The 144,179-nt window shown below is 35.3% G+C and overlaps 3 protein-coding genes and 2 non-coding genes across 11 annotated transcripts in view; all 5 read left to right on the forward strand.

Annotated features, from left to right (window-relative positions):
- The first annotated feature begins 7,280 nt into the window (after nucleotides 1–7,280).
- Nucleotides 7,281–97,836, forward strand: LOC138702832 (lipopolysaccharide-induced tumor necrosis factor-alpha factor homolog). 5 transcript variants are annotated; one of them, XM_069830149.1, is made up of 4 exons: nucleotides 7,281–7,424; nucleotides 84,510–84,580; nucleotides 89,637–89,772; nucleotides 93,518–97,836. In XM_069830149.1, exons 1-4 carry the CDS (start codon nucleotides 7,399–7,401, stop codon nucleotides 93,618–93,620), a joined length of 336 nt encoding a protein of 111 aa, XP_069686250.1. In that variant the 5' UTR covers nucleotides 7,281–7,398; the 3' UTR covers nucleotides 93,621–97,836. The 5 variants fall into 5 exon arrangements, with proteins under 5 accessions (XP_069686250.1, XP_069686248.1, XP_069686252.1 ...); XM_069830147.1 differs by lacking the exon at nucleotides 7,281–7,424 and adding an exon at nucleotides 16,640–16,695; XM_069830151.1 differs by lacking the exon at nucleotides 7,281–7,424 and adding an exon at nucleotides 47,684–47,840.
- An 8,134-nt stretch (nucleotides 97,837–105,970) lies between these two features.
- Nucleotides 105,971–106,044, forward strand: TRNAT-AGU (transfer RNA threonine (anticodon AGU)). Its single transcript has one exon. It is a non-coding gene; the product is annotated as a tRNA-Thr (tRNA).
- Nucleotides 106,045–106,220: 176 nt separating this feature from the next.
- TRNAA-UGC (transfer RNA alanine (anticodon UGC)) lies at nucleotides 106,221–106,292 on the forward strand. The gene has a single exon. It is a non-coding gene; the product is annotated as a tRNA-Ala (tRNA).
- A 484-nt stretch (nucleotides 106,293–106,776) lies between these two features.
- Nucleotides 106,777–115,427, forward strand: LOC138702838 (COMM domain-containing protein 9-like). Of its 3 annotated transcripts, XR_011332903.1 has the most exons (5): nucleotides 106,777–106,791; nucleotides 106,951–107,228; nucleotides 107,706–107,777; nucleotides 112,207–112,327; nucleotides 115,113–115,427. XR_011332903.1 is itself a non-coding variant. In XM_069830164.1 (4 exons), the coding sequence occupies exons 3-4, from the start codon at nucleotides 112,208–112,210 to the stop codon at nucleotides 115,254–115,256; spliced, it is 264 nt and encodes an 87-aa protein (XP_069686265.1). In that variant the 5' UTR covers nucleotides 107,075–107,228; nucleotides 107,706–107,777; nucleotide 112,207; the 3' UTR covers nucleotides 115,257–115,427. The 3 variants fall into 3 exon arrangements, 2 of the variants coding, with proteins under 2 accessions (XP_069686265.1, XP_069686266.1); XM_069830164.1 differs by lacking the exon at nucleotides 106,777–106,791 and having other exon boundaries at nucleotides 107,075–107,228; XM_069830165.1 differs by lacking the exons at nucleotides 106,777–106,791; nucleotides 107,706–107,777 and having other exon boundaries at nucleotides 107,123–107,228.
- Nucleotides 115,428–123,570: 8,143 nt separating this feature from the next.
- Nucleotides 123,571–144,179, forward strand: part of LOC138702835 (vesicular glutamate transporter 1-like) — a 22,150-nt gene continuing 1,541 nt past the window's right edge. Inside the window, exons 1-8 of the mRNA XM_069830158.1 lie at nucleotides 123,571–123,752; nucleotides 128,357–128,590; nucleotides 132,922–133,096; nucleotides 134,949–135,076; nucleotides 136,742–136,865; nucleotides 138,138–138,271; nucleotides 140,239–140,381; nucleotides 142,403–142,523. Coding sequence (XP_069686259.1) covers nucleotides 123,705–123,752; nucleotides 128,357–128,590; nucleotides 132,922–133,096; nucleotides 134,949–135,076; nucleotides 136,742–136,865; nucleotides 138,138–138,271; nucleotides 140,239–140,381; nucleotides 142,403–142,523 — 1,107 coding nt within the window. The 5' untranslated portion in view covers nucleotides 123,571–123,704. The remainder of the gene's footprint in view (nucleotides 123,753–128,356; nucleotides 128,591–132,921; nucleotides 133,097–134,948; nucleotides 135,077–136,741; nucleotides 136,866–138,137; nucleotides 138,272–140,238; nucleotides 140,382–142,402; nucleotides 142,524–144,179) is intronic.

Below are 144,179 nucleotides of genomic sequence, written 5' to 3' on the forward strand. Positions count from 1 at the left end.
ATCTGGGGCTAAGAGGGATGAAGTTACAGGAGAATGGAGAAAGTTACACAACGCAGAACTGCATGCATTGTATTCTTCACCTGACGTAATTAGGAACATTAAATCCAGACGTTTGAGATGGGCAGGGCATGTAGCACGTATGGGCGAATCCAGAAATGCATATAGAGTGTTAGTTGGGAGGCCGGAGGGAAAAACACCTTTAGGGAGGCCGAGACGTAGATGGGAGGATAATATTAAAATGGATTTGAGGGAGGTGGGGTATGATGATAGAGACTGGATTGATCTTGCACAGGATAGGGACCAATGGCGGGCTTATGTGAGGGGGTTAATGAACCTCCGGGTTCCTTAACAGCCAGTAGGTAAGTAAGTAAGTAAGTACTGTGCTTTTGCAGTAGCGTGAGCGGATTTTTTTGGGAAACTACTTGAGTTGTGAGATCTATAGCTTTGAATTTGTCAGTTAATACACCATACGATTTCCTTTGTTAAATGAAGAGATTTTTTCTGCGTTTTGTGGTCAAGATGTTTTCAATAGTAAGTACTGATATTGTATACTTCTTGGTGTAAATATATGCCTATCAATGCACTGATTATGTAGCACAGCCTTATCTTGGGAGATTATATATTCTTATCGTTTTTCTCATTCCACGAGGCGATTTTTTTCTATGCTATAACAACACTATCTAGTGTAAGAACTATCAAATACATGAGACGTAAAATATTTGTGGATGTATTCATAGCATCTCTGATAAATTGTGCATATCGAGAATGTTGCAGATGGCAGATAATCAAATGTGGAAAGAAAGACAATATAAATGATATGTAAGAGACAATTGATTGTGTCTTAAACAAATGAAAACTGCGCAGAGAAAGTTCGTTCTTTTTCTTGGCAAGTTCGACGAGAACCAGAAGGGACCAAAGCAATAGTCAAGGAGAATGACATTTCTGGCCTCTCAAGTGAGTTAGAAGAGGTAGACAACGAAACAGCGACATCTTCAGGAGCCAGACAAAGAAGATCTGTGCTTAAGGAAAAGCCTATTTATGACAAGCGTAATGATTTGTGTTAATCTTGATCAGGAAATTTCTAGGACTCGAAGAATGGTGAAAGATACATCAGTTGCGATCGTGGTTTCATGAAATATGTCGATGCGTTTGAAAATACCGAAAGAACTTTTATTTTGAATGTAAGGACTATCATGAAAATACCCTTGTAATATCACGAAATTAGACCAACCATTCTTAATTTAATTTAATTTATTTATTTAATACTTTACACTTGAGCTACATTAGGCATTGCAGCCCGAAAGAGCAGAAGCTCGTGCTCGGGCGCAGTTCAGATCAGTTATACAAAATATATCACAAAATTAAAAGAGTTCATTGAGCACAATAACATTAATAAATGGTAAAATAATACAGTATGTAATAATAGGGTCTATATACAAATAGAAAATACAAAAGTACATGAAGTTTTTTTTTTATTGGGTTATTTTACGACGCTGTATCAACATCTAGGTTATTTAGCGTCTGAATGATATGAAGGTGATAATGCAGGTGAAATGAGTCCGGGGTCCAGCACCTAAAGTTACCCAGCATTTGCTCGTATTGGGTTGAGGAAAAACCCCGGAAAAAACCTCAACCAGATAACTTTCCCCAACCGGGAATCGAACCCGGGCCACCTGGTTTCGCAGCCAGACGGGCTGACCGTTACTCCACAGGTGTGGACAAGTACATGAATATTAGAGTATCAATTTTTAACTCAATTAGCTTAAACAATTAAATAATTAATCTGATTTGTTTCTTAAATCTTTGTGTGTTAAGTGTACTTAGCTCAGGGTAAGCTCTAATTAATTCATTATATATTTTGGGTCCAAAACTTCTGCTGTGTTTTAACCCAGCAGTTGTGTGGCATTTGGGAGTATTTAGAAAGAAACTGTAGTTTTGTCTCGTATGGTATTCATGAGGATCAAATTTAAATTTATTCAGATTTTTATGAAAGTAAATCAGCAATGTTTGTTTATAAATTTGTTCTAGATTTGATACACCAAATTCCTGAAAAATTAATTTTGTTGGGTAATCAAAAGGTTTATATAGACAAATTTTGATAATTCTTTTTTGGAGTAAATTTCAAGGATGGAGAGTCGATTTTGCCATTCCTCCCCAACCTAAAATACCATACTGAATTATTTATTGAAACAGAGCTAAGTAATAATAATAATAATAATAATAATAATAATAATAATAATAATAATAATAATAATAATAATAATGCGTGTTATTATTCGGTTGAGAAGCTCTTATCATCCAGTCTGCTGTCCAAAAATCTGAAAGTTAGAATTTATAAAACAGATATATTACCGGTTGTTCTGTATGGTAGTGAAACTTGGACTCTCACTCTGAGAGAGGAACATAGGTTAAGGGTGTTCGAGAATAAGGTGCTTAGGAAAATATTTGGGGCTAAGCGGGATGAAGTTACATGAGAATGGAGAAAGTTACACAACACAGAACTGCACGCATTGTATTCTTCACCTGACATAATTAGGAACATTAAATCCAGACGTTTGAGATGGGCAGGGCATGTAGCACGTATGAGCGAATCCAGAAATGCATATAGAGTGTTAGTTGGGAGACCGGAGGGAAAAAGACCTTTAGGGAGGCCGAGACGTAGATGGGAGGATAATATTAAAATGGATTTGAGGGAGGTGGGGTATGATGATAGAGACTGGATTAATCTTGCACAGGATAGGGACCAATGGCGGGCTAATGTGAGGGCGGCAATGAACCTTCGGGTTCCTTAAAAGCCATTTGTAAGTAAGTAAGTAAGTAATAATAATAATAATAATAATAATGATTTATTTTAGCTGGCAGAGTTAAGGCCGTAAGGCCTTCTCTTCCACTCAACCAGCAAAAAGTGTATATACATATGTATGAACTTACAAAGAATTCAACAATTTGATTTAGGTGAGAGTTACATGTATACAAGAGTTATTTACGAATTAAACAACAAAATACTATGAACTATTAATTAAACACTGAAATAAACTGTGTAGCAGAATTAAGTTAAAATACATAGAATGTTAATATATTTCAAATATTAGATAATAGAAAGAGATTATTATGAGACAATTTTGAAAATACAGCACTATCAGGATGATATCTAAAGGAAGAAGTAACAATGTAGTCAGCGATAGTTTAAATCAGTATGATTGGAGTGAAATGCTAATAAGGTTATCTTTTAAGCTGTTCTTAAAGGTGTTTGTTGTCTTGCAGCCCCTAATACTTTGTGACAAGGAATTTCATTGACGCGAGGTGGATACTGTAAAAGATGATGAATAACAAGATGTTCTATGTATACAGTACGCAGAACATAAACGGGTAAATAAGAGCGGAGAATGGAAAATTTGTAGATTGTTTTACGCAATCTGTTACACAGGAAGGAGATACGCTTGTCCCATTTTAAATGTTGGTCTAGAGTGCTTTTTTTTTTTTTTTTTTTTTTTTTTGTAAATATTGCATCAATTTACCTGAGGTAAAAATGCTGAAATGTAACTTTCCGAAATCTAAAAATATACGTACATGAAAAACACTATTTTTTTTTTAATTTGAACCTTATTTTTGCACCAAAACCTTAGTATCACGAAATTAGCCAAGTCTGCCCTATAGGTAGATTTTTTATTTATTTTATTGGGTTATTTTACGACGCTGTATCAACATCTAGGTTATTTAGCGTCTGAATGATATGACGGTGATAATGCCGGTGAAATGAGTACGGGGGTCCAGCACCGAAAGTTACCCAGCATTTGCTCGTATTGGGATGAGGGAAAACCCCGGAAAAAACCTCAATCAGGTAACTTGCCCCGACCGGGATTCGAACCCGGGCCACCTGGTTTCGCAGCCAGACGCGCTGACCGTTACTCCACAGGTGTGGGCCCCTATAGGTAGAAGTTTTGTGATCAGTTGTGATTTAGATCGATTTGCTTAATGTTTGAAAAAAAGGACACACAATGACCTTCGCCTTCCTAATAAGAAGAATAACAAGTATTTCCTTTTTTATGTAAATGGAAAATGTGGCACTCAAGTAGCTGGTATAATCTTATTCTTAGAGGGAAAAGTTCAAGTGCAGGTACACGCTAACTACACACCTATGGACTCTGATAATGTTGATAACTGCGTAGAGCAAGCCTGCACAGCTCGAGAGCGGGATGCAGATAATTGGCTGCGCTCTGTAACAGGGTGGACTGGAAGAAGGGGTGATCTCGTACAAAATAAACACAAAAGGAAATACTATGACGAGTGCTTATGAAATGAATTCCCGTTCAGTGTTTACAAAACTATCTTTGAATATTATTAATTAATAAAGAAATATTTATTTTACAGAAATAATAGAAACTCTATAGCTACTTAAATGTGCAATATCATTTTGTTATATTTTTATTTATCAGTACATCAAAACGGGGTTTTATGCTGTTGGCAGCTGAAAGGAACAGTAGCCTACTGATCGTAATGAAACATCCGTTACAGATGTTCGATGTCTGCTTTTATTGAAATTGATAATAGAAAACAGTTGCTCACAAATATAAATGTTGAGCCAAACATAGCAATCATTTTCACAGCCAGCTTGTGTAGTCGTGGATATTATTGCTGAGGTTTAGTCTTGTAAAACTCAACCAGGCTAGTAGTATTATTCAAACGTCACATTGAAGATGAATAAGTTCAAGCTGTAAATCGTATGATACTGTTTCAACTGTTGAAGGAATTTATTATGATGACTTTAAACTTCTTTCCAATTAAGACAAGATCTTGGAACCTAGAATTAAATTCATTTTGAATTTCAATTAATATTTGCACATAACATGGCTTCATCACGAGCAGTTTCTGTCGTTGGAAAGTGAGCCGTATTACCTTCCCGAAACAGACTTACGAAAAGTGAAAGTTTACGACTGAAATCCCGTAATTTATTCAACATATCAATAATGAGCTGGCCTTTTCCCTAAAGAGAGATATTGAAATTGTTGAAGATTAATAAATTCTAACGTACCCTACCTCATGTAATAATGCAACTTTCAACTCCTGAACCTTTTTACTGCGATCTTCACCAACAAAACCATCGTATGTCTATGTGTGGACTAGTAATGATACATTATATTATGTTTTCCTCTTTCTTTCAAACTTTTGTGGCAGATAAGTGTTGAGTCCATCTGCTGTGAAAAAATAAGCATTTTCCCATGCAATATTGAAAGAATTTCCCTGATGATCACTTTTCCGTCTTTTAGATTCCACCATTATGTAGCCGTAGACAGGCAAATTCAAATAGCTACTGATAATACATACTACACCAGATCAGTGTTGCCAACTCGATTCTTAAAAATCCGCTGTGAAGCCGTGCAGAAACCGCTAAATTGCTATATTGTCAATGTAAAATTATATTATTTTGCCGCTGTGAGTGCTAAAAATACCCGCTAAATCCCTATATCAGCAATACAAACTTCATAAATTTTACTAAAACCGAAAAACGCTAGAGCTAGCGGGAAAACCGCTTAATTGGCAACACTGCACCAGATAGCTGCGTGGACTATCCTCTACCTATAGCAGGCCTACATCATACGCTGTTTGTGCAGGCCTGATCTAGACACACGATCACAACACTCCTCAATATTATCCATTCCCTCGCACCGAACATCCTCATATTCATCTTCTTTCACTGTGGCTGTTCCTCGACTTTGGAATTCCCTACCGAGTAATGTCAGGGACTGTCAGACATCAAACCAATTTAAGAATAGGCTAACGAAATATTTTTCTAATAATTATTGTCAACAATAATAGCTGTTTCAGGTTTCTCAATGTATAATGGTTATTATATGTATATATATATATATATATATATATATATATATAATCACAGAATAAATATTTAAATTATCTCATTATTATTATTATTATTATTATTATTATTATTATTGAAAAGGTTGTTTCCGCGGTGGAAAAGTTTGCAAACATTGCAGACCTATTAAATGATTTCATTTATTTATTTTGAACAATAGTTCAACAAAATAAACCATGAACAAAAATATCATCTATACTAATAATAAATCTGTAACCGAAATTTTTCTGGTAATTTTCGATTTTCCAAAAATAATTGGTCCTAACATATATAATTAACGGCCCTGAAACCGAAAATCGCTTTTTTGAAATTTTTGTTTGTATGTCTGTCTGTCGGGATGTTTGTTACCTTTTCACGCGATAATGGCTGAACCAATTTATATGAAAATTGGAATATAAATTAAGTTCGTTGTAACTTAGAATTTAGGCTATATGGCATTCAAAATATTTTATTTAAAAGAGGGGTTATAAGGGGGCCTGAATTAAATAAATCGAAATATCTCACTTATTATTAATTTTCATGAAAAATATTACATAACAAAAGTTTCTTTAAAAATAATTTCCGATAAGTTTTATTCCACGCAATATTTTGATAGGACTGATATTTAATGAGATAAATGAGTTTCAAAATTACAATAACAATGCCATCTAAGGCGGTGCAATGAAATAAAAAACAAATGACTTCGCCTATAAGGGGCCTTGGACAACAACAATCGAAAGCTATGAAACATAGCCTACAGAGAATGTTTCTGTGTTTGTATGAAGTAATATCGGAAGCTAAATTAACCGATTTGTATAATTAATTATTATTTCACCATTGGAAAGTGTAGTTTCTCTAGACGGACATAATGCTATAATGTTATTACAGTAACTTCGGAGTGAATCGAGGACAGGTAAGATTCAAATAGCTTCTTATGCACAAAAAACTTGATAGGCTATTCTGTACATTCGTTTCCTGTATTTCCTAAAATAATTTTTATGACCAAATGAGTGCCTCTGGATCAAAATGGCCGCATTTTAATTATTTAAATACAATTTAAATTAAGTAACATATTAAACGATTTATCCTTCTATCAAACACGAATGTTCCCTGGATCAAACGTCCTATTTTAATTATGTAATTACTTTATATTTATTTCTAACGGGTGCAGCGGAGCGCACGGGTACGGCTAGTTGGCAATATAAAAAGAAACTGAATTCTTGTCGAACGCGTATAACCTATACTGAGAAAGTATATCACCTTTGGACGTCATTTTTAGTGAATCTTCAGTGTAACAAGTGAAGGGAACATCCTGCCCTTTTCAGCGATTAGAGTCCAGTCAAGAATATTTTCAGGTTCTTTAACGGGAAATAAAATTCGCACTATCGCTCTAACTGCCACGTCAGAGCGCGAGCTAGTTACACTGATAACAAGGCCTTATATAACGAGTCAACTTATAAGAGTTGGTTTAGCAATCCAGTGCGGTTAATCAGTGAGAATTCCCGTGTGTGTCAGTTATCTGTGTTCTCAGAAACATCTCTACCATGTATGAAAACAAGAACGACTATCCGTAAGTAAATAAGATTGCCTGCATTCATCTGATAGTGTTTATCTTTGAGTGCAAAGTGTGCAAAAAAAATTGACTATTCTATACGGAAAATTTTGTGAAACAACCACTTGAAGAGGTCTTCAATATGAGGTGGAAAATGAGAACATTATTCTTCTCAAACAGGTTACCATAATCGCTGCGAATGATGTTTCTAACCACAGATTAGCACTATCGAATGCATATCGATAGCTCAAATTTATTATCGAATTAATTCATTAGGTTTTTGGTGACTTGATGACGTAAATAATGAACATATTGCATTATTACAGCATGCATTTGTCTTTTATTTTATCACTACTAAAATTAAAGAATTTCACTAATGTTAATACGATAACTAAATTGTGATTAATTTACAGGAATATGTATTGTATTGTATTGTATTGTATAGTATTTATTAACATTCCATGGTATTCATACACTGTTATACAGCTAGAATATGGAACAAGTCAAAAACACTTAATCTATACTAATAATCGATCTGTAGCCAAAATTTTTCTGGTAATTTTCGATTTTCCAAAAATAATTGGTGTTAACATGTATAATTAACCATCCTGAAACCAAAAATCGTTTTTCTGAAATTTTTGTTTGTATATCTGTCTGTCTGTCTGTCTGGATGTTTGTTACCTTTTCACGCGATAATGGCTGAACGGATTTCGATAAAAATTGGAATATAAATTAAGTTCGTTGTAACTTAGATTTTAGGCTATATGTCATTCAAAATACTTGATTTAAAAGGGGGGGTTATAACGGGGCCTGAATTAAATAAATCGAAATATCTCGCTTATTATTGATTTTCATGAAAAATGTTACATAACAAACGTTTCTTTAAAAATAATTTCCGATAAGTGTTATTCTATACAAAATTTTGATAGGACTGATATTTAATGAGATAAATGAGTTTTAAAATTACAATAACAACGCCATCTAAGGCGCTGTACTGAAATAAAAACAAATGACTTCGTCTATAAGGGGCCTTGGACAACAACAATCGAAAGCTATTAAACATAGCCTAAGAGAATGTTTCTGTGTTTGTATGAAGTAATATCGGAAGCTAATTAATTGTTTAATTATTATTTTACCATTGGAAAGTGTAGTCTCTCTTCATGGACATAATGCTACAATGTTATTACAGTAACTTCTGAAACATATAGCAAGTAATATAAAGTATACACATTAAAACTAAATGATATGTCAATCTTCATTAAACTATGGTTGCATGTAATAACAATTAAGAAACATGTTAAAGGAATTGTCATTGCACCAAATGAATGCTCTCTGGACCAAAATGACCGCATTTTAATTATTTAAATACAATTATTTAAATTAAGTAACATATTAAATGATTTATCCTTCTATCAAACACGAATGTTCCCTGGATCAAACGTCATATTTTAATGATGTAATTACATTATATTTATTTCTAACAGGTGCAGCGGAGCGCACGGGTACGGCTAGTGATAAATATAAAATCTTAATTTATAGTCACAATCTAGATGAAATATATACAGAAGAGATTTACAATATAGTCTACTAGTACAACCGTGGACAGCCGATAAGGGGTGGTCCTCCAGCTTGGGGGTTGGGCGAAGGGCTAACAACCCATCACCGTAAAAAAACAGCTTGTTACGTATCCCTATAATAAGCCTCGGAATAGGACTGATTCTCTGGCACGACCACAGCAAAGGAATAAGGATTTGAGATTTGGCACTTGGAACGTAACTAGTCTTTATAGAACAGGAGGGGTAACATTAGTAGCAAAAGAACTAGCTAGATATAGAATAGACTTCGTAGGAGTACAAGAGGTTAGGTTAGATGGGAATGGCATATCACAAATAGGAGATTACTTGTTGTATTATGGGGAAGGAAACAATAATCACCAATTAGGAACAGGATTCTTTGTTCATAAAAGAATAAAATCAGCAGTAAAAAAGGTCGAATTTATCAGTGACAGGTTATCATATTTAGTACTTAAGGGTAGATGGTGCGACATCATAGTTATAAATGCTCACGCCCCTACAGAAGAGAAAGACGACCATATAAAGAATACCTTCTATGAGGAATTGGAACATACTTTTGATCAGTTCCCTAGATATCACATGAAAATTTTATTGGGGGATTTCAATGCTAAAGTAGGACGGGAGGATATTTTTAGACCAACTATTGGAAAAGAGAGCCTACACGCAATTAGTAGTGACAATGGAGTTAGATTAGTCAACTTTGCCACATCGAAAAACTTAATTGTCAAAAGTACAACATTCCCCCATAAGGATATACATAAATATACTTGGACTTCTCCAGATGGATTGACACACAACCAAATAGATCACATCTTGATAGATAAACGGAGACATTCTAGTATAGTAGATATTCGAACTTTCAGGGGTGCAGACTGTAATTCTGACCATTATTTGGTGATTGGAGAATTAAGAGAAAGATTATCAGTAGCCAAGCGAGTAGAGCAACAAGTTAATATTACTAAATTCAATATTTTGAAATTAAAGGACGAGGAAGCTAAGCAAAATTATCAGGTCGAAATTTCGAATAGGTTTGCCACTTTAGAAAGTTCCGACGAAGTTGAGAAAGAATTAGATGTTAATAGCGTGTGGGAAAATATCAGAGATAGTATCAAAATTGCAGCTGAGCAGAGCATAGGTTATTATGAAACTAAGAAAAAGAAACCGTGGTTTGATGAAGATTGTTGCATCGTAGTAGAAAGAAGGAAACAGGCAAAATTGAAATTCTTACAGGATCCAGTTGAGGAGAATAGAGATAATTATTTCAATGAAAGACGGGAAGCAAGTCGTACACTTAGGAATAAAAAGAGAGGTTACTTGAAGGAAAAACTGAATGAGGTAGAAACAAATAGTAAGAATAAAAACATTCGAGATTTATATAAGGGTATAAAGGAATTTAAGAACGGATATCAGCCAAGGGTAAACGTGATCAAGGATGAGAATGGTGACTTGCTTGCAGACTCTCCATCAATCCTAAACAGATGGAAAAACTATTTTGCGCAACTACTAAATGTACATAGGCCAAATAGAAATGATCGGGACGAAATTGAAATACAAACTGCTGAGCCATTTATACCCGAACCCACGCTTTCAGAAGTCGAAATTGCGATAGAAAATCTGAAAAAGTACAAGTCTCCAGGTATCGATCAAATTCCAGCAGAATTAATACAAGAGGGTGGGAGTGCATTATATAGCGAAATTTATAAACTTGTACTTGCTATTTGGGAAAAGGAAATTGTACCAGAACAATGGAAGGAGTCCATAATTGTACCTATTTTTAAAAAGGGGGACAAAACCAACTGTGGTAACTTTCGAGGAATATCACTTTTGTTGACGTCGTACAAAATTTTGTCCAATATTCTTTTGAGAAGATTAACTCCGTACGTAGATGAAATTATTGGGGATCATCAGTGCGGTTTTCGGCGTAATAGATCGACTATTGATCAGATTTTTTGTATTCGACAGATAATGGAGAAAAAATGGGAGTATAAGGGTACAGTACATCAGTTATTCATAGATTTCAAAAAGGCTTATGACTCGGTTAAAAGGGAAGTATTATATGATATTCTTATTGAATTTGGTATTCCCAAGAAACTAGTTCGATTAATTAAAATGTGTCTCAGTGAAACATATAGCAGAGTCCGTATAGGTCAGTTTCTATCTGATGCTTTTCCAATTCACTGCGGGCTAAAGCAGGGAGATGCACTATCACCTTTACTTTTTAACTTCGCGCTAGAATATGCCATTAGGAAAGTTCAGGATAACAGGCAGGGTTTGGAATTGAACGGGTTACATCAGCTTCTTGTCTATGCGGATGACGTGAATATGTTAGGAGAAAATACACAAACGATTAGGGAAAACACGGAAATTTTACTTGAAGCAAGTAGAGCGATCGGTTTGGAAGTAAATCCCGAAAAGACAAAGTATATGATTATGTCTCGTGACCAGAATATTGTACGAAATGGAAATATAAAAATTGGAGATTTATCCTTCGAAGAGGTGGAAAAATTCAAATATCTTGGAGCAACAGTAACAAATATAAATGACACTCGGGAGGAAATTAAACGCAGAATAAATATGGGAAATGCGTGTTATTATTCGGTTGAGAAGCTCTTATCATCCAGTCTGCTGTCGAAAAATCTGAAAGTTAGAATTTATAAAACAGTTATATTACCGGTTCTTCTGTATGGTTGTGAAACTTGGACTCTCACTCTGAGAGAGGAACATAGGTTCAGGGTGTTTGAGAATAAGGTGCTAAGGAAAATATTTGGGGCTAAGCGGGATGAAGTTACAGGAGAATGGAGAAAGTTACACAACACAGAACTGCACGCATTGTATTCTTCACCTGACATAATTAGGAACATTAAATCCAGACGTTTGAGATGGGCAGGGCATGTAGCACGTATGGGCGAATCCAGAAATGCATATAGAGTGTTAGTTGGGAGACCGGAGGGAAAAAGACCTTTAGGGAGGCCGAGACGTAGATGGGAGGATAATATTAAAATGGATTTGAGGGAGGTGGGATATGATGATAGAGACTGGATTAATCTTGCACAGGATAGGGACCGCTGGCGGGCTTATGTGAGGGCGGCAATGAACCTTCGGGTTCCTTAAAAGCCATTTGTAAGTAAGTAAGTAAGTCTACTAGTACAACACAAAGTTTTAGTATCAATTTCATGAAGCGTTATTGAATGTCATGAATTCACCTACAGAATAGAAGGCGTGTATTTATGCTATGAACTGTTGAATTAGTTAACAAAGTTTTCACGATTACATACGAGGAAGATTATTAATGAAAATATATACTGACAAGCCATGGGCATTATTTGTAGTTTTTTAAAAATAGTCCTACACGATACCCTACTATTATTCTAATTACTCTTTTTTGTAATAAGAATATACTGTTACTATCTGTGGAATTTCCCCAGAATATTATTCCAAAACTCATTACCGAGTGGAAGTATGCAAAGTATATTGTTTTTAAGGTATTGATATTTACTATCTTTTGCATAGATCTAATAGCAAAACAAGCTGAATTTAGTTTGGGGGTAATTTCTTTAATATGATTTTTCCAATTTAACACATTATCGGTTTTTAAGCCAAGAAATTTGGTTGTTGTTGTTTCTCACAGGGATCTATTGTTAATTATTGCGCTAGAAATTTGCGAGGTTGAATTTGCATAGGATTTAAATTGAATTATGTTAGTTTTGTTACAATTTAATACTAATTTATTGACTGAGAACCAGTCACATATTTTATACATATACATATATGTAGGTTACAGGTTGTAATGAATTCATAATTGCATCGGTTGTTTCAGTGGAAGTAAATCCTGAAAAGACAAAGTATGCTGTGTTTTCATTCTTGATGGTACACGTTTTTAACACTTGGTTATTCAATTAATGATAATTGCAATCTATGCAAGCTAAGTACTTAGGAATTGTTACTAGCCAGCATTTAAGGTGGGATAAACATGTTTCTTCTTTGTATAACGGACATCGTTATTTCACAACACACTACTCAATTTCAGAACACACACTCTTTGACTCTACATTACACCACACGAACACACCCTCACAGGAAACAAAACAAGAGGCGCCAAGACCAACAACGACCAGTTCTGAGGATGACCCATAAAAGGTCGAAACCAGGTACGATAGTATTTAACACAAGAAAGTCGTATAATACATATTCCGAAACATTGTTCTACCTCTGACACATATCGTCAAGTGAGCTGTACAGCCTGATAACAGATGTACTTATCAGCCAGAACCTCTATCAGAGGTAAAAACCGTAAGTAATATCATTAATTTCAGGGGGGTTATTCTTTGAGATATTTCAAACCAAAAAGTTTTATGCAATTTTGCTCGTTTTTTCTTTCTTCCTTTTCGAGATAAGATTTGTTTTATATGAAAAATTTCATAGCGTGTTTGGGAAAGCCATTGATTTAATTCCCAATATGCTCAGTCAATTTAAGAGAGCACTGTATTATGATAATATATTACTGAAATAATTTTAGTTTTATTCTTTAAATATGCAGAAATTTGATCCGAACAAATGTAACATTTTACAATGCGTTTTCACAACAATATGTTACATTTGTTGGGTTCAAATTTCTGCATATTTAAAGGACAAAACTAAAATTGAATTTTTCCACCTTTACAAAGAATACATTTTCAGTTTTTGTACTTTCGTTTCGTACTATGTTCTCGTCACCAGACACAATTATGTAGGCTACTTTGTTTCTTGGGGTTTATTCAAACCTATCTCCTTACTTGCTTCAAGTAAAATTCCCGTGTTTTTCCTTAGTAATTTGTGAATTTTCTCCTAACATATTCACGTCATCCGCATAGACAAGCAGCTGATGTAACCCGTTCAATTCCAAACCCTCTATGTTATCCTGGACTTTCCTAATGGCATACTCTAGAGCAAAGTTAAAAAGTAAAGGTGATAGTGCATCTCCTTGCTTTAGCCCACAGTGAATTGGAAACGCAACTGACAGAAACTGACCTATACGAACTCTGCTGTACGTCTCACACATTATTAGTGACAATTAAAGTTATATTTAATTTGTTTTGTATCATTGCCTCTTTTTTATTACTTTCATTTGAATATTGATTATTCAATTCTCTGTCTTCGTTTTGATTAGATTTTCGTACATCGCTATTTTTGTTGAAGGGACAGCATTTTTTAATCGCCCGAGACGGCAAAATTGTTAACACAACCCTGCCAATTATTGGTGACTATTGCATTTATATGACGTCATTCCATTTTCGGCCAATGAAATGTAACGAAATTTTTAATTCCAACCAATCGCAGTCATACTTCGCGATAATTTCTGCAGCTCGATTTATCACCATCAATTTATCGCATGGTCGTTCTTTTGTTTAGTCAGTGTCGCCAACTGTTTCCACGTACATCGATGAGCATGAATTCATTGTACTAAATAAGGTGAGAAATCCTACTTCCACATCTACATCTTCACCTTCTAATTTCATGTCCATTGCATCTAAAGAAAATGACACTCATTCATAACAATTGTTCATTTAATTAATGTAGTATTAATCAGGTTATTTGTAATTATACCACAGTCTAGTATATACAGTCACGAAGCTTGAGTTGTGACGGTGCTAGGAACAATAGACTGTGCCGGTATTATTTCGCATTGTCTGTAATGAGGCGATATTAGCGATCCTAGTGGTTAGCAACTAACTATGAATGCATGTTTACTACGTATTTAGCTTCAAAATGTTTAAATTGAATTATTTCAGTAGATAATGAAAATGTATTTGTTATTATAACAAGAGAAAAGCGCAGTATATATGTAATTAACATTTTTAAACCTGTATTTCGCTTTTATCAATTGGAATTACTGAATAACATTCAATTTATTTATTGCAGTAATCGTTATTCATCTATTTCAACTTCACAACGTCTAAATAGGTTAAGTATTCATAAATATACAGGGACATCATTTTATTTTTACTTCAATTTTTATTGTACCTGAGCTTTTGAATGTACTTCACTCTCACCCCCCACTAGTAAACTTTCAATCGTCCTCCACACAGAACCAAGGCCGCGTATGCAAAGTCATAGTAAACAGTACTCAGTGAGTATAGTACGTTCCAGAAATATGTTCGCGTTTTCTAGTGACGAAAGAGCTTTCAATATTGAAATATATTTTCGCATAGGTACTTTCGTCCGTTTGCCTACGTCGCATCCCTGTCTCCCCCACCCGTTTCTGCTCACTCCTCTGTAAAGGCTAGTGGCTGGGCTGTCTTAGCTCTTTTCTGAAAACATTGATTTCTGTTAGAAATTGGACGTCTACGTAATATTATACAACTGTTTAAAATAACTTAAATAAAAGGGCCCCGTTAAGTAATTAACTGTCACGTGATTTCCCTCCTTTCTACGACCCTGCGACAAAACCACTTGAACGGACAGTAGATAGCATGTCTGAGTAATTTTATATTTTCGGATCGGGCAGAAGTGAAGATTGAATTTACAGTACGTAAGGTAGGCCTACTCTTTTTTGTAGAGTAGGTACAGAATTATTTCAACATGAGTTACTAGTATGAAGGACGAAACTGGTAATTGGAATTAGGTACAATTGTCTATAGTGCGATAATATGCACAAAAGAACTGAAGCCTGTATCGAAATGAACGGGCAACATTTTAAAAAATGTGTTTAAATATCCATTTTATAATTATTTTTCAATTTAACTTAATTCTCTACATTGTACGCTAATGTGCTGTAGACAGTATAATATACACTACATAATGAATACGTCCGAACTGCTAAGATTTTTAAAATCATCCGTCCTCAAGTGAGGTTGACCACTGGGATCCGGAATTAACAAACATAAAAGATGAAGGGAAATGAAACGAGCAAAATAATGATTCGATTTGTACATAAAAACAAAAATTTACGTGTTAACATACAGATGATAATTTAGAATTTGAAGAGAGGCCTTCAGAATTTCCATTACAATCTTCTGAACCTCAGTTCGTGAGTAAAAACACTCATTGTTAATACTGTACTGTATTTTGATTGAACAAAAACCTAATGAAAATTATCAAACTCAAAATCGTAATATTTTCTAGTTTACGTAAATGGATGAACTACTTTTCTTCTCCCCTGTACCTAGTAAAGTGATTTGTTTGTATTTTACGCCAGTATCATCGAACTCCAGTCGTGGAAGGGGCTAGCAAATAGTGTTTTCGGTTCTCAACCGTTAATCGAAAGGTATAGCCAGGTTAATATTAGAAATATTAGTAAAAATAAAATGATGTCCGTGTACAATTATTAACATTTTGTGAGCGAATTTTAGGGATATATTATTTACATTTTTACTTTATTCACGAAATAGTCAAAATAAATGTCACTCGAGGTCTGAGATTTTCCAAATAAATGGCAAATCTCAGACCTCTTGTGACATTATTATAGACAGTTACTATTAAGCAGAATACATCAAGTGAACGGTGGTTGTGGTGGTGAGTTACTTCCTGCCCGTCGTAGGAAAATCGAATTGTCATCCCCAAGTTGCGATCGACCGTGTAACATACGACTGTCCTTGATGTAAAGTAATTCATACCCACTTGAAAGCTGTTGGACAACACTTCGCAGCCTGAAAAAAAGAAACAGGAAGGGAAACGCTCGATTGTATAGTACCTCATATGGCAGGAACCGAGGTGGAAGTACACGAGTTACAATCCAGGTAAGAGCAAACACATTTCAGTCCTACTTGTCTTACATCATTCGCTGTGGGGTCCACTGACCCTAGAAAATCTGAACAGCAACTGTTACCTAGAAGAATATACCGCCGGAAGGTAAATCGATAGTTTATCTCCTCCTACTGGATGATTCAGTCACTACAAGAAAACGAGGGACTAGCGATTGAATTTTCGACATACAATGTGATAGGCGCTATTTGTAACAATTATTAGTAATATTTCTTTATTATAGACATTTATGATTTCTTCATTTTCTAGCACCATCACACCATTAATAATAATAATAATAATAATAGTAATAATAATAATAATAAAATAAAATAAAATAATAATAATGATAATAATAAAATAAAATAATAATAATAATAATAATGATAATAAAATAAAATAATAATAATAAAATAAAATAAAATAATAAAATAATAATAATAAAATAAAATAATAATAATAAAATAAAGTAATAATAATAAAATACAATAATAATAATAAATAATAATAATAAATAAAATAATAATAATAATAATGCTGTCTTTAAATTGAAGGTACCCAATAGGACATAGCATACTGCAATTAATAAACATAAATTCAAAGAAATATTTATTTATTTATTTTATTATTTATTTATTTTATGTTTATGTATTTATTTTTTTAATTTAAATATAAAGAATACAGAATATAATTACAAACAAGAGAAATATAAATAAAGTAGTAGATCGAAATGATAGCCGTCCAAATCTTGGATTTAAAATATCGGCATCCTAATCAATTCAAATGAACAAAAAGAAAATGTAAATTAATGTTAAAAAATACATAATGCAATTTAAAAAAATTATATTCTGCGACAATCAGCATAAAAAAAGGAGATACAGTAATATTGTATAGACAATTTTATTTAAAAGTAATTTTCTTTTACGTTTATTAAAATATTAACATTTAATTTAAGAATTACCATTTTACCATTATTTATCCTTCGAAGGAGTGGAAAATTTCAAATATCTTGGAGCAACAGTAACAAATATAAATTATACTCGAGAGAAAATTAAACGCAGAATAAATATGGGAAATGCCTGTTATTATTCGGTTGAGAAGCTTTCATCATCCAGTCTGATGTCAAAAAATTTGAAAGTTAAAATTTATAAAACAGTTATATTACCGGTTGTACTTTATGGTTGTGAAACTTGGACTCTCACTTTGAGAGAGGAATAGAGGTTAAGGGTGTTTGAGAATAAGATGCTTAGGAAAATATTTGGGGCTAAGAGGGATAAAGTTACAGGAGAATGGAGAAAGTTACACAACACAGAACTGCACGCATTGTATTCTTCACCTGACATAATTAGGAACATTAAATCCAGACGTTTGAAATGGGCAGGACATGTAGCACGTATGGGTGAAATGCATATAGAGTGTTAGTTGGGAGGAAGGAGAGAAAAAGACCGTTGGGGAGGCCGAGACGTAGATGGAAGGATAATATTAAAATGGATTTGAGGGACGTCGGATATGATGGTAGAAACTGGATTGATCTTGCTCAGGATAGGGACCGCTGGCGGGCTTATGTGAGGGCGGCAATGAACCTCCGGGTTCCTTAAAAGCCAGTAAGTAAGTATTACTATTTTACAGCATACATATGCGAGCATTATCCATTGAATCTGTATTGGTCATTAGCCTTTCTCGTCACAATTTAGATTCCATACAAGGAAGTGGTGACAACCACTTCCTTCAGGATGTGGCTGTGTTCCCTTGCCTTTGGTTTGTGGAGACACAGGTTACAAAGTGAATATGTATTTTTTATTGCTTTATTTTTATTAATTCAAAGTGAAAACTAGACATCACAATACGCAACACCTGAAATTGTTACTTTATTATTATTACTAGCCGTATCCGTGCACTCCGCTGTACCCGTTAGAAATAAATATAAAGTAATTACATAATTAAAATAGGACGTTTGATTCAGGGAACATTCGTGTTTGATAGAAGGATAAATCGTTTAATATGTTACTTAATTTAAATTGCATCCAAATAATTAAAATGCGATCATTTTGGTCCAGAGACACTCATTTGGTGCAATGACAATTTCTTTAACATGTTTCTTAATTTTTATTACATGCAACCATAATTTAATGAACATTGACATCATTTAGATTTAATGTGTACCGTATATTTTATTTCACTTGTTATAGGTTTCCATTGAATTATGGTAATAACACAGTCTACAAAGTACAGTCGCGAAGCTCAATATGTAGTAAAAATGCAAACATGGGTAGTTGACCACCACTAGGATCGCTACTATCGCCTCATCATCGCAGATCTCTCTCCTAGCTGCCGACAAAATATGTTACACTTTCGTTGTCGTGTTCTTTTGGAAAAATTAATACCTTCCTTCCATTATTGAAATATTAAATGCATAATGTTAATTTATTATTTTAATGAAGTATATTAAATTTCACCATAAACTCGAAGATACCTGCAAGAAATAAGTTAATATAATTTTTGTTTGTGCAAAACGAACTGAAATTTACTATAATGGCTTCACTCATTCAAGATTATAGCGATAATTAACTATGAAAGCAATAAATATTAATTTGCATTTCTCTTTACGACAATAATAATGGAAATATGAATTAATGGAGTAACTTACGTGTACCGGTACTTGTAGTGTAGGCTTACGTAGTTAACAAAGTGGGATGAGGTTAAGCAATAATAATCACACCAGAATTGGAAATAAAACGTGATCAATAAATTTTATTGTAACAGACTTTTTCTACGTCTCTAGTAAAGCAACAAATAAAAATAACAACAAAATTAACAGCTATAATTAAAAACATATCCTTTGAAGAAAAAAGTAGGCCTAAGCAATGATAATCCCACCAGAATTGAAAATAAAACGTGATCAATAAATTTCATTAAAACAAACTTAATTTTTCTACGTATTGAATAACATAACAAATAATAACAAAATTAATAGCTACAATTAAAAATATATCCTCTGCAAAAAAAGTACACCTAACCTTTATTTCCCTGGAAATTTAGCAGCCTAAGTTACAGAACTTTAACAGGTATCTAATGTCCTTTCGGTTAGACTGAAACATTTCATTGTGAAATTTAAGGATATAATGTATTCTAACAGTCACAAAGAAATTCAAAATTAAGAGTCACTACAAACGTCTCCTCCTTGTCCCATATTATTATTCCAATTATTATATTTTATCCATTAACATTTTCATTACAACCAATAACGAACATTTCACAAGCATCAATGTGAAATACGCAACGAGCTAGCACTCGATAGAAATTCGACACAGTCCAAAGTCGACCATGGACAGTCTATTGTTTCTAGTTGCTAACCGCTTGGAGCGCTTTATCACGAGATTTGCAAAGAAACACCTCAAGCTTCGCGACTGTATATAGTCGACTGTGGTAATAACTTAATTTTAACCCTTGTTTTCTACGTATTCAGTAAATGGCGCTTGGCCCACTATGGTTCTGAGCCCTTCAAATAACTTAAATGATATTATACAATATTACATATTATATTATATTATATTATATTATATTATATTATATTATATTATATTATATTATATTATATTATATTATATCAGAAGTTACTGTAATAACATTATAGCATTATGTCCATCTAGAGAAACCACACTTTCCAATGGTGAAATAATAATTAATTATACAAATCGGTTAATTTAGCTTGCGATATTGCTTCATACAAACACAGAAACATTCTCTGTAGGCTATCTTTCATAGCTTTCGATTGTTGCTGTCCAAGGCCCCTTATAGACGAAGTCATTTGTTTTTTAATTCATTACACGGCCTTAGATGGCAGTTAAGTTATTTTAAATTTAAAACTCATTTATCTCATTAAATATCAGTCCTATAAAAATTTTGCAAGGAATAAAACTTATCGCAAATTATTTTTAAAGAAACGTTTGTTATGTAATATTTTTCACAAAAATCAATAATAAGCGAGATATTTCGATTTATTTAATTCAGGCCACCTTATAACCCCCCTTTTAAATAATGTATTTTGAATGCCATATAGCCTAAATTCTAAGTTACAACGAACTTAATTTATATTCCAATTTTCATCGAAATCCGTTCAGCCATTATCGCGTGAAAAGGTAACAAACATACAGACAGACAGACAGACAGACAGACATACAAACAAAAATTTCAAAAAAGCGATTTTCGGTTTCAGGGTGGTTAATTATATATTTTAGGACCAATTATTTTTGGAAAATCGAAAATTACCAGAAAAATTTCGGCTACAGATTTATTATTAGTATAGATAAGAATTACCTTGTACAGGATGATTCTTTAGTGGGGCTAGCATAACAATTTCTTTAAAGGCAACTAGATGACAAGCATAACTGTAATCGACTACAGTTTAACTGAAATCCTAGGGACATAAGTACATCCATTCTAGGGTAATTATTTTTTTTCCTACAGAAATATAATTTTTCAATAATTTTTCATAAAAGAAAAATGTTGTATGATCCAAGTGTTGTCGGAAAAATTCACCATTAAAATGGGACACACTCACGGACAGGAGAACGCGAATTCGATTATGCGCAATGTTGAAAACATACAGAGGTGAGCCTGCCTGGAGAGAAATAAAAAATAGGTTGCAGCCGCCAAATTACTCTTCAAGGAACGACCACTCATATAAATTGAGGGAAAGAAGACAGAGGACGGACACTGAAAAGTTTTCTTTTCTCAATCGTACTATCAGGGACTGGAATGCTTTACCTGCAGACTTACTAAAGGCTTTACCAATAACCAAAAATGCATATAAAAATAGGCTTAAGGACTTTACTAATAGACGATAGTATATTATACACACTATTTAAAGGGTATAATTGATATCTTGTTATTTGAAGTGTTCTATCAGTGAGGAAGTGTGTTGTGTCAGTGAAGTGTGTAGTGTCAGTGAAGTGTGTAGTGTCAGTGAAGTGTGTAGTGTCAGTGAAGTGTGTAGTGTCAGTTAAGTCTATTGTGTAAGTGAAGTGTGTTGGTGTCAGTGAAGTGGCTGTGCAAAGTATTTGAACAGTGAAATGCTTTAGAAGTGTTAGTGAAATCAGATAGAATCAGTGCAGTGAGTGAGTTGACAGCGAAATAAGTGTAGTGCCGAAAGGTACTTGTGCAGGTATGAACCTGTAAGACTCGTGGGTCTTAGTTCGAACTTAGGGTTAAGATACAAATTAGATTTACTTTAAATGTTATTTTAAGTGACCATGCTTCATTTAATTTAGGATGCTCAGTGTTGTTATTATTACTTACTTACTTACTTACTTACTGGCTTTTAAGGAACCCGGAGGTTCATTGCTGCCCTCACATAAGCCGGTCATTGGTCCCTACCCTGAGCAAAATTAATCCATTCTCTATCATCATATCCCACCTCCCTCAAATCCATTTTAATATTATCTTCCCATCTACGTCTCGACCTCCCTAAAGTGTTTTTTCCCTCCGGTCTCCCAACTAACACTCTATATGCATTTCTGGATTCGCCCATACGTGCTACATGCCCTGCCCATCTCAAACGTCTGGATTTAATGTTCCTAATTATGTCACGTGAAGAATACAATGCGTGCAGTTCTGTGTTGTGTAACTTTCTCCATTCTCCTGTAACTTCATCCCGCTTAGCCCCAGATATTTTCCTAAGCACCTTATTCTCAAACACCCTTAATCTCTGTTCCTCTCTCACAGTGAGAGTCCAAGTTTCACAACCATACAGAACAACCGGTAATATAACTGTTTTATAAATTCTAACTTTCAGATTTTTTGACAGCAGACTGGATGATAAAAGTTTCTCAACCGAATAATAACAGGCATTTCCCATATTTATTCTGTGTTTAATTTCCTTCCGAGTATCATTTATATTTGTTACTGTTGCTCCCAGATATTTGAACTTCTCCACCTCTTCAAAAGATAAATTTCCAATTTTTATATTTCCATTTCGTACAATATTCTGGTCACGAGACATAATCATATACTTTGTCTTTTCGGGATTTACTTCCAAACCTATCTCTTTACTTGCTTCCAGTAAAATTCCCGTGCTTTCCCTAATCGTTTGTGGATTTTCTCCTAACATATTCACGTCATCCGCATAGACAAGCAGCTGGTGTAACCCGTCGTGCCAGAGAATCAGTCCTATTCCGAGGCTTATTTGAAGGATTCGTAACAAGCTGTTTTTTTACGGTGAAGGGTTGTTAGCCCTTCGCCCAACCCCCAAGCTGGAGGACCACCCCTCATCGGCTGTCCGCGACTGCTTATTCAATATATTCATAGCTACCCTCCATATCTGGAGGCCGTCTCCTCGATCCGCAACCTGAGGACGCGCCATGCCGTGGTGATAGGGACCCACAATACATGGCTTATTATTATTATTATTATTATTATTATTATTATTATTATTATATTATTATTAATTATTGTTTTTTTATTAGTTGTGTTTATTATTAATTGTCATTATTGAGTGTAATTAGTTACCACTGCCACCGGGTATATACCCATTTGCAGTGTGAATAAATACATACACATACAGTTTGAAATATATAGAGATTGGATTTAAGGTAAAAACTAATTTTTTCACAGACATAAGTATAAAGTCAGGAGTGAAACATCACTTTCTAAGGGGTGTCCTTAAACTTTTGACAGAAGCTGTAGACGAGTTTACTGTGAGGGCCGAATTACTACTACGCAGCTATTCCGATGCATGTCACTTCATCACTAAAGTCTACAATTACTGTAATTCAGTTCCTCCTGCCGTCTTCAACTTACGCAAGCTGACCTTAACAATTCTTTCTACATTCTTGTACGTGTCATCTATTAGATCGCCTCATTAAAAAATTATAGTTTATTTAACGACGCTCTTAACTACCGAGGTTATATCAGCGTCGCCGGTTGTGCCGGAATTTTGTCCCGCAGGAGTTCTTTTACATGCCACTAAATCTAGAGACATGAGCCTGTCGCATTTAAGCACATTTAAATGCCATCGACCTGGGCCGGGATCGAACCCGCAACCTCGAGCATAGAAAGCAAGCGCTGTACCAACTACGCTACCGAGGTAAAAAAGAAGTAAAAATTTGTACTGGCCTACAGCAGCCGTGGCGAGAACGTGACTCGCGAGACATTGTGGCTCGCAGTGATAGCTGTGCATTTCGCTTGCTTCTAACCTTCGCCAATCCCCACCCTCTCACTCACTGGAGTCAAACTCCGTTCCATTTGTATTTGTCTCTGACCTGCGAGTGGCATATGTCTCTCTCGAAACCGTGTACGAAAGTTCCAAGTAGGATGGGAGGACGCATTTTTTTGCTGTCAATATGATGAGAATATTAAATGTATGATATGTTCACAAGTATTACGAGGAAAACGGTTGTATAACATAAAACGGCATTGCACTACATGTTACTGATGAAACATTGAAAGGTTAAGTGTTGTTGTTATCATCATCATCATCTCTGTACGTCGATCCTTTTTCAGCAGATGTACGAATAATGCGGTTAGTTCTTCAATTTGAACTCACAGATTTACTATGTGATGTTAAATGAAAGCTAGATGTAAGGACTTGACAAATGTTGAACTTTCAAATCTTTGCCAAAAAATAAATATCCGAAGCTTCGTTCTTTCGCTTGCTCTGTTGAAGCCATGTTCGCTACAACTTACGTTTGTGAAAAATTATTTTCAAAAATTAAAATAGTAAAAACCAAATTTAGATCACGACTGACAGACAAATACCTTCGTGATCAACTACGACTGGCAGTAAGTGACATAATTCCTGATTTTGAAACTTTGTCGCAGAGACATTCTGAAGACGGTTAATTTTAGGTTGTGATAATGTGTCCTATGTTTTCTTATTCATTTCTTTCTTCGTTACACGTACTAAACATTAGTTTGTAGCCTTGTACTGTATATTTTGTATTTAAGTGCTTGACGTAAGGAAAATGAAAATCCATTAATAGGTCAGACAGTTGCTTCACTTCCCCTTCGGATGTCCGCCTCCCTCCATAGGTGCTATGCACGTTGCAGGTTACACAGTGGCTCGGCACACGATTACATTTTCGCCACCGCTGGTCTACAGGGATCGTGTTATCCACACGCACATAAAATGTAGTATAACCTTTCAGTATTATGTGCGGATTTGTAAACGGGTGGATGGATTTCATCAAAAATATGCGAAATGCTGAATAAATGTGTTAATGAGCACACTAAGACTAATATAGCATTGCAGATTAAGTTCTGTATGCAAAACGGTTTAGCAAAACTTGATTCACACATAGTGATGAACAAAACAAACATTTTCTTCCAGGAAATGGGCAAGCTCCTTAACCTAGCAATTGCAAGATCAAATAATTCCTTGAATGTCACTCCTTCCTTACTTACGGCTTTTAAGAAACCCGCAGGTTCATTGCCGCCCTCACATAAGCCCGCCATCGGTCCCTATCCTGAGCAAGATTAATCCAGTCTCTATCATCATATCCCACCTCCCTCAAATCCATTTTAATATTATCCTCCCATCTACGTCTCGACCTCTCCAAAGGTCTTTTTCCCTCCGTCCTCCCAACTAACACTCTATATCCATTTCACCCATACGTGCTACATGCCCTGCCCATCTCAAATGTCTGGATTTAATGTTCCTAATTATGTCAGGTGAAGAATACAATGCGTGCAGTTCTGTGTTGTGTAACTTTCTCCATTCTCCTGTAACTTCATCCCTCTTAGCCCCAAATATTTTCCTAACCATCTTATTCTCGAACACACTTAACCTCTGTTCCTCTCTCAAAGTGAGAGTCCAAGTTTCACAACCATACAGAACAACCGGTAATATAACTGTTTTATAAATTTTAACCTTCAGTTTTTTTGAGAGCAGATTGCATGACAAAAGATTCTCAACCGAATAATAACAGACATTTCCCATATTCATCCTGCGTTTAATTTCCTCCCGAGTATCATTTACATTTGTTACTGTTGCTCCAAGATATTTCCACCTCTTTAAAGGATAAATAAGCAATTTTTATATTTCCATTTCGTACAATATTCTGTTTACGAGACATAATCATATACTTCATCTTTTCGGGATTTACTTCCAAACCTATCGCTTTACTTGCTTCAAGTAAAATTCCCGTGTTTTCCGTAACACGAGTAGTTTGTGGATTTTCTCCTAACATATTCACATCATCCGCATAGACAAGCAGCTGATGTAACCCTTTCAATTCCAAACCCTCTCTGTTATCCTGGACTTTCCTAATGGCATATTCTAGAGCAAAGTTACAAAGTAAAGGTGATAGTGCATCTGTTTGCTTTAGCCCACAGTGAATTGGAAAAATATCAGAAACTGACCTATACGGACTCTGCTGTAAGTTTCACTGAGACACATTTTAATTAATCGAACTAGTTTCTTGGGAATAACAAATTCAATAAAAATATCATAAAACTTCTCTCTTAACCGAGTCATATGCCTTTTTGAAATCTATGAATAACTTATGTACTGTACCCTTATACTCCCATTTTTTCTCCAATATCTGTCGAATATAAAAAATCTGATCAACAGTCGATCTATTACGCCTAAAATCACACTGATGATCCCCAATGATTTCATCTACATATGGAGTTAATCTTCTCAAAAGAATATTGGAGAAAATTTTGTACGACGTCAACAAAAGTGATATTCCTCGAAAGTTACTACAGTAAAAGCCCATTCACAATGAAAATTAAACATAACCGTAACATAAACACAGAAGTTTGCGCCCAGGCTACCAAATGGGATCATTCACAATGATTCACATAAGCATTGACATAAACATTACCGTAAGACGTTAACATGAAGTTTGCAAACTCCAAACTTTCATGTTTATGCTTACGTGATTTGCAAACAGAACACAATCGTGGAGCGCTGAAGTATACGACAGAATATGAGGAAATGGCGTCGTTATTATGTTTCCATGGTTACCAAGTATGTTTGCTGTTATGTTTATGTTCCCATCGTGAATGATGGTATGACTTCTTGATTTTACCGTAACGTTTACATTCTTAAGTTAACGCTTACGTTATGTTTAATTTTCATTGTGAATGAGCCTTCAGTCTTGTCCCCCTTCTTAAAGATAGGTGCAATTATGGACTCCTTCCATTGTTCTGGTACAATTTCCTTTTCCCAAATAGCAAGTACAACTACCACACGTTATATGGCCACGAAACATCTATTTTTAAATGATCTGACTTGTTCCAATAATGTTTTTCTTGGATCTTTTCCCTGAAAGATTATGATCTTAGATTTATCAGTTGATAACTGCATAATAAAGTCTGTTGCTATGTGATGATGGTGGTGTACGGAATACTGAGGGTCTTCTTCATTATTGCCAGATGTACTTGATCATGTGCATGCAAAAGTGTTTCAAGAAGGGTATTATCATATAATTTAGCATTATATTACCTATACTGTTCATCTCCAGTGTCTTATTACGGTTATTAAATAAGTATACATACTAGGTTCAAAAAGTTCCCGGAATTTGCTAGCATCATAGAAACAACGTACCTTAAACACTATTCTACAGCATACCCTTCAAAATAGTTGCCTTCCGCAACAACACACTTTTGCCAACGCGTGTAGAGTTCCTGGAAGCCATTTTGTGAAACCCGTCTTAGTGCTCTCGTCGCGTTTGCGATAACCTCTTCAGCATTGAATCTCCGTCCTTTCAGATGACTTTTCAGACGGGGAAACAGAAAGTAATCAGGTGGTGAGAGATCAGGAGAGTATGGTGGGTGATCCAAAGCAGTTATGTTGTGCCTGGCAAGAAAATTCTTTACAATAATTGCGCGATGAGCAGGTGCATTGTCATGCATAAGGAACCAGTTTTTTCTACCCACTTTTCTGGACGTTTCCTTCTCACTGCGTCCCAGAGGCGACGGAGGGTTTCTACGTACAATTCTTTCGTTACAGTACGACCTTCTGGAATGAACTCATGGTGCATGAGACCCTGAGAGTCGAAGAAAACTTCCAAAATAACTTTGCTTTAAGTGTGCTTAAATGCGACAGGCTCATGTCAGTAGATTTACTGGCATGAAAAAGAACTCCTGCGGGACAAAATTCCGGCACATCCGGCGATGCTGATATAACCTCTGCAGTTGCGAGCGTCGTTAAATAAAACATAACATTTAAAATAACTTTGCCTTTGGAAGTGTCCCTAGGAAATTTTTGCTTCCGAGGAGATGTTTTCGATTTCCACTCAGATGACTGTCGTTTAGGGACTGGGTCGTACAAGTAGCACCAGTTTCATTTTGTTTAAGAAATCACCATCTTCATCAGCCATACTGATCATGTCCCCAGCAAAACACAGAACTTGATGTTTGTACTTCGCTCTGTGGACATAATTACAAAATGCGACGAACAAACAAAACACTATGATAAACAAATGCCTACAACTCAAAACCAATAGTTGCCATTATCAACAAACTTTAAGGAAATGACATCATGAATGTTACCAACAAAACAAATGTATAATATCCCTTGTTATATATTAATACGAAAAATGGTAGTAAAATTCCGGGAGCTTTTTGAACCTAGTAGTATAATAAATTTTCAATCTTAAGACATATCAACTTGCAAATGTTTATTTGCTATTTAATAAGATATATGAACGTTTTCGCCGTTTGGGGCATCATCAGATATAACGAAAACATATAATCTGAATCTATAATAATAAATTATGCAAATGACAAGAATAAAGAACAATGTATGTATGCAATGCATGAGATTCATGAGCTTTATGTAAAATGTGACATAATATAGGATAATTGTTGATATAATCTTTAGATTTGAAATTGAATTGGACGGATATTTTATACATATAGCTCATGTTACATATAAAATATACAATTATGATTAAATTTGTCAATAATGTTAAAATTTATGATGATGATTGATAAAATAGACATTTTAAAAATAGTCATTAGTTGAGGGTTGTCGTAGGGTATACGATAATTTGCGTAGCTGATGTTCGTGTGTTATGTATGTATTTCATCTGAAAATTGAGATGGAGAAATAATAATAAGTGCAAAAATATATGCAAGTTATTATATAGAGACACAGATAATTAATATAAGACTACTTAATGAACTAATGATATTTTATGTCGGAGATTAATGTTCCAATTTATTATCTGACTTGATGACATCTTATTGATTATAAATGACTGTTACGTGTAATCAGATTTGTTGAGATATTATTTGAAATGAATGCTCGTTGGTTGTGGATGTCGTAGAGTATACGATGATTTTCGTAGTAGATAAATCGTAAGTTAAGTATGAATTTCAATCATGAATTGTAAATTTCTTATTACAGTGTTCATGTGTACAAAGTGGCCCAGAAAGTTTTACAAGTTGGTATCTCTTAAATGGATCAATAAAACTAAGTGATCATTTTTCCAAATCTCATTAGAGGAGAGAGCCTTTCAGGTTTCGTCATGGATAACATTAGGTCCCATTATGGACACGTGAGGCAGCTGAATGATGGAATATTCTTGCATATTCTGGTTCTACTCAACAAGTCGGGCAACTTTTGTTTGAAACATTTTTCGATAATAATGATGATGTTAAAACAAAAGTTCAAGATTAGTATTACCCTAAATCAGAATAAAAATTTCTTCTCTGCAGGAATTAGAAAACTTGTAGAGCAGTGGGACAAATGTAAGCTATATTTGTACAGAGATTAAACGACCAATGCGGGGCATATCTATAAAGTCACCGCTTCAGCCATATCAGATGTATAAAACAATATCAGGCAATGGAATCCATCAGCTCCATAGCAACCAACCAATTAATTTCTGTCGGTATTTCTAAACCCATATTTACAAATGCATTAGACCTACGTGTAATATTTTTCTTCGTCGACACTTTTATTGACAACAACCGTCGCTTAGCGACAGTTTGTTTGATGCCGTAGACCAGTAGGATTGTAACACAATCCAGGCCACATAGTGGTCATTACGTTCCTTACAAATCGGCGCAATTTTACTCCTTGAAAAAACACAATGAAATTGTAAGAAAACATACATAAAATAAACAGCTTTCTAGTCAGAGCTGTCTCTTCTTTTGATATGTTATTTGTTATTTCTAGTTAAACGACGTAAATCCATTCCTAGTATACGCTTATCGGAGTTTTATTTCAAAAAATTCCCAGTCAAATTTTATTTGAAGAAAGAACACGTCAATTTAGATATTGAGGGGAAAGTTTAAAACCAGTGTTAGTTGCATTTTAACTTTCATCCAATCATCTCTTACTCCCTTTGAAATTTCAAATGGCACACCTATGTTATGACACTTAAATCTCAAAGAGTATTCAATTGTTTACACATCCCATTCATTTGTTTCATGTCATTTGTCGCCTGGCAACCTGGATTGTTATTCCCAGTTGGTTACAGGATGAAAGAACAGTTTATTTTGGGTAATTCCCTCAATTTAATTAATTGAATTTACTCAAATTTTCAAAATGTGCTCCACTGTTGGCTATACGGTAATGCAGCCTATTTCGGAAATCCTTTTGTCATAGTATGAAAACCATACATAAATAACGTAAATCCAAACCATAATATTCCTTAATATTAGTTTACTAGCCTTACCCGTGCGCTCCGCTGCACCCGTTAGAAATAAATATAAAGTAATTACATAATTAAAATAGGACGTTTGATCCAGGGAACATTCGTGTTTGATAGAAGGATAAATAGTTTATTATGTTACTTAATTTAAATTGTATTTGCATAATTAAAATGCGATCATTTTGATCCAGAGACCACTCATTTGGTCATAAAAATTATTTTAGGAAATACAGGAAACGAATGTACAGAATAGCCTATCAAGATTTCTGTGCATGAGAAGCTATTTTAATCTTACCTGTCCTCGATTCACTCAGAAGTTACTGTAATAACGTTATAGCATTATGTCCATATAGAGAAACTACACTTTCCAATGGTGAAATAATAATTAATTATACAAATCGGTTAATTTCGCTTCTGATATTACTTCATACAAACACAGAAACATTATCTGTAGGCTATCTTTCATAGCTTTCGATTGTTGTTGTCCAAGCCCCTTATAGACGAAGTCATTTGTTTTTTAATTCATTACACGGCCTTAGATGGCAGTTATTTTAATTTTTAAAACTCATTTATCTCATTAAATATCAGTCCTATCAAAATTTTTCAAGGAATAAAACTTATCGCAAATTATTTTTAAAGAACCTTTTGTTATGTAACATTTTTCACAAAAATCAATAATAAGCGAGATATTTCGATTTATTTAATTCGGGCCCCCTTATAACCCCCCTTTTAAATAATGTATTTTGAATGCCATATAGCCTAAAATCTAAGTTACAACGAACTTAATTTATAGTCCAATTTTCATCGAAATCCGTTCAGCCATTATCGCGTGAAAAGGTAACAAACATACAGACAGACAGACAGACATACAGTAATCCTTATTTTTATTGCACGCAGAGAGACAGATAATCTGATTTTACTTACTTTTAGGTTTTTTTGCTAATCTGTAAAAATGTAAAAAAGTATTGAGAAAAAACCTTGCATTATTAAGAGGGATTCGGCATTGTTTGGTTAGTGGTACGGCAATAAGTTTCGAGGGTATTAAATAGATTATTTTCACACGCCTAGACTTGAACGGCGCAGTACCGCACGCACTGGCCGAGAGTTGAAGATAAGCGAGCTATAATAGATAAATAATGAAATAAAGGCAAAAAAGTATTTATTTCATAAATTAGGCATTTATATTAAAAAAGGCACAAAAGGGCAACATAAAACAGTGGCGTTTCAATCACAAAGGTATAATTCGGACAGATTCACTTTCAGAAATGAAGATAGATTTAACACATTTAAAAAGACATTCTGCCAAAGTTCCGGTCTCTGGCAATAAGTTTACAATTTTATTTTGTTTTTTTTTCTTTAAGCAATTGACATGTAATAGAAATGCATAGAAATTTGTGGCACATCTGATCAAGAAATAAAAAATTCTGTAATATCCAAAACTTTTTTTGACCAGTGTATAATGTAATTTTACGAAGAAAAATAACTTTTTTAAGCAATGAACATTTATTTAGTGCATTTATTGCTTTAGGTTCAAAGTTGGTAGCATTGAAGTGCCAGCCATCTTTGATTCTTAGTAACTCTCCATACATTGTTTTGAGTAGGCCTATACGCGAACAATTATCGGAGTTTATAATCTAAACTAATAATAAATCTGTAGCCGAAATTTTTCTGGTAATTTTCGATTTTCCAAAAATAATTGGTGTTAACATGTATAATTAACCATCCTGAAACTGAAAATAGTTTTTTTTTTAATTTTTGTTTGTATGTCTGTCTGTCTGTCTGTCTGTATGTTTGTTACCTTTTCACGCGATAACGGCTGAACGGATTTCGATGAAAATTGGAATATAAATTAAGTTCGTTGTAACTTAGATTTTAGGCTATATGGCATTCAAAATACATTATTTAAAAGGGGGGTTATAAGGGGGCATGAATTAAATAAATCGAAATATCTCGCTTATTATTGATTTTTGTGAAAAATGGTACATAACGAAAGTTTCTTTAAAAATGATTTCTGATAAGTTTTATTCTTTGAAAAATTTTGATAGGATTGATATTTAACAAATGACTTCGTCTATAAGGGGCCTTGGACACAACAATCGAAAGCTATTAAACATAGCCTACAGACAATGTTTCTGTGTTTGTATAGGAAGCTAAATTAACCGATTTGTATAATTAATTATTATTTCATCATTGGAAAGTGTAGTTTCTCTAGATGGACATAATGCTATAATGTTATTACAGTAACGTCTGAGTGAATTGAGGACAGGTAAGATTAAAATAGCTTCTTATGCACAGAAAACTTGATAGGTTATTCTGTATATTCATTTCCTATATTTCTTAAAATAATGTTTATGAACATATTCATTTTTATCTCGGAGAATTAACAAACAACGAGAGTGTATTGATTTAGTATGCAGTAACAGTATGTTAGCTTAGCAATCCAATATTTTATAATTCAAATTTTAACTATGCACAATTGAATCGTGTTAAAATACATAAAATTTATATACAATAAATGCAATGCAAAAAAAACTGGGTAATGAGCCAAGCAGATTATGTTGCGCTGTTGTAAAAGTTGTTCCTCCAGAGATTCAAGAGCTCCCACAACAAATTAAAAACTTTCTAATTCGAGTACATCCGTTATCAACACATTTTTTACATAATATAATATAATATAATATAATATAATATAATATAATATAATATAATATAAACATAATAATAAATCTGTAGCCAAAATTTTTCTGTTAATTTTCGCTTTTCCAAAAATAATTGGTAATAACAATTAAGAAACATGTTAAAGGAATTGTCATTGCACCAAATGAGTGGTCTTTGCATCAAAATGATCGCATTTTAATTATTTAAATACAATTTAAATTAAGTAACATATTAAACGACTTATCCTTCTATCAAACACGAATGTTCCCTGGATCAAACGTCCTATTTTAATTATGTAATTACTTTATATTTATTTCTAACGGGTGCAGCGGAGCGCACGGGTACGGCTAGTTAATCAAATATTCTGATTTGAAGACAATGATAACATCTGACATTATGATGTCGGTAATCAGCAGAATGAAGTTTATTTTAAAAACCTTCAGACAGGAAACACTCTTATTGGCGTCAAATTCTGTGAAAGAAGAGGACTTTGAAAACAGTATAATATCCAGAAACAAGAATGCACAGGAAGCTGGTTTTGCGTTATCTGCCAGACAGATAAATACACAATGTTTCTTCAGTAAGGATTAGGTTGCTAGGCAACAGATTAGATTACAGGAATTCAAGGCGAAAAACAGTTGAAACTCCACCTTATGACGGTAGCAGAATGGGGAGCCTTCTGTTGGCAATCGATTCCTGTTACAATATGGCGAATTTGCGAAATTATGACGCAATAACATATAATATGTTACATATGTGCACATTTAAGGAATATTTTTAAATTGATTATTTTACGACGCTTTATCAATTACTATGGTTATCTAGATTTCAGAGTGAGTTGAAGATGATAATCCCAGGAAAATGAGTCCAGGGTCTACCGCCAAAAGTTATTCAGCATTTACTCTTAATGGGTTGAGGGAAAACCTCGCAAAAACCTCAACCAGGTAACTGTGTATGTCTACTTACTTTGTTTCCTACGTACGTACGAGCTATTCCATCTCAAATCGACCGAAATATAGAGAAAATTGACCTTGAAATTTTTAAATACAATGAAACTTTTTCTGTCCGTTGACAACTGTGATACAATGCTTTGTGCAAAGTTTGAGGCATCAGAACTTCATAGTGTTTAAATTAAAAATATTTAAATTTATCGTATTTTCATAAAATTAGCAAATTTAAACTGTTGTGGCTCCGAAACCCTTTCACCCAATGATCAAAATCATGGTTTATTTTGATGCCGAGAAATTAAAGTTTAGATTGACATATAAACAGATTTTCTTACTTTTTATGGAAATGGAGAAATTTAGATTTTTCCTGTTAAGAAGTCTTTGCCAAGAAAAAACTTTTTTTTTTAATATATCGTTAGATTCCGCATTGAAAGTACAAATAAGCTTAAACACATATTTTTACTGATAGTATGTTGATAAGAAAGTATTGAAAATATCAAATAAAGAAAATAAATAGTACGCGCGTGAACTAACCAGCTGACTGTAGGTAGTCGAGGCAAGCAAGGCCAGGAGACAAACACGTGATGTGTCGTCTAGCAGTCATGGCTGGGCTAGCTTTATCACAAGTTTTCATAAACACAGGAGTAAAATGACGCCCAACGCTTGCTTATCTTCATCTCTCGGCCAGTGCGTGCGGTACTGCTCCGTTAAAGTCCAGGCGTGTGAAAATAATCTATTTAATACCCTCGAAACTTATTGCCATACCTCTAAGCAAACAATGCCGAATCCCTCTTAATAATGTAAGGTTTTTTCTCAATATTTTTTTACATTTTTACAAATTGGCAAAAAGCCTAAAAGTAAGTAAAATCAGATTATCTGTCTCTCTGTGTAAAATAAAAATAAGGCTTATTTCTTAACATAACCTACCAAATGTCAGCTTCAAAATAAGCTCTCGTTCAATGTTCTGCAGTAAACGGTTCCAGAGTTCTGAGCGCTGAAAGAGGCTTGTTTTTATAAAATACGCTAAATTTGTCGCTCAACAATATGAAAACCGTTTGACTTTCGATAGAATATTTTTTTAAAATGCACTGTCCTCAGCACCTTGTATAAATAGGGAAAAAATTAGAGTATAAAAAATGCGAGGTTTTTTACTGATCGATTTCATATAGAATAGCCCGTACGTATCTTTCTTAATTGTTGTTTAACCTGAACTAAATTAAAACACAAGCGAAATTTTCTATTTAGTTTTATTTTTAGAGATAATTTTAAATAAACATACATATAATTATGCCTAATAAATCAATAAAATAGGGCAAAAACAAAATTTTCATCTATTTTATATATAGGTAATTTAACAAAGATGTATTGAAATATACGGATTTGATGGCTGATGAGAAATGCGTATGTGGCTGATGGTGAAGCCTGCTTAGTCGGGAAGCACAATTGGCACGCAACTCATTCCATCACGGGTACACAAAAAGTCTACTTGCGCTGAAATATTTACGAATGCCTGATGTACCGCCCGATAAACACACACACACACACACACACAGATATATATATATATATATATATATATATATATATATATATATATATGCATTATACATTAGTTGTACACAAACCATTTTAGACAAGGTTACGGAAAATAACAATTTTACTAATTCTTGCACAAAAAATTATTTGCCATTTACATGACACCGTTTATTTTAAGTGGCCATACTTTAACAAAAGCTACTTAATATCATGATACCAGGAAATTATCATACTTCATTTGAAATGTTCCCATCTGATAGAGAATTCCACACAATATAGCACAATTTATTATCTTAAATTAAGATAACTTATTTTTCTTACGCAAACAACTTCACAATGTTAGTATCAATAATTTCTATCTAACTTCAACAGAAGTTTTTTTTTTTTTTTTTTTTTCAAAAAGAACTTTTTGAAGTACAAAGACATCTTAAGTGTTGGAGTTATCTATAAGCAGCTGTCACATTTAGAAATAATCTCCAGGAATCTGATTAAATTTATTACTTACAAAGAATTCCTGTTATATTAAAAATACTGTAATTGAATTTTAAATTATAACAGATATAAATCACTCTAATATGCGATCTCTAAATAACTGGTCAGAAAGAACTATACTTACGTTGCCATGGCAGTTGGTCTTCATTTGTTTTGTGAAGACAATACAAGCAACATAGGTTACTGTATCTCTATTTATAAACACTTTCAGAAAATATAGTCTGCATCAACTGAATATTCACTTCATGCATTGCGTGCTACACCCATGAATGAAAACATTGACCTATACATTATTTACTGCGTAAGTTATACCTGCATGAAATAGATTAATCCCCAGTACAATATAACCATTCTTGAAGAAATATACCCATTATGAAGACATCGACCCCTAATATTTAATATAATATATATGCACAAAATAGTTTAGCCCTCTATGTATGGCAGCCGTTCTTTAAAAAATTAGAAATAAGTTATGCATATTATGAAAACGTTGACCCATACATGTTTAATATACGCTTCCAAAAAATAAATTAACCCCTAGTACAATACAGACATTCCTTAAAACTCAGAAATATATGCTTTCGAGACTTTGGTTCATATAATTAAGTTAAATATGTGTCTCCACAAAAGAGATTAGTCCTAAATAAAATATAGCCGTTCTTTTAGGAAATCAGAAACATACTCATTATGAAAACATTAGCCCATATATTCTATTAAATCTACAGGGTGATTCAGACCACCCGTAACAGTAATTTATTTCGGAAACTAGTGCATGAAAATTTTCGAGACAAAAATATTTATTACTAAACCACATGTGAACTTTCACTTGAGCTGGATTTCATCAATCAGCTCTAACAGGAAGTAGGGTCAGTGGCGTATCACTTTAAAATTTCAAATGCGAGTCGGGGTCAAATAAGGTACCATTTGATAGAGCTCTTCAAAACAAACAACTTTCATAGGAAACCTTTTTATTAATTCCCACTCTTTCAATGAGAAAACGTACGAAAAGGCAATGGGTGATTCGGGTCACCGTAAGTCATTTATTTGGGAAACTAGTGCATTAAAATTTTCAAGACAAAAATATTTATAACTAAATCACATGGGAACTTTCACTAGAACTTGATTTCATCAATCAGCTCTAACAGGAAGTAGGTCAGTGGCGTATCAGTTTAAAATTTCAAATGAGAGTCGGGGTCAAATAAGGTACCATTTGATAGAGCTCGCCCTGTATAGTGCATATATTTTATTTTTCCACGCTCGGGGACGGAGAGCGGAAGCGGTGAGGCAAGGAATAATATATATCTGAGTGGACTATGGTTATCACCACTCTAATACTGCAGAACTCGCGATTACAAATCAAACGAGAGGTCGTACAGATCTGTAGCTGCTCTCGATGCCGAGATATCACTGAGAGAGTAATTTTATATGCAATTTCGACGTCTTACTCTCTTCTTAGGTAACAGAAACTTGGAAGACCAACACGAAGTCTAACAGACGCACTACCCCTACTAAACCCTAAAAAAATATTAATAGGCTTTTTATCGCAATCGACGATGGCCATCTTGCGTTTATCATGGAGGTCATGGCGTGTTTATTTTCCATTTCTGAAATTGATTAATGATCCACAAGCCAAGCCCTGTAACTCCTGACGTTATCGAATCCATCACGAACAGAGCGTCTCATAATTAGGAAAATTTAATTAGGTATGGATTAAATTACTGGAGAGGCGATGATAACGCAGCAGTGTACGCAGCATTTAAGGAATAATTCTGAAGCTGTCTAATGGCTTCGAATCCAGCGTAATGTATTAGTTCGTCTTGTAAGTAGGGTCCGTACTTTTTGGTGAAATAAAATTATTGTGCAAATCAAGATTTCAGGTATAACTCCCTGTAAAGTTGATTTGAATAATTTCGAGGGAAAAATTGTTCCGGAGCCGGGTATCGAACCCGGGACCTTTGGTTTAACGTACCAACGCTCTACCACTGAGCTACTCGGGAACTCTAACCGACACCGATCCAATTTTTCCCTCTATATCCACAGACCTCAAAGTGGGCTGACAACCGTCAAGCAACCAACTTCGAGTGCACACTAACTCCATGTGACTTAAATTGTGGTTTTCTGTTAACGAACAGTGACGTGTATTATGCAAATCAAGATTTCAGGTATAACTCCCTGTAAAGTTGATTTGAATAATTTCGAGGGAAAAATTGTTCCGGAGCCGGGTATCGAACCCGGGACCTTTGGTTTAACGTACCAACACTCGGTGTCGGTTAGAGTTCCCGAGTAGCTCAGTGGTAGAGCGTTGGTACGTTAAACCAAAGGTCCCGGGTTCGATACCCGGCTCCGGAACAATTTTTCCCTCGAAATTATTCAAAATTATTGTGATTTCGGTGTTAAACTATTTCGGTGGGTATTTCGTGAAATAAGTTTTGAGTGAGTGAGTGAGTGAGTGAGTGAGTGAGTGAGTGAGTGAGTGAGTGAGTGAGTGAGTGAGTGAGTGAGTGAGTGAGTGAATACAAAATATACATTGAGAAAATCTAGAAATATTGGTGTTAATAATCGATTGACAAATTTTACTGAAAAAAGGCAGAAGCACGTTTTTTAATAATATTGAATAAAATGTTGTGCATATTCCATAGTTTTAGCGATAGATGGGATATATTTTGTGGTTACTGACATACTTCGCATAATAATTCAAATTTCGCGAGTTTATTTTGCTTAAATATGGTACTTTACGGGTACTATTCATAGAAATTTCGCAGCACGCGCTACGAGCGTACTAAGCTAGCCCCGGCTATCGACTGGTTACTTGTACAGAATTCAATTCATATCCTATCGCTAACACTGGTTTATGAATACGAAAAACGCTGATCATCCACCGGAAACCCGCGCTAAAAGTCTATGAATACGGCCCTTAATGTGTAGAATAGTAAGTGTAACAACGAAAGTAATTGTGGAGTCAGACCCCATACAGCCCCAACCTGTCACCCTGTAATTTCATCTTTGACTCTTATGAAGAAACGTTTGAAGTGATGTCTGTACAACTCACATAAGAAGTATGCAATGTAATGGAACAATGTTTTGCACTATAGACTTTGTTCTATTCGCTTATCGTTTTTTGTAATTGTGATAATATTTTCCAAAGTAAGTCAATGTTTTAACAAATTTCGTTCAGATACTTCAAAGCATACAAGAATCGTGGGCAGTTTATCTGTTATTGTAACACAATTTTGCAGGATGTATGGAAGTGAGACCACATATTAGGAATATTTTGTACAGCCCACTTTTTGCAATTGAGACAAGGATATCAAAAACCACTAACTCCAGCAGTGTATATTTCAAATTGTAGCGTAAGATAATACAAAAATTTAGGTTTTGAAGTATTTAATTGATATAGAATGTAATTTTACACAATATTAATAGATACATGAATAATATTTAAAGTTAGTAGAGAGATGATAAGTATTTTCCGTCTCCTGTAAAATTTGGTTTATTGGAGTTATGGAGTTTTTGATTTCCCTGCCTCAATTGCTCATCAATGCAATTTTTGGTCCCATTTTCCTCACTTTACCTTACTTCGATCAATACGCTGTTGCTAGCGTGAGTCAAGTTCTACAAGTATCGAAATAAACTGTCATTTGTTTAGTAGTTTTCTTTTGTTTCTGTATATCGCTGTAATCAATGCGATTAAACATAGTGTCAGTCGGTATTATTACCATAGTTACAAATGAGGCTTGTAAAGAAATAAATTTCTTCTGTTCAAAAATCGATTAGGTAAGAAAATACACCGCTGTATTATCAGTCGTGCTTTTTTTTTATAATTTCTAGAAATCGTGTATTCATATTTAAAAAAATAATAATTTTCGACTCATAAATCTATACTAATAATAAATCTGTAGCCAAAATTTTTCTGGTAATTTTCGATTTTCCAAAAATAATTGGTGTTAACATGTATAATTAACCATCCTGAAACCGGAAATCGCTTTTTTTTTATTTTTGTTTGTATGTCTATCTATCTGTCTGTCTGTCTGTCTGTCTTTCTGTCTGGATGTTTGTTAACTTTTCACGCGATAATGGCTGAACCGATTATATTAAAATTGGAATATAAATTAAGTTCGTTGTAACTTAGATTTTAGGCTATACGGCATTCAAAATACTTTATTTAAAAGGGGGTTATAAGGGGGCCTGAATTAAATAAATCGAAATATCTCCCTTATTATTAATTTTCATGAAAAATGTTACATAACAAAAGTTTCTTTAAAAATCATTTCCGATAAGTTTTATTCTCTGAACAATTTTGATAGGACTGATATTTAATGAGATAAATGAGTTTTAAAATTACAATAACAACGCCATCTAAGGCACTGTATTGAAATAAAAACAAATGACTTCGTCTATAAGGGCCTTGGACAACAACAATCGAAAGCTATGAAACATAGCCTACAGAGAATGTTTTTGTGTTTGTTTGAAGTAATATCGAAAGCTAATTAATTTTTTAATTATTATTTCACCTTTGGAAAGTGTAGTTTCTCTAGATGGACATAATGCTATAATGTTATTACAGTAACTTCTGAGTGAAATTTGAGGATATACAAGACTTTTAAAATAACAATACAATACATTTTCACCGCCGCCTCAGATTGTAGCGTTGTTGTTCCTGCAGTAACTCCTATGTGCAAAATATAAAATTTTTGAGTAGGAAGAAAAAACACATTTATTCATTCCATGCTAATGGTACATAGGAGATTGTGAATTCTTACATTTTCGAAAGAAAGAAATATAATTACATATCACTGTTTATGCTGTATCACTATTTAAGTTATCTGAAGGGTTCAGAACCATAGTGGGTCAAGCGCCGTTTACTAAAGACGTAGAAAACAAGGGTGAAAATTAAGTTATTACCATAATTCAATGGAAACATATAGCAAGTAATATAAAGTATACACATTAAAACTAAATGATATGTCAATCTTCATTAAACTATGGTTGCATGTAATAACAATTAAGAAACATGTTAAAGGAATTGTCATTGCAAAAAATGATTGCTCTCTGGACCAAAATGATCGCATTTTAATTATTTAAATACAATTTAAATTAAGTGACATATTAAACGATTTATCCTTCTATCAAACACGGGTACGGCCAGTAATTCATTAAAATTTTCATGGATACTTAGACTTTAAAAACAAAACATAGCATTTAATACTAATATTTTTATGTCCATAATTTGAAAACCTCAAAACCGAGAAAGTGTACAGAAATTACGGCAAGAAAGCAAAGATTTTGTGTAGAATAATTTTAAAAGCGGACGACAACGACATTGTGGAGAGGGAACCACGAAAGAGAAAACTATGTTTTAAATAGTATTAGACAAAGATGTAACTATATAGAAAAACAACACATGTTTAGTTACACGTATAAGAAAAAATCACTACAAAATTATAGTAAAGTTAAAACTGTACGGAATCAACAACCATATATAATGATATACGATATAAATACTAGAATTGGTTTTGCATGGATTATGTTAGGATTGTGGAAGCTGATATGTTTTAGAGGTAATATAGAAAATGACAGATTTATATTATGTGGCGAAATAGAAGGTATAAAACATATAATGTTAACATGTGTTAAGACAAGAGTGAACGCAGTTGTATGAAAAAGAAATGGTTACATTTTAGTAATGAAACTGTATTAGCCAAAATATCAAGAATTACAAATGAACAGGTTATAAAATCCTTCATTCATTTAGTGTTCTGCCCAAGGACAGGTCTTTCACTGCAAACCCAGCTTTCTCCAATCTTTCCTATTTTCTGCCTTCCTCTTTGTTTCCTCATATGATCCATATATCTTAATATCGTCTATCATCTGATATCTTCTTCTGCCCCAAACTCTTCCCGTTCACCATTCCTTCCAGTGCATCCTTCAGTAGACAATTTCCTCTCAGTCAGTGACCCAACCAATTCTTTTTCCTCTTCCTGATCAGTTTCAGCATCATTCTTTCTTCACCCGCTCTTTCCAACACAGCTTCGTTTCTTATTCTATCTGTCCATTTCACACGTTCTATTCTTCTCCACATCCACATTTCAAATGTTTCTATTCGTTTCTCTTCACTTAGTTGTAATGTCCACGTTTCTGCCCCAAACAATGCCACACTCCATACAAAGCACTTCACTACTCTCTTCCTTAATTTTTTTTTTTTTCCAGAAGTCCGTAGAAGATGCTCCTTTTTCTATTAAAAGCTTCCTTTGCCATTGTTATCTTCCTTTTGACTTCCTGGCAGCAGCTCATGTTACTGCTTATAGTACACCCCAAGTATTTGAAGCTGTCCACTTGCTCTACTGCCTCATTTAGAATTCTTTATTTTTCTTCCTATGACCATGGTCTTCGTCTTGTTTGCATTTATCTTCATCCCATACTGCTCACAGCTGTCATTTAGCTCCAGTAGCATATCCCTTAGTATCATCTCCTCGTCTGCTAACGACGCCATATCATCAGCAAATCTTATGCACTTTATTCTTCTTCCTCCTACTATCACTCCTCCCATGTTCTGAAAACAGTTCTTCACTAAATCCTCCAAGTAGATGTTGAACAGGGTAGGTGATGAAGGACATCCTTGAAGTACTCCTCTCCCAATTTCACTTCCTTCTGACATTTTTTCTCCTATCATGACTTTAATATAATAAAAATCATTTTAGTTATATTCACTGAATAGTTATTTGCCATAGTTCTAAAACAAGGAAATTCCTTTTCAAGATCTGTAAATTTACAATGCCTCTTTGGCATTGTTATAAGGAGTAAAACACAGTTCTAATGTTCACCATAAGCACGCATGAAATTGATTAAAACCCTAGGGCAATGGCGAGCATTCCTGCGCCATTGCCGCAGTGACGTCAGACCTCAGCGAAGCATCGAACTTACCCCCTACCTTCCCCTTCCCCCGCTCCATGAAAATACTACGCGTGTACGTGGCGGATTATACTGGACTACTGTACTTCGGAGCTTCATTAGTGACGCAATGTCTTTCGCAGAATCGTATGAATCGAGAGGATATCACACTTACAAGAAAGGCGGTTCTTTCATTTCTCATGTTTAGGATCAGTTACAAATATTCAGGACGCGAACTTAAATATGTACATTCTTAAAATAGATCACTTGTTATACGAGTTCAAAGAACACAGATTCAGTGATTTCCAAATGATGGAGAAAGGTTTCAATATTTCTGCCACTCCTTTTCATGTTTAAATTGAAAATGTTATCCCAGAATTGCAGTTAGAGGTACTGGATTTGCAGAATGATGGCTTCTTGAAAGCAGAATGTGAAGGTCTGCTGGGGGCTAAAATTTTTTAAAAGATGTCCAGTACTACATATCCACTGCTTAGACAGTTTGCTTCAAAAATAATGAGTACCGTCATTTCCCGTAACTATGGTCCTGGAACATAACTATTGTCCACGATACAACTATTCAAATTTTGTACTCCATAACGTAGTACCTCGTTTATCTATATTCTTGCTGTACTGTAGTTTGAAGTCAAGTCACTGCAGCTATCTACAAACGGTCTATGTTACTTCTACAATGAGCTGTTGTATCGTGGACCATAGCTATGGGAAAGGACGGTATGTATTCATCAACCTACCAGTGCGAACAGCTGTTTTATAAAATGAAATTTATAAAGTCCAGCCATAGATCCCGCTTAAGCGATGCTCATCTCCTTGCGCAACTGAAAATAGCATACACAGATAAATCCCAATTTCGAAGAAATTGCTTTGAAAAATGATTAATTAAATATCACGTGAATGGACTATTCTAATTACATGTGGTAAGTAGGGGTATAGTAGCGCAACTGTCTGTAAATCCGTCACTGCACTGTAGAGTGCAACCCCTCCCACAGTATGTAGTTGCCATTTAAATCCTGTCTTGCGGGTTGCATTCATTTTACCCACCACTGCCTTAGGGCCTAGCTGAACTTGGCAACTGAACAAAAAAACTGTAAAAGAAATCTCGAATGTTATCGTTCTATCGATAAACAAAACAGGTAGTACAAATCTCAAAATTCCTATCATTAATAGATACAATCTATAGCATAGAGTCCACATCTGTGTAGTAACGGTTAGCACGTCTAGCCGCGAAACCAGGTGGCCCGGGTTCGATTCCCGGTCGGGGCAAGTTATCTGGTTGAGGTTTTTTCCGGGGTTTTCCCTCAACCCAATATGAGCAAATGCTGGGTAACTTTCGGTGTTGGATCCCGGAATCATTTCATCGGCATTATCACCTTCATCTCATTCAGACGCTAAATAACCTAAGCTGTTGATAAAGCGTCGTAAAATAACCTACTAAAATAAAATATAGCATAGAGAAATATCTTCGATGTCGACGGTATGCAAGTAGGCCTATTATAGATAAAATTTATCGGCACACTTATAAAAAGTTTATAATTTGCAAATTTACGCCAAAAATCGGAAGGAAAGCCTATTTATCGAAGAAGAAAAAAGTCGGGGCAGGTTTTTTTTCAAGGTTAAAAACCGGGACAATCTCGATTAATCGGGTGTCAATAAAATATCTCATTTCTAGTTAAATTCCCTTTTTCCTTGAGAGCTTTATTAATACTTAACTTTTCCTTCAACTGTTTAGTATAAACGTACAATCAGTTTTACTAATTAATCAGTGACAAGGATCGTTCAAACTGAGGTTATCTACTTAAAAATTTAACGTGGCAGATATTCAGAGATCTGTTATCACAATTCATCACAGATCGGATGAGGAACAAAGGTACGACTTCTTGCTAACAGCAGAATGACATCATCCGTGACGTCACTTCGCAATTATTCCGCAATTACTTCCGGTGCGAATACCGAGTTCTTCTTCCTTCTCCATTCCTCGTCTCTTTTACATTTTGTGCCTTCTTTCTTTTCCGCTCTTTCGTTCATTTCTTGTATCTTTCTTTCTCTCACACTCCCATTTTTTTTATTCTTCTCGACTCTTTTCTAATTCTCTTTCCCTCAATTATTATCTTATTTTATTCACTTCGTCTTATTTTCTTTTCTTTAACTTATTTTGCTTTCTATATTTCTCATGCGCTTTCCAATCTTTTATTACCCTCAGTTCTTTTTTTTTTTTCTATTTGTAGTAAATCCCGAAAATACAAAGTATAAGATTATGTCACGTGGCGAGAATATTGTACGAAATGGAAATATAAAAATTGGAAATTTATATTTTGAAGAGGTGGAGAAGTTCAAATATCTTGGAGCAACAGTAACAAATATAAATGACACTCGGGAGGAAATTAAACGCAGAATAAATATGGGAAATGCCTGTTATTATTCGGTTGAGAAGCTTTTGTCATCCAGTCTGCTGTCAAAAAATTTGAAAGTTAGAATTTATAAAACAGTTATATTACCGGTTGTTCTTTATGGTTGTGAAACTTGGACTCTCACTTTGAGAGAGGAACATAGGTTAAGGGTGTTTGAGAATAAGGTTCTCAGGAAAATATTTGGGGCTAAAAGGGATGAAGTTACAGGAGAATGGAGAAAGTTACACAACACAGAACTGCACGCATTGTATTCTTCACCTGACATAATTAGGAAGATTAAATCCAGACGTTTGAGATGGACAGGGCATGTAGCACGTATGGGAGAATTCAGAAATTCATATAGAGTGTTAGTTTGGAATCCGGAGGGAAAAAGACCTTTAGGGAGGCCGAGACGTAGATGGGAAGATAATATTAAAATGGATTTGAGGGAGGTGGGATATGATGATAGAGACTGGATTAATCTTGCTCAGGATAGGGACCGATGGCGGGCTTATGTGAGGGCGGCAATGAACCTCCGGGTTCCTTAAAAGCCAGCAAGTACTCATTCATTTTCCCCCTCTCTCTTTTTATTACTTTCCATTTATCGAACCATCTATTTACCTACGTACTCACTCGTTCATCCATTCATCTGTCTATCTGCCCGTCCATCTACATACCTATCTGTCCCGTTTCTGTCCGTCACTCTACCCACTCCACCTTTTCCCTTCGTTGTATCTTTTTTTATTTCTCTTCCCTTCTTTCTATCTCACTTCATTCTTTATCTTTATCCCTCGTTTTTTAATTACGCCGTTTTTCTACCTATTCCTCATTTTTCTATTTCCTTGATCTCCTTTTTTCCAAGCTGTCTTAATTACTATCACTCTCTTTCTTCTTCGTTGTGTCATTTTCTATTTCTTGTTTTTTTTTCACTTCTTCTCATTCACTCAAATCTTCTTTTTTCTCACTCTATCTCGTGTTTTTATGTCTTTTTTCTCGTTCTCTTTTTCCTTCATTCTATTTTTCTGTATTTTGTTGTCTTTCTTCTCTTTCTTATCTCTTAAGATTCGTTTGTGTATCTTTCTCCTTTCTTTATTCCTTCTATCTTGCCCTTATTTCATTCTTTTGTATCTTTCTTACGTCATTAATTCTCTCGTCTCTGCTGTTTCTTTATTATTTGTTAAGTTACTTCTCTTTCTTCAGCATTTCACCTTGTTATAGTTGTCTTCCTCAACCTCATACATACTCGCACAAATAAATATAAATAAATAAATAAATAAATAAATAAATAAATAAATAAAAGGGTAAACATATCCTCTTCAGAGTCCTTGAAGGTAGGCTACATGAGGGGCATAGAAGTAGAAATCATGGCCTCGGAACTGGAATGAGGTGGTGTGGCCATTGTCACGCTTCGACATCTTTTTACGAGGTTTCACAAACCATAATGTTAGGTTAAATAAGTTAAATAAAAATAAATCCGAAGCGCAACAGCCCATGAAGGGCCCTGGCAGTCTAGCCGGCTGCTTGTCTCAGGTCCACATACCTCAGCAGATGTGAACGATCATCCAACGGGTAGGTTAGTAGGTTATTTTACGACGCTTTATCAACATCTTAGGTTATTTAGCGTCTGAATGAGATGAAAGTGATAATGCCGGTGAAATGAGTCCGGGGTCCAGCACCGGAAGTTACCCAGCATTTGCTTATATTGAGTTGAGGGAAAACCCCAGAAAAAACCTCAACCAGGTAACTTTCCCCAACCGGGAATCGAACCCGGGCCACCTGGTTTCGCGGCCAGACGCGCTGACCGTTACTCCACAGGTGTGGACGCGATCATCCAACTATAACGAGGATATCGTGTGGTTAGCATGATGGTCCTCTCAGCCGTTATACCTCGTTTTCATAACAGGTTTTCGCTATCTATCGTAGCTCCCCAAGTGCATCATGATGCTGGGTGGGCACCGATCCCATACACTAGACGAAATTTCATAAATGTTATGTTTTCCCTCATGTAGATTCGAACCAGCGCGCATCGCGAGCCCTAGGCAGATGCATTAGATCACGGCGCGGCGCGGGACAAATAAGTTAAATAAGGGATTAAAATACAGGGTGTCTATGACACGGGGCACAAGCTTTTTCCCTCCCGGAAGAAGCATGCTAAGAATTTTACTGTATTGTCTTATAAACCTTTTCGCTCTTGGAAGCTCTGATACCTCGAACCCGGGATCCAACGGCCTACATCTTAACCGCGAGGCCACCAGTGTCTTCATTTAACGTCCTGTCACCACGACACGACGCCAGGCCTCCAGCTAAGACAAATAGACGACGAATAAATATTCATGCCCTAGGCGGGATTCGAATCAAAGACAGTAGCAATCTTTACGTCACAGAAGGTAATGTTGCACCAGAGTAGGGCATAGGAGCATCCGTAGTGGGTCAGCGAAAGCTTATGACGTCAAGGAGTGACGTCACACACACGTGGCGTTGAGCAGCTCTCGACTAGAGTCCAGAAGCTCTTATAGGCGCGCACGCGATCCGAGGTCTGACAGTAGCGTTCTGAACCTGGCGATAGTTGTCAATAGTAGTGGTGCTCCTCCTCCATCATGTCGAAACCAAAGTAAGTATCAGACAGCATCTGCAGTCGTTTGTTCGGCACGCACGTCTAGTTGCTATAGTTACTCTGGAGGATATACATTATGATGTTTGGTTTTTGTTTTCTGTTATGGATATGAAGCATGCGATATTCCAAGTGAAAGAACGCTGAAGTTCGTTAATGTTAAAAGTATATTTTTATTTTTTATTTTATTTATATTAACAGCGCCCTGCATTGTATTCACAACATCTCTGTTAACGATTGTGACTCCAGGATTATGTGACAATAAGGAAAATGTATACAGTGTGTTTTAAAACTTATATTACAGACTATTAGAAGACCACGAAACAGTGTCCATTAAATAATATGTTTTTCGCGCAACAGTGTCAAAACTGAGTTGACAACCAGTGTTCGAATTCGAAGGAAAGAAGCCGAGGAATTTCCCCCCCTTCTGGACTTTTTCTGCATTTCTTTGTTCATTCCCAACAAAGAAAAGAAAATTTCTCTCCCTAAATATGTGTTTTTATATTATTAGTACCACACCTTCCTGAATAGCGACATTTTTCGTGAAATTGCATTTCCGAAAAACTTACTTTTACATTCTGTGCGGCGGTCAAAATATTTTTTTTCTGTAGAGTCAATTTACTACAGTGAGTTTATTCTGAATATAGTTTCTAAATATCATCTGAATTTCAATAGTTAAAAAGAAGGTTATCCTTTAATTTAAAAGTCATAATTAAAACATGTTTTTCCTTCTTTTTTTTTTTTTTTTTTTTTTTTTTAGAACTATGCCCAAGATACTACACGTTTGTTATTTTCGTAAATGTTTGTTGCTTTGTTGTTTTCATAATACGATTTTGTAATAATTTGTTTGTGAAGTATCTACTAAATAGGTAGGGGAGAGCGTTGTCATGGTTTCATTTTCTTTTAGAGAGTGGTTGGATCTAATCATAGGTGGGGGGGAGTGAAATGGCACAACAAAACACATTCTATAATATATCATAACCTAAAACAGACATAAAAGTGTATAATTGGGTAAATACCATTATCACTTCGTCCGTTCATATCACAAACTTCAACAGCTGCAGTTCTAATCTTTCTCGCCTTCAAGAGGAACAATCCAGTCTTTTTTCCCATTCTCTATTCCCCATGAGGTCAAGACATGCAAACGAACTCCTATTCTGACTTAGCATCGAGGGTGGTAGATATTTTCTCAGTACATGTCCCAATTCGACACACTGCAATAAAATATGTCTATAGGAGTCCTTTTCTCTGCACAGTGGACAAAGGCGCTCTCCTTTTTCGTTGACAATTGTATTACCCTTCGGTGCCCCCAATCTTAGCCACGCTAAACCTGCTCTGCTGTTTTTGTTACAAGAATTTATGTAGTCACACCTCCCCCAGTTAAGCATGAGATCTGATTGTATTGTATTTATTAACATTCCATGGTATTCATACATTGCTTACAGCTAGAATATGGAACAAGTCAAAAAACTTAATACTATTATAAAGTCTTAATTTATAGTCACAGTCTAGATGAAATATATACAGACGACATTTACAATATAGTCTACTAGTACAACACAAAGTTTTAGTATCAATTTCATGAAGCGTTATTGAATGTCATGAATTCACCTACAGAATAGAAGGCGTGAGAAATTAGGTACTTCTTTAATTTGGCCCTAAATAATTTTATGTTTTGAGTTTCATTTTTTATATCGATAGGGAGGCTATTAAAGATTTTTACTGCCATATAACGCACTCCTTTTTGATAGCACGATAGACTTACCGTTGGAGTATGAAAGTCATTTTTTGACGTGTATTTGTGCTATGAACTGTTGAATTAGTTACAAAGTTTTCACGATTACATACGAGGAATATTATTAATGAAAAGATATACTGACAAGCCATGGGCATTATTTGTAGTTTTTTTAAATAGTCCTACACGATTCCCTAGATTTGGCACATACTATTATTCTAATTACTCTTTTTTTTTTGTAATAGAAATATATTGTTACTATCTGTGGAATTTCCCCAGAATATTATTCAAAAACTCATTACTAGACTTCGTAGATTTGCCACTAGAATCGTAAGGTTTGCTAAGCACGCGGTATAGCCTGTATGAGAAGGGGACGTGCAACGGATGGAGTATGCATCTGATGTAAACACTGAGCAGTACACTGCGGTTACAATAAAACCTGTATCCTGCATTCAATAAATGTAATGAATGATCATTGAAGTAGGACATGTCTAAACATGTAAATACACAATTATTTTGTAGTGAGATATATTAACTCTTAAAATTTAATGTAATATACTCGCATCATCCTTGAATATGTGCAGTGAAGAGTTGCGTACATTTTGAGCGACTGCAAAGTGAACCTCCTCCGATGGTCACTCAAACAGTTTTTATATTGGGAAAATGTACGTTCAACATCACACGATGTAATAGGTGCATATTTGAAGAACGGAAAGTCACTACTTTTTAGTACACCAACTTCAGACGTCTTGTCGTGACCTGATAGTACATCATTTATAATACGAAGTTGTGAATAGGCAGAATTTTTAGCAATAATGTTTCTAAACTTAAATTTCACTTTTTCTGAAATTAGTGAATTGTTATTTTGGATAACGGTTTGTGATACTTTTATACACTATATTAAGTGGTTCTGAGAGTTGTAGTTTAGACGATTCTAACAGGGTGATGCTTTTGGACACGATTTTAAAACTAGAATCACTGAACAGAATATCTTCCAATAGCTGTTCAGAAGGTAATGATTTCACAGCTACAACAGCGGAACTGTCTGTGCTATCCAATGCATCAGTTACCTCCATTATTTTGCCGTAATATTCTGCATAATAATTATCAGCATCCAACCACGTTTTCCAACGGGTCAAGACTGGCTGCGGGGGTAACGGTATTCCAGGGGCAATTCTTTGGGACAGCAACACTCTCATTGTAGTATATTTGATTAAATTCTTGTCTGCACTGAACAAATGTTAAGCTTTGACTATTCCAACCACAGTACTGCAAAAATAAGTGCTTACATAGGTATACATTAGCTGTAGCTGCTCTATCTATTTGGACCGGTCACAACTCTTTAACATGAACTGCTTATACTACGAGAACGGGCGGTCGCTCACCTCCTCTATACTACCGCACATCGGCAACCTGATTGCATGCTGCGTGTGGCAATTCAACGAAGTCTACTCATTACCGAGTGGAAGTATGCAAAGTATGTTGTTTTTAAGGTTGTAAATGTAGTGAGGACTTTTCCGAACATTGGAGTTCAATCTCTTGCTTCTCGATATCAATTAATCGCATCTTCACATCACGCCATACATTTCTTCTATTATTATCCCACACCCATCCCATTCCTATATGATGCAGCCCTCCAATCAAAGTTCACCTTCGTAAGAGGTTGCCAATCGACTTAAGTGTGTCGGGCACTTTAATCCTTTTTAACACTAAACGCTCTGTGTAGATGGCACAGTTACATACATAGATCAATAAACGCACGTCACACGTATTTACAACACCTGTTGCGTGAGTCATAGTATCAGACCGAGTGTGGTAATACACTCAAGTAAAGAGATTTGTTTGTTAAATGTGGATTTTTCTTATCAAAGGCAACTATGCCGTAAGGCCAGTTGGGTGGTTATGGACAAGTAAGCCTATTCACCCTCAAATTCAAATTATACTCTACGCGTTTCAAAACAATTCAGTTACTTTCGAATGATATTAATCTTTATAATTTATAACAACCATATACCCTCATTTAAAATATACTCGGGAGGAAATTAAACACAGAAAAAATATGGGAAATGCCTGTTATTATTCGGTTGAGAAGCTTTTATCATCCAGTCTGCTGTCAAAAAATCTGAAAGTTAGAATTTATAAAACAGTTATATTACCGGTTTTTCTTTATGGTTGTGAAACGTGGACCCCATTGTATTCTTCACCTGACATAATTAGGAACATTAAATCCAGACGTTTGAGATGGGCAGGGCATGTAGCACGTATGGGCGAATCCAGAAACGCATATAGAGTGTTAGTTGGGAGGCCGGAGGGAAAAAAACCTTTAGGGAGGCCGAGACGTAGATGGGAAGATAATATTAAAATGGATTTGAGGGACGTGGGATATGATTATAGAGACTGGATTAATCTTGCTCAGGATAGGGACCGATGGCGGGCTTATGTGAGGGCGGCAATGAACCTCCGGGTTTCTTAAAAGCCAGTGAGTAAGTAAGTACATTTTCGCCCTTTACTTTTTATTTATTTCACTCTTTTTCTTGTGCTTCACATCTCTTGTTATTTCATGTATTTATATTTTCATTTACTGCCAGATAATAGTGATTGTGAGGACAGAATGGATAGAGCTTTTGAGAGGTTATTAAATGGCGAAATGGAGGACGGAATAGTGAGGAGGATGGAATTAGCGAGAAAGAAGATTGCTAAAAAAGTGAGTGCAAGAAAGTCAGGGGTAGCAAAAGTAAACAATAGGAATAGAGAAGAAAGTGTTAAGTGTAAGACGATAGTGTAAGAGTGTAGTATGATAGACATACAAACAATGAATAAAAGAAAATTAAAATGAAAGAACATCTGAAGAAATGGGAAGTGAAAGAGAGAGAAATTGGAAGTGTAATGAAGTGAATTAGATATTTCATGCGATTGTTGTGGGTTGGGAGTATCATCATGGGTACTATAACTGTAGGAGTATTAAAAAATAAATCCGTGGCGCTACAGCCCATGAAGGGCCCAGACCGACCAGCCGGCTGCTGGCCTCACGGCCACATATCGAAGCAGAGGTGGACGATCATCCAACCAGCATGAGGTATCGTGTGGTTAGCACGATGATCCCCCTAGCCGTTATAGCTGTCATTCGAAACCGGATTTCGCTACCTATCGTAGCTCCCCACGTGCATCACGATGCTAGGTGGGCACCGATCCCATACACTGGCCGAAATTTCATGAGAAAATGTCTTCCCCCATGAGGTCTCGAACCAGCGCGCATTAAGTAACGCGAGTCCTAGGCAGGATGCCTTAGACCACGACGCCACGGCGTGGGACGTAGGAATATTATAGATATAAATTTATGGAAAGAGGCAATAAAAGAGGGAATTTAGGAGTGACGTGAAGAGAGAAAGTTAAATACGTTAATAAATAAAAAACAGAATAGTAGGGAAATAGTAAGTGATGTTGTAAAATAGAGAAAAAGGGAAATGTAAACAAATAATTTCGGACAAAATAGCTCGAAAATATTAAGAGGAGGTAGTTTTGAGAATAGAGAATAAAATAAATAATAATAATCCTTGGCGCTACAGCCCACGAAGGGCCAAGACCGACCATCCGGCCTCACGGCCACATACCGAAGCAGAGGTGGACGATCATCCAACCAGAATGTAAGTATAGTGTGGTTAGCACGATGAGCCCCCAAGCCATTACAGCTGGTTCGCTACTTATCGTAGATCACGATACTGGGTGGGCACCGGTCCCATACGCTGGCCGAAATTTCATGAGAAAATGTCTTCCCCCATGAGGACTCGAACCAGCGCGCATTCCGTAACGCGAGTCCTAGGCAGGATGCTTTAGACCACGACGCCACTGTGCGGGATGAATAAAATAAATAAATAAATAAATAAATAATGTAAATTATTAAGGAAATAAATATGCAATATTTAATAGGAAAGCGAGAAATGGAAGGGAGACAGTCTAGGTATGAGAGAGAAGAAAAGAGGATAGATAGCAAATCAGTTAAAACAGAAGAATATGAAGTAATCAGGAAATACTTGAAGAATGAATATATTAACATAAAAGAGTGGTATGTAATAAAGGAATTGTGAATCGAAAAGCAGAAATGTAAAGGCTGACAAGTATCAAATATTTTCATTTTTCTTACCCAGGTATCGAACCTTGGTATCTTAGTAAGGTTACCCAAATTAAGTTCCAAGCTGTAAGAATTTTGGTTAATAGCTATACCATTCCTCGTGCCAATAAAACTTCGTCACAGAGACACAATGCAAACATGTTACTTTCAACAAACAACTTTAGTGTGCAATAAATTTTCTCGGAGGGAGTTGTAAAAGCGGGGCAGATTGATACGGTTTTAGAAATAGGGGAAGACAAGGTACTGTGGGCGTATCAGATCCAATAGCATTCAGCACCCACTTGAAGTAACAGCTTCACATGTTACGTCACTTCATTATCTGTCAGTTCACAGGTCAGACCCACGCGTCCGGCGAATTAAGACCCAGACAAGCGTCACCCAGTTTTGAGAATCCAGACGAAAACAAGTCATTTAAGTGTCTGCTTAGCACAGATTTCTTTGTTATCAGCTTACTTTAATCGTTTAAATAACGATATACTTCCGTGGGGAAAAATAGTTTGTTCTTCTGGATGCAAGTGATAACATATCGATTCGATTTTATATAAAAGGCAGGAAAATGTTTATCCATCCCTACAGACGCTGATGGCATGGAATGATTAAAAGTCGTTTAAAACAATGGGTCAACAAACTAAACTTAAATTCTTTAAAGTTATGACACTTCCTGTGTTACTTTATGGATCAGGAAATTTGACCCTTTCTGACCCTGACAAAGAGCCTACTGAAGAAAAAAGAAACAGTTTAAATGAGATTTCTGCCCAATGTGGCAGGATGTTCCTACCTATAAATAAGAAGAAATCAGACATATCAGAATAACTGCAAATATTTAGTAATGTTAAAAAGATAGAAGAATACAGGAACAATTTCCTGGCACATATTTTATCAAATAAAGGATAATCCTGTAATCCAAAAAACGTAGAGATGTTGAAAGACCGAGAAAACGTTGGAGGAACTCATTTTAACCTACATTTGAATCGGGATGGTGGTGGTGGTGGTGGTGGTGGTGGTGGTGGTGGTGATGATGATGATGATGATGATGATGTTGATGATGATGATGACGATGATATTTTATTGTTGATCTCCATAATATTAAAAAGTGTACTATTATGTTTATTCTTCATATCTATATATATAATTTGAACTGGTAATGGAAATTACGGGAAAACGGCTGAACGGATTTCAATAAATGACTCCTCATTTTGAATCTTGGAACTCAAAGTTTTTGCAGAAAAATAGTAGTTTTCAGTGAAATGTCAATTTTTCAACATAATTTTCCTATTTTCCAAAATCCATCTGTCGTCAGTTTTGAGAACTAGCTAATTCCATTTCAGAATAAAACAAAACACAGACTACAGTAAACAATATTACACGAAGGCCATGATCTGCAAGAATGATGACATATTTAGAGCTCAGATTAAATTGGTTATTAAAAACTTAACTTACTAAAAATAATTTACAGGTTCGATTCTGTGGTGTGTAATTTCCTGGGTACAGCTGTGTATTGGATATTAAAATCTACAAAACTTGAGATGGTTTGATGACATTATTACCATTATAAATGAAATATTATTGTAGTTAATACCATGATGTGACTATTTTTCATTAATTATACATATAATGCTATATTGATGATATGAAAGTGAAACGTTTTGGGGTTATATAAGTAGATGTAGAGAATAACTTAAATTAGATTTTTATTTCTATATTTTACTTAGTGACGGCTATATAGTATATATATATATATATATATATATATATATATATATATGTTACTGAAAACTATAAAACTTATGTAAGATATTATTAAAAATAAAATATTTTATAGTTATTAATGAAGTGGGGTTGGGTCTTTTTCATATATTTAATGGCGGTGTGGTGTAGATATTTATATGCGTGGTTCTCTTCAGTATTGGCTCGAGAGAGAGTATCTTTCATTATTATGGAAGCAAATAACTTTCAGAATGTCTGGTATTCTTCATTGAAAACGAATCTGAAAAATGTTTATTTGAAAGTTTAATGAACTTAGTTTGCAGCATTTGCTGCACTAGTCCTTTTTCTTCTTTTTTTGTATCTAATATTTCTTCATATTCTTGATCTTTTATTCTTCTACCATCTCTCGATATCCTTCATAATTATTTTCTTTTATTCTTGACTTATCCTTCTCCTTCATTTGATATTTCTCCAATTCTATCTTTTCTTCTCCATTATCCGAAATAGCTGTAATATTTACATCTTTCATTCACTTTCGTTTGTTTTATACTACAGATCTTAAAGTGAGCCCAGTGGCCATAGCAACAACATGTTCGCATTTCTTGCTAATACAAGGACTTATAAAAACCCCGTCTCTCGAATGAATTACAAGATCTTCGCATGTTTTTATCCCTGCTTAATACAGTAGAACACATTTATAACTCTGTGTGTTGAGATACCGACTAAGTTATACCGAAACCAAACGTCAGTTTTGCAGCGTCTAGTGGAAATTACACAAGATCCTATCAGGCCTCCTGACGTGAAAGACATTAGTGGCAGGCTATGTCCTAGGATTTCCTGGAGCCTGTTTTTTAACAACTAGTTATACTAGTGATAAACTTATAAGTAAAACAAGGACAAATAATATGGAAGATTTTTCTTTCATAACAATTTTTGACAAGCTTGTCTAGTGACAGTCTGTTGACAAATGTAACGAGTAAAGCGGAAGGCAATATGACAACGTGTCTAAAGAACAGCTAAAAAGAAGGCTAATATTTTATTTTCTGCATTTTTGCCTAACGATAAGATTATTACAAACTATGAGAAATGGAACCAACTGTATAGCGGCTGAATTTAACTTATCATAAGTTCTGTTTCCATGTCAGAAAGTCCCTAAAGTTAATCTTGACCAGGATTGGTGCAGCGTCTCATGGTCCAAGAATGGCATATAATTTCGGGTGTTATGTTACTTCATACACATTATATCATAAATCTCACTCATTATGATAAAGAAAATATTATTTAATTTGTTTTAGTGACAATATATGGAAATAATTAGAATAACAATATACTTCATGGTACACACAATTTTTACATAATGCGGTTCAGAACAATATATCTGATTAGCTCTAAAAATATTTGCACATATACCCCTACAATAGTAATATGCGTTACAAGAGCGGTATGTTGACGTTTTCATGGTCGAGGAAAAGATTGAAAAAGGGAAACGTAGTTGAGCTTTTTTAATTTCCGAGAACATGAAAACAAACATACCGCTCGTGTATCGTACATTATTTTGTGCGAAGGTCGTTTATTACATACCTGAAAGACGAATTTCTAATTAGTTGCAATGAAATCTCCATCTTGGTTTCTGTTTAATGACGGCAACTTCGGAAAACCAAAATATCTTTCTTCAACATTGTTGCTGTAAAATGTTTTCTGTGTTTACTATACTCCAGCAGGCCGTGATATACGTCTGTCTTTTTTTTCCCCCAGTCTATAAATGCGAACTTAAAACAAACGGTAAGGTTATGTAATGATTTACTTTTCGTTTTAATATTTTAACAATATTATTTATATAACATATTGTAGTAATAACATCGGCATCTGGAATCTTGTTGATTTTTTCACGGCTTCCTTAATGTTACTTGTATCAGGAATGCAATAAGTTTCGTGGAGTAGTAGACTTTACTTAATTTTTGCAAATATTTAAAAACAATAATTAACATTGCAATTTAGGTGAAATTGCAGTGGTAAGTTTCCAATTTATAATTATTACCATGTTAAACGTCTTTAAAAATAATATGTTAAAAGCCTAAAGCAGTAAAATGAATGTCGCGCTTAAGCGGTAAGAAGAGGGAAATTGTTATGTGTGTTACGTTGGGAATACTGAATGTGGAATTTCACACTTACCGCGTATTGGTTCTGTGCGGAAAACAAGCAAATACGCACGATCTCACACAAATGTTATATATTATATAAAGGGCCAGAAAATAGGTTGTAAGATGCCAAATAGCCATTCTAAATAATATAGAAAGTAACTCCGTATTCCACAAAATTTGAGTGCAATCCAAAATCTTTCATTCAATACTTTACGATAAAAAAAAAGGCGTTTATCACAAACTCCAAAATATATTTACAGCTGATGATATTTTGTGATATAAGAGATATTACATAATAGCCCTGATTTGCTCACGATGACGTCACATTTATGTAACGACCACAAAAAGAGGATATTGCAATATGCTTCTCTGTAATTTATCCTTTTCGCTTCCCGATTCTCTTCGGATAACAAGGAACAATTCTGCATGCATTCTTCAGCCCCGGAGGCAGTTTGAAGTAACTCTGTATGAATTATATTCGTCCTGGAGAAATAAAACTAGATACCCTTGAAATATTTAAAGGTCACTTTAGATGACATTTCATTTCTCGGAATACTACTTAAGGCACAAGATGAAAAACGTAACATTTTTAACGAAGAGTTCTATTTTATATTTCATTATTTTATATTATTCTGTACTAAGATTATCTTTATAAATAACGTTGCATAAGTTAGACAGCTGCTAATATTCTCTCATTATGTCAGAACCAAACGCATTTCGACTGTCAAATTACGCGTTATTATTTCTCTTAAAATTATTATATTTCATGTACGTCATTCATGATAAATTGATTCCTAGATACTGAGTATGAACAAAATCCGTCCAATAGTTTAGTAGAAATCGCTGTACACAGACAGACTAGTACTAAAATTATTATATTTCACGTACATCATTCCCTGATAAATTGACTCGTAGATACTGAATATGAACAAAATCCGTCCAATAGTTTAGTAGAATCGATGTACACAGACAGACTAGTACTAAAATTATTATATTTCATGTACATCATTCCCTGGTAAATTGACTCGTAGATACTGAATATGAACAAAATCCGTCCAATAGTTTAGTAGAAATCCCTGTACACAGACAGACTAGTACTAAAATTATTATATTTCATGTACAACATTCCCTGATAAATTGACTCGTAGATACTGAATATGAACAAAATCCGTCCAATAGTTTAGTAGAAATCGCTGTACACAGACAGACTAGTACTAAAATTATTATATTTCATGTACATCATTCCCTGATAAATTGACTCGTAGATACTGAATATGAACAAAATCCGTCCAATAGTTTAGTAGAAATCGCTGTACACAGACAGACTAGTACTAAAATTATTATATTTCATGTACATCATTCCCTGATAAATTGACTCGTAGATACTTAATATGAACAAAATCTGTCCAATAGTTTCGTAGAAATCGCTGTACACAGACAGACTAGTACTAAAATTATTTTATGCTCGACCATGCCGAAATGTAGTAATTATACACCTGGTAGCAGCCCTTTAATGGACCTCATTAAAGTACACCTATTCATTAAAGTTCAGGCGTTCCACCAATCAGAAAACACCATTGTAGCAATATGAAAGCGCAAGTATCGATTATTCTCGAATATGCAATCGAAATACAACTAGCGAAACGTCACGGAGGCTGGAAATCCAATACTGTCGCAGAAGATTATGTTCTGTTACTATAATAATTAACGTTAATTGTAAATAACATTCAAATAAATTCAATTTGTCATCTCATTTTTCAATGTCTAAATCAATTTCAAGGTTATATCAAGATTAATGTTTATTTTACTCTCTAGATTATACCAAGGTCAATGACATTTGTTTCTCGGAAAAAATCAATACTTTCGCGTCTGCGCACATCTCACAATTTACGAGATATTGCACAAGGTCAGTTCCGCTCCCCAGTCAGATAAGAATAACATGAATACTTATGAATAATTTCAAGTTAGAAATATGGTCGAGCATAAAAAGTCGTATGAAACTTGCCTATAATGGTAATTATTTATAATAGATCACAGACACATTACATACAACAATTTTACACAAAGATATATTATTATTTAAATACAATTTCTACATTTTTACCTATTTACATAATTTGTTTTATCTTGCACTAGCTTTCAGTTATTGTGCAAGACTCAACTCATTCTAGAATATTGGTACCATCAGTATTGGTTTACCTTCCTAAGATGTACTTCCCTCTTCAATCTGCAATGTGCAGCTAGCGTATCTAAATCATCTCTAATTCTAGTTTCTTCCATACCTCTTTCCTTACAAAAATATTTATACAGTTCATACAAGGTCTCTCTCGTAGGTAAGCCTTCATTCCTTAATTTTATTTCATAATATTCTTTTGACGTACCTTCAAAACTATTAAATTTAGAAATAAAAAAGATAGCCAAATAATTTCTAACTAAGTCATATATGTTATTATCTGTGAGTCTAGACAAAGCGTACCTTCCAAACTTGAATTTATTAGTCAGCTCAGTAACTGTGCTTCCCCTTAATGCTTCCTTCCTTCTATTTTTTAATTTTGCAATCTTCTCCGGTATTTTATAATGGTAATTAAGACGCTCGTATGAAAATTATGAAACGAGCGCAAGCGAGTTTCATAAACATACTCGCGTCTTAATTACTACCATTATAGGCTCGTTGCATAATGTACTAATATGTCATGTACATAATTCCCTAATAAATTGACTAGTAGATACTGAATATGAACAAAATCCGTCCAATAGTACCAGGGAGGCGGGAAATGTCTATATCTGCAAAAATCTCGGACAACTCTGCGATGCCGGAAGAACTTGCAGAGTCAAAACCGCAAAACAGAGAATTACCATCGACTAAGGTTCCGCTTCCTGCCGACTTAACACATCGCTCAACGATGTCTTGTGTTGCAAACTGTATTTGAGTGCTAATTTGTCTGCGTCCTTGGACACACGTGACTTGCGCCGTGCGGCACGGTGAATACAACGCACCGTGCACATCACTGTTGAGTTTCAGTGCCGTGACCCACATCACAGCGAAAGCTCCGACAATGTACGCCAACAACGGGTGAGTCTAATGTAGCCTAACTCTTATTTTACAGCAATCAGTCAGGATAATATCACAACTTTCATACGTACGTGCTACACCACTTTTTTGCGAAAATTAACTGTATAAATTATTAGCTAGAGCTAAAATACAGTAGAATCTCGATTATCCGTTTCTCTATTAAACAATTGACCGACAGTTTTTCTCTCGCGCTATTTTTTTTTTTCGCTACAGAAATATATGAAGTAGGTACTGTACACAAGTGGCAAAAAATACCGGACCGATCCTTGTAGCTGATTTCAGAGCCTTGTTCACTGTGAATAATAATAATAATAATAATAATAATAATAATAATAATAATAATAATAATAATAATAATAATAATAATAAAAAGGTAAAAAAAAGGTATCCCCGTAACATGCCATGAAGGCACTTGGGGGGCATGGAGGTAGAGCCCCATGCTTTCCATGACCTCGGCACTAGAATGAGGTGGTGTGGTCGGCACCACGCTCTGACCACCTTTTACCCCCGGGAAAGACCCGGTACTCAATTTGATAGGAGGCTGAGTGAACCTCGGGGCCGTTCTGAAAGTTTGGCAACGAGAAAAAATCCTGTCACCACCTGGGATCGAACCCCGGACCTTCCAGTCCGTAGTCAGTTGCTCTACCAACTGAGCTACCCGGCCGCAATAATAATAATAATAATAATAATAATAATAATAATAATAATAATAATGTTTTATTTTCGCTGGCAGAGTTAAGGCCATAAGGCCTTCTCTTCCACTCAACCAGCCTTAATCAATACAATACATAAATTTAAATTACAAATATTTACACTACACTTAAAAGGTTCTCCAGCAATATTCTTCACTACACATTTATTTAAATTTAGGCCGTGTCTCAAAGCTCAAGTCCATACTACACACTAGTGACTAGCAACTAGGTGACTTGTAAACTACACACTAGGGAGCTTTGGACATGTATGCTTGAAACATGGCCTTCTTCATAGACTATTTCTCTTAAAACCACGACATCACGGTGCAGCACTGAATTAAGAAGGCAGTGTCCTAATGCAGTTTCATTACGAGTTATGTGGAAAAGATGAGGGCTTAATATATTACAATAATGTTTAAAACATTGTACAGAAGTTACTAACAATGTCAGTGTTCAAAGTTAACGTGTTATTCTACATTATATTTACATTATTTCACTTCCAAAGCATTTTCGGATTTAATAACCCCAATTGCTGATGAGGTATCCATGTTTGTTTAGTGAAAAAGTCAACAATCGAGCAAGCATTTTCGTTTACTAGCTACTACGGACTTGATTGCTATGCACTATGTAGCTTTGGATCATAACTTCTGACGTCACATCCGGCTATTTAGTCAACAATCTAGTTCACTTCAGCTGAAATTGTAGCTTTGAGACACGGCCTTAGATAAACATATAAGGTAAAGCAGTAACTTAATTTATGAGCTAATTTAATTCAATGAATTATAATTAATTTAATATTTGAAATACCTAGTAAAATGATGAAAATTAATTTAATATAAGCTTACTAGGACTATGTTACAGGGAGAATATATATATTTCTATTTCTATAATGAGAATATTAATGTAATTGTCATTAGAGGTTTTGTAAATCTATTTAGAGAAATTAATGATAATAATAAGAATGGACAGATGTTAGTTTCATTATAAGTAACAAATATTAATCAGCAATTAATCTGTTAAGTAAGAATTTATGTAATTTTGACCTAAATGAAGTTATTGTCCACCAACCCCTTACATCACTCGGCAGCGAGTTCCAATTTCTAGCAACTGACACTGTATAGGATGAAGAATATAAAGATGTCTTGTGGTAGGGTATAATGAGTAAATTGTTATGGTGAGATCTTGTACTTAGCTGATGATATGCGGATAAATTTAGAAAACGAGAAGCCAAATAGATTGGGGTAGCGGTGCGCAGAATTTGAAATAAGAGAACAAGAGAATGCAGGGCTCGTCGATCGCTTAGCCTTAGCCAAGACAGAGTTTGGAAAGACGGCGAAACATTATCACACTTACGAATATTACAAATAAAACGGACGCACGCATTATGCACACGTTGTAGCCTGCTGCTGAATAAGCCGTCGCGGACAGCTGATGAGGGGTGGTCCTCCAGCTTGAGGATTGGGCGAAGAGCTAACAACCCATCACCGTAAAAAACAGCTTGTTACGAATCCTTCAAATAAGCCTCGATTAGAGATTTATATAAGGACATAAAGGAATTCAAGAATGGATATGAGGCAAGAGTAAACGTGATCAAGGATGAGAATGGTGACTTGCTTGCAGACGCTGATTCAATCCTGAACAGATGGAAAAACTATTTTGGGCAACTACTAAATATACATAGGCCAGATAGAAATGATCGGGACGAAATTGAAATACAAACTGCTGAGCCATTCATACCTGAAGCCGAAATTGCGATAGAAAATCTGAACAATTATAAGTCTGCAGGTATCGATCAAATTCCAGCAGAATTAATACAAGAGGGTGGAAGCGCATTATCTAACGAAATTTATAAGCTTGTACTTGCTATTTGGGAAAAGGAAATTGTACCAGAACAATGGAAGGAGTCCATAATCGTACCTATCTTTAAGAAGGGGGACAAGACTAACTGTAGCAACTTTCGAGGAATATCACTTTTGTTGAGGTCGTACAAAATTTGTCCAATATCCTTTTGAGAAGATTAACTCCATATGTAGATGAAATTATTGGGGATCATCAGTGTGGTTTTAGGCGTAATAGATCAACTATTGACCAGATATTTTGTATTCGACAGATAATGGAGAAAAAATGGGAGTATAAGGGTACAGTGCATCAGCTATTCATAGATTTCAAAACGGCATATGACTCGGTTAAGAGAGAAGTTTTATATGATATTGTTATTGAATTTGGTATTCCCAAGAAACTAGTTCGATTAATTAAAATGTGTCTCAGTGAAACGTACAGCAGAGTCCGTATAGGTCAGTTTCTGTGAGATGCGTTTCCAATTCACTGTGGGCTAAAGCAAGGAGATGCACTATCACCTTTACTTTTTAATTTTGCTCTAGAATATGCCATTAGGAAAGCCCAGGATAACAGAGAGGGTTTGGAATTGAACGGGTTACATCAGCTGCTTGTCTATGCGGATGACGTGAATATGTTAGGATAAAATCCACAAACGATTAGGGAAAAAGCGGAAATTCTACTGGAAGCAAGTAAAGATATAGGTTTGAAAGTAAATCCCGAAAAGACAAAATACATGATTATGTCTCGTGACGAGAATATTGTACGAAATGGAAATATAAAAATTGGAAATTTATCTTTTGAAGAGGTGGAGAAGTTCAAATATCTTGGAGCAAGAAATAATACTCGGGAGGAAATTAAACACAGAATAAATATGGGAAATGCCTGTTATTATTCGGTTGAGAAGCTTCTATCATCCAGTCTGCTGTCAAAAAATCTGAAAGTTAGAATTTATAAAACAGTTATATTACCGGTTGTTCTTTATGGTTGTGAAACTTGGACTCTCACTTTGAGAGAGGAACATAGGTTAAGGTGTTTGAGAATAAGGTGCTTAGGAAAATACTTGGGGCTAAGCGGGATGAAGTTACAGGAGAATGGAGAAAGTTACACAACACAGAACTGCACGCATTGTATTCTTCACCTGACATAATTAGGAACATTAAATCCAGACGTTTGAGATGGGCAGAGCATGTAGCACGTATGGGCGGATCCAGAAATGCATATAGAGTGTTAGTTGGGAGGCCGGAGGGAAAAAGACCTTTAGAGAGGCCGAGACGTAGATGAAATGGATTTGAGGGAGGTGGGATATGATGATAGAGACTGGATTAATCTTGCTCAGGATAGGGACCGATGGCGGGCTTATGTGAGGGCGGCAATGAACCTCCGGGTTCCTCAAAAGCCAGTAAGTAAGTAAGTAAGTAAGTCCTATGTCCTGAATCGAGGTGTATTTGTCCCGGAATGTCAAAAGAATTAGAAAAATACAATTTTTTGACAATTTCTATAAAATTATTTTTAAAATTATTCCTCATTCATTTTTTTCAAGACCCTGTCTAACCTATGTTTAACGTCGTCGTCAAGGCTACCTGCGCCTCCTATCGGGTTGTATTGAAATAAAAAACTGTAATACCATCGTATGTATTAGATAGCATACAGTATCTTTCTTTTTTACTCTGTTTCGAAGTTAATTTATTATTGATGAGATTTAAACACTATATCCTGCATTTTTTATATAGATCAATTACGAGGGCCGTAAAAAATCAATTCGTCAGGGGCCGTTAACAGAAAGAAAACACAGTTTCATTGGAAAAAATTTATTGGAACACACACAGCAATTGTGGAGCTATTTATCAACATATTCCCCATCGGAATTGAGACATTTGGGATCGACAGAGAGGTGCAGACGCAGTCAAACGCTGGTTCCGATCCCAGGTGGCTGACTTCTACGACACAAGGATACAAAAATTGATCCCATGGTATGACAAATTATCTCAGTTCCAATGGGGGATTAGTTGAAAAATAGCGCAACAATTACTGTATCAGTTCCAATAAATATTTTCATGCAATTGTGCTTTTTTTCTGTAAACGGCCGCAGGGAAAATCACTTTGTGGACGGCTCGTAACTGCTGTCGAGTGGCCAAAATTTCTATAAGCACTTGTTTTGAAATTATTTAACACGGTGGAAGAAATTCATTAATTAATTCATTCATTCATTTATTATATTCCATAGATCTAACATGAGCAATGAAGCTTTAAGATGTGGAACAAGTCAAAATTTTACAAGATTACAATTACAATTTTTACAAATGTTTATAATATTTTACAATTTTTACAGTTTTACAATTTAGTAATTTCCTACCATGATGAGGTGAGGTCCGAGGATTCGCCAAAAGAATACCCGGCATTTGCCTTTTGGTTGGGGAAAACCTCGGAAAAACCCAGCCAGAAAATCAAATCAAAGGGGGAAATGAAGTGAGGCCGAGGACTCGCCATAGACCATCCGGCTTCAGTCCCACGGCTGGGGAAAACCTCGGAAGAAACCATTCAATGAGACCAAAGGGGGATCCAACCCAATAAAGAAATAAAGAAATTAACTTTTTATATCTGCCCCCATCAGGGATGAAGTTACAGGATAATGGAGAAAGTTACACAACGCAGAACTGCACGCATTGTATTCTTCACCTGACGTAATTAGGAACATTAAATCCAGACATTTGAGATGGGCAGGGTATGTAGCACATATGGGCGAATCCAGAAATGCATATAGAGTGTTAGTCGGAAGGCTGGAGGGAAAAAGACCTTTGGGGAGGCCGAGACGTAGATGGGAAGATAATGTTAAAATGGATTTGAGGGAGGTAGGATATGATGGTAGGGACTGGATTAATCTTGCTCAGGATAGGGACCAATGGCGGGCTTATGTGAGGGCGGCAATGAACCTCCGGGTTCCTTAAAAGCCAGTAAGTATCTGCCCTCATCAGAATGTTTGCTTGTAAGAGGAAGGCAGAAAACAGGAAAATTTGAGAATGCTGTGCTAAATTATCAATACATATGATCAAAATATAGTGAAATAACAGCTATAGAAAATATTTTTTGCCGCAAAACTAATTTAAATTAATAAAGCCTGCTAATTATTCGTGTGATTACACCATCATATTATTTATATTAGCCATTAAAGTGCAAAATAAAATTTTGAGTCTGAAGTGATCATTCCAAAGATAACTATAAAGCTAAACTTTGTATTCGTTTCTTCCCATGTTTAATAAATTACTCATAATAATATAAATAATAAACACAAACAATATCCAGTAAAATTTCAGAGTTATCCCTACAAAACCTGCTTCAAAACATATGATCAAAATTCAAAACAAATAAAGAGGAGCTATTAAAACTATTTGGAATGTGAAAACTCACATGTACCATATATCATTCAAAAGAGGAAATTTCAAAGAACACGAATGTACGAAAAACCAAAAATTGAAAAATTCAACATTTTCAGCTGTCCGGAGTGCCTTAATAGTAATATGCGTTACAAGGGCGGTATGTTGACTTTTTCATGGTCGAGGAAAAGATTGAAAAAGCGAAACGTAGTTGAGCTTTTCTAATTTCCGAGAACATGAAAACAAACATGCCGCTCGTGTATCGTACATTATTTTGTGCGAAGATCGTTTATTACATACCTGAAAGACGAATTTCTAATTAGTTGCAATGAAATCTCCATCTTGGTTTCTGTTTAATGACGCCAACTTCGGAACACCAAAATATCTTTCTTCAACATTGTTGCTGTAAAATGTTTTCTGTGTTTACTATACTCCAGCAGGCCGTGATATACGTCTGTCTCTCCCCCCCCCCCAAGTCTATAAATGCGAACTTAAAACAAACGGTAAGGTTATGTAATGATTTATTTTTCATTTTAATATTTTAACAATATTATTTATATAACATATTGCAGTAATAACATCGGCATCTGGAATCTTGTTGATTTTTTCACGGCTTCCTTAATGTTACTTGTATCAGGAATGCAATAAGTTTCGTGGAGTAGTAGACTTTACTTAATTTTTGCAAATATTTAAAAACAATAATTAACATTGCAATTTAGGTGAAATTGCAGTGGTAAGTTTCCAATTTATAATTATTACTATGTTAAACGTCTCTAAAAATAATATGTTAAAAGCCTAAAGCAGTAAAATGAATGTCGCGCTTAAGCGGTAAGAAGAGGGAAATTGTTATGTGTGTTACGTTGGGAATACTGAATGTGGTATTTCACACTTACCGCGTATTGGTTCTGTGCGGAAAACAAGCAAATACGCACGATCTCGCACAAAATGTATTTGAGGGAGGTAGGATATGATGGTAGAGACTGGATTAATCTTGCTCAGAATAGGGACCAATGGCGGGCTTATGTGAGGGCGGCAATGAACCTGCGGGTTCCTTAAAAGCCAGTAAGTAAGTAAGTATCTGCCCCATCAGAATGTTTGCTTGTAAGAGGAAGACGGAAAATAGTAAAGATTTGAGAATGCTGGGTTTGCAGTGAAAGACCTACCATTGGGCAGAAAACTATGAACGAATGATTTAACGACACTTATCAACTATATACGCTATTCAGACACTATGAGACGCCAATCTGGCGTACGTGGAGTAATGGTAGAATTAAAAAAAAACTGCCTCTATGCATGCAGTGTAATTAGTTGTGTTATCACTTATTCAACAGCCTTGGCTGGGTATCATCGAAGGTCGTGACGTTATAGATATATACCTACATCCGGCACGTACAGGTGAGTTATCAATATACCCATTTGTCACGGCAGTCCATTGGCACATCCTGCTCTGGTTTTGTTCCCGAGTTCATTCCAGTTGCATAACTTCCTAGCAAAATAATCATCATCACGAGGATGACACGTATCCATAAGTTACCGTGCGGTATTAGCCACTGCCTGGGAAAGGGCCGTGACTAGTGCCTCGAGGTTGCACTTGTTCGAAACCCGCTTGGGTCGATTACCTCATTGATAACACGAATGTCAATAATCCCATGGCTAATCTTCAAACTAGGCTTGCGAAATATTTCGCCGTTAGTCAGCGGCGTTAATACTTACTTACTTACGTACTTACATACGTACTTACTTACGTACGTACTTACTTACGTACGTACTTAATTACTTACGTACGTACTTAATTACTTATGTACGTACTTAATTACTTATGTACGTACTTAATTACGTACGTACTTAATTACTTACGTACGTACTTAATTACTTACGTACTTACTTACGTACTTATGTACTTACTTACGTACGTACTTACTTACATACTTACGTACTTACGTACTTACTTACGTACTTATTTACGTACTTAGTATTTACTTACGTACTTACGTACTTATGTACTTACTTACTTACTTACTTACTTACTTACTTACTTACTTACTTACTTTTAAGGAACCCGGAGGTTCATTGCCGCCCTCACATAAGCCCGCCATCGGTCCGTATCCTGAGCAAGATTAATCCAGTCTCTATCATCATATTCCACCTCCCTTGCCTGATATGCATTCTTGAATTCCTTTATCACCTTATATAAACCTCTAATGTTTTTATTTTTACTACTAGCCGTACCCGTACGCTCCGCTGCACCCGTTAGAAATAAATATAAAGTAATTACATAATTAAAATAGGACGTTTGATCCAGGGAACATTCGTGTTTGATAGAAGGATAAATCGTTTAATATGTTACTTAATTTAAATTGCATCCAAATAATTAAAATGCTATCATTTTGGTCCAGAAACACTCATTTGGTGCAATGACAATTCCTTTAACATGTTTCTTAATTTTTATTACATGCATCCATACTTTAATGAACACTGACATATCATTTAGATTTAATGTGTATACTTCATTTTACTTGCTATATGTTTCCATTGAATTATAACTTAATTTTAAGCCTTGTTTTCTACGTATTCAGTAAATAGCGCTTGGGCCACTATGGTTCTGAACCCTTCAAATAACTTAAATTATATTATATTATATTATATTATATTATATTATATTATATTATATTATATTATATTATATTATATTATATTATATCAGAAGTTACTGTAATAACATTATAGCATTATGTCCATCTAGAGAAACTACACTTCCCTATGGTGAAATAATAATTAATTATACAAATCGGTTAATTTAGCTTCCGATATTACTTCATACAAACACAGAAACATTATCTGTAGGCTATCTTTCATAGCTTTCGATTGTTGCTGTCCAAGGCCCCTTATAGACGAAGTCATTTGTTTTTTAATTCATTACACGGCCTTAGATCTTGTTATCTTTTATAAAAAAAAATCAGACTAGCTTGAAACCAATATGGCGGAACGTAAATATTGTTGGACTGTTACTACGACCAAAATGCTGATATAAGAATATGAAGCAAATGAAATGTTATAAAACACAATACACATTAACTACAAAACAGAAGTACAGAAGACAAGAAGTGTACATAACAATAGCAGAGACCATAACAGCTGTACAGGAAGGATACACAAATCTGGACAAACTGAAAATTATCTTTATTAATTGTCAAACAATTTATGTATAGTCCCGTCGCTCTAATTTGCGGCAGCCAATCGCGTTGCAGGTCGGCTACTTTTAAACGTGTGCGTCTTGTGATTCGCTGATGAAGACGTTATTCATTTCCTAAGGCTCGATAAATACTTAATATAATCGCCCGCCATTTTGGCTCTTTCGTTGGCGTTCGCAGAAAGCACACGAAGACGTTATTTGCCGCTCAATTATTTGCTGAATTACAGTGCGTTTGATTTATTATCATAGGAGCTACGACATGATAATGTTTAACGGTGTGGCAAATAGATTCCTCGTATAGTAGCTCGGCAACGAAAGAACAAAAATGGCGAACGATACTACCTACCTAGACTTTTGAAGTCCTCGCTTTGCACTTCTTTTAATACGTTTTGATTAATATTTTTCTTGTTACATCTTGAAATTCATAGTTTAGTTAACCCACAGGCGTTTCCTTTTGTTTCTTTTTCAGCAATATGCATATTGTAATATTTTGAATTAATTGTAGCTAAACAAGCATACATAGTATTGATCTTCACTCATTTTTTTTTTTTTTTTTCGTTGTTGGAAACTCTATAGCATCTATCAGTGATTTATGGTTGTGCTCACAGATGGAGTTACTTGTCAACAATGTGACGCTGAAACGTGTGTTCAGGTTACTGCCCAGCGACAGTCCTGATGTATTTTATATTTTTGATGATTGGCTAATTAATATTAACCCGGCACACTCACATTCATACAAATTTCCAGACTCTAGACACCGAGAGCCGAGCCCGGGACCTCCAGATCTGTAAGCCAGCATGCTGACCAACAGACCACAGAAGCAGTCATCTTTGCATATGTGATCAAAACAGATTTTATTTTATTTTAGTATAAATGAAGGCTGATGGTTCTTACTCCTTAATTTTAGGTTATCTTTGACTATTACACTCTTACTACGTCATACTAATTTTGACCAATAACACGGTACGAAAGGACGTATTTCCACCAATCATGGCTGCTTATCGCACAATTTTATCGCGTCCCTAGCATTTGTTTAATTTTATCGCGTCCCTAGCATTTGTTTAATTTTATCGCGTCCCTAGCATTTGTTTCTTTGTTTGCCAACATTTGAAACTGCGCTGGTCTGGATGTCAAAAATATATATAAAATTACAAACCACTCCAGTCGATGCACAGCAGTTTCAAATATGACTCGCATTGGCATTCAAGAACAAGAATTAATAAAAATCACTGATCATACCTATGCATCTTCTGAAATCCGATTTACAAATAAATGAAGAGCACCATTCGGAAATCCTGAATAAGTTGAATACACCATGTAGGCCTAAATCAACGAGTTCCACTTCTATTATGCACACGTCCAATATAACATCAATTGAACTACCAACCATATTCAAATTTGAAAATTGTACATTCAATAATTATTCCTTTTAAAATTATTCATTCGGAAATTCTGAATAAGTTGAATACACCATGTAGGTCTAAATCAACGAGTTCCACTTCTATTACGCACACGTCCAATATAACATCAATTGAACCACCAACCACATTCAAATTTGAAAATTGTACATTCAATAATTATTCCCTTCAAAATTTTTCATTCGGAAATCCTGAATAAGTTGAATACACCATGTAGGCCTAAATCAACGAGTTCCACTTCTATTACGCACACGTCCAATATAACATCAATTGAACCACCAACCACATTCAAATTTGAAAATTGTACATTCAATAATTATTCCTTTTAAAATTATTCATGTTTATTTTTTATGTCATCGTCGTTAATTAAAACTTTTCTAACACTTGTGTATATTAGTTAGGTTATGTTATAGCTTCTGCTCTGAGAGGATAAAAAGAACTTCTGCTATATGATATTATGGATAGCCACGTATCAGAGATTATTTAATATTAAGATTTATTGAATAGTAATCATTACAGTGTCTGTATGAAGACACTACTGCCATCTAGCATGCATCTAGCGTAATATTTGTAATGTTGATATGGTACAATAATACATTTGAAGACAGTTGTATTTTCGTAAGTCAATTAATATTTTATTGTATTGGAGTACTTCGTTACTTCTAATCTTTATATACTTTCTTCTAATCGTGTAATAGTCAATTAAATCCCACTCGAGTTTTCATTTTCTCTAGATAAAATCAAAACTTCTAGTGAGATTACTGTTGATAAAATATTTTATATAGTGTAATATACTCAAAATCCTACATTTTATCACAGGCCTTTGATAAAATATTTCATCATATTCTTTGTCCAAGAACTCTGGTAACAAAATGCAGCAAGTCTGTAACATTTCGTGTGACTGAGCACGTCAGTTCGTCATTTGTTTGCTCGTGGGCGTGGCATTACGAGTCACACGTTGCCTAGGAAACGAACTACTTCAAGCGCGAGACACGCAACACGTAGGCCTGACGACTCAGCTGATAAGAGCTGAGTAACACGGTCAGCTGACGGTCTCTCACCGAGTATGTCAAAAGTCAAATACATCTCGAGGTGTTTACTAGGTATTAGGTTTCACCAATAGGCCAGGGAAATGTGTACCCGAAGCTTAATCATACAAATATGGGGCAGTGACTGCAGAAATATTCAGCGTCGAAATTCAATATTGATGAGAAATGCAGACAGATTTTGTCTGGACCCTCTATCAAATACTGCGTTCCATCACGTGTCATAAAGTATCATCACAGTCTAGTACAGCCGTGGCGAAAATGCGACTCACGAGCACATTGTGGCTCGCAATGATAGCTGTGCATTTCTCTTGCTTCCTACCTCCCCCACCCTCTCACTCACTGGAGTCAAACTCCGTTCCATTTGTATTTGTCTCTGACCTGCGAGTGGCGTATTGTCGCAATGTCTCTCTCGAAACCATGTACCTCTACAAAAACGAAAGTTTCAAGTAGGATGGGAGGACGCATTTTTTGCTGCCAATATGATGAGAATATTAAATGTATGATTTGTTCACAGGTATTACGAGGAAAACGGTTGTATAACATAAAACGGCATTATACTACATGTTACTCATGAAACATTAAAAGGTTAAGTGTTAATAATAATAATAATAATAATAATAATAATAATAATAATAATAATAATAATAATAATAACAATAATAATAATAATAATAATAAATTATTATTATCTCTGTACGTCATCCTTTTTCAGCAGATGTACGAATAATGCGGTTAGATCTTCTATTTAAACTCACAGTTATACAACGTGATGTTAAATGAAAGCTAGATGTAAGGACTTGACAAATGTTGATCTTTTCAAATCTTTGCCAAAAAAATAAATATCCGAAGCTTCGTTCTTTCGCTTGCTCTGTTGAAGCCATGTCCGCTACAACTTACGTTTGTGAAAAATAGTGAATATAGTAAAAACCAAATTCAGATCACGACTGACAGACAAACACCTTCGTGATCAACTACGACTGGCAGCAAGTGATGTAAGTCCTGATTTTGAAACTCTGTCACAGAGACATTCTGAAGACAGTTAATTTTAGGTTGTGTTAATGTGTCCTATGTTTTATTATTCATTTCTTTCTTCGTTACACGTACTAAACATTACTTTATAGCCTTGTACTGTATAAAATTATATTTGAGTCCTTGACGTAAGAAAAGTGAAAATCCGTTAATAAGTCAGACAGTTACTTCACTTCCCCTTCGGCTGTCCGCCTCCCTCCATAGGTGCTATGCACGTTGCAGGTTACACAGTGGCTCGGCGCAGGATTACATTTTCGCCACGGCTGGTCTAGTATATACAGTCACGAAGCTCAATACGTAGTAAATATGCAAACATTAGATAGTTGCTCACCACCAGGATCGCTAATATCGCCTCATTATAGACAATGCGAAATAGTACCAGCACAGTCTATTGTTTCTAGCACCCTCAAAACTCAAGCTTCGTGACTGTATATAGTAGACTGTGGTATCATTAGATAGTTTTATCCCGGATGAAGCCAAGCAACAAGAAAATGTAAATTGTTCGTATTAGGCACCGTTTTCAAGCTGTGACTTTTCATGCATTGTTTATACAGCTACAGTGACACAATTACAGCAAAACAGTTCAGTTAATTCAATCAATCTTATCACAGTACACAAAGAAAACCCCCATCTCTCTGCTAGTTCATAATAATTGCCCACAAGGCCCTCTTATCGTGTTGCAAGTCCGTTTGTTTACATCACAGGAAGGTGCAAAATGCGGAAAAAGATCCTTCACATTTCTTGTAGGCCTAAATCAGCATATATATTATTTTAATGTACCGAAGTACATATGATATTTCCATGCAGATATTCTGCGTCATCATACGATGAAAGAGTAATGGAACGGAGAAAAATTCTCTCCGGCGCCGGGATTTGAGCCCGGGTTTTCAGCATCAGCACGTAGAGCTGAAAACCCGGGTTCAAATCCCGGCGCAGGAGAGAATTTTTCTCCGTTCCATTACTCTTTCATCGTATGATGACGCAGAATACCTGCATGGAAATATCATATGTACTTCGGTACATTAAAATAATATATATGATATGCGTAAATCACTTCGTGATTTAAGACGGCGCTTATTCCGTCGGATCCCGGCCAACTAGTCACTCATATCGAGTGCACCTCAGCACATGTGTGGACTTCGGTCCTGCGTTCATAGACATCTATGACGCAGTGCAGAGGGCGGCCACTAGAAGGAACCCAAGAGTTGGAGCTTAATCTGAGACGATTCTAACCGGCGTCGGAGTTGTATCCGGTGTGGCTTAGTTGATAAAGCATCAGCACGTAGAGCTGAAAACCCGGGTTCAAATCCCGGCGCCGGAGAGAATTTTTCTCCGTTCCATTACTCTTTCATCTAAATCAGCATGTTCTCTTCTGCCAGGGTATTGACATAACTAGGGTCCATATTCCAGCTACCTATAAACTAGTGTTGTGGGATTTAATAGAGTAATCTATTCGATTAATCGATCAATTTCTGTTGTAAGATTAATCGATCAAAAATATTTAATCGAATAATCGAATCGATTAAAATTAATCGGTTGTAGTTGATATTAATTATTATTTTGTTAATACGAACTCATACTAAAAATTCTGACAATATTTCTCTCTCGGAAATTGCTTACTTAAAAGCACAATGGTACTGTTATTTTCTAACTGTAAACCAGATAGAGTAGGGAAAATCTTTGCAAAAACACTTCAGAAAGGGATGGAAATATGACATTGACCTAGTCTACCTGTATTGAAAGTTGAAAGACAATGCGAAACCCTTATTAAATTTTATGGTTTTCCAAGAAAACTTCCACCTTGTTGTCAGCTCATGTTCGTAGAATACGAAATATATACTTTTCTGGGATTCGTCCCCCTCATCCCTTATAAAATAGCCGTGTCTACACTGTGTGCAAGTGAGAGCGTAACTACCTTCCTCTCTTTCTAAAATCTGGTAATTCGATTACAATAGGGGCCAGTCTTCTGTTTCGACCGCTGTAGTTTTGGGCTATTCCATATGAAATCGATCAGTAAAAAACCTCGCATTATTTTTATACTCCAATTTTTTCCCTATTTATACAAGGTGCTGAGGGGAGTGCATTTTCAAAAATATACTATCGAAAGTCAAACGGTTTTCGTATTATTGAGCGACAAATTTAGCGTATTTTATAAAAACAAGCCTCTTTCAGCGCTCAGAACTCTGGAACCATTTACTGCAGAACATTGAACGAGAGCTTATTTTGAAGCTGGCATTTCGTAGGTTATGTTAAGAAGTAATCCTTATTTTTATTGTACACAGAGAGACAGATAATCTGATTTTACTTGTTTTTAGGCTTTTTGATCATTCGTAAAAATGTAAAAAAATATTGAGAAAAAACCTTGCATTATTAAGAGGGATTCGGCATTGTTTGCTTAGTGGCTCGGCAATAAGTTTCGAGGGTATTAAATAAATTATTTTCACACGCCTAGACTTGAACGGCGCAGTACCGCACGCACTGGCCGAGAGCTGAAGATAAGCAAGTGTTGGGCGTCATTTTACTCCTGTGTTATGAAAACTTGTGATAAAGCTAGCACAGCCATGACTGCTAGACGAAACATCACGTGTTTATGTCTCCTGGCCTTGCTTGTCTGGACTACCTCCCGCCTCACAGTCAGCTGGTTAGTTCACGCGCGTACTATTTATTTTCTTTATTTGATATTTTCAATACTCTCTTATCAACGTACCACCAGTAAAGAATATGTGTTTATTTGTATTTTCAATGCGGAATCTAACTATATATTTTTAAAATATTTTTTCGTTGCCAAAGGCGTCTTAATGAAGAAAAATCTAAATTTCTCCATTTCCATAAAAAGTAAGAAAAACTTTTACATGTCAATATAAACTTTAACTTCTCAGCATCAAAATAAACCATGATTTTGATCACTGGGTGAAAGGGTTTCGGAGCTACAACAGTTTAAAGTTGCTAATTTTATGAAAATACGATACATTTAAATATTATTAATTTAAACACTATGAAGTTCTGATGCCTCAAACTTTACACAAAGCATTATATCACAGTTGTCTACGGACAGAAAAAGTTTCATTGTATTTAAAAATTGCAAGGTCAATTTTCTCTATATTTCGGTCGATTTGAGATGGAATAGCCCTTTTGCAGTTGCAGTTTTTGTACTGTGTTTGTATATGAAGGTTGTGTGTTTAGTTTGATAAAGAAAAACCAGTTTTCTGTGGTTTGTGAAAAGTGTAAACTCCATTATGTCATATGAGAATTTGAGACGTAAACTCTGTGAAACTTTTGGATTTAAATTGAATGATCATGGAGAAGTGCTTGACAGAAAAAAAAACAACTTTTTTTTTTCGTGTTTAGTGATGCAGGAAACATTGTTACTAGATGTAGAGCGGCACTTAATTCGGAGCATGTGAATGCACTCACATGTTTAAAATCATGGATGAAAAGCAGTATTGACTGTCACCTGACAGGTGTAACCGCAATAGCTGTATGATATTAAAGCTCTTGGCGGTGCCCAAACATGGGCGACTGGCGGAGAAGCCCAGACGCGTTATGTAAGGAATACAAATGCGAGCGTTCCAGCTTCAGGCGCCAGTGGCTTATGACTGGTTGGCCATGAACCCATCTCCAAGGATACCGAAAGGGATCTGAGTGGAGGCCACTTTTGTTGGGTCAATCCAAATACATTAAAAAACCATTCATTCATAGTGTTCTGTCCACGCGCAGGTCTTTCACTGCAAACCCAGCATTATCCAGTCCTTCCTATTTTTTACCTTCCTCTTTGTCTCCGCATATGATCCATTTATCTTAAGGGGAAAGGATGGTATTTTTAAAACTTTTTTTCCTATTTGGTGTAAAATATTAATTTTGTGCGAGATCGTGCGTATTTGCTTGTTTTCCGCACAGAACCAATACGCGGTAAGTGTGAAATACCACATTCAGTATTCCCAACGTAACACACACATAACAATTTCCCTCTTCTTACCGCTTAAGCGCAACATTCATTTTACTGCTTTAGGCTTTTAACATATTATTTTTTGAAACGTTTAACATAGTAATAATTATAAATTGGAAACTTACCACTGCAATTTCACCTAAATTGCAATGTTAATTATTGTTTTTAAATATTTGCAAAAATTAAGTAAAGTCTACTACTCCACGAAACTTACTGCATTCCTGATACAAGTAACATTAAGGAAGCCGTGAAAAAATCAACAAGATTCCAGACTCATCATAGACTGGGGGGAAAAAAAGACAGACGTATATCACGGCCTGCTGGAGTATAGTAAACACAGAAAACATCTTATAGGAACAATGTTGAAGATAGATATATTTGTTTTCCAAAGTTGCCGTCATTGAACAGAAACCAAGATGGAGATTTCATTGCAACTATTAGAAATTCCTCTTTCAGGTATGTAATAAATGATCTTCGCACAAAATAATGTACGATACACGAGCGGTATGTTTGTTTTCATGTTCTTGGAAATTAAAAAAGCTCAACTACGTTTCGCTTTTTCAATCTTTTCCTCGACCATGAAAACGTCAACATACCGCTCTTGTAACGTATATTACTATTTTGTATGTAGAGAGCTCATAGCTGTGGCAACTCAACCAAAGAAAAATATTTTGAAAAAAAAAATTATTTGGGGGCCCAAATTTGAAAAAAATATACCCAATGCAGGATTGTACTAAAACCGATATATCTAAACCGTTTTTAAAGATAGATTCAAATAGTTTTTTGCAATGTATTTGCAAAAGCATGTTATACAAACTGTCTGTAACAGAATTTTGATATTAGTCCCTACGTTTGTAAAATAAACAATTAAAGTTTAATTAACAATTTTCTGATTTCCTTTCTTGCAAACAAACGGACGTATTTTTAAAATGAAATCAATTAACAAAATTCTGTTACAGAGAAAAGTTTCCTAATAGTCTAAAGAATGTGTGTTCTAAATTTCATGCATGTATCTTTAATAGTTCAGAAATTATATCCATTTTTGTCTGGCAATGTAGCAAAAAAAAAATGAAGTTACTGGAAACCGATAAAAGCGGGCGTGTGATTTAAAAATCCATAGCGCAGGAAGTTTAAAAATGACGTCTCATCATCCGATAAGGGCACAAATACCCACAAAATGTTATGCAATGCATTCCACACATATCAAAGGGCATTTTAAAGAAAACAAATTTTTTTGAAAATTTAATTTACCGGAAACAACAATAAAAGTGGGCGAGTAATTTAAAAATCCATAACGCAGGAAGTTTGAAAATGGCGACACAACATCCGATAAGGGCACAAATACCCACAAAATGTTATGCTATGCATTCCACACATATCAAAGGGTATTTTAAAGAAAAAAAATTTTTTTTTTTTTGAAAATTTAATTTACCGGAAACAACAATAAAAGTGAGCGAGTGATTTAAAAATCCATAACTCAGGAAGTTTAAAAATGGCGACTCAACATCCGATAAGGGCACAAATACCCACAAAATGTTATGCTATGCATTCCACACATATCAAAGGGTATTTTAATTTTTTTTTAAATTTACCTACTAATTGTTCACCAAAAAATACCATCCTCTCCCCTTAATATCGTGTATCATCTGATATCTTCTTCTGCCCCGAACTCTTCTCCCGTTTACCAATCCTTCCAGTGCATCCTTCAGTAGGCAGTTTCTTCTCAGCCAGTGACCCAACCAATTCCTTTTTCTCTTCCTGATCAGTTTCAGCATCATTCTTTCTTCACCCACTCTTTCCAACACAGCTTCATTTCTTATTCTGTCTGTCCACTTCACACGCTCCATTCTTCTCCATATCCACATTTCAAATGATTCTAGTCGTTCTCTTCATTTCACCGTAATGTCCATGTTTCTGTCCCATACAATGCCACACTCCACCCAAAGCACTTCACTAGTCTCTTCCTTAGTTCTTTCTCCAGAGGGCCACAGAAGATGCTCTTTTTTCTATTAAAAGCTTCCTTTACCATTGCTATCCTCCTTTTGACTTCCTGGCAGCAGCTCATGTTACTGCTTATAGTACATCCCAAGTATTTGAAGCTGTCCACTTGCTCTACTGCCTCATTTAGTATTCGCACTTTTCCCATAGGTACTTTTTTTTCATATCAGGAAGAACTACTTAGAATATACAAATATTAATTGTAAATATGTTAAGTAATAACATAAAATTTAATCTATAAATACGAACATAGTCTAAGCCTTTTAGACTTTCAGAAAATTTAATAAATAATACTGCCTTAATACGCGGATATCCATATTATTTGTCACAAATTTCTCCCATGACACATATTTTTACGTTTATTGTCTTGTTTTAAATTTAAGAGCAATTGTGTACATATCATAGAGAAGAAAAATAAATAAAAATCGGGATAAACCGTATCGGAGATACAGCCACAATATGTGTGAAGAAAAAATGTACTCATGTTTAGTAGAAAAGTATCAATTTTATTTAAAACAAGTCACCATCTTCTATACATTGAGAGTAAACATGTCGGTTGCTATAACAACCGTCGTGCTCTATCCATTTGCTACCCGTTGCTTATACACCCGCTCTCACGTGCGCTGCATATGACTCGACATTTTGAGTTTTCTCTTTTCACTCAACTTCACTCGCGAATTTTTCCAATTTAACTTGTCGATTGCTGATTTTTTCTCAATTTAAATTTTAGCCTGGTTCGTTACGGATCGCTTTACACCACTGTGAACGTTCTATCGCTTCGCATTCTCGAGTTACACTGCCTCGGCTGCCGCGCGATCCGATAATTAGTGCAGTCCCCTCCCGCGTATCGCTAAATGACATCACCAGCCGTTTACTTCATTGGGATATGTCGTGTAGTTTAGAAATTATAGGCGCGACAAAACTGGTCTGAAAATGTGTCGGTCGATTTTTTAGGGTGGTACTCTGGTACTGGACAGCATTTATAGATGTATTCATGTCAGAAACAAATGAACGTTTGATTTAAAGCAAAATTCAAAGAAATTACGAAAATATAAAAAATTTTGTGCAGAAAAACTCTTCGTAGGTGCTTCTAAATGAAAAACTTCATTAGCTTAAAATAGCTTGATATAATATCTGATAGAGAACGCATAAGTTATAGAACAAACTTTCATAAATGTCTAACATAATATGACACTACTTCCCCGAGGATTTTTATTGGGTTATTTTACGACGCTGTATCAACATCTAGGTTATTTAGCGTCTGAATTAAATGGTGATAATGCAGGTGAAATGAGTCCGGGGTCCAGCACCGAAAGTTACCCAGCATTTGCTCGTATTGGGTTGAGGGAAACCCCCGGAAAAAACCTCAATCAGACAACTTGCCCCGACCGGGATTCGAACCCTGTGCCAGTTTAAAATGATGGCATCATCACTTAATTGTTCTTGTGCATTGGGACAACTCCATATGCCCTGATACATCACGCACAACGAGGCATTCTATTCAGTATCAGTAACACTATGGCTGTAAGATTGTATAAGACTCATCTTTAAAAAAATGCAAAAAAGAAACAAACTTAATAATCTGTTCTGAATCAATGGAAACCTGGTTTCGCGGCCAGACGCGCTGACCGTCCCCGAGGAGAAAAATAAGTGTATGTAGCGGATATCTTCCCCTTCTGACGTCACGGTGTGCACAGATAAAGCAGCTGAAATATAGGATGTGAATTATTCATGCAAAAGTGAAACTGACATAGAAATCTGTCCCAAAATATAAATGATTTCACAAGAAATCTTAATAATGCATATTGGAGAAGTATTTGGCTATACCGTGGTATATTGTAAAGACTTCATATGTGTTTGAATATGTATTAGCAAGCTGCAATAAAATGAAACAGAATCCTTAACAGAGCAACTCACGTTCTCTGGTGTTTAGAATGCGCGGTCCGCCATTAATAATAACTAGTCGTCCCTTTGTCCCTCAATCCATCACCTTCATCAATGCCATTACCGAACGCTAAGCCCACCATTACAACAATAAGACGCCTCATACTTTATTCCGGTCTGGCCTTCGGGATTTACGCTCAGATATTAAAACAAAACAAAAATCACACATCTTGTCCGCATGTACAATCAGACGAAACAAAATACGTACGTAAGTCCTGTCATATCTGACAGCTGAAGATCGCTCACACGATTGTATAAAAACTATTCATATTCTAGTTTCGTAGTTACTAAGCAACCAAACGTAAAAAAAAAAAAAAGAAGGAACAACATAAATTCCGCAGAAGAGCTAATTAATAATACATTTTTCGCAATATTGTCTAATCCAGCTAAAATTTCATCTCACACTTTTATTTCTTTCGCAGGACTTCATTATTTTTAGTATTTTAAAAAATGTTCTCTCTTTTTTTTTTTTTTTACTATTCTACAAATAACTCAACTTGTTATGCTTTTAGCTCGAACCTGTGTGCATATACAATATAATATTCAATCATGAAGTAAATCCCTCATTATTTTGTGTCCAATTCCACCTCTTTAGTATCGAAACTCTTAAAATGGTAAGAAAGTGTGTCAAAAGGGTCACTTCTTTGTAACCCAGAAGAGTCATGGGTCACTCAGACATTTGACCCCACGCCCTGTGCCAGTTTAAAATGATGACATCATCACTTAATTGTTCTTGTGCATTGGGACAACTCCATATGCCCTGATACATCACGCACAACGAGGCATTTTATTCAGTATCAGTAACATTATGGCTGTAAGATTGTATAAGACTCATCTTTAAAAAACAAAATGCAAAAAGAAACAGACTTAATAATCTGTTCTGAATCAATGGAAACATATATAAACAAATGAATTAACATGTAAATAGTATAAAAAAGACGAATAAATACGAAAGATAAATAAACAAACAAATGAATGAAGAAAATGAACAAATGAATGAAGAAATAAATTAATGTACAAATTGGGCGTTAAAATAATTAATTAATAATAATATAATGGGCAAGAGAATAACATTTTTATCACAGAATACAGAAATAATCAGCAATAATTTATAAATCCATAGTTCGAAGTACAACATACATGTCTAAAACTTAACAATTAGATCACAATACTAGACTGAAATTACTATCAACAGAAATAGATTATTTGAGATGATCAGCGAGACATTCCAGATTAGATAGAAACACAAGCAAGTTAATTGGATAAGAAATGGATGTTCAGAATTCTTTATTAGATTCTATAAAATACAAACAATTAAAATGTTATAGGGGCACATAAGACGAATGTCAGAGCAGAGATTACCCAGGAAAATTTTAGAATGATTTCCACCTGGAAGAATGAAGAAAGATCTACTTAAGGTCACATAAGGCTATTAACTAGTTTGTATTTATAAGAATGCTACATCATATCAATATTAATTTAAAAAGAAGAATTTCTAAAAACATATTTTATTAATCAACAACACAATCTTAATTCTGAATATTAAAATTAAATCTAAAAATGAAATGTGAAATTTAATCAACTGACCTATTCTGATAAATATTCCAAAACCACTGTTTCTGAAATCTCTTGTTTTCTAATTCTCCAACCACTTCATAAATGCTCTCTTTTAAAGCTTTCATGAGATTTTTTGGGAATTATTCTCAATTCTGCTTTATAAGATTCTTCTAAAATATCTGCTGGTACCGGTAAATTGATTTTGTTTCGTATTTAGCAACAATATCGATAAATTCAACAAACCACCATGGCTAATGAGAAAGACAGGCTGTGGCGTGACGTCACATTCTTAGTCATAACATGGCCAACACTGAACAAGTTTATATATAAATGCACGTTAAACATGAGTTTAATATAGCAATTCTTTTGTTTTTTTAGAACTCTGAACATGTATTTATATTAAGCGATTGTCAAGATGGCCATGACTAGACCATGATAATCAAGTAATTCCAATTCGTACCATAGCCTGTCTTTCTCAGTAGCCACGCAAACCGCACAATGACGTCACGAGTATATTTCAGGCTTTTGTTTCAAAGTAACGCATTATATTTCGTCTTAATTCTGTTATAGTGCTGATATAAAAAACAGTTTATGCTCGACCATGCCGAAACGTAGTAATTATACACCTGGTAGCAGTCCTTTAATGCATGTCATTAAAGTACACCTATTCATTAAAGTTCAGGTTTTCAATTATTCTCGGATATGCAATCGAAAGACAACTAGCAAAAGGTCGCGCAGGCTGGAAATCCAATACTGTCGCGGAAGGTTATGTTCTGTTACTATAATAATTAGCGTTAATTGTAAATAATATTCAAATAAATTCAATTTGTCATCTCGTTTTTCAATGTCGAATTCAATTTCAAGATTATATCAAGTTTAACGTTTATCTTACTCTCTAGATTATATCAAGGTCGTCGACATTCGTTGCCCGGAAAAAAATCAATACTTTCGCGTCTGCGCACATCTCACAATTTACGAGATTGCACAGGGTCAGTTCGCTCCCCAGTTACATAAGAATAACTTGAATACTTATGAATAATTTCAAGTTAGAAATATGGTCGAGCATAAAAAGTCGTATGAAACTTGACTATAATGGTAATTAAGACGCTCGTATGAAAATTATGAAACTCGCTTGCGCTCATTTCATAAACATCCTCGCGTCTTAATTACTATCATTATAGGCTCGTTGCATAATGTACTATTTTGAAACTCGTTTATAATGTTAAAATTAACATTATAAACTAATGTCATACTATACTATGTTGAATTATATTATAAAGGAATAAGTCAATAGGTGAAATAACAAATAAAAATACCCAAAACATGTAAATAACTAAATAAAACAGATAAAGATATGAAGTAAATTCCATTTCATATCCTTTGGCACACATTAAGGGTTTCGTAACTTGCAAGCAGCATACGTTTAAAACAGATGAAAAATATCATCTTACAAAACACAAGATGAAAACAATAAAACAGGAGCTTAATCGAGGGTTCAGAATGACAAGGTTCTATCTAGTGTTTAGTAAATTTTACAGGAGAGCATTTTAAAAGTTTGGTTGTTAATAGAATCAATGCAGATAAGAACCTTTTCAAACTAACTTTATCACGAACAATAACTGAGATATCAACATATAATTTATATGATAGATAGCTATGAAATAGCAGAATTCAATGCAACAAAAATCTCAATTTTGCTAAAAATGTCAGATAGAATCTTGTCATTCTAAGGCCGCGTAATGTTGGAGAAGTATTACATGTTACCCAATGTTTCATGTTATCGTAGGCTATACATGTGAATTTGGTATGATTCTAATCTCAAATTTGCTTCTCTTCTGTTTGTTGCAGCCCACAAGGACCTCCTCCTGCGTATGGAATGAACCCTCCACCCCCACCGGGCCCCCATGTCACGCCTGCAGGTAACTATCAACTTCCTGTATCACTATGGCAACAGGAAATCCAAGATGACCAATAGATGTAGGTACATCATTGCAAAAAAACGCATTTCTCACATTAACGAACCAGGAAGTTAAAAACATTAGGTACAGTAATACATATTTTATTAGATATTGAATTGATGCATGCACAGAGTCCATAATATTCCGTCATTTCCTATTTTTTTAATGGACGGTTGCATAAGACACTTATATAAGTTGTTTCTTGAAAAGAATGTTTCTAAAATTCAATATTTTAAATTGTTGGTATCCATATTTTTCTCTTAAGACGTATATTATTTATTGAAAAGAATAAACATCAGCCCACAAAATGTAGGTGGCCACAAAGTCCTTGAATTCTAGAAGACAATAACACTGGAAATTTGAACATGGGTTTACATGATATTTTAAAACCACATAAAAAAAATAAAATAAAAAGAATATAAAAATATATAAAAAAAATAAAAAATAAAACATGCAATGTAACAATAAGTCCTGTGCCGTGGCGTCACGGTCTAAGGCATCGCGCCTAGGACTCGCGTTACGGAATGCGCGCTGGTTCGAGTCCTCATGGGGGAAGAAATTTTCTCATTACATTTCGGCCAGCGTATGGAACCGGTGCCCACCCAGCATCGTGATGCACTTGGGGAGCTACGATAGGTAGCTAAATCCGGTTGCAAATGCCAGCTATAACGGCTGCGAGGATCATTGTGCTAACCACACGATACCTCCATTCTGGTTGGATGATCGTCCATCTCTGCTTCGGCATGTGGGCGTGAGGCCAGCAGCTGGCTGGTCGGTCTAGGCCCTTCACGGGCTGTAGCGCCACGGATTAAATTATTATTATGTAACAATAATATAAATAAAATGGTATAAAAGTGATTAAATTTGGATTGATAATTAATGAGAAGAAAACAAAATTCTTAAAATGTAGCACAAAGAGAGAAACTTCAGGAGATTTTAAAATAAATGATATAACAATTCAACAAGTACCAAGTTTCAAATATCTTCGATCAACTGTTAATAACAACACCACTGAGGAAGAAATAAGAGAAAGAATTGTAATGGGAAACAAACATACTATTATTTCAATGTACCAAAGTACATATGATATTTCCATGCAGATATTCTGCGTCATCATACGATGAAAGAGTAATGGAACGGAGAAAAATTCTCTCCGGAGCTGGGATTTGAACCCGGGTTTTCAGCTCTACGTGCTGACGCTTTATCCACTAAACCACACCGGATTCCACCCCGGCGTCGGAAGAATCGTCTCAGTTTTAAGTTCCAACTCTTGGGTTCCCTCTAGTGGCCGCCCTCTGCACTACGTCATAGATGTCTATGAACATAGGACTGAAGTCCACACATGTGCTGAGGTGCACTCGTTATGAGTGACTAGTTGGCCGGGATCCAACATAGTGCAGAGGGCGGCCACTAGAGGGAACCCAAGAGTTGGAACTCAATCAGAGACAATTCTGTCCGACGCCGGGGTTGTATCTGGTGTGGCTTAGTGGATAAAGCATCAGCACGTAGAGCTGAAAACCCGGGTTCAAATCCCGGCGCCAGAGAGAGTTTTTCTCCGTTCCATTACTCTTTCATCGCATGAAAGCATACCATGCCAACCTACAGTTATTTTGAAGTAAATTGATATCTAAACAGTCCAAATTTAAGCTATACTGTACTACAATAAGACTTGTAGTAACTTATGCCAGCGAAACATGGGTCCTTAAAAATTCCATAAAACACAAACTACTAATTTTTGAAAGAGCAATACTAAGGAAAATTTTTGGTCCAACTAAAATGAATGATGGTACATGGAGAATTAAATACAACAGTGAACTGAATGAGCTGGTAATGAATAGGAACCTAATAAATCATATAAAATCGCTAAGATTAGGATAGTTTGGTCATCTATATATATAATTTGAACTGGTAATGGAAATTACGGGACAACGGCTGAACGGATTTTAATAAATGACCCCTCATTTTGAAGCTTGGAACCCAAAGTTTTTCGGAAAAATAGTAGTTTTCAGTGAAATGTTAGTTTTCCTACATAATTTTCTTATTTTCCAAAATCCATCTTTCATTAGTTTTGAGAACTAATTGCATTTCAAAATAAAACAAAAAACACACACTAATAAACAATAGGCTGTTACACGAAGGCCATGACCTGCAGGATTGCTAGGGTTCAAATTCAATTGGTTATGAAAACCTTAAAAACTTACTAAAAATTATTTACAGGTCTGATTCTGTGGTGTGTAATTTTCTGAGTACAGCTGTGTATTGGATATTAAAATCTACAAAACTAGAGGTGGTTTGATGGCATTATTACCATTACAAATGAATTATTATTATTATTATTATTATTATTATTATTATTATTATTATTATTATTATTATTATTATTATAGTTAATGCCATGATGTTAATATATAAACTACAAAACTTGCGTAAGATAATAATATTATTATTATTATTAAAAATCAAATATTTTATAGTTAATTTATTAATCAAGTGAGTTGGGTCTTTTTCATATATTTAATGGCGGTGTGATGTAGATTCAGTACTGGCTCGAGAGAGCGCAAAAATTACAGTTCCTAAGGAAAGATGGTATTACTTATCGATAAAGTAAGAGGCCTAGAAAATTTTGTAGTGTCCCAATCATTTCAGCAAGATCTCTTAGCAGGATAAAATGATTTTACCCTCTACATTTCAAGCTCTCCATGCAGCAGCTATACCAAGATGCTATGTCTATTGTTCGAAAACATAGCAAACCCTGACTTTCTTTAACTTTCACCTACAATCCGCAATGACCTGAAATAGCTATTGCTTTACTCCCACATGAAAAACCCACTGATCGTCCTGACATTGTTACTTGCGTTTTCGCGTTGAAACTCAAAACCTGAAGGTGGATAGGTTCAAGAAAAAGTATTTGGCATAAAGAAAACCATTCAGAGGGAGTATGTTTCATTGTTATGGAAGCAAATAATTTTCAAAATATCTGGTATTTTTCGTTGAAAATAAATCTGAAAAATTTTTATTTGAACGTCTAACGAACTTAGTTTGCAGCATTTGCTGCACAAGCCACTAGTATAAATAGAATGGAGAATAATAGACTGGTCAAACAAATATACAAATGGAAACCAACAGTTTACAGAAAGCAGGGTAGACCAAAAAAACAGATGGGAGGATGATGTCATCAATTTCAAATCATTTCAAGTATCTCATTTCCATACTACTCAGACTTCCATTTCTTGTCCACTTGCAAAATCAGTTTGTTAAAAAATATATACATATCTTAACTACAAGTTTGGACGTCATCGCAAGATAAGTTAATTGCATTGTACTCTCTAACCTTCAAAACAACAAACACAACCTTCTCTTTTACATAATTGTTTTACTCGCATGGGCTGTTAAATATAAATTAAAATCAACCAACAAAGTAAAATAATTAAAAAAAAAAAAACAATCAAACCAATAATCCCAACTAAGTAAAGCAAGTAAACTAACCAACCAAAGTACTGTACCTAACCAATTTTAGTATCCGAATGATTTTTACATAAATTAAGTTCACAATTTCCACATCTGACATTCTTTTTAGTGACACTGTGAACAGCTTTCTTGTTAGCAGCTAGAACTTGAAATAGAACTTGATTCACCTTCACCAACCACTTTCTTTCTCCAACTCCGCTGGTAAATCAGTTTCCAATACCACTTACTTATTGGCTTTTAAGGAACCCAGAGGTTCATTGCCGCCCTCACATAAGCCCGCTATCGGTCCCTATCCTGTGCAAGATTAATCCAGTCTCTATCATCATATCCCACCTCCCTCAAATCCATTTTAATATTATCTTCCCATCTACGTCTCGGCCTCCCCAAAGGTCTTTTTCCCTCCGGCCTCCCAACTAACACTCTATATGCATTTCTGGATTCGCTCATACGTGCTACATGCCCTGCCCATCTCAAACGTCTGGATTTAATGTTCCTAATTATGTCTGGTGAAGAATACAATGTGTGCAGTTCTGTGTTGTGTAACTTTCTCCATTCTCCTGTAACTTCATCCCTGTTAGTCCCAAATATTTTCCTAAGAAACTTATTCTCAAACACCCTTAACCTATGTTCCTCTCTCAAAGTGAGAGTCCAAATTTCACAGCATACAGAACAACCGGTAATACAACTGTTTTATAAATTCTAACTTTCAGATTTTTTGACAGCAGACTGGATGATAAAAGCTTCTCAACCGAATAATAACACGCATTTCCCATATTTATTCTACGTTTAATTTCCTCCCGAGTATCATTTATATTTGTTACTGTTGCTCCCAGATATTTGAATTTTTCCACCTCTTCAAAGGATAAATTTCCAATGTTTATATTTCCATTTCGTACAATATTCTCGTCACGAGACATAATCATATACTTTGTCTTTTCGGGATTTACTTCCAAACCTATCCCTTTACTTGCTTCAAGTAAAATTCCCGTATTTTCCCTAATCGCTTGTGGATTTTCTGCTAACATATTCACATTTCCAATACCACTATAATCTCAATTTTACACAAACAGTAGACCTACTATCATCCACAAAGCAACTCATGTTTATGTTTTGTATTCCCGAATACAACTAGATTTGAATACACACACTCAAGCTTCCACACTGCAAGAAACTGGTAAAGTGAAGAATTGAAAGAATCAACGACTTTAAGGGCATTGGAAACGGTTACAACAATGGTCAAAAATCACAGAATTCAAACTTGAAAATGTTTAAAAATTTAGGTCGCATGAAATACCAAGGATGAGTAAAATTTACCCACCAACAAATACTTCAATTATTAAGGTTTTATATTTTAAATCTAAAACAGAACAAATATAATGTGTTCACTTATACCGGTACTTTATCATGTTAGAGACAAATAGAGAGAGGGTGAAAACAGTGAGATTTTATTTATTACTAAGCATTTTAGATTATAAAAAGGGTGGGCAATTTTTGCCCCAACCTTGGTAATACTAGGGTTAATGATTACGAATTTCTCATTTGTTTACAGTCATTGTCCAAGGTCCAATGCTGGGTTCGTCTCCCTGCAACTTGCAGTGTCCTTCATGTCACGCTTCGATTCAGACCAGGGTCGACTATGAAGCCAACACAAAAACGCATCTTTTCGCCCTTCTGCTGTGCCTTATGTGAGTCTTGACTTCTGATCCCGAAATTTTCTAGTACGGTATTGGTAACTTGACTTGGCATATGAGGAGCATAGTTTCAAAACGTATTAAGTCCACCAATGGACGAAATTAAATTTGTTACTTTCTATTTATTTATCTTTCATGCTGTGAAGTCTGATGGTTCCAAGTCGTCATATTTGTAAACTGTGAAACCAGTACTTAAAAATGGTTTTGTGTAGTGTTTTTAAAACTTCTCTGGTTTACGAGTAACCCAGTTTTTCGTCGTTCGTGTAAAAAAAATTGTAAATGACACATAATATGTTTTGAAATGATGCTCCTCATATGGTCTGCCTCTTTTGATGACAATGTATATTTTATTTTAGCAATTTAGTGAGAGAGATTTGGGATATTTGAGATGTTGATATAAATAATCCATCTGACTAAAGTGGGAAGACATACTCATGCCTTCTACTCAACTGATGAATTCTTTATGCTTGTAAATTCAGTTTATCTGCCTACTATGTATTTATATATTTTCTCATAAGATGGGGATCGATACCAGTCTAGGAATTATTCTAGAGGGAAGAACAAAATATTTAGGTAATATTTTGTTAAAGAATGATTAAGTGATTATAAAATATATATATATATATCTTTTGTATGAAAGCCGCTAATTGAAAATCGAATTGGTTAAAAGATCTGGAATTAGAAATAAACAGATTAAGTCTAAATTGGCTATGGAGAGATCTAGGGACTGTAAACACGAACACTATTGGAAGAAATGTAAAAGAGAGGACAAACGAAATTTCGAGACAAGATATTTTTCCATGTTGAAGCTTTCGTACACTATTTTCAACACTTGAATATAAATAATTGCTTAAATGGCGATCTTACTCGTGTTAATTATGTAAGCATGTGTGGCTTACAGCTGTTTCGGTGTTACTTGAAACCATCCTCAGAGCCTACTAGATCTCGGCGCTATCTCAACTTCGCTGCCTGTTGTGTGGGTGCGCTCGTGTGATGAAGAGTTGTGTCAAATAGTGTGTGTGTTCTGAAATTGATCTGTGTGTTGAGAATTTGATTATGGTGTGTTTTAGTGTGTCTGTATATTTCATATATACGAGGGGGATCCAGGAAATAACGACCGTTCGCGCATACCCGCCGCGCAGCTGACTCCCCTTCCTTGTTTGAAGGTCAACTGGCTTCCTTAACTTGTGTTCTCATAATGTTGTGAGTACTGGTTGCAACAAGTCGCCATTGTGCATTTTGTGTTACTTCAAAATGAACGACGTGATTGATAATCCCGCCGACTGTGAGGTGAGGAGTGTGATTCGATTTTTGAATGCCCGACATTTGAAACCTGCAGAAATTTACCGGCAATTGAAAGAAGTGTATGGTGATACTGTAATGAATGAAAGAAATGTGTGAAAATGGTGCGAAATGTTCAACAATGGGCGAACAAATGTCCACGATGAAACTCGACCCGGACGCCCATCACTCATCACAGAAGACCTGAAGACTAAAGTGAACGACAGAATCTTGCAAGACAGGCGCACATCACTCGACGAATTGCATATTGCCTTTCCTGACATTTCTCGTTCTTTGCTTGGTGAAATTGTGTCGCAACATCTTGGCTACCACAAAATCTGTGCACGATGGGTTCCACGGCAACTGAGTGACCAACACAAAACTCAGAGAATGGCCTCAGCATTGACCTTCTTGATGCGATATCACACAGATGGAGACGCCTTTCTTGATCAAATTGTGACTGGTGATGAGACCTGGGTGTCTCACAACACCCCAGAGACCAAGCGCCAATCACGTCAGTGGCATCATCCCTCATCACCCAAGAAACCGAGAAAATTCAAACAGACTCTCTCAACACAAAAAGTCATGGCTACTGTCTTTTGGGATCGCAAAGGTGTTCTTTTGCTGGATTTCATGCCAAAAGGCACTACGATCAATGCAAATCGTTATTGTGAGACTTTACGAAAACTACGGCGAGCCATCCAAGACAAGAGGCGAGGAATGCTTTCGAGAGGAGTTGTGCTTCTTCACGACAACGCCCGCCCGCACACTGCTGCTTCAACTCGAGAATTGCTGGATCAATTCGGTTGGGAAATCTTTGATCGTCCGCCCTATAGTCCAGACCTTGCTCCTAGCGATTTTCACCTTTTCACTAAGCTGAAAGACTTTCTGGGTGGTACGCGTTTTGGAAGTGATGAAGAGTTGAAGAAGACAGTGAACACCTGGCTTAATGAACTGGCGGCAGAGGAGTATAACACGGGAATTCTAAAGCTAGTGAACAGATACGACAAATGTTTAAATGTAGGTGGTGATTATGTAGAGAAGTAAAGGAAGCTTCAGTTATGTAACAGACTTTGTTTTTTCAAATAAATATTTTTTTTTAAATTATTACAACAAAACGGTCGTTAGTTCCTGGATCCCCCTCGTATATATATATATATATATATATATATATATATATATATATATATATATATATATATATATATATATATTGACAGAAGGCAATTTATGAATTTGGAACAACTGGATAATACGCACGGCAGACCAATATCCATAGTCGACTCTACTAGCTGGCCACTAGTCACCGGGCCGTACTGAGCTGTATCAAACAAAATATAATGGAAATGGTGGTAGTCAAATTCGCGACTATATTCTTAAATAATTCACTCCATTAGTCAAGTTCAAGGTTTTACGTAGTACAACGGCGGTTTTTTTAATGCATTAAAAGAAAATGAAGATGTAATAAGATAAACTAGGTTATCACAAGGAAATTAACAGGAAAAAAGATGTGTTTCACGGAATACCATTAAAATGATGGAAAGTAAATTTCCGGTTAATGTTCGCCAAAGCGTAAAGTACGTAATTATGACGGCGTTGTTGTTTTATTTCTGGCCTATAGAAAAATACCTAGCCTTTTACGAAAAAAAAATTTAGGGACCATGAAATTATTCACCGCTTTCATTATAGGCCTATTATTTTTTTAACAATATTACGAATCAAAAACTGTCATATTATATAATTTTAACTACTACATGGACGAATGAACTCAAGCTAACCTAATCAAAGCTAACCTAACCTAACCAAAGCTAAGCTAACCTAACCTAACCAAAACTAACCTAACCAAAGCTAATCTAACCTAACCTAAGCTAACCTAACCTAACCTAAGCTAAGCTAACCTAACATAACCTTCGTAAATGCAAGGCCTGTAACCGGAGCAAGAAGGGATCTCAATCATTTAATCTGCAAGTACACGCAAAAATAAATTCAAGTAAGGATCACGCTCCCACTGCATGAGAGGTCCGCGCATGCAAAACTGTTTCTGTCCCGAGCCTCTCATCTAAGGCACTCGTCATAATTTACTCGCAATATTTACGCAAATACACATTGTCGCTAACAGTGGTGCTATCTCTCAATAATGTTCAGAACGAAGGAGGTAGACAGAGAGAGACTCCCGCCAACTACGCCACACACCAACGTCATGTTCTTATGTTGGTGACATTGTGTATTTACTTAAATTTGGTGGTAAACGTAACGGCACGGTTCAAAGCGACCGTGCTAATTCTCCAGTATAGCGATGAATTTAAAATAACTCATTCATTGTTTATTTAGCAATGCTTCTGACATAATAATTAACTGGTATGGATATTGAAAATATAAAATATTGGACATAATGTTATAATGTACAGGAATTACATTCCTTTCTAGAGACATGCACATTGCTACTTTCTGTCCACAGATGCTGCCCCTGTGGACTGATTCCATACTGCACAGACAGCTGCAAGAGTGCCAACCATTACTGTCCGAGCTGCGGAACATTCCTGGGCACGTACAGTGACTGAGCCAAGACAAGATGATAAATCTGTGATCGCATGTAACTGCTGACTAGTCCCTCTTCTATGAGGGCCCCCAGCAGTCTTTCATATCAAGCAACACATCTGTACAATTGCTGTCCGTTTTATGAGTCAGTGACAAGTCACGTTTGATGTCACTACGGTGCCTTTACAGTGAACAGTTGACGTGGAAATGAGGACTGCACATAATATGTTTTATTCTGCTGTCATTTCATGTTGTGTAAAGTGATGTGAGTTTCGTATCTGATATATTTTGCAAATATAATGTCATTTGTATGTCGTCGTGTATTTTAGTTTTAAAAAAATTATTTTCCATCTTGATTACACAACTTTTAACACTGTATCACTTCGGAATATGTATGATAAGAACTTTCTTGTGTTAAATATTATTCATCATCATCATCTGTGGTCATACAGCCCTTTTAGTTTAGCCTTGACCTCCTTAAGAATTGCCGCCCAATCTTCCCTCTCTAGGGCTCTCCGTCTCCATCTCTTAATTCCTGCTTTAACTAGATCATCCTGAACATCATCCAACCATCGTAGTTTTGGTCTTCCTGCTCTTCTTTTACCACTTAGCGTGGCATCTAGTAATCTTTTAGGAATATTATTATTGTCCATTCTGATAATGTGGCCCAGCCACTCCAGCCGTCTAATTTTTATATCAGTGACAATACTTGAATCTTTATATAGTTTTTGTAGTTCAGAATTGGTCCTAATTCTCCACTCTCCCTTATCATAAATAGCGCCATAAATTTTTCTTAAAATTTTCCTTTCCCACGTATTTAAGATGGTTATTGCTCGTTCAGGTAGAGTCCAGGTTTCGCTTCCAAAAGTCACTGTAGGTTTAATAATTGTTTTATAAATCCTCACCTTCATTTTTTTGGAGATATATCTGGTTCTTATAATTTTATCTAATGCTCTGAGGCTTCGATTGCCAATGGCTATTTTATCCTTGATCTCAGTTAATATGTTGTTATCCTCGGTGACTATCAAGCCGAGATATCGGAACCTTGACACTTTCTCAAAAGTAACCTCATTTAAGACAACAGTTTTTACAGTATTGTCTCTCGTGGTTATGTTATTCATATACTTTGTCTTTGTTCTGTTAATATTTAAATTTGAAGTATTTGTTAAATATTATTAACATACACAATACTGCACAAGAAAACGGATACAACTACAACATAATAGACAACATAATACGTAAGACAAAACAAACCCACAAAAAAACGGAGGAATACAACACAAACACAAGAACACAAAAAATACATCACACTAACATACGAAAACAAAAACACACATAAAATTGCAACCTCATTCAAGAAATTAAACTACAACATCGCATACAGAACAAATAACACTCTACAAAAACATCTCAACACACAAACAACACAAACAAACAAATACAATCACATAGACGTATACAAACTCAAATGTAACACCTGCAACAACGTCTACATAGGACAGACAGGCAGATCATTTCAAACACGTTACAAAGAACACATCACAGCCATAACAAAATTATAAAACACCTCCACATATGCAGAACACATCACAAATGCTAACCACACCTACAGAGACATCAACACAGACATGGAAATACTGCATATCCAACCAAAAAGCCAGAAACTCAACACACTAGAACAATACGAAATACACACACACAAAAACACACCCCAACGATATTCTCAACACACAACTCAATTTCAAAACACACACACTCTTTGACTCTACACTACGAACGCATCCATACAGGAAACAAGAAGCGCCAAGACCAACAACGACCAGTTCTGAAGATGACCGAAAATAGGTCGAAACATGTTAACAAGGTACATTAATAATATTTAACACAAGAAAGTTCTTATCATACATATTCCGAAGAAAAAATTATTTGTTGGGGAGCACACAATATTTGAATTGCAACTATGTTGCACCTTATTATACAAGCCCAGGAAGTTGGACCTAAAGTTGTGAGACCGCGTAATTCAGCATTGCGCATTTGGAATCCTTGCACTGGATCACACTGGTACAATAAAAAGTGAGAACAAACACTATTGTGAAATTATATTAAGTTTTGGCTATTCTAACTTCATTATATGAAATGTAATATTAAAAGTTCATATTGGAGTGAATATGAACTTTTAATATTACAACACACAACTCAAAATCTGTGCTTCAGTGGCTGGCCCTGATAATATCTTTGAAAAATATTGGAGTGCAAGAGGTCAAATGACTTTATTGTCAAACGCCTGGCATTAGAAAACAACAACAACATATTAAAAGTTCACAGACAGTGACAAAGAATTAGAATATCTGATGAGATTATTTGATCAGTTCCTCAAATTGAGACATAAAAAAACATTAAATGTGCCACCATTATGATAAGTTGACAACATTTAAGGCTATAGGAAGATCAGCTTTGATAGCTTGAAAAGTAAAAGCAATTTTGAATTTCTTGTTCCTGAAGTTACTACTACTAAGCAACTTTTTATAAATCACGGTTAAGTTATATCTTACCTACAGTACGCTCCATAGTGCAGTATTTATACACAATAAGTAACTAATTTTAGTTCTGGATTCATTTTTATTGCGCCATTTAATTGTAAAAATAGTTGCACTATATGACTGACATCTGTTGAGAACTGTAATTACTGCTAGTAGTGACGAAGCTAGCAGCAATTATAATAGATGCAAGCCTTCTTTATTAATGAGGAACTTTCTATTTCTCGGCATTGTCTAATAATGTAGGCTATGACTGCAACATACCGGTACCATTTTGTATTTGCATAATATGAACAATTGACGGGAAATTATTTTGTATTTCACCAATGGCTGAAACTACAATAGTGGAGTATACTTTTGTGTGTAGGAAAAGAGCGTATTTACTTCACACACAATTATTTTTGGTTGGTAAAAACCTTTTACCTTTTTTTGGGAGGAGGAGTTGGAAAGCAAGAGATGTTAGCTTTGAGTTAACCTCAAATTTTATTGTTTTATCATAATAGGCTACATATTCAGATGACAAGCATACATAAATAACTTATTTCGATAGGTAACTTGTGTACTATTTCAGTTTGATATAAAAATCAACAGATATCTAGCCTTCATGAGAATAATAAACAACTTTTTACTTGATTATGTTAATATGTAAATAACGTTACAGGTCATCAGTGGTTAGTAAATGTTAAAAAAGTGTAATGAAGAATGTATAATATATTGTTGGTTTTCATATGAACACAAATTAAATATCATGTTTAATTTGATGCTTCCATTATGAGATATGTAGTAAACAAACTAGATGAAAAAGGAATTTCCTTCCAATTTTTCATAATATCTTACTAATTGTAATTCATAACTGCATTCCAAAGATGGTTTGGTCTGAATAAAATGTCATCTATTTTTATGCGTTTAAAATTTCGGTTAAGTTCTTAACGACTTACTTTATTGTGACGAATATAAAAAAAGGGGAATTTATTTGGTTTAAATGCACATAGAATCCAAAGCGTTACATAAACCTATATGTCTTTTTTTTTTTGCTCTAAAGTAACTATGGAAACGAGACTAAAAAGAAATATGTGAATAAAGACGAATATTTTATTCCTGAACCAAAAAAATATAAAGTGAATGAAAAGAGAGTATTTTCCCTGTGAATTGCCTCGGATTCTGCACTTTTACTATTCATATTTTTAATAATCGCGCATTTTACTGTAAAATATTTTTTATTACGTGTATATTTACAATTTATTGTCTTTTCAATAAATATAACTACAAAATATGTTTTATTACTGTAGAAAAAATTATTTAGGGCATGATTAATAGATTGTAAGCCAAAATAATGGAAGAAGTACTTACTTCAATTGTTTCCTTCTCCTTAATTTTCCCTGACATCTTTTGTCCATTATATAACTGTATTTTACAGAGCTTAAAATATTTTTTTACTGATTATTGTGTTGTGAAATGAATGTGAACTATTTTATGAACTGCAGATTGTTCTAAATAACACACAATACCTCTGATGTAGATTTTGAAATTACGTAACTACCCGTATTACACAAGAATTCAATGTATGGAGATAAAAGTCATAAACTGATTTAAGTTAAACATAGAATTTTTAATTGTTGAATAGTTATCTTGTTGAACATGAAAATTTGTATTTTTAAGTGTAATCTCATGTTTTATTAAATACAAAAGATTTTTTGTGTCATTTTAATCTGTTTGTAGAAAAAAAATGTCACAGTGAATGCTAAAGAGATATTTTAAAATACACCGTGTCTAGCTTAAAGAGCAGTAAAAGAATGATGTATTTCTAAAAAAAAAGAAAAAAAAAATACCCTGGCTCTGAGGTTTCGAAGCATAAGTTTGAACAGAAACAGTTGGTTGCATAGCCATATGTAAAACAAAACTGGAACAACTTCCTGACAGCAAAGATAAAAAGGTTGTTAGGACTGAAGAGTATAGACTTCACTATCAATTGTTTAAATAGCCTATGAATAAAACATGATTTTATAAGTACAAAATTGTACGATTACATGAAAATCACAAAAGTATCCTGGCCTCGAAAAATAATACAGTACCTTGATGCTTCCAGGACTGAAACACACTGAAATTTAGGTACGACAAACAAAAATGAATCTGCCCCGATTTGGTAGTGCATCTCTTGCAATTTATATAACAATACTGTGGTTGCTATGAAATCTAAAACAGATTTTTAAAAGTTTTTGGACGATGATGCTTTTTTTTTTCTCTACTTACCATTGTTGTTTGCATGCTTCATAAGTTGACAATACCGCACGTACTGGTTGCTATGGAAACAAAAGAAATTACAGTGATGTTACAAATGGAGCTTTCATTAAGAAAAATACATATTTTCATATTTTTTCTTAGACTTTTCCAGTATTAACTTAGCGCAGCCATTCCTCTATGCTTCTTTAATCTCTTCATCCATTAAATCTTCTACCAATTCTTTTGTCATAAACATTAAATGATTTCAAAACTTCTAATTAAATTCATATATTGATCAGATTAATATAAATTTCATTACCAGGAACAACAATGACTGTTTCAACTGAAACAAAATAACCTAGGCTACATACTGCCTTGGCAACGACGTTCAAACTTTTAATGTTTACTTATCAAATAAATTTATGCAGTATTCAGAATTAAAAACAAATTTATTTAAATGACGATCGTCCAAAAAATAGTGTGCAATATATATGTGTATGTATGTGTGTTAAGTGCATAACAGAATCTGGGAAACTGTGCCGTTTCATGGAGAGTCAAAAACACGATCTCATTCCTGAATAAGAGAATAATGGCCTGGGATACAAAGTTCAAGCAAACAGGAAGCTTGTTAATGTAAACTTCATCTTACAATGTTGGATGACGTATATACGTCCGTTGATGTGACATATTAATGAATATTTAAATACTTATATAGTCACAATCATGCCATGGTATGAAAGAAAAACTTCACAACCTCGAGCGGGATTCCTGCAGGAAGTCGCAGGTTCGAATCCCGCTCGAGGTTGTGAAGTTTTTCTTTCATGCCATGGCATGATTGTGACTATACAAGTATTTAAATATTCAGGAAGCTTGTTGTCGAAAACCGATAAGTACTCTAAGCAAAAAGTTACCGGCACTGAAGAAGACAGTGAACAGATTGGAACCTCATTTACAAGATGTCCAAAAAATCAATTCAACAAGCAAGTTTGCTACTCCAACTTTCAAATAGTACGATTATGACTGAAGATGAAGTTAAAAGGCTGGCTTTTCTTCGGTGTCTTAGCAGAAAACTCATACTGGTACCAGTACTTGGATCAAGTGTGTTTCTCTGACAAGGCAACTTAGTTTTTGCTAACCAAAGAACACGCGAGATGATGATGATGATAATAATAATAATAATAATAATAATAATAATAATAATAATAATAATAATAATAATAATAATCTATAAAAAAGGTAAATGCCATGAAGGCACTTGGGGGGCATGGAGGTAAAGCCCCATGCTTTCCATGACCTCGGCACTAGAATGAGGTGGTGTGGTCGGCACCACGCTCTGGCCGCCTTTTACCCCCGGGAAAGACCCGGTACTAAATTATCTATACTAATAATAAATCTGTAGCCAAAATTTTTCTGGTAATTTTCGATTTTCCAAAAATAATTGGTGTTAACATGCATAATTAACCATCCTGAAACCGAAAATCGCTTTTTGAAATTTTTGTTTGTATGTCTGTCTGTCTGTCTGTCTGTCTGTCTGGATGTTTGTTACCTTTTCACACAATAATGGCTGAACGTATTTCGATGAAAATTGGAATATAAATTAAGTTCGTTGTAACTTAGATTATAGGCTATATGACATTCAAAATACTTTATTTAAAAGGGGGGTTATAAGGGGGCCTGAATTAAATAAATCGAAACATCTCGCTTATTATTGATTTTTGTGAAATATGTTACATAACAAACTTTTCTTTAAAAATGATTTTCGATAAGTTTTATTCTATGCAAAATTTTTATAGGATTGATATTTAATGAGATAAATGAGTTTAAAAATTACAATAACAACGCCATCTAAGGCGGTGTAATGAAATAAAAAACAAATGACTTCGTCTAAAAGGGGCCTTGGACAACAACAATCGAAAGCTATGAAACATAGCCTACAGAGAATGTTTTTGTGTTTGTTTGAAGTAATATCGGAAGCTAAATTAACCGATTTGTATAATTAATTATTATTTCATCATTGGAAAGTGTAGTTTCTCTAGATGGACATAATGCTATAATGTTATTACAGTAACTTGTGAGTGAATCGAGGACAGGTAAGATTAAAATAGCTTCTTATGCACAGAAAACTTGATAGGCTAATCTGTACATTCGTTTCCTGTATTTCCTAAAATAATTTTATGGCCAAATGAGTGTCTCTGGATCAAAATGATCGCATTTCAATTTTTTAAATACAATTTAAATTAAGTAACATAATAAAAGATTTATCCTTCTATCAAACACGAATGTTTCCTGGATCAAATGTCCTATTTTAATTATGTAATTACTTTATATTTATTTCTAACGGGTGCAGCGGAGCGCACGGGTACGGCTAGTAATAATAATAAAATTATTCAGAAGATGATGCAAACTACATCGAAATTAATTAGATAAAAATAACATCACCATAATTTAAATATAAACATAGTGAAGTTGCTATTTATTCATTTTAAATAACTTAATAGTTCTTCTCTGATACATTTTCAGTTATAACTATTTCTTTTATTGGTATTTTAAGATGGACACGGTGTATGTAGGGAACGTGCAATATATCTAGTAACATGTGGTAATTAGTTAGTGGAAATTTCCTCATTTTGGGATCGCTGATGCAACAATTGTGGGCGTGAGGTCAGCAGCCGGCTCATCGGTCTAGGCCCTTCACGGGCTATAGCGCCACGGATTGTTTATTGATGCAACAATTACACATAAGTGGTCCTATGAAACAATTCGACCCTCCCAAGTTACTAACATTATAACTCAATTTTTTATGGTTTTGGGTTATCCTAGTTAATATGGTCTTAAATTGTTTCTTTTTCTTCCAGTACTATCATTGTAACTCTAAACCTCCCCAATTGTACGTAAATCTTATTGTTACTCTACATATCTGTATACACTAATTTACACGATCATTTTAAAACGTCATTTTCATCTCCTGAAAAATGTCACAAAATGATCCAACAACTTCAAAAACTACAGAAAAGAGTTCAATTACAATGGATACCTGCACATTGCGGAATTGCTGGAAATGAAACTGCTGACTTTCTTGCCAAAAAAGGATCCAATTTAATTCAGAATACAAATACAAGCCTACCTCTTACATCCATCAAAAGACTAATTAAAAATAAATATAAAATCAAGCAAAACCAATCACTATGTACCAAAGCCAAAGATAGCTCCCCATTTTAATAAAAAAAAAAAAACAGAAATTATTCCAAAAATCCCACGTAAATCTGCAGTAGCAAAATTGAGACTGCTTACAGAACACGATTATTTGGCCAAACACTTGAATAAAATAGGAATTTACACAAATCCAAATTGCCCTCTATGCAACAAAGAAGAAGAAATGACTGAAGATCATCTCATAACCTGTGAAGTTCTACCTGATGGATCCACCACAGAGAAATATTGGAGAGCAAGCACGCTAATGGCTTCGTTGCCAAAGCCCGGCATTAGATAACAACAACAACAACATGTTAGTACTTGTGAGGGTCGAATTTTGTTGTGAAGTTACAATGGGGTTGCCAACTTTATTTGAAGAAAATACGGGAGATTAAAAAATCGACCAAATTTCACATAAAAAATTGGCAAATTATTCCGTTCAATTACTAAAAAGCAACTTTATTTATTCTAAACTTCGACACCGAGGCTCAAATTTAGAGTATTTTGAGACATCTATCTCGCATAATAGTTGAAGTTGACTGCAGTTTGCAGCTCTCAGTTGATTAGATGTGTTGTTTTTTTTTTTATTGGGTTATTTTACGACGCTGTATCAACATCTAGGTTATTTAGCATCTGAATGATATGAAGGTGATAATGCCGTGAAATGAGTCCGGGGTCCAACACCGAAAGTTACCCAGCATTTGCTCGTATTGGGTTGAGGGAAAACCCCGGAAAAAACCTCAACCAGGTAACTTGCCCCGACCAGGATTCGAACCCAGGCCACAGGCCACCTGGTTTCGCGGCCAGACGCGCTGACCATTACTCCACAGGTGTGGACAGATGTGTCGTACTTCTGTTTCAAACACCTGTCCTGTTCACGAGATAAAACACCCTCTTTGTATGAGCATTACTACTTGGTATACATAGAACAAAACTTGCCAGATTTTCCAAAATTGTAATATTAATATTGTTTTATTTTAAACAGGCTGAGCACTAAAACCTATTTCTGGCAAGCATTACCTTCCGAAAAGACTGCACATTTCAATGCATCTCTTGAACAACAAAATTCATCATATAAACAGTCATCATTCACGGCAAAATTCAATGTTTAGAATAATGATTTTTATATTGCAAAAATAAGGGAGGAAAATGCTCAAAGAGAAGATAAGTATCGGTACAGGAGCAGGGAGACTGTTAAAAATTAGGAGCAAATACAGGAATGATGTGCATGCTATGATGCCCTCTATGCCACATCAGAACTCTCCTACAGCCTACGGAATCCATTTACCTTACCATGTAGTCCTTACCGCAGTCCCTCAACCACAGTCCCACGAGCTGCAACACGGTACAACTCATTGCACAAAGCACTACCACCAGCAACTAATGACCGCATACCATGGAGTACACAGGGAATGGATATTGAAGTGACAATAATTATTGTACCTCAGCAAAAATGGAAGTGCAGGGAACCAGGTAGGTGATGAATGAAAATTCGAACATGACTGAACAAAAAGTGTAAAAATTGAAATGAAGAAAGCACGGAAATACAGCAAGAGGATTACAAATGCTAACAACCTCACAAAAAAAAAAAAAAAAATCCGCAAATGCAGGGAAACACAATATCAGATAACCAATAAATGGAAATTCTGAAAACGAAACAAGAAAAACAGATAAAAAATTTAGAAGGTAAGTACCTATAGCAAGATAATACTAAAAGAAGGGGTGGGGGGAACGTACCCTGTACCAAAGTTTCCAATGACAGACAATACCTGTTTGCCTTAGGTATTAATAATAGGTATAATACCAAATCTGTAGCTTAGACAATATTATATGAAGCTAATGTCTTTTCATTTATAAAAATATGTATGAAAAGCAAAATAACGTAAAAATGCTGGAAGGCCAGGGAAAAATATACACAATCAAGTGACAACTAATTTTTGGTCAGAATTTAGAAATAATTGCATTAATGTAGTTTATAAACGTTTTATTTATGAAAATATCATTTACGTGCGGTAATTCATTTATCATGTATTGTGGGTCCCTATCACCACGGCATGGCGCGTCCTCAGGTTGTGGATAGAGGAGACGGCCTCCAGATATGGAGGGTAGCTGCGAATATATTGAATAAGCAGTCGTGGACAGCCGATAAGGGGTGGTCCTCCAGCTTGGGGGTTGGGCGAAGGGCTAACAACCCATCACTGTAAAAAACAGCTTGTTACGTATCCCTATAATAAGCCTTGGAATAGAGACCGGAGGGAAAAAGACCTTTAGGGAGGCTGAGACGTAGATGGGAGGATAATATTACAATGGATTTGAGGGAGGTGGGGTATGATGATAGAGACTGGATTAATCTTGCACAGGATAGGGACCGCTGGCGGGCTTATGTGAGGGCGGCAATGAACCTTCGGGTTCCTTAAAAGCCATTTGTAAGTAAGTAAGTAAGTAAGTAAGTAAGTAATTCATTTATCCCATTTATTTTAAAATGGATACCGGTAGGACGAAATAAATAACATGCTTTATGCGTTCATAGGGAAGTCAAAATCAGTAATTATATTGCAAAAACTAATACTAAAACCCAACAATGGAGCAATGGAGTAGCGTACACTTGCACCCTCCACCCACCAACCAGCCAAAGTCACCTTTTGAAACCGAAAAACTTCAACGTGTACATAATGTCTGCATCCGATTTATTCTCAATATCCGCCGACTTGATCATATATCGGAATATTTTCTACGACTCTCCTGGCTCCGCCTGCAAGACAGACGTTTACTACATTCTCTTTGCCTGCTATATCGAATTATACATGATTCCACACCCAACTACCTTGCCTCTAGCTTCACATCATAATCGTAATACACGTTCACAGCACAATCTGTTGCTATCTATACCACGTCATCAGACATCTCTGTACTCATGTTCTTTCTCAATAGCCATGGCCCGCTCATGGAATTCGCTGCCACTGGAAATCAGGGGTAGTCTTAGTCCTCAGTTGTTTAAAATTAGGTTGTTTAGAAATATTTTAAATGCACAGAAATAGTTTTTTAGGTATAATTTTTATTTATTATTATTATTATTATTATTATTATTATTATTATTATTATTATTACTGGCTTTTAAGGAATCCGGAGGTTCATTGCCACCCTCACATAAGCCCGTCACATACTAGTATTATTATTATTATTATTATTATTATTATTATTATTATTATTATTATTATTATTACTTACTTACTGGCTTTTAAGGAATCCGGAGGTTCATTGCCACCCTCACATACTATTATTATTATTATTATTATTATTATTATTATTATTATTATTATTATTATTATTATTATTATTTTACACAGTCATTACTTTATTTTTCCATTAACACTAATATCTAGGTAATTGGCATTGTCTCAATGTAACCCGTGCTGTGCTGATCATACTAATTGTACTATTCCTTTAGTTGTGAGATTATATTCATATGTATTAATTATTTTTTTAAGTTAATACTTGTATACTAGAATGTATTTTCCTGTTTGTGATTATGTATTCAGTCTCTTTTTTTTTTATTACATATCATTATTATTTTTTTTTAAGTTAATACTAATTGTGTATATGTATTCAATCTCTCTTTTTTAGTTTATTATGTTTATTATTATTTTTAAGTTAATATTTGTATGCTGGTATGTATTTTTCTGTATGTGATTTGATCCTGGTTGAGTGGAAGAGAAGGCCTGATGGCCTTAACTCTGCTAAGGAAAATAAAACTATTATTATTATTATTATTATTATTATTATTATTAGTATTATTATTATTATTATTATTATTATTAAAAATAGCTTACATCCAAATCGCATCTCTCTTATTATCATGTAGATTAATACCAATTCCATAATATAAGAAATAAGACATTAAAAACAAATTATGAGCACGCTTCCGAACAGGGGCAGTGGCATTTCCTCTGAGGTTAGAGCCCAGTTTAGGGGCTAGAAAATATTGAGAATAGGACGCATGTTTATATGACATTTTTTTCGATTAACACACACACACACACACACACCTAAACTGAGCTCTAACCTTACGGGAAATACCGCTGCCCCTGTTCGGAAGCGCGCCCCAAATTATTTTAATTAATAAATATGCATTTTATATAATAAACCCCTCAACTCTCTGATTACTGTGGGTTATCCTATATGCAACAGAACACGAATGCCGGTATGGTGTCAATATATACTGTAATTGTATTATAAATGTTCGGGTATGCCAAATGTTCGTTAATGCTACTGAAAAGGGTGACACTTAAATTAGACATATCACTATTCAAATTCTGGACGTAAAATGACAATACCTAACTTTGATTTTAAACGTTAACGAAGGGCATCATTAAGAAATGCTTAATCGTGGATACTGTATCATACAGTAGGGACGATTTCACAACGGCGCCGTGGCTTAGTTGGTTAAAGCGCCTGTCTAGTAAACAGGAGATCGAGGGTTCGAATCCCTCCGGTGCCTGCCATGTGGGGCATAATTTTTTATTAACTTAATTACTTTCTTTCATCGCAAAATTTTGAATATTTACTTTATAATTTTTAATGTTGGCAAATATCACGCTCTAAACTAAATAAAAAAAAAACATTTACTCAATATTTCTGAAGAACCTATAACAAGAAGCACTAACTTAGCAAGTAGGGGATGTAGCTCAGTGGTAGAGCGTTCGCTTTGCATGTGAAAGGCCCCGGGTTCGATCCCCGGCATCTCCAAGTTTTGTCACTGTGTACGAAGTTTTGTTTATTTACAAATTTCATTCTGTTACACTTTATATTAGAATTATGTATTTAATTCATTACAGTTAATATAAGTTAATGTATTATTTAGGAAAAAACATTCAAATCATGCCTTGTAAAGTGAAAATATATTCATCAATAACATCATGTATTGGTAACAACACTGATGTATTTGCTGAACAAAAAGGAAAGCCGTATTTGCAATATAAGTCATTGACGGTACAATATTAATTTTGAAAATCTGTGCAAAATACTCTACATATAATACCATCGAAAAAAATAATAAAGTAACATATAATGTCCATATTCAGTCATCATTAAAATTTATTTACAGTGTGCGATATCATGATTATTGACTTTTTAGGCTACTGTTATGTATAGTTTTAGATTGCGCATCTCATTTAAAATTAGAATTGAAGAGAAAAATAAACGTACAGTTTGTATAGTTCAGTGCTTTTAACGAAACTGGCTCTACGTACGTACTATCAATTTCTTAATACGTGTATATATTTCGTAAAATTGATTTAAATCCTAATTATAATGTGATCAGGGGTTATATGCTGTATTTACATTCGGCAGCCAGTATTGCCAATGCAACAGTTTTCCTACTAAAACTGGTGTTTTTTCATTTTAGTTTTGCGGCGAAATTTATATTGGTAATATAAGAATTTGGCTACGTGTAACACTCACAGCGGCAAAATAGCCTATAGATTATGGCCTAGGAAAATAGTCTCTTTTACAGTTATAATATAACAATTAGCGACTTCTGCAGTCTCCTAGCAGCTTTTCAAGACTCAAAAAAGCAACACTATTGGCAGTACTGCTTACTGTCATGGCTGACTGTTTGTTATTGTCGGAGAAGTGAAATATGTATATACATATATGCAGTGATTTGCAAACGTGAAATTTAAGGTAAACCAACGGAATTATTAATTTCTAAATCAGACTTTAAGTGATGCCGCGTATAATGAAAGTAGATATCGTCGTTGTTCCTGCAATAACTCCTATGTGTAAAACATAAAAGTGTTCAGTAGGAAGAAAAACATTTATTCATTCTATGGCAGTAGTACACAGCAGACTGAATTCTTAAATTTTCGAAATAAATATAATTACACACAGGAGATTTTATTATTTAAATCATTTAATAGAGCAAAAATCTGAAAATCGATAAATATGTCACATAGGAGTTATTGCGGGAACAACGACGATATATTCAAATGATGGTGATTTGAGTTAATATTAAATAGTACTTTGTCATATTTCACTTACATTTCATCTTGCATTCATTCATCACACAGTTTGTCTAGACTTGAGTATTTGTTTCTGTTCCTACATTATATAGTATGTTTACATGGATACTATTAATCCCTTAATTTCGATCCTTTATAGGGGAAATTGTTTACCTAGCCTGTTTCAGACTACTGGTGCTAGAATTCTTGGTTGTTTCTCCACAGAGATTGGGTAAGTTCTAATTGAGGGTAGACTATTTATGGGGAAAAAAATAAAACTTAATATCTGCTGATTGTGGGATTACCGAAGAATACGATATGGCCGAATTATACCCAACTGATAACGAAACAAAGTTGGCGGCGATGACGTAATATAATATTCCTGTCAATAACAGACGGGACCTGCGTGGTAAGTAAGGGCCATATCCATAGACATTCTTAGCGCAGGCTTCCGGTGGATGATCAGCGAACTAACGTTTTTCGTATTCATAAACCAGTGTTAGCGATATATATGAATCCTGTACAAGTAATCAGTCGATAGCCGGGGCTAGTTTAGCACGCTCGTAGCGCGGGCTAGCGAAATGTCTATGCATAGCACCCTAGGAGTTTTAGGTGGGACAAAAATGAAGAAAACATTAACATTCAGTATCGTAAAATGCAGTAGAATCCATCCGCTCAATTGTAGAATACGATACGAAATGAAATCTTAAAAACGTACTATGATGTCGTAAAATGCAATCTAAACCCCACTCAAGTATGGAATACGATACGTCACAACATGGCGGCAGTGACGTCACAACAGCCCATACTGGAATACAACTCATCCGGTCTTATTGAAAGCAGGATATCAATATGATCCCACAGGTGAAATTTCGTCAACCCCACACACGGCAAAGAAAACGCACTTATAGGCCTAGCACTGAATTTACAATATTCGGCTTCACGTCTGTGAGATATCCTCTCAACTAACCCACTAACCTTCTCACATGTCAGCCTAATGTCATTGAGATCACCTCAACCAGCCTCCTAATCTTGCCACGAACCTCTACTTCATGTCATTTAGCTATCACCTCAACTAACTTTCTAACACATCTCGGCCTCTTTATTATGTACACTTATGTCTCAATAGAATGTATCGTAATAATTACAAAATCAATCAACTTACCAAGTATATATTAAACTGCAAAACTCGTTGAAACCCACTTCACTATTCACATCACAACTTTTAAAAATGGCAATTACCACTACCAGAAAACACCAAACCACAGACTCACCAACATAACAAAACAAATTTAACAAAAGAAACACTTCACAAAATCACTGTCGCCTAAAAAGAAGGCACTGATTGATAAGTAAACGAACTCAACAGTAAACAAAAGAACATCGACCAAAAAAAAAAAAAGTAGTTTCGTATCGTATTATACGTTAAACCTTTGATTTTATGTTATTTTACGACGTGTTGAATGTGCAGTACTAGTGAGTGACTAGGGGAACTGCTAGAAGCAACAGATATTGAGTTTTTGGTTGTATTTGTTTACTTTAGGAGCATCACATATTGACTAGATGTTAGGGAAATGTGAGGCTAGTCTTGTGGGATAAATTTCAGAACACGTCCCCTCTTACCCCAAAATTCCAAACGTGTGAGCACAAAATAAATTATTGGCACTGAAAAATGGGTAAATATAAGTACTGGTTCTGTCCTTTCGACAGAAACATTCCCAAAGTCCCGATTTTGGCCCCAAAAATTAAAACACTAAGAAAAAATGAGCGGAAAACATTAAAATTTGAAATAACTTTAAAAAATCTAAAGCTCCCAACTTTCGCAAGTAAATTCGGAAGAAAAAAAAATTCGCAAATGCAAAACACTTTAAATATAGACAAGTTCAAAGTTACATTTCAATTTATAATAACCATGAACTTATCATTCCTGAGCTAATAATAGTCTAACAATTTCACCTGTGGAGTAATGGTTAGTGCGTCTGGTCGCGAAACCAGGTGGCCCGGGTTCGAATCCCAGTGGAGGCAAGTTACCTGGTTGAGGTGTTTTCCAGGGTTTTCCCTCAACCCAATATGAGCAAATGCTGGGTAATTACCGGTGCTGGACCCCGGAATCATTTCACCGGCATTATCATCTCATTCAGATGCTAAATAACCTACCAAAAAAAAAAAAATAGTCTAACCTATGTCAATAACAACACAGTTCAGTAAATAGCAAACTACGATCACTTACCTCACAGTAGTGAAGACGTGGATACATTTCTCCCACTTCTATGAAATTATAATGTATGAGTTCACGATGATCTGGATATGCCCTCTTGAACATCAACTCTGCTAAATATCCCATATACATAAATACAAACTTCACACAAACCACCATCACCGGAACTACCTCAGCGCTAGTTTCGCTGAGAGCTTAATGTTGATTTTTTTCGGTACCTAACATACAACATGTGTTACAGTCTTTTGGAAAGTAAAGAAAGGAGGCAAACGGTATTGTATTACAAGCACGAATTAAGACCATAAAATGTACTGTAAATTTAATCACTTTTAAAAAATGTTATAATATGTATACTTAAAATTCAAGATACATTACGTTTCTTGTACTACACATGTAGACAGACACGCCCCCTTTATCTGCGCTGTATCAGGGACACACTGGCATGTAGAATATGTCACACAGTTGTGGGAATGTATTATCATTATTATTATTATTATTATTATTATTATTATTATTATTATTATTATTATATATTTAACCCATCATTCCAGTATTAAAACATAGGTACGCCCTGATGAAGGTTTCTAACACTACAATAAATTTAGTTAGGTTGTATAGGTCGACAGGGACAGAAGGATAAGTGGTAAGCTCATCACCTCAAATGCCACCTGTATACAATTAAGGTATTACTAGGATGTGAGAGGAGGAATTTGGTCCAGAGAATCTATATATTATTTTAATGTACCGAAGTACATTTGCATGCAGATATTCTGCGTCATCATATGATGAAAGAGTAATGGAACGGAGAAAAACTCCCTCAGGACTTCGTGGACTTCAGTCCTACGTTCATAGACATCTATGACATAGTGCAGAGGGCAGCCACTAGAGGGAACCCAAGAGTTGGAACTTAATCTGAGACGATTCTGTCCTGCTCCGGGGTGGGTATCCGGTGTGGCATAGTGGATAAAGCATCAGCATGTAGAGCTGAAAACCCAGGTTCAAATCCCGGCGCCGGAGGGAGTTTTTCTCCGTTCCATTACTCTTTCATTGTAACCAGAGAATCTAATTTAGGCTTGTACATCTTTAACGTGCTGGAAAACTGCAATACAGGAACACACGGCTTAAAGTCCCTCCTGGAGGACTTGTGCCCCAGATTTTTGCATCCTGAAAAATCCATCAACTGCAGCCAGATTTGAATCTGCAATCCTTGGGTCTAGACCAGCAATTTCTAACCTTTTCTGTCTTTCGTACCTGATTTTTACTGAAACTGTATCCCTAATTCTCACCTCCACACCACTTACATACATAAAATGTAATAAAATTATTTTTTTTTTAGTTTAAAATACTAGTACTAACTTGGCAAAATATAATATTTATTTTAGAATTTTCTGAAAGTATTAATATAATGAACACTAATGATTCTGACAGAAATTTCATTGACATGTTTTTTATAATGTTATACTATCAAATACAAATTTTATGTAACACAATGAAAAGATTAGAATTTAACACATTTAAAATAATTTCATATTTTTCTTTACTTGCATAGTCAAGTATTGCATGTTTCAAGGCAACAAAATGTAATATCTGCCATTACCAAATAATCTTTGGCGTGCCCTTGAGTGGCCCGACACATCCCCCAGGTTGGGAATTGCTGGTCTAGAGGAGTTCGCTTTACCCCTAGACCATTGGGGATAATAATAATTATTATTATTTTCACTGTAATTTTATTATTGTTATTATTGAAATCTTTCCATAGGAATATAGTTATACTAACCAGAAATTTGATCCAAACAAATGTAGCTTTTTTTTTTTTTATTTTAGTAGGTCGTTTTACGACGCTTTATCAACATCTAAGGTTATTTAGCGTCTGAATGAGGTGAAGGTGATAATGCCGGTGAAATAATTCTGGGGTCCAACACCGAGAGTTATCCAGCATTTGCTCGTATTGGGTTGAGGGAAAACCCCGGAAAAAACCTCACCAGGTAACTTGCCCTGACCGGGAATCGAACCCGGGCCACCTGGTTTCGCGGCCAGACGCGCTAACCGTTACTCCACAGGTGTGGATATGTAGTTTTTTGTTCTGCAAAGAAATTTTACAAAGTTACATTTGTTCAGATCAAATTTCTTCACATTTAAAGGACAAAACTAAAATTCTTTCAATCATTTATTATCATAATACACTGCTCTCTTACATTACCTGAGCATATTAGCAATTAAATCAATGGATTTCCCAAAACACTCTATGAAATGTTTCATATAAAACAATTTTTATCTCGAACAGGAAACAAAAACGAGAAACATTGTATTAAACTTTTTTGTTTGAAATATCTCAAAGAACAACCCCCTGAAATTAACGACATTACTTACAGTTCATCTTTCTTACACACACACACACATTTGTTCAGCGCCCAAAAACTAATCATGAACACTGTCATTGCAGAATGGAGTCACAGTTTCCAGTTGGTCCACCCCGTCTGTTGGATTTCTCATGTCAGGTTTGCTCGAAGGCTCCAGCAACTGATCCTGGTAACACCACTTCTTCGTGTCTGCTTCAGCTGAAGGTAATCCATAACCTTCGTCCTCCTCCATGGCATTGTGGTCTAAGGCATCCTGCCTAGGACTCGCGCTACGGAATGCACAGTGGTTCGAGTCCTCATACTTACTTACTGGCTTTTAAGGAACCCGGAGGTTCATTGCCGCTCTCACATAAGCCCGCCATTGGTCCCTATCCTGAGCAAGATCAATCCAGTCTCTACCATCATATACCACCTCCCTCAAATCCATTTTAATATTATCTTCCCAGCTACGTCTTTTTCCCTCCGGCCTCCCAACTAACACTCTATATGCATTTCTGGATTCGCCCATACGTGCTACATGTCCTGCCCATCTCAAACATCTGGATTTTATGTTCCTAATTATGTCAGGTGAAGAATACAATGCATGCAGCTCTGCGTTGTGTAACTTTCTCCATTCTCCTGTAACTTCATCCCTCTTAGCCCTAAATATTTTCCTAAGAACCTTATTCTCAAACACCCTTAATCTCTGTTCCTCTCTCAAAGTGAGAGTCCAAGTTTCACAACCATACAGAACAAACGGTAATATAACTGTTTTATAAATTCTAACTTTCAGATTTTTTGACAGAAGACTAGATGACAAAAGTTTCTCAACCGAATAATAACAGGCATTCCCCATATTTATTCTGCGTTTAATTTCCTCCCGAGTGTCATTTATATTTGTTACTGTTGCTCCAAGATATTTGAATTTTTCCACCTCTTTGAAGGATAAATCTCCAACTTTTATAGTTCCATGTCGTACAATATTCTGGTCACGAGACATAATCATATACTTTGTCTTTTCGGGATTTACTTCCAAACCAATCGCTTTACTTGCTTCAAGTAAAATTCCCGTGTTTTCCCTAATCGTTTGTGGATTTTCTCCTAACATATTCACGTCATCCGCATAGACAAGCAGCTGATGTAACCCATTCAACTCCAAACCCTGTCTATTATCCTGAACTTCCCTAATGGCATATTGTAGAGCGAAGTAAAGGTGATAGTGCATCTCCTTGCTTTAGCTGACAGTGAATTGGAAAAGCATCAGATAGAAACTGACCTATACGGACTCTGCTGTAAGTTTCACTAAGACACATTTTAATTAATCGAACTAGTTTCTTGGGAATACCAAATTCAATAAGAATATTATATAAAACTTCTCTCTGAACCGAGGTTCGAGTCCTCATGGGGGAAGAAATTTTCTCATAAAATTTTGCCTTGTGTATGGGACCGGTGCCCACCCAGCATTGTGATGCACATGGGGAGCTATGATAGGTAGCAAAATCCTGTTACGAAAGCCAGCTATAACGGCTGGGGGGATCATCGTGCTAATCACACGATACCTCCATTCTGCTTCGGCATGTGGACGTAAGGCCAGCAGCCGGCTGGTTGGTCATGGTCCTTTATGGGCTGTCGTGCCTCAGATTATTATTAATCCATAAGCTTCAGTATGTTCTCTAGGAAAATATAAAATTTAGTCAAGAAAATTTCCTGGAAAGTAAATTCAGTTTTGTGATTAAGATTTTGGCGTATTGAATCATATAGTAATATCTTCAACATCTGAGAAATCTTGCAGATGTGGCAATGAAGCGAATATCAAAACTATGAACCCAGCTCATTTTGCGTTACAAATTAGACAGCAGCTGTTCAGGGAAATGTCAATTTTATACAAATACATTTTCTGAGAATCTGAAATGATATAGGCCTATAGATTTATTTATTTGGTTATTTTACGACGCTGTACCAACATCTAGATTATTTAGCATCTGAATGAAATGAAGGTGATAATGCTGGTGAAATGAGTCCGGGGTCCAGCACCGAAAGTTACCCAGCATTTGCTCGTATTGGGTTGAGGGAAAACCCCGGAAAAAACCTCAGCCAGGTAACTTCTCCCGACTGGGATTCGAACCCGGGCCACCTGGTTTCGCAGCCAGACCTGCTGACTGGTACTCCACAGGTGTGGACAGTCCTATAGAAATCGTGAAAAAGCCACGGGCGTGGCTCAGTCGGTTAAGGCGCTTGCCTGCCGGTCTGAAGTTGTGCTCAGGCGTGGGTTCGATCCCTGCTTGGGCTGATTACCTGGTTGGGTTTTTCCCGAGGTTTTTTCCAACCGTAAGGTGAATGCCAGGTAATCTATGGCGAATCCTCGGCCTCATTTCGCCAAAAACCATCTCGCTATCACCAATCTCATCAACGCTAAATAACCTAGTAGTTCATACAGCGTCGTTATTCATTCATTCATTTATTTATTTTATTCCATAGATCTTACATGAGCAATGAAGCTTTAAGATGTGGAACAAGTCAAAATTTTACAGTATTACAATTACAATTTTTACAAATTTTTATAGTTTTACAATTTAGTAATTTTCTACAATTTTCTGCAATTTTTTACAATATTTTGGCGAGATGTAGTGGGATGAGGTGAGGTCCAAGGATTCGCCAAAATATTACCCGGCATTTGCCTTTTGGTTGGGGAAAAACTCGGAAAAACCCAACCAGTTAATCAAATCAAAGGGGTTGATACCAAGGACTCGCCATAGACCATCCAGCTTCAGTCCCAACTAAAAAAAAAATCGTGAAAATGAAGCAATCTAATGAAGTGTTCACTGCAAATTTAAGACCATACTAGCCTACTTGGCAGATAGAAGAAGGGATTGTGTCTTGTTCCTGTATTGTTAAGGGATTAGAGTATACAAGGTTGGGAAGTGCTTTTTACAAAATTGAGGAAAAGTTTGAAAAACGAGTAGAGCTACGAGCTCTAGAGAACATTTTGTGATAGATAATGTGTTTGCAGATCCAAGAAAACGAAGGCCTGGCCAATGAACAGCCTGCAGTGTCCACTGTCACTGTGGAACTATCCCGGCCAACTTTGGACACACTCCTGGATGGCATGGGGAGGATACGGGACCAGCTGTCTAGTGTTGCTGGAAGAAAGTGAAATATGAAACTTGTGGACTGTTTAAAGTTGACGAAACTATGGACTTGTTTATTATTCTGTGATACTGTAGCTTTTAGGTGTTACAAGTTTGTGATCAAACAAGAAGTTTCCATTTGATATGCCTACTTCACTCGATCATTCCATGCGCAATAAAGAAAGAATTTAATATTTCGTGATGGACTTTCTTTTTCATCCTTTGATGTTTTTAAAATATCCTAAACACAGCTTTTATTTTCTTCTTTTTATGGCATAAATCGAATTTGAGCCTAAGGGTGCTATTCATAGACATTTCGCTAGCCCGCGCTATGAGCGTGCTAAACTAGCCCCGGCTATCGACTGGTTACTTGTACAGAATTCATATCATATCATATCATATCGCTAACACTGGTTTATGAATACGAAAAACGTTAGTTCGCTGATCATCCACCGGAAGCCCGTGCTAAGAATGTCTATGAATATGGCCTATATTGTCCTTCATCATCAGCCTCCACTCCCTCTGTCCTTAGCTGCAGTTTTCCACCCTTGTTCTATGTTACCTGTTTTAATCCTCTTGAGCTTGCTTCTGGGTTATGTTTTTAATAATTATGGACCAAAGTAATAGTTGATTTGTCTGAAAAGATTAAAGTAGCTAGGCCATGTAATCCGAATAGAAGACCAGTGCACCCTTAACCTCTTCCCTTACTATATATTTTACCAGTTTTGTGAAAAAAAGTGTCATTTGTAATGTTCGATACTATGATCATATCTCACCTTCTTTCAAGAAGTTATCATGGCTTAGGTTACACGAGAGGAGAAATCTACACTCACTTTCTCTCCTATATCGAATTATGCACACTTCATCCCCCTATTATTTATTCGCTCGTTTTCATACTCTCTCTCGCTATCATAATATTAATACTCGATCACAACGCGATAACACGCTAGAAATTCCACTTCACACATCATCTCTGTATTCCTCATCTTTCACTGTTGCTACCGCTCGTCACTGGAACTCTCTGCCGCCTGAAGTCAAGGGCTGCCGAACATTGAAATCTTTCAAATCCAAGTTAGAAAATTATCTTATGACGAGTTGCCAAACTAACTTACTATTATGACAAGTGTTGTATTGCATGTTTCCACGTATTCACATTTTTTTATGTTCTAATGATATTTAACTTATTTTATATTTTTGTTTTCATATTTTCCGATAATGGTATATCTCTAATGTGATAAGTTGAGCTATATATAAACATAATTTTCCTTACTGTGTGTACTTAAAAATATTGTATTCATTGTATACTTTGTACTGCACTATTGTATTACTACTATTAGTATTATTATTACTATTAGGCTTGTTATTATTATTTTATTTATTATTATTATTACTATTATTATTATTATTATTATTATCAATAATTGTCTTATTTTTTTATACTTTGTAGGCCTCATTTATTTTTGACCTGCTGTTCACATTTTATTATGCTTTTTTCTTTCTTTCTGTATGTTATATATTATGTCTGATTTCTTCTTACTTGTTGTTTACATTTTATTATTATTATCTTATTCAGTTTTGTGTGCACTTTGTAAATTTGTAGTGTTTCTATAACGCAGTTTTTACTCCTGGTTGAGTGTTAGAGAAGGCCGTATGGCCTTAACTCTGCCAGGTTAAGTAAATCATTATTATTATTATTATTATTATATTTTTTTATTTTCGTAAAGAGGTCATTTAATACTGCAGAATCACTGTACATCACTAATTTTCTTACATACTTAAAAAAAACTATGAAATAGACAATGGGACTCAAACAAGTTAACTCGGATTAATAAATTTTGACACATGTTAGCAACCCGAGTTAACTTTGGTTAATCAGGGAAGTGGTTATTGCATAGAGGAATTTTCTTGTTGGATTTAGCAGGGTTTTTAGTCCCCATTAAAATTTGGCTCTGATTGACTGGACGGTGTGACTTTTGGTGTTCCAAATAAGTACTTTAGTACGATTCTTGGCATCTCTCAATGCAGTCCCTACCCGGAGATCCGATTGAGGGACTATTTTACCTCCGGAGAATTTTACACTGAGGGACTCCATGAATATAAACAGTGAAAAATATAGTGGGACTGCGTTGTGTTAATGCAGCTTATGTGGGTACCTCTTTGTTACTTGTTAGCTTAGACAACAAGTTCAAGCCCCCTCACCACAAGGTGAGTACCCACGAGACACAGCCCTGCAGTATATATTGTCTATACCTTATTTTATTTCAAGGACTGCAGTTCGGTGGCTCCTTTGAACATCCACTTACAGATTTATGACTTCCTACACAAACAACTCTGACAATTCCATCCTGTCCCCTCGTCCCAACATTGCACAGTTGCCACAATCCTGGTGACCCTCGAAATTATGCAGTAAAACTGACGGGATTCTTGGAATTCGGAAAAGATGTGGCAACTCTGCCTCCACGTAAATTTGACGGGAGTCTGTCAATTCTTCTGAACGAAGGTTGTGATTGGTTACTGACAGGAGAAGACAAGATTTCCGTCACAGTAAGGAAGACATTTATTTATGACAACCAATTAGTAGGGGGCAGTAGAAGGTCTGTCGGCAAGGTCTTTTCTATGAAACTGCACTTCATTAAATAAAATAAGGTATACACCCCACCTCTGGCTACTAGCAACAACATCTATAATGAACACCGATCAAAATACCCCTCATTTCTCGTGAAAACAACAACTGAATAGACTACAGTGGACTACATGTTTTTATTTTATTGGGTTATTTTACGATGCTGTATCAACATCTAGGTTATTTAGCGTCTGAATGATATGAAGGTGATAATGCCGGTGAAATGAGTCCGGGGTCCAGCACCGAAAGTTACCCAGCATTTGCTCGTATTGGGTTGAGGGAAAACCCCGGAAAAAACCTCAACCAGGTAACTTGCCCCGACTGGGATTCGAACCCGGGCCACCTGGTTGCGCTGACCGTTACTCCATAGGTGTGGACGACTACATGTTGTCAGCAAACAGCTGGATACATTAAGAAGATTGATTGATTGATTAGTCCCCATTAACAAAAGCTTGTTTATGTCGAAGGAAAAGTAAATACAGTATTCCTTTAATATTCAAGGTGAAAATAGTAGGACATAGGAAAAAAGTGATGTTTGATTACGAAGGGGACAAAGACTAATTGGGATTTCCCAGTCTCCGATCAGGTCAAAAACCTTGATAGAACTAATTCACTCTTGCGATGAATTTTGGGGAAGTCCGGAAGGCCTAATTAGTCAAATCTACTCTTCTCACCTCGATGTTGAGGCCCTCTGGGCTCTTTTAAGATGCGAAATAGAGAATGGTATGCTGAAAGCAACGGGGAACTACCACATTTACCTTTCCCAAGAAAAACTGTACTATGGAAATGTGGATATAGAGAAGAATGGAATGTGTGAAATGGACAGACAGAATAAGAAACAAAGTTATGTTGGAAAAAGTGGGTGAAGAAAGAATGATGCTGAAACTGATTAGAAAGAGAAAAAAGGAATTTGCTGGGTCACTGGCTGAGAAGAAACTGCCTACTGAAGGATGCACTGGAAGGAATGGTGAACGGGAGGAGAGTTGGGGGCAGAAGAAGATACCAGATGATAGACGACATATAGATCATTTTTATTTATTGGGTTATTTTATGACGCTGTATCAACATCTAGGTTATTTAGCATCTGAATGAAATGAAGGTGATAATGCCACTGAAATGAGTCCGGGGTCCAGCACCGAAAGTTACCCAGCATTTGCTCGTATTGGGTTGAGGGAAAACCCCAGAAAAAACCTCAACCAGGTAACTTGCCCCGATCAGGATTCGAACCCGGGCCACCTCGTTTCGCGACCAGACGTGCTGACCGTTACTCCACAGGTGTGGGCATATGGATCATAAAATTAGAAATAAGAAAGTTACAAGCATTGTTCCATACTTTTTTACTTACCCTGTATAATAAAAAAATTACCTTAGTCTTACACCATTAAAGCTGTTAGGTTAATAATACGGATCATTAATTTTATTACTAACATTTTGGAGCCACATTAATGATATATGGAATTCGGATTGGGAAGATGTAGCAAAGTTTGTGTCCATGGATATATTAAATAACTTAAATGTTTATTCTTCTAAATCCAACACATCCTCTTTGTTTCATGCAGACAAGAAACACTCATTTTGTTTTGAAATATTTGTCGTGTTTCATATGTATATATTACACAAAATGCAACAATAATATTACGTACGAATAATATGCTATTGTTTGGGAATAAAATTAATTTTAACAGAAGCAGTTAAAGGTTTAAATTTGTATGCCTCGTTTCTAAAATCAGTTATATCAACAATGAGAATAATATTTTTAGCTTTGGTACAATCATGAATACAATATGAAGGGTACACGGGAAAAACGAACAATGTCACATTTCCATTAAGGGTGAGATAGTGATCTATTTCAGTATATTACTACAAAATTTATTGATGTTTCTACTTGAAATGAAGGAAATGATGAGTGTATCTGTGGTTTTAATTCTCCTTCACCACTTTTGGTAAAAATAACACTAACGCTTGCAGTAATACAGTGAATTAGATAATGACATCACCCTTAACAGCATTGTGACATTGTTCGTTTTTCCCGTGTACCCTTCATATGGTATAATAAATTGGGGTGGAGTAGCATCATCTGTACTTAATCCATTAATTTTATTACAGAGAAGATTAATAAAAATTTGTCTGACCAAAAATATGGATTACCCAACAAATTTAATTTATACAAATTTTAATGTATTGCCTATTGAAGAAATTTATACTACCACAGAAATCAAATAAAACATAAATCTAATTGACATGAATATCGTACTCGAAGACAAAAGTCTACTTTCCCATTAATTGAGCCTAAATGTCATACAAGTGCAGCTCTTAAACATGGTGCTAGTTTCGGCCCAAGACTTTATAATGAAATTACAAACCATTTTCCAAATTTGAAATATTTTAAAATTGAAGCTTTTAAAAAAGAAATTTGTAAAATTATCCAATATATATAATAGTAACAAATGTATTTTTTTACCTTTTACTTCTATGGACTATATTCATGTTTTTATTGAATATCACTGGCTTCTGTTTGATTGTCAATTTATATTAAGTGTTTTCTTTCTTCTTCTTTTTTTTTTATTTTTTATTTTTTTGCTCTTGTGTGTTATTTATTCGTTTGAATTAAGTTACTTACTGTATTTAGTAAACTGTCCTTGTAAATTTTATGTTATATTATTGACTACATGAGCCTGGCTCTTACGGTAGTGGCTAGAAACATTTTTGTTTTATAAATTTAATTTGTACTCACTAACTAGCTAGTTAAATAAATAAAAAATAAATAAGAAATGTGATGGATTCCTATCATAATTCCAAAACACGATATCTAAACAAATAGGAAAAAACAAAAGAAGATTGAAAAACATTGTTGGCCGTCATAATGTCAATTAATTACAGGAGTTTTGGTGACTTGTATCAGTTCACATGACCTAATACATGAAAGAAAATGATTATGAATATTATGTTGATGACGTAAAGCTGTCTAATTTAGAGCCTGCTCTGGCATATAAAGCACAGAAAGTGAACACTAATCACCTTGTTAGGTCGTGTATAGCTCTTTATCATATTAGGTATTTTGTTACCTCTATCTGCAGTATCAGTAGCAATAAATAAAGTGTTTTGCACAACCACCAACCTGTTAACATCTTGCAACACAAGGCAAAGTGAAGCGGATAAGATGTTAGTTAAAGAGGTAATTCTTACATGAAAATAATATTGATCTGTACTGCTACTATGGCTTCTGAAAGAACTGCAATTGTTGCCTCGACAATGTAAGTTGACATTTTTATTTATATAGTCAGACCTTGATATGAGGAATAAATATCTGGTACTTGATAAATGATTAGATTGGACGAATTTGACAAATATGTTATATTTTGTGACATCATATCAGGCATACAGATCTTAAGAGGGGTGAGGAGTGACTGGCGACATTTTCAGTCAAAAACCGCATTTTCGTTTACTTGTAAAAATTGAATCAGCAATCTCTTATTTATATTTTGAGCAAGTTTCAAAGCTTTGCGGTGCCTGAAAGCATAAAAATTACGCAATATATTAATGGCTGTACCCTTGAACTTCAAACCCATGCAAAATTTACAAGCTTTTTCTCGCACTTTTTTTTTCAGTACATTTCTTCAGATCTTAAGTGTAAAGGTTCTTACAATTTTGATGCTAGGAACATGAAATTTTTACTGCATGTTCTATATACTGTGGTTAACAAAATAGCGCATGGGTTTTATGATTAAATTAATACTTTTTAAAATAAAAAACGAAATATTTTTGTGCGAGATCATGCGTATTTGCTTGGTTTCCGCACAAAACCAATCTGCAGAAAGTCTAAAATTCCACATTCAGTATTCCCAACCTAACACACACAAAAATTTCCCTCTTCTTACCGCTTAAGTGACATATTGATTTTACTGCTTTAGGCTTTTAACATATTATTTTTAGAGACGTTCAATATAGTAATAATTATAAATTGGAAACTTACCACTGCAGTTTCACCTAAATTGCACTGTTAATTATTGTTTTTAAATATTTGCAAAAATTAAGTAAACTCTAAATCATTACATAACCTTAGCGTTTGTTTTAAGTTCGCATTTATAGACTGGGGGGAAAAAAAAGACAGACGTATATCATGGCCTGCTGGAGTATAGTAAACACAGAAAACATTTTAAAGCAACAATGTTGAAGATAGATATTTTTGTTTTGCAAATTTGCCGTCATTGAAAAGAAACGAAGATGGAGATTTCATTGCAACTAATTAGAAATTCCTTTTTCAGGTATGTAATAAACGATATTCGCACAAAATAATGTACGATACACAAGTGGTATGTTTTCTTTCAATTCTCGGAAATTAAAAAAGCTCAACTACGTTTTGCTTTTTCAAACTTTTCCTCGAACATGAAAACTTCAACACACCGCTCTTGTAACGCATATTACTATTATAGTGGCAATTGAAAATTTCTATTTTTAGGTATGCAATGGTTATAAAAAAATTTTCCACCTTTTGTATTAAAGGTATAGGAAAACTAATGCGCGATTTTTTTCTAAATATGCCACTGGTCTTGCAAAAATTTCAAACATTTTACTGAAAAATTGAGCGACACATTTCGTTTTTAAATATGCACATTTTTCAAAATATTTTTGTTAATAATTTAGAAACGAATTCACTCACACAAATGAAACTTCACCACATCATTACCTATCACACCGTGATTATGTGTACAAAAAATCAAGGACGTAGCTTGAAAAATGTAGAAAATAGAAATTTCACCCAACACCTTTAAGAATCCAGTGTCTTCAAAAGTGTTGAAAATTAGAAAGATAATTGCAAAATTAATAGGGAAAAAGCTAGCACATTACAATGGATCTCCACCCATATTCTTATGAAAGGTAATGAAGAAGCTTACTTACTTACTGGCTTTTAAGGAACACGGACGTTCATTGCCGCCCTCACATAAGCCCGTCATTGGTCTCTATCCTAAGCAAGATTAATCCAGTCCCTAGCATCATATCCGATGTCTCCCAAATCTATTTTAATATTATCCTCCCATCTACGTCTCGGACTTCCCAAAGGTCTTTTTCTCCTCTAGCCTCCCAACTAACACTCTATATGCATTTCTGTATTCATCCATACGTGCTACATGCCCTGCCCATCTCAAACGTCTGGATTTAATGTTCCTAATTATGTCAGGTGAAGAATACAATGCGTGCAGTTCTGTGTTGTGTAACTTTCTCCATTCTCCTGTAACTTCATCCCTCTTAGCCCCAAATATTTTCCTAAGCACCTTATTCTCAAACACCCTTAACCTCTGTTCGTCTCTCAAAGTGAGAGTCCAAGTTTCACAACCATAAAGAACAACCGGTAATATAACTGTTTTATAAATGCAAATTTTCACATGGCAAAGATATCCCCGTAACATGCCATGAAGGCACTTGGGGGGCATGGAGGTAGAGCCCCATGCTTTCCATGACCTCGGCACTAGAATGAGGTGGTGTGGTCGGCACCACGCTCTGACCGCCTTTCACCCCCGGGAAAGACCCGGTACTCAATTTTATAGGAGGCTGAGTGAACCTCGGAGCCGTTCTGAAAGTCTGGCAACGAGAAAAAATCCTGTCACCACCAGGGATCGAACCCCGGACCTTCCAGTCCGTAGCCAGCTGCTCTACCAACTGAGCTATCCGGAAATTTTCACATGAATAATAATAAATTCACTTGTATCTCACCCTTTCCAGCGATGGTGATGGCTTGGGGCCTTCCTGGATATTCTGGCGCAGGAGACGCTTCGTGTTAGCATTCCTGGCATGCTTTGGGTACCTCAACCTGCAGACACAGCGCAACAATGTGGCTGTCATTGTCGTTGCCATGACAACCAACAGATCTATCGCCTTGGATAATGGCACCACCACGTTTGTAAGTGTGATATCAAAGTGCACACACACAGGAAGGTGTCCTACAATCTACCTGGTAGAAGCCTTAATGTCAAGCAGCTCTTTTACCTTGCATCATATTCTGGACATGTACTTATCATTGTCACTAAATTGTTATTACATTAAAACAGAAAAGAGGTACATAGCATTATTAAACATAGCTCACAAGCCTCAAAGGCGATAGAGAGATTTCATACTCCACCTGTCCACAATTTGTTGACATTATTGTGACGTCATTACTCACATAGTGTGGAATTTTAATTTTATAAGAAATTGATTTGAGGTGAACATATTAATTTTATATGTATTTGCCTATCAAGGGTAATTTGTTTATTGAGAACTTAAAAAATATTGAAGTTATAAATAGCAAGATACAACATTTCGAGCAAAAAATGTCATATAAACATGTGTCCTAATCTCAGTAATTTGAAGTTGTTAGTAAAATCCCTTTTTTCTTTAGTTTTAAGGGTAACAAAATATTACAAATAAAAAATTAACTATTCAGAAATATAATTTCTTTAATTGGCTAGTGTTCTGAAGCTAAAAACGTGTTAATCGCTTTGTACAGATTTCGTTTTTCAATTTTTAACTAAAAATTAAATCATTCTTATGCATGTATCACAACAATTGTTACAAATCTTAAGACTTTAGGAACTTGATTCTTTACAGTTTAATTATGCATCCTAATGTACAGTCTTAAAGAATTTACAAGAGTGGCGTAGACTGCCTCCGTGGTCTGTTGGTCAGCATGCTGGCTTCCAGATCAGGAGGTCCCGGGTTCGATTCCCGGGCTCGGCTCTCGGTGAATTTTTCTTGAAGAAGAGGAATTCCCTGGGTGTCTAGAGTCTGGAAATTTGTATGAATGTGAGTGTGCCGGGTTAATATTAACCAATCATCACAAATATAAAATACATCAGGACTGTCGCTGGGCAGTAACCTGAACACACGTTTCAGCGTCACATTGTTGACAAGTAACTCCATCTGTTAGCACAACCATAAAGCATCTAATAGATGCTATAGAGTTACCAACAACGAAAAAAAAAAAAAAAAAAAGAGTGGCGTGATTTGTAACAATTGTGATAAATGCGACAGAAAAATGCAATTTTGTAGGTAAAAATGGAAAAAAAAATTCTGTACAAAGCAACTATGGAATGCACAACACATTTTCGCTACAGAGTACTAGCCAATTAAAGAAATGATACTCCTGAATAGTTCATTCTTTATCTGTAATATTTTTTTACACTTAAAATAAAGAATAATGGTGTTTTACAAACAACTTCAAATTAGTGTAATTCTGAAAATATTGAGAATAAGACTCATGTTGGGATTCTGTCGAAAAACGGAGCTGCTGCACAACAATCGACACCATAAGGCAGGACCGGTATTGCTGATGTCCTCCAGCGTCGCGGATGGGAAGTACACGAGGAGATCCATTGCGTTTCATCCTTAGATTCGAACAGAAGAGCAGATATTGTAGCCATCCACAGGACTCAATCTAAGGGATTAGTTCTTGATCCTACAATCCGGTTCGAGAGGGATGCCCTGCAGGCACAACACGTTGATGAGGAGAAGAAGTCCATTTATGAGTCCTGCATCCCTTATCTAAGTGAGAAATATAACATTCCCACTAGTCAGTGGAGTGTTTCTGGTCTTTTGCTTGGTGCACATGGCACACTCCCTAAATTCACATGTGATATTTTGAAAGCACTCGGACTCCGATTTTTTTAAATTCAAAAAATTTTGTTGAATATTCTTAAGGATTCAATCTAAATATCACAGTCTACTATATACAGTCGCGAAGCTTGAGGTGTTTTTTTGCAAATCTCGTGATAAAGCACTCCAAGCGGTTAGCAACTATAAACAACAGACTGTCCATGGTCGACTTTGGACTGTGTCGTATTTCTATCGAGTGCTAGCTCGTTGCGTATTTCACATTGATGCTTGTGAAATGTTCGTTATTGGTTGTAATGAAAATGTTAATGGCTAAAATATAATAATTGGAATAATAATATGGGACAAGGAGGAGACGTTTGTAGTGCTATAAATTGTAGCAACAGTAAGAGAAAGAGGCCAGAGTTGTCCTTTTTCCGATTTCCGAAAGATTCAGAAAGGTTCCTGGGTTTCCACAAGAATGCTGTGCAGAAACAAAACTGTTAATTTGAAGTTCTTTGTGACTGTTAGAATACATTATATCCTTAAATTTCACAATGAAATGTTTCAGTCTAACCGAAGGGACATTAGATACCGGTTAAAGTTCTGTCACTTAGGCTGCTAAATTTCCAGAAAAATAAAGGTTAGGTCTACTTTTTTTTTTCAGAGGATATATCTTTAATTGTAGCTATTAATTTTGTTATTATTTTTATGTGTTATTTTACTAAAGACATAGAAAAATTAAGTTCGTTTTAATGAAATTTATTGATCAAGTTTTATTTTCAATTCTGGTGGGATTATTATTGCTTAGGCCTACTTTTTTCTTCAAAGGATATGTTTTTAATTATAGCTGTTAATTTTGTTGTTATTTTTATTCGTTGCTTTACTAGAGACGTAGAAAAAGTCTGTTACAATAAAATTTATTGATCACGTTTTATTTCCAATTCTGGTGTGATTATTATTGCTTAACCTCATCCCACTTTGTTAACTACGTAAGCCTACACTACAAGTACCGGTATACGTAAGTTACTCCATTAATTGATATTTCCATGATTATTGTTGTAAAGGGAAATGCAAATTAATATTTATTGGTTTCATAGTTAATTATCGCTATAATCTTGAATGAGTGAAGCTATTATAGTAAATTTCAGTTCGTTTTGAACAAACAAAAATTATATTAACTTATTTCTTGCAGGTATCTTCGAGTTTATGGTGGAATTTAATATACTTCATTAAAATAATAAATTAACTTTATGCATTTAATATTTCAATAATGGAAGGAAGATGTTAATTTTTCCAAAAGAACACGACAACGAAAGTGTAACATATTTTGTCGGCTGCTAGGAGAGAGATCTGCGATGATGAGGCGATAGTAGCGATCCTAGTGGTGGGCAACTACCCATGTTTGCATTTTTACTACATATTGAGCTTCGCGACTGTATATAGTAGACTGTGTAAATATTACATTACCATTTATATTTTGGCCATTGATGATTCTATTGGGTTTTCATTTCCCTGCATTTTTTACTAAACAATTCCTGATCTTTCTAAATTATTCTGTAGTGCTTTTATTCTGGATCTTCATGGTCACCCTCACTGAAGGCAGATTATTTTGTTAAAAAAAATTTTTTTGACATTTTTTGCTCGAAATGTCATATCTTGCTATTTGTAACTTCAATATTTTTTAAGTTCTCAATAAACTAATTACCCTTGATAGACAAATACATATAAAATTAATATGTTCACCCCAAATCAATTTCTTATAAAAATAAATCCCAAGAAGATTTACAAACTACAAAGTATCATCTATTGAAGTATTTGTTGATGAAAACAATATCTGTTACGTTTTATTGGTATTGACTATGTACTGAACAATATACTCCAAAGTCATAATTAAATACTACTCTGCTAATTTTGTTACGCACACAACATTTTGGCACCCTGTTTATTAAAAGAAAAAGTCTCATTTGACCATGTAAGTGGCTGAGAAAAGATTGGATAAAGAATTGAGCGTGAATAGTAGACTTCGTTGAATTGCCACACGCAGCATGCAATCAGGTTGCTGATGTACGGTAGTATAGAAGAGGTGAGAGACCGCCCGGTCTGGTAGTATAAGCAGTTCATGTTAAAGAGTTGTGACCGGTCCAAATAGATAGAGCAGCTACAGCTAATGTATACCTATGTAAGCACTTGTTTTTGCATCACTGTGGTTGAAAACAGTCAAAGCTTAACATCTGTTCAGTGCAGACAAGAATTCAATCAAACATGCCACAATGAGAGTGTTGCTGTTTCAAATAATATTTTGTCCTGGAATACCCTTACCCCCGCAGCCAGTCTTGACCCGTTGGGGAACGTGGTTGGATGCTGTTAATTATTATGCAGAATATTACGGCAAAATAATGGAGGTAATTCATGCATTGGATAGCACAGACAGTTCCGCTGTTGCAGCTGTAAAATCATTGTCTTCTGAACAGCTATTGGAAGATATTCTGTTCATTGATTCTAATTTTAAAATCGTGTCCAAAAGCATCATCCTATTAGAATCGTCTAAACTACAACTCTCAGAAGCCCTTAATATAGTGTATAAAGTATCACAAACCGTTATCCAAAATAACAGTTAACTAATTTCAGAAAAAGTGAAATGTAAGTTGAGAAACATTATTGCTAAAAATTCTGCCTATTTACAACTTCGTATTATAAATTATGTACTATCAGGTCACGACAAGACATCTGAAATTGGTGTACTAAAAAGTATTAACTTTCTGTTCTTCAAATATGCTCCCATTACATCGTGTGATGCAATGGCATACTCCGTCCATCGCATGTCCCTTTCTCATACAGTCTATACCGCGTGCATAGTAAACCTTACGATTCTCGTGGCAATTCCACGAAGTCTAGTGAATAGTAACACAGCTGATTTCTTCTCTCTGCCCACAGAAGCAAGACTTCAACTGGGACTCCAAGACACAAGGGACCCTCCTGAGTACTTTCTCCTTTGGTTACATCACAACCCTGTCTCTGGGTGGTTGGCTTGCCACGCGGGTGGGAGGCAGCACTATCTTTGGTTTGGGACTGGCTGCGACATCAGTTACTTCCCTGCTAATCCCAGTTGTAGTCAGAGCCAACGACGCATTCTTCTTTTTTCTGCTGGTTTTACAGGGAATCTTTGCGGTTAGTCCACATCTTGTCGAAGTACAGACTCGCCAGTAGCTTCCTCAGTCAGTCTTAGTAAGAGAATACCATGAAAGTGATTTGATTTTTAAGAAAAATTAATTTTAAAATTTCAATTATTTTTATGCTCGACCATGCCGAAATATAGTAATTATACACATGGTAGCAGTCCTTTAATGGACCTCATTAAAGTACACCTATTCATTAAAGTTCAGGTGTTCCACCAATCAGAAAATACCATTGTAGCAATATGAAAGCACAAGTATCGATTATAAAAAGCCGTATGAAACTTGACTATAATGGTAATTAAGATGCTTGTATGAAAATTATAAAACTCGCTTGTGCTCGTTTCATAAACATACTCGCGTCTTAATTATTACCATTATAGGCTCGTTGCATAATGTACTATTAAATTATATACAGAGTTTAAGAGACATATTGGTCCGACAAGTTAGCATATAAATAAAATAAGTATAAAAGTCATTCAAATAACTATCTTATTTAACCTAAGAAATAATACAAATAAATTACATCAGGTTATTTATACAACTGAAAAACATGACAAACGCTTTGGCCAATTAATGGCATCCTCAGGTCTAAAAACATATCATAGTGATACCACAGTCTAGTATATACAGTCACGAAGCTTGAGTTGTGAGTTTGCTAGAAACACTAGACTGTGCCGGTACTATTTCGCATTGTCTCTAATGAGACGATATTAGCGATCCTAGTGGTCAGCAACTATCTATGGATGCATATTTACTACGTATTGAGCTTCGTGACTGTATATACTAGACTGTGGTGATACCGTGAGCATAAAGACAAGAATAATGTAGCAAAACAATAAGATTTGATAAAATGTATAATAAATGTAAATGTGAAGATGAGTTAAAACATATTACATAAAATAATTAAGGGTATAAGGGGGCGTGGCATTTAAAGAGCTGTCAAAGTTATTTTTTCATCAAAGAATTCTTTTTTACAAATGTATTACAAATCTAGTAACTTTTTGTTCTAAAGTTGGCTCCCTGAAGTTACTACATGAATGTAATGGAGGAGAATTTTAATAGATATATGTTACATAAATATTCATTTAATTTCAATTCCATTTTTTACTTTTCCTGATTCAACACTAACTTCTTTATGCCAAATATTAATCAATCTTGATGAAATTTTTCTTGCAAGTATTTATGAGGTAGCTGCACGTTTCTATGCATTTATTTTGTAAGGAATGCTGAAAGTTTATTTTATTAATATTTTTTTCGTGAATTACAGTAAAAATACTCTAACATTTTTAAAACTTCAAAAAATGTTTTTATACATGAGATATTTCATAAAACGAATACATAGAAACGTTGTTGTTGTTTTCTAATGCCAGGCGTTTGACAATAAAGTCATTTGACCTCTTGCACTCCAATATTTTTCAAAGATATTATCATGGTCAGCCACTGAAGCACAGATTTTGAGGTGTTCCGAATCCATTTCTTGGTTTGAGTTGTGCAACGAGCAGTTAGGGGACTGATATATTCCAATTCTATGCAGATGCTTAGCCAAATAGTCATGGCCTGTTGCCCATCTAAATGCAGCTACAGACGATTTTCGTGGTAAATCGGGAATTAACTGTGGATTATGATGCAGAGGGTTCCTTTTTTTCCCTTGTGATTGTGTTATCAAATTTTGTTTGTTGAAGTCTAAGTATGTAGATTTAATAAATCTTTTCACAGAGTAAATGTTAAAATATGATGTTCACTTAAATCGACTACAACTTGCCATTTTCACCACACCTTCATCTCAAACAGCAAAAATAACTAAAATGCTCTCTCAATTAATATCACTCAATAAAAGAATTGTATTCCAATGGATACCATCCCATTGTGGAATCCTGGGAAACGAGAATGCGGATGCTTTAGCAAAGAAGGGCAGCACTGCTACTTACAGACCTGTTACTAAATCTACATACATAGAAATGTTTGCCTATGTCTTGTGAATGTAACCGATAAAAAGCTTTAAAATTGAGACATTCTATTAAAAACTTCTTGAAAATATTTCTAAAAAAAAATAGAAAAAATAAAAAATCAATAGCCAAACACATTTGTGAGTTCAAAATTTGGATTCTGTTAGTTCTTTATACAGTAACATGCTCTCAAAATTTGGTTGAAAAAATTAAGAAAAAGGTGTCTTTTTTTTTTTTTTTTTTGGAGTGTTCGATCAGTCATTAACTCAATTAGTTTGAACATCAGCGAATGAGTACATTAGTCAGTAACTAAGCTAGTCAATGAGTATAAAATCAGTCAATTAGTAATTCCATCAATCAAAAAATTCTAAATTATCATCTGGCCGCGAGACCAGGTGACCCAGGTTCGAATCCCGGTCGGGTCAAGTTCCTGGTTGAGGTTTTTTCTGGGGTTTTCCCTCAACCCAATACGAGCAAATGCTGGGTAACTTTCGGTGCTGGACCCCGAACTCATTTCACTGGCATTATCACCTTTATTTCATTCAGACGCTAAATAACCTAGATGTTGATACAGCATCATAAAATAACCCAATAAAATAAATAAATAAATGTTTTATTTGACGCAACTGCAGAGCTATATCGTATATATTTTGATGTACCGAAGTACATATGATATTTCCACGCAGATATTCTGCGTCATCACATGATGAAAGAGAGATGGAACGGAGAAAAATTCTCTCCGGCGCCGGGATTTGAACCCGGGTTTTCAGCTCTACGTGCTGACGCTTTATCCACTAAGCCACGCCGGATACAATCCCGACGCCGTTTAGAATCGTCTCAGATTAAGCTCCATCTCTTGGGTTCCCTCTAGTGGCCGCCCTCTGCACTACGTCATAGATGTCTATGAACGCAGGACCGAAGTCCATACATGTGTTGAGGTGCACTCAGATGAGTGACTGTTTGGCCGGGATCCGACGGTATGGGCGCCGTCTTTAAATCACAAAGTGATTTATTACGCATATCATATATATTTTGATGTACCGAAGTACATATGATATTTCCACGCAGATATTCTGCGTCATCACATGATGAAAGAGAGATGGAACGGAGAAAATTCTCTCCGGCGCCGGGATTTGAACCCGGGTTTTCAGCTCTACGTGCTGACGCTTTATCCACTAAGCCACGCCGGATACAATCCCGACGCCGTTTAGAATCGTCTCAGATTAAGCTCCATCTCTTGGGTTCCCTCTAGTGGCCGCCCTCTGCACTACGTCATAGATGTCTATGAACGCAGGACCGAAGTCCATACATGTGTTGAGGTGCACTCAGATGAGTGACTGTTTGGCCGGGATCCGACGGTATGGGCGCCGTCTTTAAATCACAAAGTGATTTATTACGCATATCATATATATTTTGATGTACCGAAGTACATATGATATTTCCACGCAGATATTCTGCGTCATCACATGATGAAAGAGAGATGGAACGGAGAAAATTCTCTCCGGCGCCGGGATTTGAACCCGGGTTTTCAGCTCTACGTGCTGACGCTTTATCCACTAAGCCACGCCGGATACAATCCCGACGCCGTTTAGAATCGTCTCAGATTAAGCTCCATCTCTTGGGTTCCCTCTAGTGGCCGCCCTCTGCACTACGTCATAGATGTCTATGAACGCAGGACCGAAGTCCATACATGTGTTGAGGTGCACTCAGATGAGTGACTGTTTGGCCGGGATCCGACGGTATGGGCGCCGTCTTTAAATCACAAAGTGATTTATTACGCATATCATATATATTTTGATGTACCGAAGTACATATGATATTTCCTGCGTTCATAGACATCTATGACGTAGTGCAGAGGGCGGCCACTAGAGGGAACCCAAGAGATGGAGCTTAATCTGAGACGATTCTAAACGGCGTCGGGATTGTATCCGGCGTGGCTTAGTGGATAAAGCGTCAGCACGTAGAGCTGAAAACCCGGGTTCAAATCCCGGCGCCGGAGAGAATTTTTCTCCGTTCCATCTCTCTTTCATCAGAGCTATATCAGCGTTGTCGGTATGCCAGAATTTTGTCCTGCAGGAGTTCTTTTACATGCCAGTAAATCTACTGACATGAGCCTGTCGCATTTAAACACATTTAAATGCCATCGACCTGGGCCGGGATCGAACCCGCAACCTCGAGCATAGAAGGCCAACGCTATACTGACTACGCTACCCAGACTGACCCGTCGATCAATAAATAAATCAATCCATTAGTAATTCAGTCAACTAAATTAGTTAATCAATCAGAAAGACAGTCTGTCAGCAAGTAACCATGGGGGTGCATGGAGTTGGTAGCAATGCCTGAATATTAAAGTATGATCTCATATAATTTGTTGCAGGGACTCTCATTCACAAGTCTGCATGCAATGTGGGCGCACTGGGCCCCTCCTGCTGAAAGAGCTACTTTGTCAAATGTGTCCTTCGCTGGAAACAGCCTGGGCATTGCCCTCACGTTCCCAGTGTCTGGTTGGTTGGCTGACCACGCTGGCTGGCCTTCAGTGTACTACGTGTTCGGTGAGTTGTTGTTCACAATTTGCGCGTATAAATTGCATGCTTTTCTAGAAAACGGAACAAAATAGTACTTCACTTTTTTGTTGCTCTTTACTGTAGAAATTATCTTCCAAAATCAGTGACATGGCTTATGGTTTACCAGGTATTAATAGACATACATTTATACACGGTATTTCAAAAGCAATGCATCATTGCGATTAAAGGTAATGAGGGATGGTTTCGACAAAAAACTCAGACAAGCCAAACTTTGTATTTAGAAAGGAATATTTTTATGTTCAACCTGTGAAAGGGTCGCAAAAACAGCCCGATTGTTAAAAATATATCCTTAAAGTTATTCTTAAAAAATAAATATATATTTATTAAGGAATATTGTGCGAAATGGAACTACAAAAATTGGAGATTTATCCTTCGAAGAGGTAGAAAAATTCAAATATCTTGGAGCAACAGTAACAAATAAAAATGACACTTGGGAGGAAATTAAACACAGAATAAATATGGGAAATGCCTGTTATTATTCGGTTGAGAAGCTTTTATCATCTAGCCTGCTGTAAAAAAAATCTGAAAGTTAGAATTTATAAAACAGTTATATTACCGGTTGTTCTTTATAGTTGTAAAATTGGGCTCTCACTTTGAGAGAGAAACAGAGATTAAGGGTGTTTAAGAATAAGGTGCTTAGGAAAATATTTGGGGCTAAGAGGGATGAAGTTACAGGAGAATGGAGAAAGTTACACAATACAGAACTGCACGCATTGTATTCTTCACCTGACATAATTAGGAACATTAAATCCAGACGTTTGAGATGGGCAGAGCATGTAGCACATATGGGCGAATCCAGAAATGCATATAGAGTGATAGTTGGGAGGCCAGAGGGAAGAAGACCTTTGGGGAGGCCAAGATGTAGATGGGAAGATAATATTAAAATAGATTTGAGGGAGGTGGGATATATGATGACAGAGACTGGATTAATCTTGCTCAGGATAGGGACCAATGGCGGGCTTATGTGAGGGCGGCAATGAACCTCCGGATTCCTTTAAATCCAGTAAGTAAGTAGTATTTATTAAGGCAACGTGGACCACGAAACTGACCTTTCCAAGAACCAAACTAGTTATCAAAATTTATAAAATTCAACATTTTTGCTCCTTCCCCTTTAACATTATTTGCAGTTTCAATACAATTAGCATAGCTGATGTAACCAGTTCAATTCCAAACCCTCTCTGTTATCCTGAACTTTCCTAATGGCATACTCTAGAGAAAAATTAAAAAGTAAAGGTGATAGTGCATCTCCTTGCTTTAGTCCGCAGTGAACTGGAAAAGCAAAAATGTGTACCTACTGTTTATTAATAAATTAATTGTTTCTGTATCATTTATTAATATTATTAATTACGTTCAAATTTCAAATAACACTTGCTAGTAACTTTCGTTTCATGAATGTTGGCAGCATCAAAGGTAAACAATGCTGTCAACATAACAGAAAGTAACTGCCAGTTGTAGTATTTGTCATTATCGAAATTCAAAACAATGTTGGCAAAAGAAAATTCAACCTGACAACTACAAAATCACCATAATCCACTAGCATATGTAGTAATAGGGTGAAAATGGTTATGTTTCATCCCTGAATACACATATATCAGATTGGCCATTCCTGTGCTATAAAATGGCAACATATAAAAGAGAACAACCACCAGGATCTCCACTGTCTGAAAATGAATTTTTTGGTAACAACTGCTAGATGGCAGCACAGTGAAATTGATAAAAGTTGTTTTGAAAGTGTATCAGGCTGATCAATCTGTTACATGTAAAAATAAGAGAACCCAGACTATAGAAGATGTTCAGTTTGATGTATATATTTTTCCAGGCAGTTTCGGACTTCTGTGGTTCATTATCTGGCGCATGGTCATAAAGGAAAGGCCAGAAGAAGATCCGTTTATATCCCCTGAGGAGCTGAAATACATCACAAACTCCATGGTTTATAAACCGCACAAGGTGAATATGTCTCTCATCACTTAACCATATTAAAACTAGGGCCATTGACACATATTTTGAACTTATGGAATGTATGTAAAGATTAATTTTTTTGGTCCTACAGAATTACAGTAGCGTGCAAATTAATCCGAACACGACATATTTTTACATTTTCTGTCATTGTTGGCCTCACAGCTGCTCATACCGCTTTAATTGACATCTGTAGTACGTGTAATTCCATTGTTGAAGGTCTGTCAATATTTTTTTTATAATATGTGACATTTTGCCTGTCGTTTTGTACTTATAAGCATTTCAGTTGTGTTGAAGACTTAATACTGCAATCCTGTGTACATTCTGTCGTCTTCACAAATGGATACAACTCCACGAAAACGGTCTAAAATTGTAACATTAGCAGAGCATTCTTCTATGACACAGAGGTAAATTGCTGCAGAATGTCACATCGGTTTGGCTACTGTTAATTCGATCATAAAACGATACAGGGAGACTGGATCCATCACACCCCAGAAAAAAGGAAACTGTGGCCAGAAAAGGAAGACTTCACCTTAATTGTCAGGAAAAGTAAATTAAATCCTAGACTAACTGCTGTCGACTTAACCCGCGAGTTAATGGCTACCACTGGGGCGAATATTCACGTCACAACAGTGCAGCGTAGGCTTTTGGAAGCTGGACGAAGGGCTCGTAAGCCTATTAAGAAGCAACTGCTAACCCCTGTTATGTGCAAAAAACGCTTAATGTGGGCAAAATTACATCAACACTGGACAGTGAATGACTGGAAGAATGTACTTTTTTCCGATGAGTCTCATTTCGAGGTCCACGGCCACCGTGTTTCTTACGTACGGAAAGGATCCGAAAAAGTAACAGCAGCTCATCTCCAACAAGCACCCAAATACCCCCCTAAAGTAATGTTTTGGGGTTGTTTTACACATGAAGGGCCTGGAGAATTAATACCTATCAAGGGAATGATGAATTCTGACAAATATATTCACTTATTGGAAACCAGAATCGTACCCCAGCTGCAAAAATCATTTCCGGATGGCAGAGGTGTGTTCCAACAAGACCTGGCACCATGCCACACGTCTCGAAAAACTACAGAATTCTTCAACAGGAAGAATATTCAGGTACTCCCCTGGCCAGGCAACTCACCCGACATCAACCCCAGTGAGAACTTGTGGTCAATTTGCGAAAGAAGAATGCAAAAAATGGATTGTTCTACAAAGGAGAAGATGATTTCTGCCCTCATTGGTGTATGGTTTCGCGATGAAGAAATGAAGAATATTTGTGGGAAATTAGTGACATCCATACCAAATCGTCTCAAAGCTGTTATTAGGAACAAGAGAGGCCACATAGATTACTGAGGTATGTCTTATATCCTTTTTTTATTCCGTTTGAGTGTTTTTGCATAAGTAATTATGTTCTTTGGATTAATTTCCACGCTACTGTATGTTGTTATACTTTTCATATTATATTATCCACTCAATAACAATAAAATTGTGAGATAACTTACATAACTAAAGTTAAAAAGCTTTAAAGAAAAGCATATGTTTCGAAAGCATAAAAAAGAAGTTAAAATCTTTTACCATTGGTTTTTTCTCCATTAATAACCAATGGTAACCATAACATATAATACTATAGATTTCCTTTCTAACATGAAGTTTTATTCTACAGAACATTGTTTATCCTTGGAAAAATATTTTTACTTCACTTCCATTTTGGGCCCTTACTGTGCCTTACATGTGTGGGAACTGGGTAATGTACACACTGCTTGCACAGATTCCATCATTTATGAAAGGTAAGAGACAATGCATATAGTTATATTTATCGTTTTAAGTGGTTTCACCACCAACACTTGAGCACAAGTCTGCAACTTCTTAAGATGAGATAGTAATTATAGTTGTAACTGTTTATTTGACATCCTTTTTCATCTACAGAGGCTAACCATAGATGATGAGATGATAACTATAATTGTAATTCTTTATTTATTCATAGACGATGAAATGATAATATTGTAATTGTAATTCTTTATTTAACGTTCCTTTTAAACTACAGAGGCTATTCATAGACGATGAGATGATAATTGTAATTGTAATTCTTTATTTAACGTTCCTTTTAAACTACAGAGGCTATTCACAGACGATGAGATGATAATTGTAATCGTAATTCTTTATTTAACGTTCCTTTTAAACTACAGAGGCTATTCATAGATGACGAGATGATAATTGTAATTGCAATTCTTTATTTAACATTGCTTTTAAACTACATAAGCTATTCATAGACGATGAGATGATAATTGTAACTGTAATTCCATTAAACTAGAGAATTAGGTACTGCAGCTTTCAACCGTGCCATTATGATGATAACCAACTACAGTATGTTGCCAACATATGTGAATGTCATTTACCTATGACATCATTACAAGAAGCAATTTAGTTTTTTATCTCTCCCTCCCTCATTTTAAAATACTAAAGATAGCACCACTGTTAGTGACAGGGTTAGGTAGAGTTTGATGAGGAGATACGTTAGTGTCAACTAAACGCACTGTCGATTTCAACGATATTCCTGTATTACATAATATTTCTCCTTCATTTTGCTGTGATAATGTATATCTTTGAAAATGTGCATTTTGTTTTAGTACATTAAAAAAACAGCCATTATACTCTGTAAATCTTGCACACTTGACTAGTTCAGTAAATTGTTAAGGAATATAGTCACCAATTTTACTAGTAACATTTTGATTCTCTTTTTTTTTTCACATGACTCGGTACCATCACCATTATCCAGTTGCTCCTTTTTCCTTTATTTATCGTTACTGACCTAACTTCTATTTAGAGTTTTTTAAACTTTTAAAGCTAACTCCAAGAGTTTAAAATGTATAAATAATTTCATAAAAGAACCTTAGCATGCCCAAAGAATTCTTGGATAGGACATATGCAATCTACTATGCAGTGGATGTCCAGTGTACAAATAATGATGATAGTTGTACTTTTATGGAGTTTATTTGCTATTTAAAATACTGTCATTAAAGTATATGTAAATCTAATGGCCATCCTGCACTTTGTTCCAGATATTCTGGGCTCTAAACTGGAAGATTCTAGTAAAGTTTTTACGATTCCATTCCTTGTTCTGACGATCTTGACACCATGTGCAGGACGACTGGCTGATTGGTTGACTACAAAGAAGAATATGTCAGTTACATTGGTATGCAGTCTCAAGACCTAGCTGAAAATACTGCAGTCGAACTCAGGGACATCTTAATAACATTACAGGCCCCTGAGCAAAGCAATGCACAGGGCTCTGCCTACACAACCACTCACAGGAATACGAATGGTGTGTGTGTGTGTGTGTGTGTGTATGTGTGTGTGTATCTAATGCTCTGGATTTAACAATGAAGTCATCATCCTTCTTGCTTCCCAATATTTTGATGGAAGGTCCACAAATGTCCTAAGAGTTTCACAATTAGCCAGGTGCTCCATCTCCATGTCCTCTTCTCTGGTGCACAGTAAGCATTTAGGTGAATTCAGTACTCCAATACGATGGAGGTGTTTACTGAGGCAATCAATCTAAACATGGCCTCGGCAGATTTTCGAGATAGATCAGGAATTAGTTTTGGATCTTTGAATGATGAATACAAATATTAATTATCTATAAAATAAACTTATGTTTAGGCCTATTTTTACCTCCCATCAAATTGGCATTAAGAATAACATGATGCATAGAAAAGATTAATTAGGTAATACAAACTTTTGGACAACATAATATTGAGTCTTGAACTTGAAAAATGAAAATTTCAACATAAAATGATACTTGGTTGGTAAATCCTCCTGACTGAGGTAGCATAGACTCACATTATGTTTCCTTTAGATGGAGATCTCAGCAATGTACATTGCGCATATATGTTACCTTGTAAATGAATACCACAAGGACTGAGATATTCAACAGCATTTTCATAAAATTATAAAATTTTGGAGATATCTGGGGTCAAATTATTAAACCCGGAGATATTCTGGGAACGAATTTTGTTTGGAGACAAACACCTTATTTCAGGCATTGGTAACCATATACAGGGAGATTCACGAGAATTTACCATCCCTTACAGAGCTTATTTCCGAAGACATTCTGAGCAAAAATGTCATATAAACATTTGTCCTAATCTCAATATTTTCAGAGTTACATTAATTTGAAGTTGTTGTAAAATACTTGAGTCTTAAGGGTAAAAGAATATTACAGATGAAGAATGAACTATTCAGGAGTATCAATCATTTCTTTAATTAGCTAGTATTCTGAAGCTGAAAATGTGTTGTGAATTCCATAGTTGCTTCGTAAACAATTTTTTTTTTTCGATTTTTAACTACAAAAATTACATTTTCTTACGCATTTATCACAACAATTGTTACAAATCACGCCACTCTTGTAAATTCTTTAAGACTGTGCATAATTAAACTGTAAAGAATCAAGTTCCTAAAGTTATATGATTAATATTATTTCTATTTTTCTCCATCATATTTATATTATTCAATTCTATGAATTATTTCTCATATATTCCAATTAATTCATTAACAGAAAAAAAAATGACTAATATAAAAATTATAAATTGAAAATGATAAGTAACTTATTTTCAGTATTTGATCCGTCAACAAGTATAATAAATTTATCATAATTTTTGTAATAAGTGCGTAAGAATGATGTAATTTTTAGTTAAACATTGAAAAACAAAATCTGTACAAAGCAATTAACAACACATTTTTTACTTCAGAACACTGGCCAATTAAAGAAATGGCACTTTTGTATAGTTCATTCTTTGTAATATTTTTTTACCCTTAAAACTAAAGAAAAAAATTATTTTACTAACAACTTCAAATTAGTGTAACTCTGAAAATATTGAGATTAGGACATGTTTATATGACATTTTTGCTCAGAATGTCTTCGCAAATAAGCTCCATAAGGGGCGATAAATCCTCGTGAATCACCCTGTATAGGGTGCTGGATGCTCCCATTAAAAATTGAACACAGCTACGTTTTGTAGCTCTCTTCCCATTGCAGTAATTATCTGTACAGAGACTTTTCAATCTCGTGTTGGTGCAGAATTCCTTGTCACAGATAACTGCAGCTTCTCCTTGCATAACACTTTACGCTATATAAACCTCTCCTTTCTCTGTTTCTCACAGGTCAGGAAGCTGTACTGCTGTGTTGCGGACTTGCTTGGCGCAGCTGTGTTGTTCCTAATGACAATGGTCCACAGTGCTGTGATGGTGGAGACGTGTGTTGCGTTAGCTATCATTGTGCGCAGCTTCTATTGGAGTGCTCTCTGGTATATTATTGTTGCTTGTGTTGTTACTGTTGTTATTATTATTATTATTATTATTATTATTATTATTATTATCATCAAAAGAATTTTTATTTTTTGTTCATTGCCTGACGCTCCTCCTCTAGTTTCGTTGTGTTTACACAGGAAATTATCTACCAGCTCGTGCACATTTTCTTTTTGAAATCTATAAAGGGACTTATAATTGCTTAGAGAGAACTCCCCACGTTTCATACATATCATCATATGTCGAGGAATATTCATAAATGCAGACATATCAATCATTCACAACTGAACTCCTTGATTGTTTGTCTACAAATAAGGTGACTCCACATTTTTGAAGAATATTCGTGAACAGACTTCACTTTATTGATAATAAATTGTAATTTTTCTCCACGTGACTAAATCAGACTCTGGCTTGGAGAATTTCTCAAGAAGTTTGCTGAGTTTTATTAATAAGAAATTAGAGAATTTTTATTTTTCTCTGTTTTATTAATACCACCCATTGTGAAACTGGATCAGTATCCCAACACATTGTGCATACACATCTGCAACGTCACTGATTAACATTATAACATCAATATTATAAAAATTACCTGGCTAACTAGTTTCAAATTTAAAGAAAAATTTTGTAAACTTTGAAAATTGGGACAATTAAATTGAGTATTAAAAAACAACAAAAATTAATTATATGTAAACTAAGTGGAATATCAAAGTGAAAATTTGTGTATTGCATGTACACATTGTAAGAAATGTGTGGTAAAAATTTCAGATCAATTGGCGTAAAAATGTATAAGTTACAAATTTTACAGATTCATAGTCTGAAATTGTTTTGTTAATATTTTTTTATCATATATTACTCTCTTTTATACCAGTTGAAAATATGTTAATTTCAGATCCCACTTTTTTTTATCAAAATTGTTCCTTGTTATATTTTTGTATGCATCGAGTATACTTTGCACACGCAGCCTCTGATCAGGGAATAAAGTTTTTTCTTTTATATCGGTTATAATTTTAAACAGAATTATGTGTTGACACCATCACATGGATTTAGTTTAATAAAATTTTATTAAATCAATTACATTTTCTACGGAATATATATTATATGTCTTCCTTGTGTTAAATTCTATGGTACCTGGTTAACATGTTTCGACCTGTTATTGGTCTTCTTCAGAACTGGTTGTTGCTGGTCTTGGTGCCTTTTGTTTTGTTTCCTGTAGGGGTATGTTTGTGTAGTGTAATGTGGAGTCAAAGGCGCCAAGACCAGCAACAACCAGTTCTGAAGAAGACCAATAACAGGTCGAAACATGTAAACCAGGAACGATAGAATTTAACACAAGGAAGACATAATATCATACATATTCCGAAGTGATATAGTGTTAAAAGTTGTGTAATCAAGATGTATACATTTTCTTATTAGACTTCAAAATAAATGCTATGAAAGTCAATAAACTCTGAATTACATACGTTTTGATCACATGCCATGTTTGTTTATTGACTTCAACAAAAAAATTGACAGCTGACACATGCTTAGATACCTATATCACAGGGATAGTTAAATGTTATGGTTTATTTAACGACGCTCGCAAGTGCGGAGGTTATATCAGCATCGCCGGATGTGCCGGAATTTTGTCCCGCAGGAGTTCTTTTACATGCCAGTAAATCTAATGACATGAGCCTGTCGCATTTAAGCACACTTAAATGCCATCGACCTGGCCCGGGATCGAACCCGCAACCTTAGGTATACAAGGCCAGCACTATACCAACTTGCCAACCAGGTCGACACAGGGATAGTGAGACTGTGAAATGGAATATGGACGCTCGAAATTGTGCGAATGTTAGTCATCTAGGAGAAATATACCAACCAACACATTATCCAGCATAGATGTCAATTCGTAAAATTTGCACGATAAACGGATTTAACAGTATTAAATAATGAACAGGTTACTAGAAATTACTGTAGTCGAAACTCTGGTGTATCGTCGCTTGCGTGATTTATATGAACACTTTACTTTTGTGTGTTTCAGCGTTAATGCTCTGGACATCGCTCCCAATCACAGCAGCATTATAATGGGACTCGCAAACAATGCAGCTGCCATTCCTAGTTTGGTCAGTCCCATTGTGACAGGCTACATTGTGCAGCATAACGTGAGTGGAATGCGAATCTGTCAGTGAGGCTGAAACATACTTCAAACTACAGAGACTAGACAAATTTAAGAGCTTCTGGGGACAGGAGTTTGCATTTTCCAATTTTATCTTTTTAATTCATTCCCCCGCCTTCCCTATTTTCCGTCTTCCTATTCCTCTCCTCATATGATCCATATATCTTAATGTCGTCTATCATCTGATATCTTCTTCTGCCCCGAACTCTTCTCCCGTTCACCATTCCTTCCAGTGCATCCTTCAGTAGGCAGTTTCTTCTCAGCCAATTTCTTTTTCTCTTCCTGATCAGTTTCAGCATCATTCTTTCTTCACCCATTCTTTCCAGCACAGCTTCATTTCTTATTCTGTCTGTCCACTTCACACGTTCCATTCTTCTCCATATCCACATTTCAAATGCTTCTAGTCGCTTCTCTTCACTTCGCCGTAATGTCCATGTTTCTGCCCCATACAATGCCACACTTCACACAAAGCACTTCACTGGTCTCTTTCTTAGTTCTTTCTCCAGAGGTCCGCAGAAGATGCTCCTTTTTCTATTAAAAGCTTCCTTTGCCATTGCTATCCTCCTTTTGACTTCCTGGCAGCAGCTCATGTTACTGCTTATAGTACACCCCAAGTATTTGAAGCTGTCCACTTGCTCTACTGCCTCATTTAGAATTCGCAAGTTTACCTTCTTTATTTTTCTTCCTATGACCATGGTCTTCGTCTTATTGGAGTTTATCTTCATTCCATACTGCTCACAGCTGTCATTTAGCTCCAGTAGCATATCCCTTAGTACCCATGTAATCCTGGACATGTGATAATACTGCATACCTTAATGTGACTATATATTGGAATTAATTCAATTTTTAATACAACTGATTTCATTCGTTTCATGTATTTCAAGTAATTATATAGGGCCCAAATTTTTATTTTTGTTACATTTTGACTAGATTATGGAATTTCGTTGGGATTATTGATAAAGTGTGGAAAAATAATGTCATATTACAGCTTGATCTATACAGAAAATAGCATGATACAGTGTTTAAATCCTATCAATAATAAATCAACTTCTAAAGAGAGTAAAGAATAAGGTACTGTTTAATACTTAAAACATACTATAATATTATAACTGTACAACCTGACAGGAGGTCCCACGCAGAATTGAAATAAAGGTTGAACAGGGTCTTGAAAATTTTAATCAGGAATTTAGAAAATAATTTTATAGAAATGAGCATAAAAAATTGTATTTTGCAATCTTTTTGACATTCCGGGACAAATATAAATCAATCCAGGACACATAATTAAAATCCAGAACAATCCTGGGAAATCCAGGACATCTGGCGATCTTGCTTACAATGCCATATCATTAGTAAATCTTATCAATTCATTCTTCTTACTTCTACTATCACCACTCCCATGTTCTGAAAACAATTCTTCACTAAATCCTCCAAGTGGATGTTGAACAATGTAGGTAATAATAAAAGTCATTCTTTAAGCTTAAATTATTAACATGTACACTTCATCTTAAAATTACTTTAATATTTAAATAGGAAATAGTACATTTGATGTAGACTTTTCACTTGTGAGACGATATGAAGTAGATTGAATTTAAAAAATATTGCTTTGTCCATCGGTTCTTTTGGATGAAGAGTTTGTCCAGCC

The sequence above is a fragment of the Periplaneta americana genome, chromosome 7 (genome assembly GCF_040183065.1).
Source record: "Periplaneta americana isolate PAMFEO1 chromosome 7, P.americana_PAMFEO1_priV1, whole genome shotgun sequence".
NCBI classification, from domain to species: domain Eukaryota; kingdom Metazoa; phylum Arthropoda; class Insecta; order Blattodea; family Blattidae; genus Periplaneta; species Periplaneta americana.

Excerpts from the sequence above, each read along its gene's own strand:
- LOC138702832 (XM_069830147.1), top strand. The coding sequence starts at position 16,655 with ATGGCAGGAACCGAGGTGGAAGTACACGAGTTACAATCCAG. Across the intron at positions 16,696-84,509 it reads GTACACGAGTTACAATCCAG|CCCACAAGGACCTCCTCCTG; the intron begins GTAAGAGCAAAC and ends TGTTTGTTGCAG. Across the intron at positions 89,773-93,517 it reads GCCCTTCTGCTGTGCCTTAT|ATGCTGCCCCTGTGGACTGA; the intron begins GTGAGTCTTGAC and ends TTCTGTCCACAG.
- LOC138702838 (XM_069830164.1), top strand. The coding sequence starts at position 112,208 with ATGGAGTCACAGTTTCCAGTTGGTCCACCCCGTCTGTTGGATTTCTCA. Across the intron at positions 112,328-115,112 it reads CGTGTCTGCTTCAGCTGAAG|ATCCAAGAAAACGAAGGCCT; the intron begins GTAATCCATAAC and ends ATGTGTTTGCAG.